The following is a 144179-nucleotide window of genomic DNA, read 5'->3' on the forward strand; positions in this document are numbered from 1 at the left end:
GCTTGGTAATATGCCCCACTATTCGTACATATGTGTTCTAAAATGCCACAATCTCAGAAAGAGCACCCATTAAATATACAAGTGATAGAATGGTGTGTCAAGCCAATGAATCATTATGCTCCCAAGGCGCTGATTTTATTTCAAAATATGCAGTGGGTGCATCCATGCGGAGAACTACCTCTAATGTGGCAGGGCCAGATTTTTTTCATAAATGCCCCCGTGTGCACTAAGCGCCCCTGTAGGCCAACAATTGCATAATAATGCCATTTGTACCATCAATATACTGTCTGTGACCCTTATATCACTAATTACCTACAGTATGTTAGGACCAACGTTTTGTCATGGTTTACGCCCTCCAATATGCCACAGTTGTCCTCGCTTATGCCAAGAATTAACTCCAATGTGCCAGTGCCAGTATTTTGCCATGGGGACCCCCTCTGCCAAGAATTCCCTCCAGTATAAACACACAGCACTGGTAGCATATTCCACTAATTTCAACCACCCAGTTACGGATAACACTTCTAGCAATAAATTGTCCTCCCCTCCCCTCAATGCAGCCCAAACTAAATGCAGAATTTCACTAAGTACTGCTAAATAAATTGCTTATTCAACAGATCACACTGAATTACCAGTCTTCATTTTTTTTAAATGTGTTTTACTGAAGTCCCCTGTCATGTGTTATACGTTAATGGAAAATAAACCTTCTGAAAGCAGCGCGATCCGGTTTTTCTGCCTTTATCCTCTGCCCACAACCCAGCACTTCAGAAAACCCTCGGAGCGGAAAAAATACAGAACAATATTTACAACAACATTTTTTTCCATGATGCACTCGAGCGCCGGCGGACTTCTGGCGAGAACTTTGAAAATGGATTCAAAACGCGAGCTTTATCCTCAAAACGAGCCTGTCAGTCTTATGACAATTTAATTATATTTTTTTTCATCTAGTCTTTCTTGACTCTGTTTAGGTAGCAATGTCTCGTCAATATCTCATTCAGGTGTGGCGGGGGGAAGGACTAACAACCCTGGGCTGGCAGCCAAGCTCGCCCGTGACTGACGCTCGCTTAACAGAGCAAAGATTTGCTCAGCGCCGAGCATGAACTTGCCTACAAGCGAACCAGTAGTGACAGCGCGGGCGCGTGCTTGAATTCTAACAATGCTCTTTGCAGCCTCTGCTCAGGCAGGTGGAACCGGCACTTAGGCGGAATGCTAAAGGCTTCAATCCTAACCCGCTTTCATAATTTGCCTGCCAAACAGGCCTGGAGAGTTTTCTCGACGCCAGCCCCTTCGGAGCATCCCAGCGCCAATCAGCCGACAATTGTAATCGCGGAGAAAAACTTACAAAGCGGGCAGGAGGAGCGCGTGTGTTTCTTTAAGAAGACGCTTTTGCAAAGTGAGGGCTCGGAATTGTTTTTGCATGCCACAGAAATGCAAATAACCGAGAGAAAAACAGAGTGGGCATGGAAGTTAATATCTGCCCTAAAACTGTCTATCATTGTGAGTGTTTATGAGGATCAGATTTCCATTAGAAGCAACCATTTGTAATTGCTTCCGCCAAAGAGTTGCAAATTCTGATGAAATAATTACAAAATGGATTCTAGCTGCTTGAAAAGACATACTAAAGAGGAGAAGCGAGTCAAGGCTAAAGGCTGTTGGTTTTTAAAACCTTACCCCATAGTCCCCAAAAATGTTAATGAGACACAGTAGATGAACTGTGATAGCTAAATGTACATAAAACAGTTTTCTGAGCAATCGTCAGAAGACGCCATTACCCCTTTGTCTACTTCCTCGCCCCCAGTCATTACTACAATGTGAAAGTAGCGCCTTTGTTTGGTGGAATAGGGGTGCATGTGGCTGTGATGATCATTAAATCAAGGATTTGTAAAGTGGGGCAAATCACCCGTGAGTGTCCCCAGGCACTGGATTTGCTGCTTGCTTCGAGGTGATCTGTTTATTTGAACACCCAGGTTTTGAGTCCTTTCCTGAAATGCTGGACGATGGGGTGGTCCTGAGATGCAGGGGGGAGGTCGTTCCACGCTATGGTTGCCAGGAGCGAGAAGGAGTGCCCTACGCTGGTGCTTCAGAAGGACCCGGGGGTGTTTGCGAGGAAGAGGAAGGCAAATCGTAGGTGTCTGGTTGGTTGGTGGAATGTCGATTATTTGGTGATGTAAGCTGGTCCTTCGTTGTGCATGGCCTTGTATGTGCGTGTCAACATCTTGAACTGTCATCTCTTCTGGATCGGGAACCAGTGCAACTTTTCTAGGTGGGGGGTGATGTGGGTTTGTCTGGTGAGGTCAAGGATAAGTCTGGCCCCTGTGTTTTGTATTGCCTGTAGTTTCTTCGGGAGACATATGGTGATTCCTACACAAAGTGCATTCCCAAAGTCCATCCTGCTGATGATGAGGACCTGTGGGACGGTCCTTCTGGTATTGCCTGGAGCCACCTAATTATCTTGCGGAGCATGCATATGGTGTGGAAGCAGGCGGAAGGACTGCGTTTACCTGTTTTTTCAGGAAAGCTTGCTGTCCAAGATGATGCAAGGTTGCAGACATGGTCTGTCGGTGCAGGGGAAGGGTCCAGTTCAGCAGGCCACCATGCTCCATTCCAAGGAGAGGAGTTGTTCCCAAAGATGAGTACTTTCATCTTTGTTGAGCTTGAGACAGTTGTCCTTCATTCAGTCCGCGATGTTCATCATACATCTGTGGAAGTTAGCTCTGGTGGCGGAGGGGTCTTCTGACTGCGGGATGATGAGCTGGGTGTCGTCCGTGTAAGAGCTGATGTTGAGTGGGTGTAATCCGACGGTGCTGGCCAGGGTGTCATGTATGTGTTGAAGAGGGTGGGGCTGAGGGACGATCCTTGGGGTATGCTTTAGATTACCTTCTTGGGTTCTGATGTGAACATTGGGAGACTGATTCTCTGGGGTCTACCGGTGGTGGAGTCTGTTGATCAAGGTGTGATGGGAGGCAGCATCAAATGTGTCTGACAGATCCAGGAAGATGAGGGTTGCCATTTCACCATGGTCCAGGATGGCCTTGATGTCATTGGTGTCTGTGATCAGGGCTGTGTCAGAGCTGTGGTTGGCTAGGAATCTGGATTGAGAGCGGCCCAGAAGGGTGTTCTATTCTAGGTATTCAGTGAGTTGCTGGTTGATTGCAGGAAGGATAAACATGGCTCTCGCTTCCACACTGTGCTGGATGTCAACTAGGATAGATTGTCAGCAGAAGGCTTCGAAGAGGCTCACACTGGAATTAAACAATGCATCAAATGAGGAGTGTGGCTTTGTATCATTCTCAAGACCAGCATTAAAGGTGTTTTTGGCCCTCTTTATGTGCTATTAAGGTGGGGGCATTACGAAGGGGTAAGGGTTGTGAACCCCAAACATAAGGGCAATTGCCACTTTTCAGAAAATTTGGAGGGCAAAATGGCAATGCCACTTTTCTCTTGTTTTTCTACAGCTTGCAAAAAGTGAATTCAGTGAGTGCTGTGGTCTGCAGCAGCGGGTGGATATGACTGTGCTGTGGCTACTGGCAGATAATGGAGCCAGTAGGCAAAACACAGTTAAGGACAATGAGAAGAGCACATTTTTCCTTTGTATCTCCTAAGTTTTACCTTCTAGCTGGATGAAAATATTTTTGTGAGAAAAATATGTCACAAGTTGTGATTTACCTGTGGCTTATTCCAGGGGGTTTCCTATAGAAGCACAGAAGATTTTTTCCTGGCCATTATTTCCTCAAAAGCCACTCACCTGCTTCACTTCTACTTCTGCTTCATGAGAATTTAGACACCTACATCTACAAGAATGGAGGGGTTTGATACCCAGGTAGGCATAAAGTTGTGTGCAAAGATTGTCTTCAGAGAATTTCCTACAATCTTTGAAGGTTGTTTTCTTGTGGCCACATAGATGGATTGGGTCAATAAGAGAGTGTATGCAAGTTCTGACCTGACAGATGAGCAGGTCATTCTGCAATGGCAAAACATTCACCTCCAGTCACAGATCTGGGTTTAATCCATCGTTATTTTGCTCCCCAAGCCACCCCATTTCAGATATGGCCATATGCAAATCAGTCTTGACCCTGTGCCTCATGGGAACAGTCCAGACCGAACTGCCAAGCCATGTCTTCCCTGGACCGGAATCAAGCATCCTAGGACCGGTTTCTTGCTATCAGCCGTCTTCAGCCAGAATAGCTTGACTCCAGTGGCGTAGTGAGCACGGGACCCACATCTGGGCATTCCCTTCCCACATAGGGTGAACAGCAAAGCACACAAGATGATGGACGGAATGTTGCACAATGGCAAAACTTTCACCCCCAGTCACAGATCTGGGTTTAATCCATCGTTATTTTGCTCACCAAGCCACCTCAGTTTAGACATGGCCATAGGCAAATCAGTCTTGATCCTGTGCCTCATGGGAACAGTCCAGACCGAACTGCCAAGCCATGTCTTCCCTGGACCAGAATCAAGCATCTTAGGACCGGTTTCTGGCTATCAGCCGCCTTCAGCCAGGATAGCTTGACTACAGTGGCGTAGTGAGCACGGGACCCACGTCTGGGCATACCCTTCCCACATAGGGTGAACAGTAAAACACACAAGATGATGGACAGAATGTTGCACAATGGCAAAACATGCCTTCATCTACAGTGAATTTTTATTTTCTGCCTAGAGGACTAGAAGGCAGAAAAAAGAAAGATGCATTTTGGTAAAATCATTCTCTATCATATAATCTCAGAGTCATCTTCTAGAGATGGTAAATATAAAGGTGCTATTCTAATTAATAGTAGAAGGCAACTAACTGTTAGATGGGGAAATTAAATTAATCTAAAGAGACCCATTTGACCTAGTAGTTATGGTCTTAGACTATCAGCTTGAAGAGAAAGGGTCAAGCGCCACTGTTCCACCTTGGCCATGTGTCTGTTTCAAGTTCTCATCTATCTTTGGGCTGCTTGAAAATTCATATAAATAAATTAAATTGAATAGAGGATTATCTCGACATTCTGATATCACTGAGTTCTACATGTGGGGATGACTGAATACCTAATTTATCTACAGTCAGCTGTATGTGTCTTAAATGAATGGCAATAGCAAAAATTAAAGGCATGTGTGTGCTGTGGCCATAGAAAGACTGGACCTGATGGTGAAACACCATTTCACCCACACAACACTGGTGAAATCTGTGTCCCCCTTCCTTAAGTTAGGCAGCAAAATTAGGGTTCACCCTATCACAACTTAAGATAAACCTGCTTCAGAATCAATTTTATCAGTTGAACCATTTTATTTGGTCGGATTTTACACATAACAAGTAGTAACCATATACATAGTAGAGTGTCCCTCAATATCTCACTTTGAAGCCAGTGGGTTTAAAAGTGTCCAACAGTTGAGGGAGCCATGTTGAATTTAACAAACAGAAATTACTAGCATATTAAACTAGAATGATCAAAAGTAGTTTCATCATAACCCCCCTCCCCACTGCCCACCCCTCCCGAACCCCTTAAAACATTACAAATGAAGAAGAAATGCAACAGAAAACAAAAATGTAAAAAGAAAAAAGTGGGTTCCTGGGGATCACCCGATTGACTTACTGGAATGGTGGATATTGGGGAGAAGGAGTGTAGGAGAGATGTAAGAAGTGGGGGTGACCCATTTCTAGCCTTACGAAGTTACAGTCCTTCTCAGAATTAAAAAAGGTGTAGTGCTCTTACAAGACCGGGACATGCAACCAATGGTAAACATTTGGAGAGATATGACACCAAGGGCCCCCATGTAAATTCTAAGTCTTTAGAATCGTTTTGAAAGATGTCTGCCATTTGTTCCATTGTTAGCGCTTGCCACAGTCGGGTATGCCATTGTGTTAACAAGGGCGCCTCTTTCTTCTTCCAAGCTGCAGCTAATGACAATTTAGCTGGCCCCAAACATAGCCAAATGATCGTCCCGTCACCTTTGGTTTGATGTTTCAGGAAAGAATCCCTCAAAACCAGCAATGCAAAACTCGAGGAGTCAGGAATTGGATACCCCGGGATGTTTTTTATTTGTGCCAGAATTTCAGACCAAACTGGTGAATTGTTGCACACTCCCATTATATCTGTATTAAGTAAGTTGCACCGCAGCCCACACCCTCTCCAGCAGAGGTTAGAAGAGTTGGGAAATATTTTTTCAATTGAGTGGGTTAGAGATGCCAATCATATTGTAGTTTATAGTGGGCCCTTTTGTGCCTATAGAGGGGGTGCATTTCGGGATATCTCTCCAAAGTTTCCTCCACTTTGCTTCAGGGATTTTCTTCCCTAGGATTAATTCCTAGAAAGTTATGTGTCGCTGTTGCAGGGTGAGAAGTGTATTGAGCAGTAACGAGGAGATGGTCCTTGTTTGACATGTCACCCCTGACAATGGGACAATGGTTCCCCTGTCTTTTTGCCTCTACCTCCTGAATTTTTGGCTGTGTGCTGGACTTCGTTTTTCTTGGTTTTAAGTCTCTAGGCACGTTACCACTCCCGACCAGTGCTAAAGTGCTCGTGCTTTATGTGTAAATTGTACTAACAATTTGTTACTCCATGATTGGCGCATTTAATTTATGTGTAAGTCCCCAGTGAAGTGACCAGTATGTGCCCATGCCTGTAAATTAGATGCTACCAGTGGGTCTGCAGCACTGATTGTGCCACCCAGTCAGTAGCCCCTTAAACCTGGCTCAGGCCTGCTATTGCAGAGCCTGTCTGTGCAGTTTTGCACTGCCATGTCGACCTGGAAAGTGCACCCTTTTGCCAGGCTCAAACCTACCCTTTTAATATAGGTACAGCACCCCTAAGCTGAGCTGGTTGCAGTGTATGTGAAGGAAAGGACATGTACTCGTGTGTTTACATGTCCTGATAGAGAAATACTGCCCATTTCGTTTTTTACTCTTGCAAGAACATCTCTCCCATAGGTTGTAATTGGAGCTGCCATGTAACATCTTACAAGTGTAACTTTCAATTGGATTGGGAAGAGATAGAGATTTGGAAGTTGGGCTCCCACACCTCACAATTTAAAAATACATATTTTAGTGAAGTTGCTTTTTGAATTGTGTGTTTGAAAAGGCCACTTTTAGAAAGCAGGCATTTAGGAGTAGTAAAGTTAGAATTCCTAACTTTACTACTCCTAAATGCCCTTTGTGAAAATAATAATTGATTTATTCAGTAAGCTCAAGCCCGCCTCCATTGGAGGCAGAGAGACCCGCGAACTGTGTGAGTATATATATATATATATACATATACATATGACCATTTGGCATTGGTGAGGCCTATTCTGACATAGCAATGGTTCAGTTAACATCATTTATGCTGCATATACGCTGACAATGATTTTGAACAATTAGAATAGGATGTCTATTCATTTTTTACTCTTGTGGAACTGCCTTGAAATTCAGCGAATGTTTAGTTTCTAACAGTCACTTTTAGCACTATCATCATTTGATCTTATATTTTTTACACGCACGTGGGTTGGCTACACAGACCATATTTCTGGCTATATAAGATAAGGGATTCACTGACCAATTGGATTCAACCTATTATACCACACACAAGTAATCCCACATCAGCGGGATTTCAGTCAGACACATTATATTCGGTGGAAACAAGCCTTCCGTAGATTTGCCAATATTATTAGGATTGATTTCTATGTATATGCATTTATGCTAGGATTAAGGATACAATAAGCGTAGTTTGCACATCAGCAAATTTTGTACATGATATGTTCAATTACTTATCCTTTTGCTCTTTGCACATGATTAATTTTTGCATAATAAACGTTCTATCAAATGCTTTTGGCTTTTGTAAACTATTTAGTCCCATAGCGGGGGATACAAAGCAAGTCCGTCAGGTCCGACTGCGGGGGCTACCTTATGACCGGCCATTGATTTAGGGACCAGACTGTAATGTATGCATTTATGCTGCTACTGTGAAAAATACAAGCACTCTTGGCACATGAGCAATTTTGCACTTGTTTTGCATGTTTGCACATTTTGTTTGCTTTTAACAAGTACGCTACACAATTTGTATTTTAATATATATAACTTATTATGGTTTTATCATTATTTATTTCCACGAACATCAATACAATGATCAGTAAATATCATATTGTACGATGGTCACTATGTGAATCCCAACTACACGCAAAGTCAAACCATGACCAGGATTTCTTTCATGTCTAGTATCATGCCTCCCACGTGGTTGAACTGTAATTAGCACTGTCACTTTAAATTCGGAGCTCACTACTATTGCATTGTCATGTGAACAAGGCTCGGCCGAGCCAAAACGTTATGGCAACGTACTAGGAATAAAAACTATTTGCACTACTATTTGGTCCGTGTCCGTTGTGCTGAAGGCAAAGGCGAGTAAACTGCTGTCTTGACACGGAAGCTACGACATATACATATATATCTACATATATATATATATATATATATATATATATATATATATATCTATATATATATATATATATATATATATATATATATAGATAGATATATATGTATTACCTACTGGCGACCGCCAGTAGGTAGTTATAGTTATGATTATTTTGTATAGGGATTTCTCAACATTCTATTGGGAATAACTTTGACGCCGGTTGAGGAATCTGCCTGAAATTTCCCTCAAATTTGCCCCACGGCACTCCGCTCCTTCCCTGATAGTTTGGGGGGATTCGTCAAGCGGGAGCCGAGATAAAAGGGGGTCCCAAAACGTGTTTTCCCCATGTTAATTTCCATAGGGCGGTTGAACTTTTAGCCCGAACGGCTGAATGGATTTCCACCAAACTTGGCAAAATTGTAGGGACTGGTAGCCCGATGTGCCTTTGCTATGTCTCAAGATATGTGCTCCAGTGGATTTTGAGTAATTTAGGTTAAAAAATATATATATCTATAAGCGCGCCCCGGTACGCGCACCGGGGCGCGTACCAGCGCGCTACGCGAGTTTGCGCGCGGAAAGCTGATTGGCTCTCGGGTGTCTGTCAACATTCCAAACAGTCCGGTAGGATCGAGACACAAGAGGTGGCAAAAACAAAGGGGGAAATGACCAAAAGGGGGCAGAGTAGACCCCCTGACCCCCTAGGTTTGATGTTTGTTTTTTCGATTTGCGCGGGGGGAGCGCCCGTTACGCGCACCGGGGAGCGTACTGGGGAGCGTACCATGGGGAAAAAAGAATGACAGAGTTTTTAAAAAATGTAGCCTTTTTTTTATAAATTGGAGGTAGTTCTAAAAAGAACTGTTTTTTTCTTCTTTTTGTTGTTTTATATTTTTTTTATTGTTTTTTTGAACATTTTGTACTTTTTTTGGCTTTTATGAACAATTTTATATTTTTTTTGTTATTTTTTTGGGAGAAACAAAAAACAGGGAATTGTAAACGGCTCAACTGGAGCCAAAAAAAATCAGGAAAGAATTACTGTTTTTTGGGGCAATTGTGGTTGTCACCAGCACGGTTGATGAGTTTTATGCTTTTCTCACCATAGGTAATTGTTTTACCACAAAATATACAACTGATTTTGTATTGTCCAAACTGGGGTTGTATGTTTGGGACCATCTCCCTTGTCTCTGGACCCGATGGAGTGGGTTGCTTACTTTTGGAGGTGCTGGGTGAAGATTGGGGAGGGTTTCTGGCCAGTTCTCTGACCTCTGCTGCAGCATAGTTGTTAGGGTGCCGGCGCTGCATGTGGCGAATCATTGCCAAAATAGTACTTTTTGTTAGGGTTCCCCCTTGAAAGTTCAGTGCAACAGATTAGGCGAGTAACCCTTGGCGCATTTACTTTTTTGAGGTCTTTTGGGAATGAAAAAAACTCCCAGATAATGTGCTGCTTTGGCCTATATGGGGTATTATCTTCTGGCAGGAACCTCCTCCTCTCCTCCTCCTCCTCCTATTCTTCATCTCCACCACTGTGGTGTTGTGGTGGTCCTCTTGGTGGTGGTGGTGGTGGCTGAGATGCTCCTGCTGCTGCTGCTACTGAAGCCATTTCTGAGTACAAACTAGTAATAGCTCTGGTAACAGGTCTTCCTCTCTCAAAGTACAAAGTGAGAATGAGAAAAAAGGTGGGGGCTTTCATCAGTAGGAAAAAAAACTGTCCTGAACCAATGAAAAGTGTTATTTTCAGGTCACATGACCAGAGCTTTCATCATTTGGAAACCAAAACTGTCCTGAACCAATAAAAAGTGTTATTTTTAGGTCACATGACCCGACGAGCTTACGCTACGCACCCCGGGGCGCGCCCAGGGGCGCATTGCGTAAGCGCGTCGTATGGTTACGTATCGCGATCGTATGCGCTTGAGTGTTTCCGGGTGCGCTTACGCCGTGCGTATCACGCGGACGCGGCTACGCGATACATCACGATGATGTTTTCGTTCGCGGCAAAAACGCTAACGGGACGCTCACCCGTACGTGCCCCTGGGCGCGCCGCAAGATTGCGCTTACCGGTGCGCTCACCGGGACGCGCACCGGGAGCTCTACAGGGCAAAAAAAAAAAAAACATGAACAATATACATAAAAAAAAAGTATTACATAAATATACAATATAGGATTCATTATAAAAAATATTACATTTCATAGCTATCGACTTTTGCTATTAAAAAACCTTTGAAATTCACTGAAAAAAAATAGGTTTGAGGCCCTATATATAGTTAGGAATTAGCATTAAAAAAACCATTGAAATTCACTAAAAAAAACATAGGTTTCACACCAGTTATAGTTAGGAATTAGCATTTAAAAAACCTATTAAATTCACTGAAAAAACCATAGGTTTCACACCAGTTATAGTTAGCTGGAAATTTTACTGACATAAAACCATTGAAATTCCCACGTTATAGTTTGTTGGACTCACTATTACTTGCGCACCTGCAATGCACTGCTGATGACGTCACATATTACATCACTCATGACATGGTCAGTAACATCACTCATGACATCACTGATGACACAATCCTTGTGACAGAGTGACAGACCTCCTTTCAGTGAAATGTAACCCTTGAAACACATATTCAAAAATAGAAACTAAAATGTTTTAAAAAATAGAGATACCCACACCAGTTACAACAACCAATTCAGTAATTCCACCATCTATATACACATCCACTCATTCACCAACAGTTCTATATAGTCACTCATACATATACTCACTCATCATATGTAGTGATACACCTATACATCCTGTTACACACTGACAGTCATCCAAAAGTTACTCACACACATACTCACACATGCAAATAAACTATTGAACATCCATGTATTTGCATATACAGCTATACACACACTACCACCTTACTTCTAAGGAAATGTACACATACTTACTCTCTTAAACAATCACTTATAGAAACACATACTTATTTAAACAGGAACTCTTACAATCTCTCACTCTCACATATACTCACTTATATACATCAATACTCACATATACTAGAATAAAACATATTTAGTTACTGATAAAGACACTAGTGAGACAGTCATTCACTCACTAACACACACATATACACAGTCATCCACCCTTACAATACAACACATATGCTGTCTTCAAAACACATACAAACAGTGAGTCAGTCATTAATGCATTTATGTGCTAAGTAATACCCCCACCAAACTATACAGATTGATACTAAAAAAACATCTAATAACCCATACACATACACATGTAGCTACTCACCAACCCAGGCAGCCACTTATACACAACGTGAAACACTGATGCATATATTTAAATATTTAAACATTACTCGCTAATATATGTATTCACTAAGATACACTTAATAAGCGAGTTAACCAATCAATTTTTAAAAACATCCATTTAGACACTTATTTAAAAATGTATTCTTCCATCGACCTTTACAAATACATATGTAAAACATATTTATTTTACTGAAAGACACACATTCACTGGATGGTGTCATCAGTGATGTCATGAGTGATGTCACTGACCATGTCATGAGTGATGTAATATGTGACGTCATCAGCAGTGCATTGCAGGCGCGCAAGTTATAGTGAGTCCAACTAACTATAACGTGGGAATTTCAATGGTTTTATGTCAGTAAAATTTCCTGATAGCTATAACTGGTGTGAAACCTATGGTTTTTTCAGTGAATTTAATTGGTTTTTTAAATGCTAATTCCTAACTATAACTGGTGTGAAACCTATGTTTTTTTCAGTGAATATATATATATATATATATATATAATTGTATATATATAATTGTGTATATATATATATATATATATATATATATATATATATATATATATATATATATATATATATATATATATATATATATATTGGTTCATTATTGCAGTAGTCAGATTTCACTGTTTTAACCAGCCATCTGAGACAGACACTTTTGCAATGAACACATAGTAATTATGGGGACGTAATGAAGATTGTGATGTTTATAAATTCATTACCTTTTTTTACACACTTAATGGTAGTCCATGCATTGGAGCAAGGCTTATCTTCCTTTTTATTTGTAATTTATACACTATATGCATGTTTCTATGTTATAGGTTCACACAGTGCATTTGTGCAGTTTTACAATGGTTTTACTAATACGAGACACAACGTAGTTATGTATCAACGAGACGTATCAATTTGTCCTCATTATCTGAATATACTGTACATCTGTATATATTGTGCATTGGTATATATTCACACTGTATATTTTAACCACAATTTTGTTCCAATGACGATCATCACAGGTATGAGTTATTGCAAAACTGATGACGGACTTGGCAATTGATCTATTGATACAAGATGTAATGTCTTCATTTTTTCCTCCTTCCCCCCTGTTCTAATTTTAACTATTCATATGGTGTTTCACGAGTATTTGTCATTAACTAATTAATTTTTTCAAGTTAATTCTGCTAAATGTTTTGTAATTAGAACCCTGTGTAGGCAGATGACGTGCTTTTAGCAATACTAGTGCACGTGACAACAGCAAGTCGTTCACTAGTAGTTTTTTACTCATATAGTATTTCTTCTGTGTTGATCCGTATGGTAGTTCCCTAGTCACATGATTATTTCGCCAATGTATTTAAACTTGACAACTGAGCGACGCTGTTATGTGAGCAAGGCCACCCTGCTGGCCGAAACGAGTCATTTGTTCGATTAATTTGCACTTTATGGATTAATAAAAGGTTACTGCAGCCGGCAGTGATTTGAATCTACTCAAGAGTCTGTTTCTCTGTTTGGTGGTTCTACGCACCTGAGTGGTAATTGGATATATATATATATATATATATCCATCTACAAAAGTGCCCTGATATGGAAAGACGATCACAAAGGGTTGACTCTGCAGCCATTTATTGAGGAAAACAGCATTTCAGTCCGGGGTGCAATCGAACAACCTTACGCGTTTCAGAGCGCACCTGGCTCCTTCGTCAGAGGAAAAGACGGCCGTTCTCCACATCTCATTTGCATCAGGTACGTAATCGCATGCAGCTTTTATGAATTCCCCAACCTGTGGGCGTTTCACCAATGTATTTAAACTTGACAACTGAGCGACGCTGTTATGTGAGCAAGGCCACCCTGCTGTCCGAAACGCATCATTTGTTCGATTAATTTGCACTTTAAGGATTCATAAAAGGTTTCTGCAGCCGGCAGTGATTTGAATCTACTCAAGAGTCTGCTTCTCTGTTTGGTGGTTCTACTCACCTGAGTGGTAATTGGATATATATATATATATATATATATATATATATATATATATATATATATATATATATATATATATATACATTCAGCGACAAAAAACAAGGGTTACAGGGACGTTATTGTTAGGCTTACATTTTACTCATACAAAAGCCATTGAAATGTAGCAGCTTAGTTATCAAAGATAATCACAACTTACACCCCCGCAATGCATAGCTTATGACCTCAAATATTATATCACTCATGACATGGTAGGTGATATCACTGCATGGTGTGCTTGGGGTGTAACTGCCGATTGGCTCTTCGAAGGGGCATGGTAGGACATAAAGTGGGTTTTCTACCTTGACAAAAGTGTGACTACAGGAGAGACCCACCCCTAGCAGACCATGCAGCAATTAGCGCAACTAAACTAGGTTGTTCCTAACTGAAAAATTCCATGAGTGAGAGGTAGCTCATCCCCATACACACATTCTTTCTCTTTTGGTACTCTGCACTGACTGCTTGCAGAATAGGGACTTATAGATATAGCCCGGATGAATGCCATAGGCATTAAAATGAAGATATAGAAAAGCAAATACTTTGAATGACCCCTCATATCCAACACTTATGACTAACTTACATAGTTCATTCTACATTTCAACTGACCCAAAGTATATGCTGCTTTTCCCCAGCTGCCTGCCTATAAAGGCTGAAAAACATGTAAGAGTGATGCCCAGTTGATAGTTATGTAGACGTTGGATAGAGCTACCCTTGGCTGTCTGGCTCAAGAGGCCATGCTAACTGAGGCCATCATCAACCACTCACATGAGTTTGAAATATGCATGGAAAAAGTTACAACTTTAACAGTGTGGTGCCAGAATATTGTGACCTAAATATTGTCTGATACAAATATTTTGTCCTAATATTTTCCAAAACATTGCATAATTGGAGATAATAATAGAATATCTATACCCAATGGAGAGATATTTTTGTTAAAGCAATGACAATTATGCCTGATAATAATTGTACTCTGTTTATATTATAACATACAACCAACTGCATACACTAAACACATTCTAAAACCATGATCTGATCAAATACCTTCAGCTATCACCCAATGTGCAACTGTCCTCTATAAGGGAAAGTGATAGAAAAGGCTTTTTGAATTTATGTAGCATCCTACATTTAAAATAATTATCTGTTTACTCACATCCAAATAGGAACCAGCCCGGGCAGGAGTACAGAATCTGCATTAAGCACAAAGGGAATGATAAAAAGATTACTTTGGATTTCAGTGGAGTAGCGTCACTCCTACTTGGGCCTCTTATGCTGCCTTTGATATAGTTTATCACCCCAATATGCTGTAAAGATTGTATAGGGATTCAATTCACTGTGCTTCTTTGGATTGGCTCTTTCGTGACTAACAGAATACTTTACCATCAAGCACCAGAGTTGCATCAAAGGATCCTTTATTTCTCCTTTCTCTTTTATGTACATCTCAGACCTCTGAAGGCCCGATCTTTCCATGAAACTAGATGCTACAACTATGGGGATGACATTCAAAGTATTCTAAAATTCAAAGGCCACCTGACTTAAGTTCTGTGCTGTTGGACAATGTCATACTGATGGTGTTCTCTTTTTGGGATAACTTGCACAGATTAATGGATGCTGAAGGTCAAGTACCTTTAGTGTTCCGTCACCTTTCGGCAGCCTTTAATGCAATTGAACATAACATTTTTACCAACAAACTTATAGACTGTGATATCAAGGGCACAGTGCTTGCGTGTTTGAAACACTTTTTGAGTACTAGTCAGCAAATGTTCATTTTTAGTAAACTAGATACTCTGGATATGACCTCTCCCATGGATCAATTCAATCATGTCTGCTTTTTAACACCTATTGGAGACACCCTGGTCAGTCTACTCCATCAGATGAAAGTCAAATGTTACCTATGTACTGATGATACCAGTTTATTTTTGGTCTTTCACAACTCATGCAATCTGTTTCCATCTCAATATCATTGCTATTGGACTATCTGTTGATGAATCATTGGTGGATGGCCAACAACTTTCTGAAACTTTATCCCAGCAAACAGGCATACCTTTAACTTTCCCTAAACTCCACATGAATGCCATGAACTGGCCAGTTGCTTTGGGTGCCCCTGACCCCTCATCTGCTTGTGCATGCAAACTTGGGATCTTGGAATCTGTACAGACTAAAATTTTGCTCTGTACTCTCATGTATAAAAAGTGAAAAAGGCTTGTTTTTGTTTCATTTAAAAATCCTACTAAAACTATTGCCTTATCTTGACCACCACCTGAGGACCTCTACATAGTCACTGAGTTGATCCAATCAAGAAAAGGCTATGAGAATGTCATATTTGTCGATGTTACCAAGAATCAGATCACTAGTCTTCAACTTATTTGCAATGCAGCTGCACATCTATTTCGTACACTCAAAAATTACATAGGATTCCTGTACATAAATGCATAACTAATAAAAGTACAGACTACTGTCCTAACTTGAAAATTCATGGTGAAGAAATTCAACTGGTACAAACCAACCAGACAACTACACTCACAGAATAAGTGTTTACTGAAAGCCCCAAGAATAAAAACTGGATGTTTTGTTGGTGAGTACTTTTCAGGAGTCACAGCTGCATTCGGAAACGCCATTACTTTTTAGTTACGCAGTCAAGCGCCTTTACTGACTTTTAGGAAATAATTGTCAACTTTTCTTCTTAATTTTTAATATTGACGATTTTTAAATCATTTTAGTTCTCTTTGATTTCCTTCACACAATCAGTCAGTTAATTCCAAGAAACTACAAATACATACTAACACCTACAGCTTATACCTTGGAACGTAGGACCAAGTTATTTAGAAGCTTCAGAGAATGCAGAATGCAGCCATTAGACAACTTCTTAAACTCATTGTCAAGTCATGAAATTCTCATATTTTTCAGTCACTATACTGGCTGTATGCGGCCTAATGCCTTGTGCTTTTGTCCGGCATAGGGTTCAACTCCCTTTAGCAAGATGTCTTCTCAGACTATGAATCCAGACAACTGTAATCTAAAGGCCTAAATAGCAGACCATTGACATATAAGCAAAGCTCTGGCAAGAGCATGACAAGCCTTCCAGAATCTACACTAAAGGACAATACATGATGTGCAGGTACCTGCAAGAGTGATCTATAATAAGTTTCACAGTGTTTTGAAACCTTGGAAGCTATATAGGAGTGCTGAATAGTCACCTTTTAACTATATGAATAAGTATTTATTGCGCATGCAAAGGAGGTGCAATGTTGCTTTCACTAATGGGCATTCAAATTGGAATTATAACTGTATGGATCACAAGAACCACTTTGGGCAAGCTTTCATCAGCAAAAACTATGGAAAATATACCATGTGTAACTAACGCAGAATTGCTAATGTGACAGACTCTTGGGCTACATGTATCAAAGTTGTAAATTGTGAATACCTAATTGCAAATTTCTGGGAATCGCAATTAGGTAATTGCAATTAAAAAATGTATGAAACTCAAAGAGTTTCAGATAGCGATTCCTAGGGGGTCGCAAATTGCTCTACCTCATTAATATGAGGTAGAGCATACTAATATATACTAATAATCCTTTAAAGGATTATTAGTATATAGACCACCTGGCCCACCTGGAACCTTTTTTGAAGACTTCGATTCGGTTTTGCTGAGACTGGCCCTGAAAGCAGAGCATTGTATAGTAGCCGGGGATTTCAACTTCCGTATGGATGATCCGTCGGACCCGGACACTATCAAACTATTGGAGGCTACGGCCCCTTTGGGCCTGATCCCCTACCTTCAGGGGCCAACGCACGACAAGGGACACACTCTCGACCAGGTCTTCTCGACATCTCCTCTCAAGGTGAAAGAGATTATCCCGGTGCTATGGTCAGACCATCGGCTAGCCAAATTCTCGATCAGAGGCACAGCTAAACCGTCTAATTCTGTGTCCCAGCAGCCGGGACGAGTCCCCAGGGCATACCATCGAGTGACCCCTGCGATGCTAGCCCAGGCCGCCCTGGATCATCCATGCCCCCTCTCAGGCGACCTGGAGAAGGACTTGGAGTCTTTGCAAGCATGGCTTTTAGATAGGCTAAACGATCTTGCCCCGGTGCTGGCCCCCCGCCTAACATCGAAACGGGTTTCGGCTCCCTGGTTCACTGCGGCACTGTCAGCTGCTCGGCAGCAGTGTAAGGCAGCCGAAAGAGCCTGGCGTTCACAATACGACTCTGTGGCTAGGCTGACCTATAAGATGGCGGTTAAGGCCTATCACCGGGACATTCGCCTTGGAAAAAAAGCCTACCTTGCAGGGAGGATAGAAGCCGCCTCCAACTCCTGTAAGGAGATTTTCACCATAGTGAGAGAATTTATGGCTCCGAGGTCCAATACATCTCAAGATATGCCCTCCAAATCCTGGGCTTCGGATCTTGCTAACTTTTTCACCAGCAAGATTAAACTTATCCAGGACTCCTTTCCACCGGTGGCGCCCGCGGGGCCGACCAATCCCGAGGATGACCTGCACCTTTCGGCCCCGCTAGGTCCGATGTTGGCCGTTTTTCCACCTATCTCAGCCCCTGCTTCCTTAGCGCTTATGGGCAATCTCAAATCTGGGTCGCCTTTGGACCCTTGCCCGGTCAAATTCTTGGCAAAAATGGCGGAAGTGATAAATCCGCTGGCGAATCCACTCTTGAATCTCTCGCTGAGCCAGGGAGTGGTTCCGCAGGCCTGGAAACAGGCAATGGTCATCCCTTTGCTGAAGAAGCCTGGTCTCGACCCTAAGGCTCCGGTCAGTTATAGGCCTATCTCTCTGTTGCCTGCTCTTACGAAAATTTTGGAGAAGCATGTACACACGGTGCTCTCCAATTTTCTGGAAACTCACGAGATTCTGCATGCCACCCAATCCGGCTTCCGCCCAAATCTCAGTACAGAGACCGCGCTCCTAGAGGTCTCAGAATCCATCAAAGGGGTTCTGGACACTTGGGGCAAAGCCATGCTGGTGATGTTGGATTTGTCGGCGACTTTCGACACCGTCCCCCATGACGGCCTTCTCGCAAGACTCTATGAGATTGGCCTACGGGGGACGGTGCTCACCTGGTTTTCATCCTTCCTAGCTGGCCGCCGGCAAACGGTCTGGGCCTCCCCAGATTCCGCCATGATGCCGCCTTTGGGAGTCGGGGTTCCACAGGGCTCCATACTGAGCCCGACCCTTTTTAACATCTTCATGACCCCTTTGGCGGCGCTGGCGGAGTCGTTCGGGGCCCAGATCGTATCCTACGCAGACGACACCCAGCTCCTCTTCTCTTGTAAGAGAGGAGGAAACTTTGATGGAGAGAGTATCCGGGATTGCCTTGGGGCTGTTTTTAAATGGTTCCAGCTGAACAGCCTCAAGTGCAATTCCGATAAGTCCGAGGTACTCTTCTTCGGGTATGCTACGGAGCCAGACTGGCAAGCTTGGTGGCCCATTAACATGTTCCCTCCGTCTTGCTCATCCCAAATTGCTAAGAACCTGGGGGTCAAGATGGACAAGGGTCTGACGTTAAGATCCCAGATCCTTGGTGTGACGGGCACATGCTTCGGCCTCCTGAAGATGCTGCGGAGGTTTCTACCTCTTCTGTCTGAGGAACATAGGAAGCTGACTGTGCAGGCTCTGATCGGCTCTAGGCTAGATTATTCCAACGCTCTCTACCTGGGCCTGCCAGAGTACCTGCTGCAGCGGCTCCAAGTTGTGCAGAACGCGGCCGCGAGGGCCATTTTTGTCCTTAACAGGCGAGCCAGTGCTGCTGGCTTGTTGCACGTTACACAAAGGGGGGTTGAACCCAAGCAGTCGCGGGGACCTGGGCGCTATATGGTATGTGTAGAGAGGGGGGGTCCCCGCAAGGGAAACGTGCTATGTACACCATACACGAAGAACAGAACTTATTTCTACTTTCTCAACTCTGTAGACAATAATCAAAATTAATGAGAAAGGTATTGTCTATTATTTTACAATACCCGGTATCACACATTTAACAGTATATTCTCAATATTTTTCAGAAGGCCCCAAAGTGGGGGAAGAGGAAGGGAGAGTGATAGGAGGGGGTGTGCTCAAAGCAGTGTAAAGTTAAAGAAAAATAAACATAATCAAAGTGAAAACAATCGTAAGCAATAATAACACATGAATCAGAGCAAATCTAATACAACAGCCTAATACTTAGGGCATCCAATATAGGAATGTTACACAAAAGACCTTCAACAGTCACACATGAACCATTAGGAGTGAGTAAAGGACAAGTGCCGGAGGTCCGCGTCAAAGAAAACGAGGCTTGTTGCAGACTTTACATTGGTTGCCCATCCGTAAACGGATTGTTTTCAAGGCATTAACTTTGGCCTACAAAGCTCTTCATGCGGTGGGAGCGAAGTACCTCCAAAGGAGACTTGCCTTTTACCATCCGGCTCGCTCTCTCAGGTCAGAATCTCTGTTCCTGGCGTCTGTGCCGCGTGTGAAGAGAGCCCGCATTGGAGGCTGCTCCTTCGGACTGCTGGCGCCACAGTTGTGGAACACCTTGCCGCTAACACTCCGGGGAGCCACCAGCCTACTTGCATTTAGGAAAGGCCTCAAAACCTGGCTGTTTACCCTTTAGGCTGTTCTGCTGTTCTCTCTGTTTTCTTTCTGCTTTTCACCTTGTTTTTTATTACTGTGTTGTGTTATTTTGCTGTAGGTCTCCTTATTTAAAGCGCCGGGACACTCTTTTTGAGTAGCCGTGCGCTATACAAAAACAAATATAACATAACATAACATAACATAACAGGTAGATCACAATTTGCGACCCCCTAGGAATCACAAAAAGCACAGGGATGGTGGCCTGCTGGGGTCAGCAGACCACCATGTCCGTGATCGCTTTTAAATAAAGCAATCTTTTTTTTGTTGTAAAGCAGTACATTTTCATTAAAGGAAAATTAGATGCTTTACAAAAAGAAAAATGAAAAGTTTTCCTTTCCTTTTTTTAAGAGCAGGCAGTGGTCCATGAGACCACTGCCTGCTCTTAAAAAATGTGTTTACAAGCATTCACAAAGGCAAATGGGTTACTACCTACTTGAAGTAGGTGGTAATATAACTGTTTTGCGATCGCATTCACAGTCACAAAACATTCATACATACCGTTAGGATTCGATATTTGGAAGGGACGCCTAAAACACGCCTCTTCCAAATATCTAATCACATACCCATTTTGCAATTTGCTAACCGGTTACCGAATCACAAATTAGGATTTGAAACACGGTAAGAGCATTTTTTGCTTTCGCAAACGGGCTAATTCTGAGAATCAGCCCGTTTGTAAATGCAAAAACTCTTGATAAATGTGGTCCTTTGTCCTTCTGCATCTATGTGAACATAACAGGGATCGTGCCGCAAAAAGCGATATTGTAAAATACTATTTTAGGGAATGGTCTATGCCATAGTTTCAAGCTGTCTAGTTGGAATTGGAGTGATGGTATGTTGCCTACTTTGTTGGTCATAAACTTTTATTTTCACTAAATGTAATGGAATTATCCCCTTTTAGCTGGACACGTACCACCATTGTTTTTTAGTCAGCAATGGAGCCAAGTAATAAAATGATAATAAAACATGCAACACCAGAAAGTTGTACAAGAAATAAATTAGTCCTCAAAATACAGCAACATGACAGAATCATAACAAAATATAACAGAACCCAACTGACCAGCAAAAGGCAATATAAAGCAACCAAATGTCCACACAATCGCAATAAAATACAATAATACTACACACCAAGACACCTCTACCACAGCAACTTTAACAGACCACAACATAACACAAAAAACACCAAACAAAAACATAGTCTACAACTCAACCTAGTTCTACTACTCAATACAAAAATAACATAAAAACCAAACAACAATCCAGAGCAGTACAACACCACAACAACAATGCAATTGCAATGCTAAAAAACAAAATGAGAACACAAAAAAGGACACAACGGAAAGACAAAATACATAACAAAGCAACACAAATAACATAAAATTACAACACCAAAACATCATATCATATCACATCATAACCATAACACTAGAGCATACAACAAAACAACACTACAACCTAACATATTAAAAAAACATAAGTATACAGTTGGGTTCCTGTGTTGTGTTGTTGTTTTGTATTGACGTATTGTTCTGTTGTTGTGGTCGTTATTATGTTGTACTGCTATTTTGCTGTTACATTAATGTGTTGGTGTGACGTTTTGTGCTTCTATTATCGTGATCTTATGTTAATGTAACGTGATATGCTATTTCGATGTTCTTGTACTTAATTGTAGTTTGTCTTCTTGCACACGCATAGCTGCTTTTGTTACAGAATGCTTTCTCACACACAAACATCATGATATACTGGTAAAGGTGTTTGCAAAAAACACTGCATTATTTGCCATCACACACACATATAAACAATGGTTTGTACTCTCTCCCTAGGTATCAATAGAATGACAGTGCACCAGCTAAAGATGTTTAGGAAAAGCCCCAAGAAAAGAAGTGTGGTGGCTGAGAGTTCATCTAGTACGCACCGAGAGAATGCTGTGCAATCTGTGGGTGATCATTGTAATAACATTCAGATTCATAGAGTACTCAATGAAAACTACATTGAGTGTGCACATAAGTATGCTTCTATCCTTATTCAAGAGTGGGGGTGGTCCAGCAGTTCAGGGTGGACTTTATCTTTTAGGTGGGCCAACAAGGATTTGAAAATCGTTAATCCCTGTAAGTAATGGCACAAAAAAAGCTAAAAAACCACAGGGAATGTAATACTGCCCGCAATAACAACCATCTCTTCCACCTTCACTACCTGGCACATCTCAACTGTTCCAAAGTCCACTACCTTCATAACTGATAATAAATACCAATACTGAAATACATGAATGAAGGAACTATTTGTTCAATAAATCCCTGATGTATTTAGATGGTACAATATTAGTCATATCATTGAGGCACTAAGAATGCAACTAATTCTGGGAAAACTGCATAGAGTGTAAACTATAAAAAGGACGACAGAGACAAGTCAACATTACACATTTCTTCAAACGCAATTCTTATTAATGGAAATAGTGAAGACTTGTTTAATAGGTGTCTTTAAACAGCTTCAAAAGGCTGCCCTGATCGTTACTGGGTTTAGCTAACATCATGTAGAAAGCACATATGTATGAGCACTATTTAATAACTTCAAAGAAAAGCAATAGACTACATAGAATAAATACAGAAAAATATATACTGTTAGCAGGCCACTGCATTGATTCTCCCGAGGCACACCACCCGCCCTCTTGGGGATTGCGATGCACGACATTTAGAAGTGCAGTGGGTGAATGTGACCGAAAGTCTTAAAGCGAGGCAAAGAGAGAGGAAAAATCCTAGAGAAAAAAAATCCTTTTATACTCGGGGAATGGGCAACAAGATGGTACCATCAACACAGACTACATTGCATGTCAACTATAGGTGAGATACATTGTAACTTTTTAATAAGAAATATGTGCAATTTTCGCTAAGATTTTGCGCATTGCATGAAATATGCTTGGGTTCATCCTCTGCGTGAAAAAAGTATGTGAGAAGTATCTTTGAGTACAAAAGTCACTTCATGCCCGCTCCCTTTGTGTCCCAGCCCAATCTCTGCTTTTCCATCAATCAATTCTATGTCTCTCCTTCTCCTTTGGCAGGGGCTGGAATAGCAGCAACAGAGGATAGATCAGATGCCACTAATCTAAGAGTGGTTGCCTGGACAACAATAGTTTTTTAAAGTGTAGGAGACACACAATAGAACAGACCGTGTGCCCAGTCAAAGACTTTTAAGAGAGTTTAATTTGTAAAAAAAAGAAGAAAAAAGGGATACTTTAGGGGTCTAAGACTTTTTCAGGAACCCACAGCTGGCTGTGCCAGATGCTCAGATTGTCAAATTCCAAGGCACCTTAGTTTTAATTTCACCTTGTGTCTCTTTCTTACACCACCCTATTTTTCATGTTTCTTTATACCACTCTTAAAGCTTCTTTTACTTTCCACTTTCTCCCTGTGGCAATGATATGCTGTTTTTCTCCTTTCTTATCTTTCTCCCTATTCTGCCTTTCTCTCTGTGAAAAATATGTTGTGGTCCTCAAGAAAGAGTGAGAGGACCCACTATCAACAATCTTCCCCTGCAGAAATTGTTATATTATATTATGTTAACATTATTTGCTATAGCGCACGACTCTCCAGGGGGCATCTCGGCGCAGTTGCGGATCCAAACAAGAAACACGTATCCGATGTTTCAGAATAAGTAGGTTTTTAGTAGTTTCCTAAATTTACTGTATTTGGGAGTGGATCACAGGATTAAGGGAAGTTTGTTCCAATACCATGGAGCAAGATAGGAGAAGGCATTTCCCCCAGTGCATGTTTGGCGGATGCAGGGGACACACAGTAAGGCTCTGAAGCTGGATCTAAGAGTGTGACTAGGGGCGTAAACTTTTATCATTTTTTTGGAGATTCTAGTAGCATGCACTTGTAGTTGCCACGATCTGATCTCTCATTGTTAATGCTTGATCCAGTTTTATCCCAAGATTCTGTACAGTTAGTTTGGGCATGGGGGTAGCACCCAATTGGTGGGGCCATCAGTCGTCCGACCAGAAGGAAGGGGCTTTTCCAAGCAGCATGATCTCCGTCTTTTCTGGGTTTAGCTGGAGACATTTCTCAGTCATTCATCTGGAGATTGCTAGCATCCCCGATGCGAATTGTTTTTTGCTATTATCAGGTCTTTGCCTAGAGTATACATCAGCTGGGTGTCATCAGCATATGATATTATCTCAAAGCCAAAGTGCTCTGCAATCTTCTCTAAAGAAGTACTGCTTTTGCAATAACCACTTTCAGTTCTTCCTGAATCCTGTTTTGCTTTCCTACTTCCTAAACTGCGAATATGCATTTTTTTCCCTTATATTTACAGTTGGAATGCAATGCACTAAGCTTGGCACACCAAGCCTTTTGAGCAGCCAGCTTCTTATAAGGGTATATTACAAGGAGGCGGTTTTGCGTCTCCAGGATGTGTAAGCAAGAAGAACCCTGGCACGCACTGCATGCTAAAGGCCAGTGTCTTTGTCTTCTCCGAGCTCTGTCTATTTCAGAGGCTAACATGCAGCAATTAGTCTAATTAATGTGAAACAATGAGCTGTGTTACCACTTATCAAATTGATTGTTCCCCTATCAAAACAAAACAGGCCGGCCTTTTGATGTAATTTCAAGAGATGATTTGAAATGTCATGTTGCTGCAAGCCAATTACCTTATGACTGGAGTCATGGTCAACAGAATACTTAATTAGCATCAGTTTGGGAAGGCTGCTTACTGCTAATATGCTAATTAACTGTCTTTTGTCATAAAACAAAAAGGCTGTGGAGAGTGTTGTGAAATAGGTCTTTTTTATTTACATTTCCCTGCGCTTATCAACTTGACGCATGGCGGTGCCGAATAATGGACTGTATTAATTCCACTGCTGCAAATTAAGGCTGGGCTCCAAGGTCGCCTGCAATGTGTCACTGTAATATATGGGCCTCCCTTCCATAGTCCTGGCAAATTCAATGGCACCTCTTTGCACTGCTTGCAGAAATGTATAGAAAAGAGGGACTATTCACACAACAGAAACCTGGAATCACACCCACATCCTGCAACAGACCAGAGAAGAGTTCACTATCCATTGACTCTTCTTTAAAATTCAGTTTAAAAAAGCATTTTCATTGCTGCTCAACCTAGGACTAGGGGTAACAGATCTATGCCTTTTCAGGGTATACACCAAAGATATAGTTAAATACAATATACAGATCTAACTAGGTACAGCTGACCCCTTTTGAATCTAAACCTTGCCTGCTACATTGTGGGGTTCCTCAAGGGTCTTCTCTGAGCCCCACATTGTTTATATATGTTTAATCTCTGGCAGGCATTGTTAAGGCCTGGGGGTTTGAGATCTTTACATACGCCGATGATACTCAGCTTATTATTTCCATTGCTGAAAGACATACGGAGATGCAAGCAGGCCCGGACTGGCCGGGCAATCCCACTGTGCGCCGCACGGGTGGGGGGCGGTTTTGGGCCCCTGGGGGCAGTTTTTGTTGCAGGGCCGTTTTTTGGAGCATAGCTGCAAAATCGGCCCTGTAACAAAATCGGGCGAAAACCGGCCCTGGCAAACAGCTCGGCAGTACCTTCCCCGCACCACCCCTCCCTTTGGGGGGGGGGGGGGGCAGGGGGGGAGGGCTGCCGAGCACTTTCCCAGGGCCGGTTTTAGTTCTCGGTCCGGCCCTGGATGCAAGGGAAGCAACATGGATATAGGCACATTGTCAGGATCTCATAGCTGACAAAATCAAAATCATGCTCTTGGGTGGGGCTTGCAGAGTTTAAAACAACTTCTGGCGTCCTTTGCTCTTAGGCCCCTCTCCTAGGCCAAAGAAGGTAGTCAGGAATTTGGGCCTTTTAATCAATGACTCTCTCAATGCAGAATCAGGTAAATGCTCTGTGCAGGAGTTATTTTGGACTCATACACATGCTGCACAGGCTGTTTCGGTGGATCCCAGTAGAGTGGCAGAAGAATGTTGTACAAGATTATGCCAATGCGCTGCATCTAGGAATGGCTGACCACTCTTCCAATCTATTCAACATGCGGTGGCAAGATTGATTTGTAATAGCACCAAGAAGAGTTCAACTACGGCCCACCTGAATTCTCTCCATTGGCTTCCTCTGTGCAAGACAAGAGAGCCACTTTCAAGCTGCTGTGCTACACACATAAAGCGCTCTATGACACCCGTCCGGCAATTTTGTGCAACTGAGTTGCATTTCACAAAGAAGAGCTTGCTCTCCACTCTTCTAAACAGTTTCTGGTATATAGCAGGATAATTAAGAAATCAAGATTGGGAGGCAGCTCTTTTAATTACTTTGGGGCCTCTCACTGGATCACATTGCCTCTTAATCTTTGCTTCTCCTCGGATCTGCTAACCTTTCAGAAGATGTTGAAGACCTAGCTGCTTTCACTTTAATGACCTTGCAGTGTATAGAGTTTGTGTAATTGAGGTCTAGCACCGGGATATCCCTCAGAGGATGAAGGAGAGCTTAATAAATACAATAACCAAATAAATGCATCCAAATGGAGCAAATTTGCAATCAGTGGTTATGTATGTATGTGGCGTTTACGAAATACAAACCTAACCAAAAGACAATGGAATAATGTACAGGGTCAAAGATAAGCATGATATCACTGGTAATGGGAGAGACATCTGGTTTTGGGACTCTAAATGCACTGTGATATAGTATTTTGAAAGAGGTGAGTCCTAAGCTGATTACTAAAATGGAGCAGGGTTGGGGTGGTCCACGTAGATAAGGGAATGATACACCCCAAGCCGAACAATTCTTATCATGAATACAAACAGTGTCTATCTTTCTAATGCAATCTACACTAACTGCCTTTCCAAACACCCCCATGAAGTAGGAGAACACAGCAGATAGTTTTACCAAACAGAAGTTTCAGAACAAGAATCAACGCTAGTGGGAGGAAAACAGCAAACTAAAATGAAAAACTGAAAGTGGATAAGAGCTGGTTTCAGAGAACAAGGAGTAGCAGTATGCCGCAATCTTCTTAACTCATAGGGGCATATTACCAACAAGTAGCAATATTTATCACTAAATAGGCTTAGCGACGTATTTTTATCGCTGTCTATCGCTGGATATTTTCGCGGAGAAACATGCTATTAGCAACGCTTTTCTCCATTGTGCTAAAATATCCAGCGATAGCGGAGAAATGCGAGAATATCGCTGAGTATACAGCGATATTCACACATTAGCGACGAAATGCTCTTAGCCATGTTATCCACCTCCCATTGGATAACATGGCTAAGAACAGGTCTGGGCAGGTGTTAGTATTTGGAGATATTCGTGCTTAGCGCAAATATTTCCAACGCTACGCCTGCCTTGCTAATAGGCGATAGAGACGTTATCGACTGCTTACAGTCGCTAACAGGTTGGGTACGCCCACTTTGCATGTCGTTAGCGATAAACATCGCTGACATGCAAAGCGGGCCCCAAACCACTCGCTATCGCCTAAAAGCTGTCGCTAAAATCTGTTAGCGACAGCTTGCTAATAGGGCGATAAAATTATCGCCGCTTAGCGGACGGAAACGGCCGCTAAATCGGCGATAATTGCCTATCGCCCCCTTGGTAATATGCCCCTTTTCCATCTGGTCACAGGGTGGGGTGTGGTTAACTATAATTCTAATCCCACCCTGCCCTAAAACAAAATGAGAATGGATGGGGAAATTGATCTTGACGGATGTTCATCCTTCTACAACCTAAGCTGAAAAGTGAAATGCCAGAGGCAAATTTCTACAGCCCACCAGAAAGAGGAGGAGACTGGGAAGCAACATCACCTGGCATCCGAGGCAGCACGGGGGCTGTATGTACATAAGCCCTACTTATGCTACCAAACAGCATCAGACACACACTCAGACATAATGTGCAGCTGCTTAAAGTGCCTGACTGCCTGTCTCAGAGTGAACAAATCAGGCACGAGTTACATCTACAATCGCTCCCTTTATTGTATGACAGCATACATTAAATAGAAGGGCCACGAAGTGAATGGGCGGGCCCCAATGCTCTCAAGTAGAACCGCTGTTGCTTATAACATACTTCACTGCAGAAGACAGTAAGGACATGGAGGATTAGGCCACATGCTGATCTTTCTTCTCTAATGGTGACCGCGATGGTTTATAGGATGCCATCTGCTCATCTTTAGTGACAACCTTAGTGTCCTCTTAAAGGCAAACTTTGTGAGTCAAATGTAATGACATTTATGACATATCGAGCAATGCTTAAGTGAGTGTTAATGCAATGTGCTGTTGCTTAAAAGCCAGAACTGCCTTAGGTATCACATATAACATAACTCCACCTGGCAACTCCACCTGCATGCCAATTTAACACGTTCACAACTAACTATTTTCTCTTTCAAAAATATCTCCTACCAATTTGCTGAATGACCAATACACCACCTCAGGCACATTCCAAATGGCCTCTACCTAGACTGCAATGCTCATGTATTAGATCTGGTCTTCGAAGGTTTCAACCTGGCCTAATGGATTCCCCTCCTCAACCTACTGACTACTTTCAGTTTCACTCAGCTCATCATGCCTTATAACCCATGCCAAGATGAAAATCCTTACATCAGGGTTCTCATAAGCATCTCCATCACCAATCTCATCTACAACCCAATGCAACATGTTTAGTGCCCTGACCATGTTGGATATTGATTTGATTTGCTAAACACCACACCACCCTGGTCAGCCGAACCATCAACAATGTTGACCATATCCTTTGAGCATCACCAAGCATATACTCCAAAGTAGCTTGTCATCCATGCAGTCACATCTGATGCCAAACATCAAGACCTGACTACATAACTTCAATCACACCCTTCAGCAGATGCCAAAGCTCCATTCAAACACTGCCCTGTGAAAGAAAAACTCTATGTAACATGGTATAGGAAGAAATTAGTCGACTGAAAATAGGCCATTAGATGTCAGGAGAAGAAATGGCTGTGAACAGAGGTGCAAGAAAGCCGTATTATACTGAATACACTACATACCACCACAGGCAGCTCATTACAGCGAAGGACATGTACAAAAAGGCCACTATCCATTAGCACTCAAACAAAAGTAGACTGTTTTTAAACACGATCAAGCATTATGTTCAAATGAATGCTCCTTTGAGAAATGCACAGTATATCGCATCCTCTTCCAAAAACTATGATTATTTTATCACCCATCTGTCACTTCCAGGGACGATCGGTAAGAAAACTGTCTCTAACCATCCCTTGGTAGGTGTCACTGATATCTCCCTTGGAACTAGCTAACTTTCTAAACCCCTTGCACTCCTCACCTGGATGGACCTCATATAAAGATTCGTGGGATCTTAGTTTATCTTGGTGCCCCTCATGCTGCTAATCATATTCGACTTCACAGATATTTTCCTTGTTAACTGTCAATCTCTGCATCTCTTTCTATTCCTTATTTTGTCAAACTCCATTTTCGCAACTAAGTAACTCTACACTTTCCATATCTCTTTGTGGTGGAATTTCACAAACATCTTAAAAACGAACTGAGCAACTCTCAGCATCTTTTATACTACTAATTTGTATGAACCTCACAAATAACTTTTTGGGAAATTCCTAACTCTCTGTGTTTCTCATTATCTTTATTAGACCTGACATTCTTGGCCTGGCTTCCCCTAACATTTTGCCTTCAGACCTCCTGTTTTTGCTAACTTAGCTTGTCCTGGCCTTAGGACTCTGTGCACTTTACCATTGCTAACTGATGCTAAGGTGCTTGTGCTCTTTCCCAAACAATTGTAACATTAGCTCACATACAATTTTCACATTTAATTTACTTATAAGACCCTGGTAAAGTTCATTACATGTGCCAAGGGGCTGTAAATTAAATGTTACTAGTGGGCCTGCAGCACTGATTGTGACACCAATTTAAGAAGCCATATAAGTATGTCTCAGGCATGCCACTGCAGAGCCTGTGTGTGGAGTTTACACTGCCATTTTGACCTGGAATAAAAACTTTTTGCCAGGCCCACACCTTCCTTTTTCATACATATAAGTCATTCCTAAGGTAGGCCCTAGATAGCATCCAGGGCAGGGTGCAGTGTAGTTAAAAAGTTGGATATGTCCTTTTTTAGGTCTCACATAGGCAGTGCATGCACTGCCTCTATGAGGCATCATGTAATTTGTATGTGTTGGCAAGCGGCCGAAAGTTTCTCTTGCCGCTTGCCATTTGGTGAATGTTGGCACAGCTACTGTTAGCTGGCTTTTTATTGGCTGTTGATGTCAAACTGACTTCCGTGTAGTCCGGAAGCAGCGGTCATTAACTATAGTTTTTGTCCCCCAGATTGCACTTTTTTCTTTTTGTCATGCATCTCTGCCTGACGTAAACATGGCAGGGGTGCTTGCGCAAGGCTGCGGCTGGAGCTGATGTGCGTGAGGGGCAGGCAGTGCATGATGCTGTGTGCATCGAACCACCACCCCTCCTTGCATGCCTCCCTCGGTCCCTCCTTCCACCCTCCCTTCCTCCATCCTTGAATAGTGAGCCTCATCGTTGCAATGCCGCAATTGCATGTAAAATGCTTGTTTATTACTATGCAGCCCGAGCGTGCTTCACAGAGTGTCAGGCACATACATTTTATGTAAAAAGGCGCTGTGCTTTGTTTCACAAGGGCACCTGTTTTCATGTTTATGGGCTCAAATGTTTTTTTTCTCTGGCTGCAGCCTCCAGTCCTTGCACCCTCAGCACCCACGCTGTTGTGCGTTATGCACGGGCACTGTGTTACTTGTTTTTGCACGGCGCTCTCTTTTATGGCTCAATCCTGCTCTCCCTTGGCTGCTTCCGGCAGCAACAACAGCAATGGCGTCTCCGTGTCCGGCTCCACCAGTGACGCCTTTCATGGAGCAAGCTTGGATTCTGCAATGCCAAATTGGGTGGTTAAGAACTCCTTTAGGGCATATAACGTTACTATGCACGGGCGCCACGCTCCATGTTTTAGCATGGCGTCCTCTTTTGTACTTAATTTTATTTTATGAACATGGCTCCATCCTGGTGTTGGCCTGCCGCTGCTCTCCCTTGGCCGCTGCCTACCCTGCCTGCCTGACATCCAGGAACACAAGCAGCGACAGCTCCACGTACGATGGTTCTGCCCACGGCACTCCAGCCTCCGTCTCCTAATCCTCCAGTAACGCCTTTGATGGTGCAAGCTTGGATTCTGCACTGACAAAATAGGGGAAGGCTAGTAGCATTCAGAGCATGCTTTATCCCACACGGCACAACACATTGATTTGCTTGTAAGTACCTTTATTTGTTTTTATTTTTATAAGAATGTGTTGGCATAACACTCACCCCCAAATGGTATGTGGTCCAACACAGTATATGACGTGTCTTTAAACATCAATCTGAAATGAATCCCACTTTCCTGGTTCTGGTTTGACGGTACAGCTGTGTGCAGGGCAAACTGTTTGTTAACACTTATTGAAAACACACGCGGATTGGGCTTTTGCCTCGCCATGACAGTCATTGTATGCAGAAAGCAATCCCTTTTCTGTTTTTTTCCATAGGGCATCAGACTTTTAAATGTCCGGAATTGAGTGAGTATTAAAAATGCACTTACCGGTTGCCACAGGCATGCATGCACGTCTAAATGGGCAACTTAGAAAAACACATTGGAAATAAGTGTAAGACCTCTTTGTGAAGATGGATGGTTGGATGCAGATAACCTAGCCTATTAGTTAGACAAACTGGCCTTTACAGTCGAGCAATGCAACTGTCTTGGGGAAAAAAGCTGTGTCTAATGTTTTAACATCACCAGTTTGCAGTGCTAGTAACAGAGATGAGCTTAAAATTATCCTACGCTGGTAACCGGTGCTTCTCTGGGTATTACGTTACAAAGAGGGGGGTTGAACCCATGCAGTCACGGGGACCTGGGCACTATGTGATACATATAAAAGGGGGGTCCCCGTAAGAAGGAAATGTGTATTGTGTGTTACATACACTGAAATTATTCAAAAATCAATAAAGCAAAAAAATTTTTGGGCAAATATCAGATTGGCATATATTATTTAATGACCAATACTTCGTGATTGTCAAGTGCAAATACAAAAATCATATAAATTGAAGGCCCCAAGGGGGGGAGGAAGGAAGGAAGGGGGGGTAGTGCTCAAGGAGGTGTAGAAGGGTAATGACACAGTATAAAGAGGTACCAATACGAATTGACAACGATAATCAAAAATAATCAAAATACAAAAAGTCCCAATTCAGGACGACAAACTATAGAACACATGTAAAAGTTACAATTCAACTGTCACATCTAATTATTAGAGCATTAAGGGGTGTGCCGGAAAGACAAAATGAAGAGAACAGTCAACGTTTCGACCCCTATCTATAGGCCAATTGGAGTCCTTTCACGGGGTCTTCATCAGGACGTCAAATAGGGGAAGGAAGGTGGGGCCATTCTGTGTAAAAGAATATATAAAGAAGTATTACAATTCATAGTGAGGATGAAGATCATCATCCTATCTACAAGTTAGACACAGATAATTTTAATTAAATCTGATTTACCATGGTTGGCGACCCAGAAGGGTTCAGTACATGAACAGAGGAACCACGCTTGACGTTGTGGTCAGTCTGATGGGGTGGACGACTAAACTAAAGAGGAGAACAGACATTCCGTAAGATTTAGAAAGAAAGTACTTATTGTATTCTGCAGTTAACTCCAAAGAGGATGACAACAGTTAAACTGAAAATACACCTTATCAACGGTCCTATAGTCCGATACACCTTGAAAATTAAAACACATATTCAGAAAGACGGGCTACATGGAGAATTTATGATTTAAAACAGTACCTATAGGTTGCTGTGATTAAGACCATCAGGTGGTGGTGAATGTAAAATCGGCTTCTATGCTTGATATACCTTAGTTAATCAAAAAGAATGGATAATAGTTACCAATTGCGTGGGTAAAATCAATAAAGGACCATTTGGTTGTAGTGGTAACAGGTAAGTATGTACTCACAATTTGAGGTGCGTAATTTCACCGTCTATAATGGGGCAGAGACTGTGCAAAGTGTGGTTCCAAATTGCCAATCACAACAGGATAAGGTGTTGTATATTCAACCTGGTGAACAAAGGATGTTTTAACAGCCAGGAGTGAAATTATGAATTGCAATCGATCTCAGTAGGAATCACAGTCTTACTTGCAAAGATACCGAATCTTCTATGCTCGAAAGCTCAGGGCGGCAGTTATGTGGATGCGGCGCCTGTCCGTAAAATCAGGAAGGCAGGGTGCAGCGTAGGCAACCTCGAGTCAGCCATCTCCAGTAACTCAATTATGAAGTCCGTGGGGACCTGAACCGGTGCAGTTCTTTACTGGGCCTTTAACTCATTAACTCTTTAACATTCGAGTCCCTTTTAGGTAAACTATCCTTATCTTTATTCTGCCGATTCCAAATTATAGCTGCCAACAATCTGTACCCGATTGGATGAAGCTTAGAGGCCCCTGGAAGTAACTCTTCCATGTTGTCCGCACGGAGCTTTCATTTAGCTCCGCCCCAAACTCCGCGGTGTACACACTGCGGTGTTCGCGCTCGGGACCCATGTCGGTGTCAGTTCTGGTGCCTTAATTTGTAAGTACTCTGCAAGTTTACTGGGCCTTTAACTCATTAACTCTTTAACATTCGAGTTCCTTTTAGGTAAACTATCCTTATCTTTCCGTAGATTTAAAACCTGACCGTTGAGACAAAACTGACTCGAGGTTGCCTACGCTGCACCCTGCCTTCCTGATTTTACGGACAGGCGCCGCATCCACATAACTGCCGCCCTGAGCTTTCGAGCATAGTAGATTCGGTATCTTTGCAAGTAAGACTGTGATTCCTACTGAGATCGATTGCAATTCATAATTTCACTCCTGGTTGTTAAAACATCCTTTGTTCACCAGGTTGAATATACAACACCTTATCCTGTTGTGATTGGCAATTTGGAACCACACTTTGCACAGTCTCTGCCCCATTATAGACGGTGAAATTACGCATCTCAAATTGTGAGTACATACTTACCTGTTACCACTACAACCAAATGGTCCTTTATTGATTTTACCCACGCAATTGGTAACTATTATCCATTCTTTTTGATTAACTAAGGTATATCAAGCATAGAAGCCGATTTTACATTCACCACCACCTGATGGTCTTAATCACAGCGACCTATAGGTACTGTTTTAAATCATAAATTCTCCATGTAGCCCGTCTTTCTGAATATGTGTTTTAATTTTCAAGGTGTATCGGACTATAGGACCGTTGATAAGGTGTATTTTCTGTTTAACTGTTGTCATCCTCTTTGGAGTTAACTGTAGAATACAATAAGTACTTTCTTTCTAAATCTTACGGAATGTCTGTTCTCCTCTTTAGTTTAGTCATCCACCCCATCAGACTGACCACGACGTCAAGCGTGGTTCCTCTGTTCATGTACTGAACCCTTCTGGGTCGCCAACCATGGTAAATCAGATTTAATTAAAATTATCTGTGTCTAACTTGTAGATAGGATGATGATCTTCATCCTCACTATGAATTGTAATACTTCTTTATATATTCTTTTACACAGAATGGCCCCACCTTCCTTCCCCTATTTGACGTCCTGATGAAGACCCCGTGAAAGGACTCCAATTGGCCTATAGATAGGGGTCGAAACGTTGACTGTTCTCTTCATTTTGTCTTTCCGGCACACCCCTTAATGCTCTAATAATTAGATGTGACCGTTGAATTGTAACTTTTACATGTGTTCTATAGTTTGTCGTCCTGAATTGGGACTTTTTGTATTTTGATTATTTTTGATTATCGTCGTCAATTTGTATTGGTACCTCTTTATACTGTGTCATTACCCTTCTACACCTCCTTGAGCACTACCCCCCCTTCCTTCCTTCCTCCCCCCCTTGGGGCCTTCAATTTATATGATTTTTGTATTTGCACTTGACAATCACGAAGTATTGGTCATTAAATAATATATGCCAATCTGATATTTGCCCAAACATTTTTTTGCTTTATTGATTTTTGAATAATTTCAGTGTATGTAACACACAATACACATTTCCTTCTTACGGGGACCCCCCTTTTATATGTATCTCTTTTGTATTACAGCAGGTTTTATCCTGGTTGTGTCAGATTTATTTTCTGGACACCTAAGCAAGGCTTGAGTTTACTTTTACAGGAAATGAACATATCTTCATTAGAACACTGTGATCTTGGACAACTTCATCAGTATCCCTTATGGGGGAGCGATAAGTCATAGAGTGTGTCTAGACTTAAAATCTAGGGGGCATATTATTAACCCTGGGCGAAGTACTACGCTACGCTCGCTGAGTTTGCGAAGTTTGCGCAACTTCGCACTACGGGAGCTGCACGTAGCACAGTGCGAACACGCGTAGTGCAGCGTAGCGTAGTGAGCGGTCATTTTTTGCTTGTTCGCGGTCCTGAACGTCATGTTCGTGACCGCGAGGAAGCAAAATGACATCCCGGCGAGATTCTCAACGCGGGGAGGTCAAGTTTCTCATTGTGAGTGGTTGCGCATGCTCGTGACCGCTCCCAATGAGAAACTACCAGTTCGCGTTGAGAAAGCTGCAGCTCGAGTAATAATCTACTCGAGCAGCAGAAAACTACAGCTCGCACTGTGCAAGATGCCGTTTTTAATGATTGCACAGTGCCGGATGCTTGTCCGCACTGTGCAATCATTGAAAACGCATCTTTCACAGTGCGAACATGCTACTACGCAGCTTGTGTAGTGCTACGTGAAGTTGGCGTAGTGCGAAGTGCACTTCGCGTAGCTTCGCGTAGCTTCGCGTAGCGCTACTTCGCGAACTATGCCCAGGGTTACATATTATCAAGAACAGGCGAAAAAATTATCGCCGCTTTATCGGCAGGAAACTCCTGCTAAAGCGGCGATAATGGGCTTGATAATATGCCCTTATGAATTCCCATAGCAGCCCAGGTTCTGGTGTTAACCTGGGCTGCTATGGGAATTCACAAGGGCATATTATCAAGCCCATTATCACCGCTTTATCAGCAGTTTCCTGCCGATAAAGCGGCAAGAATTTTATCGCCTATTCTTGATAATATGCCCCGAGCTGTGTGGTTGACTATGCAGCGGACATAGCTATTTCTGATCCTCCATGGCACAAATACATTTGTTTATTTATGTTTGTGAAATTATAGTAACCAATTTCTTTTTCACAATTATAGTTGAATGATGGCATATGCGTAACTTTTCGACAAAAGCTATAGGATGATTAAATAGCACAAACCATCCTACCGTTAGCCAGGATGATGCTTCAAAAATCTTGTAGTTTAAGATATGGTGTGAACTAGTGCTATGTTTAAGTGCAAAGTTAACAACTGGAATAAAACCACATTTAACAGCAAATAATTTGTCAAGCAATTTGTGATAAAGTCTGCATTAGAACATTAATTCCATATATAATTAGGTTGCTGTACGCCTATAGTTTTGTTTACTCCTTGAAAGCTGTTCTCTTCCTATGGGGAATCAGTGCCTCTCCTGCAGTGTGAAAAAAAGCACATTGTAATGAAGATATTTTTTGACTCACTCCCTAAATACTGCTAACTGGTTTGTGTTCATCATAAAGCAATAGAGATATCTCATGCTGAAGGAAGATTCAGGTTAGATTTCTGTGTTGCTTGTCTTACCCGCCCTACAGTATGTTTATGACACAGTCCCCAGTCATAAACGCCATGAGGCCGTTCCAATAAAAACAACATATTACCACTACAAACAACATACATCCACTCCACTAGAAACAAACAAATGCAAAAAACATTATTGTTTGAAATACCAATAGCTCTAACTTTCACAAATGCGAGACCTACTGCATTGCAAATGCTTGTTATTTTTTACCTGTTGAGCTGACCTGCTTCCCTCCTGCCTGGAGAGGCGGAACTAGACCTGCAAACCATCTTGAACCCAGGACCCCAGAGTGACTCAAATGGCTAGTCTTCTAGTCTTGTGATTTGAGCCTCAGGGACATAAAAGACTCCCCAATAGCTTTTGGAACCAAATTCAGTGAGTTGCTGACACCCATGTGGTGCCTGGACACCTGGTGTGGCTCATGGGCTCCTAAAAGAAAGCTTTTAGGCTCTTTAGGATTGCAAACGGGATCATTTGCACCGGAACAGTACAGGTCGCACCAAATGTCAGCATGAACTGCCACCAGCTCGTCTCTTTGTACAGCAAGCACCGATAGTTGAGGAGGACTATCAACATGAGGCTCCAGCCTACCCATCCGTGATGCCCAGTCTTCTCATCATTCTATGCCGATCACCGCCAGTGACGCTCTCCTTGCTCCCTGCGGCCCTCTCCAATGCAAACAGGACTCTTGCCATAATAGTTGAGGAGGTGAACCTTCAGTGGGACTAATCTGGGACTTTATCCCATCCATGCAAAATAAGTGGTTTTATTTATTTACTCATTTAATATTACTTAGCCCGTCACCTGTCGAATTCCACCACCCCAGCCCCACCACCCTTACCTGTGCGAGCCAATGAAATGCATAGTTGCAATAAAAGGAGGTGTCCAATTATACAGGACCGCAAATTAGCAAACCGCTTTGCAAATGTAAGCAAACGCCTGTTGATATACACTACACACAGAACACTGTGATATGGATGTTGAGTGAAAACTAAAAGTTCTAACACATAAATATGGCATGCACATGATGCACAACTTATCACAATCATCCAGCACAGACCAGCAGTATTTATTTGGTCATAAGTGTATTAATCATTAGCCAAAGACTGAAAACTTCCAGCAGAACATATTTATTTTATTTTTTAGTTTATAGTTTTTATAGAACACTTGTGAGCAGCAAATATTTACACAAATACTGTACGTATTATTAGTCGAATTGGCAAACGTGCACAGAAATGATTCAGCCATGCTCAGCAAGAATACCAGCAGCGGCCCCTCCATTAGGGCAGAGGAACATGCCCCCCCTGCCACCACCCGCAAATAAAACAATAATAAAACCGTCTGTAACCCGTTTTATTATTGTTTTATTTTAATCCCCCTCGGTACCTCCCAGGACTCTGACGAATCTTGGGTTCGGGTCCAGGGGGGTTGACACTGTGGTGGGAGCGTGCTAGTGAACTCCCTTGCCCCTTCACCGCACATGAGGTGTTTGGCCGGCCGTTTCAGGCCGGCCATCTCCAGCCCCAGCTGCTTGCCTGGGGCTGGCAAAAGCAGGCACAGGCTCCCAGTCTGCATGGGAGTGCAAAGTTGTAGCTCTCAGGCCAATCCTGATGCTGCGTTTACTTTTTTTTGCACGCGGAGATTCAGGGTAAAATAGGAGGATATAATTTCTATTGAGTGAAATGTTGGGGGAGTAGGGAGTCGTCAAGGTCATTGATGGCACGCGTGGATTAACAAGAGTCTCTTGCTGGTAACTGGTACTGCTGGTAACTGACACTGACTTGCCCATGAGGGAAACTTGAGGAACATAACAACATTGACTAGCATTTGCCAAAATTACTTTGTGAGATCTCATCGTGTGGCCAAATATGAAGGAGAGGTGGTGGCATTACGGCCAACTTTGGAACTAGTAAACCAGGTTCAAGTCTCTGCACAGGCTCAACATCCTGTGATTCTGAGCAAATCGCCCCCCAATTTTATTTTAAATTGATGGGACCTTGTGTAATATCACTGGTGTTCATGTTAAGAGCTCCAATACCTTCAGGTCAAGGTTGGGCTATACAACAACTGCAAAAATAAAAAGTGAAATAAAAATATGAGGGGATTCATAAAGACAATTAGTCAATGATTGGCTTATTTGGGTGATATCTGGATACATAATAGTAAAGCCTGCAATAAGATGGGTTACTTAAGGACACTGAGGCAGTCAATTTCTTATGAGGATACAAGAAACTAAGGTAACAATCGGTCTTAATGACTTCCCCAACAATTAAGGAACACTTGTTGCTGACAATATTATTATACTCATTGAAAATGACATGCTGATATTTAGGGATACATTTTGCTACCAATTGATCCCACGTCACCTGTGACATCTATAGCCAGTCATGACTCTTCAGCCAACAGATAGCATGCTCTCGAGATTATTGGACCTGTGTTCGAAACCTGTGGATTTTTGGCAAATGTATTTGGTAAATTGATATGTGGAATGAATGATTAGGGGGAACCCTTGCAGATCACTCAATGAGTTAGTCAGACTTACTCCTTTGCCACACTCACTCCTTGCAATTTGACTAGAACATTTAAGTTCATCAGCATGAGCAAATCTAATCTGCATATGGCTAATCTCTGTCTGGAGTAGTATAGTGGGCAAAGAAAACATGATCGACTGAAAGGAGGCAGAAGTAATTGTGAAACACAACAACCCCTGTTTTTGTTTTTCTAACAAACAGGTCTTCCTCTACCAGGTTTCTAAAGTAAACCAATAAAAAGGTAAGCCTCAGGTTGTTACGAGTAGGTGGTGGAGGCACAAGGCCAGTACTCAATTTGAGCCGGTGGGTTCTGGTGCTCGGCACAGGCACTTAATTGTCAACACCGGCAGTTATGACAGTCTGCCACATGGTAGCGCTGTCTGTCTAATTTACAGAATAGCAGAACAACAGTTATTTATTCATTAAATATTCATTAAAATGACTAATACCATGCTGCCCAAGCCCTTCTTATAGTTTTAGGAGCAAGAAATAGTCTGATTGTCATACTTGTAGAAGTGTGATGGTCAGTAGTGGTGTTGGTACTCTCATTGGCAGCGTCAGCGTGGGCAAGGGATGGTGCATACTGCAGTAGCCTCCTGACGAGGGCCCCGGCACTTATTTTTTTATGACTGAAGCACAGCACGCGGCACAGTTCTTGCACCCCCAGCCTGGACATCACACAACACTTTTGAGATTACAGGGGTGATCTCTCACATATAAACATGCACATCCTAGATTTCAGGCTTCATAAATCTAACCCTGTGTGTTTACTATGGATGTACACTTTGCTGAGCCTATGATTACACATGCCCACTCTGCAAACAAAGGTGAAGTGTAGAATCAACATTGGTGGCGTGACTGTGCACCATTTAATACACACAAAGGGCAGCTCATGGTAAGTGTATGCATTTCTGGCATCAGAAGGAAAGTCACGTGGGCCAGGTTATTTTTGCGATGGATATTAACAGTTCTGCATTTAAGACCTATTTATTGAATGCCAGTTTGTGGCATATATTTTCTATTTGACATATGTTTAGACAGGTGAATAAAACACTAGCCTTTCTCAGTTAAATATCTCTTGCCCTTTGCATTTAGCTCTTTTTTCCCTCAAACCCCGCATCTCAATCTATAAACGTAGCCTATTTGCAGAGATGTCTCCTCACTCCCGTTTCAGATGCAGTTTTCCAGCCCGGATTCTCATGTGAATTGCACTTCCTTCTCTTTCTCTTTTTGCATCAGTCACTTAAGGCCCGGATGGATTTGGCAGCCAGTCCCCTGCAGGAGCCCAAGGCTGCAAGTGCAAGAACCTCTAATGATAAAATGTTACTGCCTGAGCCAACAGAGACCCGCCGTGTGCTGCTCGCTATTTGCTGTAAAAATTCTTCTGCTGTTCAGGGGGAGCTCAGGCGAGCTTTTTTTTCCTTCGGGGATCTTCCTCTAACTTCTCCGACGTAAAACGATGGCCCTTCCAGATAATAGAAAACACAGCTCATTCTTTTAAGATGTAACAAGAAAAGAAATAAAATCTGCACCTGGCTCCAAACTGTGGAGGGTTTGGTGTCCAACAAGCCAATCTCTTGTGCATATCATTTATCCGAATTCCACCTGAATTTAAGTGAGGCATACATTTCTCTTGCACATATTAAATACATATAGAACATATTTTTTTAAGAAGCCGTCTTATAAAAATTACGTTGCACATACAACTCTCTGTGTAATTTAATTTACTGCACTAACAAACACTCAGTTTACGCAGCTTATGTGAATCGAAGTTTTTTAGTCCTCCTATCACCTCAGACTAATACGCCGTTGCCTTATTTTTAGTAGGCCTGTGCGGAACTCACGTAGTTACTAAAAACTTTGCAGGAATTTGCGGAATTCTGCGAACGGGCAGGAATAGACACATCAAGATGATCGCATTGCGATTTAGCGGCAGGAGGTAGTTCCATGCTCAACAAGCATTTGCAATGCAATAGGTCTCGCATTAGGAAAGTTTGAGCTATTGGCATTGTGAATGACTAATGTCTTATTCATGTGTTGGTTTTCAACATAGATACATTAATAGCATTGTCATTTACAATGCCAATAGCTTAAACTTTTGCAAATGTGACACCTATTGCATTTGTAATGCAATATGTGTTGAGAGTGAGTGAGTAAGTGTGTTTTTGTGTTTTGTTATGCTATGCTATGTTTTGTTGTGTTTTGCTATGCTATGCTATGTTTTGTTATGCCATGCTATATTTTGTTTTGTTATGCTATGCTATGTTTTGTTTTGTTATGCTATGCTATGTATTATGTTATGCTATGTTTTGTTTTGTTATGCTATGCTATGCTTTGTTATGCTATGCTATGCTATGTTTTGTTTTGTTATGCTATGTTTTGTTATGCTATGTTTTGTTGTGTTTTGTTATGATATGCCATGGCATGCTTTGTTTTGTTATGCTAGGTTTTGTTATGTTATGCTATGTTTTGTTGTGTTTTGTTATGCTATGCTATGTTTTGTTATGCTATGCTTTGTTTTGCTATGCTATGTTATGCTATGCTATGTTTATGTGTGCTATGTTTTGTTGTGCTATGCTACGATCTGTTTTGTGGCGATATGCTATGCTTTGTTATGCTATGTTTTGTTATGCTATGTTTTGTTGGGTTTTGGTACGATATGCCATGCTATGCTTTGTTTTGTTATGCTATGTTTTGTTGTGTTTTGTTATGCTATGCTATGTTTTGTTTTGTCATGCTGTGCTTTGATATGCTATGCTATGTTTTGTTTTGCTATTCTCTGTTTTGTTATGCTATGTTTCATTGTGTTTTGTTATGCTATGCTATGTTTTGTTATGCTAGGCTATGTTTTGTTGTGTTATGCTATGCTTTGTTTTATTTTGTTATGCTATGTTTTGTTATGCTATGCTTTGTTTTTTATGCTATGCTATGTTGTGCTTTGTTATGCTATGCTATGTTTTATGTTATGCTATGTTTTGTTTTGCTATGCTATGTTTTGTTATGCTATGTTTCGTTGTGTTTTGTTATGCTATGCTATGCTATGTTTTGTTATCCTATGCTATCTTTTGTTGTGTTATGCTATGCTTTGCTTTATTTTGTTATGCTATGCTATGTTTTGTTATGCTATGCTATGCTATGTTTTGTCATGTTTTGTTATGATATGCCATGCTATGCTTTGTTTTGTTATTCTAGGTTTGGTTTTGTTATGCTACGTTATGCTATGTTTTGCTATACTTTGTTTTGTTATGCTATGCTATGTTATGCTATGCTATGTAATGCTATGTTTTGTTATGTTATGTTTTGTTATGCTATGATATGTTTTCTTATGCTATGCTTTGTTTTTTTATGCTATGTTTTGCTATGCTCTGCTATTTTTTTGTGTTTTGTTATGCCTTGCTTTGTTTTGCTGTGCTATGTTATGCTATGCTATGTTTTGTTGTGTTTTGTTATGCTATGCTACGCTCTGTTTTGTTGCGATATGCTATGCTATGCTTTGTTATGCTATGCTATCTTTTGTTGTGTTATGCTATGCTTTGCTTTATTTTGTTATGCTATGCTATGATTTGTTATGCTATGATATATGCTATGTTTTGTCGTGTTTTGTTATGATATGCCATGCTATGCTTTGTTTTGTTATTCTAGGTTTTGTTTTGTTATGCTATGTTATGCTATGTTATGCTATGTTTTGCTATGCTTTGTTTTGTTATGCTATGCTATGTTATGTTATGCTATGCTATGTAATGCTATGTTTTGTTATGTTATGTTTTGTTATGCTATGCTATGTTTTGTTATGCTATGCTTTGTTTTGTTAGGCTATGTTTTGTTATGCTATGCTATGTTTTGTTGTGTTTTGTTATGCCTTGCTTTGTTTTGCTGTGCTATGTTATGCTATGCTATGTTTTGTTGTGCTATGTTTTGTTGTGTTTTGTTATGCTATGCTACGCTCTGTTTTGTTGCGATATGCTATGCTATGCTTTGTTATGCTATGCTATGTTTTGTTATGTTATGTGTTGTTGTGTTTTGTTATGATATGCAATGCTGTGCTTTGTTTTGTTATTCTATGCTATGTTTTCTTTTGTTATGCAATGTTTTTTTATTTTTTGTTATGCTATGCTATGTTTTGTTATGATATGCTTTGTTTTGCTATGCTATGCCATGTTTGGCTAGGCTATGTTATGCTATGCTATGTTTTGTTGTGCTATGTTTTGTTGTGTTTTTATGCTGTGTTCTGTTTTGTTGTGTTTTGCTATGTGAGGGGTTGTGGTTGTGTGTGGGAGTTGTGGGGTGTGGTTGTGTGTGGGGGTTGTATGGTGTGTGGTTGTGTGGTGTGTGTTTGTGTGTGTGGGGGGTTGTGTGTGTGGAGTTGTGTGTGTGTGGGGTTGTGTGTGTGTGTGGAGTGTTGTGTGTGGTTGTGGGTTTGGGTGTGTGTGTGGTTGTGTGTGTGTGTGTGGTTGTGTGTGTTTTTTTGTGTGTGTGTGGTTTTGTGTGGGGAGTTGTGTGTGTGGGGGTGTGAGGGGTTGTGTGTGTGTGGGGTTGTGTGTGTGGGGGGGTTGTGTGGGTGTGTGGGGTTGTGGTTGTGTGTGTGGGGAGTTGTGTGGTGTGGGGTTGTGTGTGTGGGGGGTTGTGGTTGTTTGTGTGGGGGTTATGTGGTGTGAGGTTGTGGTTGTGTGTGTGGGGGGGTTGTGTGTGGGGGGTTGTGGTGTTGTGTGTGAGGTTGTGGTGTGTGGGGTTGTGTGGTTGTGTGTGTGGGGTTGTGTGGTTGTGTGTGGGGGGTTGTGTGGTTGTGTGTGGGGGTTGTGTGTGTGGGGGGGCTGTGGGGTCCTGTGTGTGGGGTTGTGTGTGTGGGGTTGTGTGGTTGTGGGGATGTGTGTGTGTGTGGGGGGGTTGTTTGTGTGTGTGGGGTTGTGTGTGTGGGGGGTTGTGTGTGTGGGGGGGGTTGTAGAAGGGCTCACCATTTTAAATTGAACTAATAATAAATGCAGAGTACTATATATACATATTTCTAGGTGGAGGGGACATCAGGTCTGTTTTGACATAATTTTTCTAAATTACACTCAAGGCGAACACTTAAAAAGCAATATTTGTACTGTTGTATGAAGTACTGTTATTCTGTCTCTTTGTTGGATGTTGATCGTGTGATGTACTTATTAATACAATAAACAATGGATGCTGTGGTAGGAACAGCACTTAAACAACCACATGATCAGAATTTAAGACAATATTGGCCATGTTAGAGCCAGTCATATGTTCCCCCGTATACCCGCTGAAGCACGTCTTGGGAATACTTTTGTACTTTAAATAAAACAGTAGGTGTTATTTACAACAGTGCAGTGCTGCCTGAGTTAGGCTTAATGTGCACCAGTATGCGTAAAGTGGCAAGGGGCAAGACTGATATAAGGCAAGGTGAAGTGAAGGACATAGGGAACAAGCCCAAAGATGTACAGCATTGAAAAAAGTAATTCACAAAGCCAACAGGTTTCAAAAGAGCAAGACCTATTGGCTTTGCAAATGGTGTTTTTTTTAAGTTAAACATGCATACAATGCCAGTGCCATATTGACCAGGATCCCCCTCCATCCCCCTCCAGATCACCAGAAACTCTCAGGTGGTGTGGACTAATGTTACTACTCCGGCATTATAAGACTTATCAGGTGAGGAGTTTCAACACTTATTTACATTGAACCTCCCATCATAGTTTCCGCTAGTGTGCATGTTAGAAATCAAGAACTTCTCCTCAACCAACTCGTGGTTTAAATTGGGCATGATTGAGAGTCACCCCGTCATTTTGGTCACGAGGCTCGGCAATTTAACTCCCCCACACAAGACCTCCATAGCAGAGATAAGACTCCCTCCAGCAAGCTAGGGACTGGACTTGCTTGAATAGAAACTGAAACTGCACTTCCCTGCTCTCAAAGCAAAACAACAAAAAGAGGACTAACTATCTATCTTCACTATTTGGTGGCCATTTTAGATTGGTCTCTCTCCCTCTTGGGCGGCCATCTTGGACTAGTCATTCTCTCTATCCGACCATTCCCTAAGACCTGGCCTTGTTAGATAGCACACTTTACATAGCTTTGTATTTAAACCCTCATGTGACTAAGAGTCTACCTTATTGCAGTACTATACCTCTACTTGTATTTTGTACATTTTGTGTAACCTGCACAAACCTCACTCTTCTTACTAGTAATGTACAGATCGCTACCTCAATTATTTCTGGCTGCTCGCTAATGTCATTTCTGCTTCATGCAGCTTTTGGTTGCACCGGTACCTTGTATCAGTATATCATTCTTTGATTTGTTTATTGTACATTTTGTAAGCTGCACCTACTTCACTTTTATGCCTGGAATGCAACGACTGATACCTCACATATACCATCATGCAGCTTCTTGGTTGCACCGGTATCCTGTTCTCAGTACATCATTAGTACCATTCTTGTAGTTGTCTATTGTACATTTTTGTAAGCTGCACCTATCTCACTTTTATCCTGGAATATCTCACTCTTATCCTGGAATGCACCGATTGATACCTCATATATTTACGTATATTTTTGTACATTGTGTAAACTGTATCGTGTGCTACCTCATATTTTTTTTTTTTTTTTTTTATCCTGCCCTTATATACTATCAGTACTATACCTACACTTACACCTTGTACTTTGTAATTCACCCTATATACCGTATGCTACTATTGTGTATCAAGTGCACTTGCACCTATTGACACTATGGTTTTAGGGCATGTGAGTCCCCATCCGAAATGGCCAGCTGGACTAGGAGTCTGCAAGACTTGTAGGGCGCCAGGCCAGTAGATATTTGTTGGTGTTGGAAATCGCTTTGCATGTAGTATGTTCTCCGCACCCTGCCCTGAGCACCTCTACTGATAATCTTAAGATGTTGAGGCTGGTTTGCACACCTAGGCTTTGCTAGTCCCACACGGCACATTAGCTCTGATATCCTCACCTTAACGTCCGGACTATGTGCCCCCTTTATGCCCTTCTATTTCTCTTCTCCACCGCTTTCCCAGTAACACCTTCCTCTTATCCCCCCCACACTCCTTCGCCACTTTTCACCATCATGGCCACCCCCCGAGTTAAGGCTGGAACTAATTGCTACAAAATCATTTATCCTCCTAGCCTGTCTAAAGGCGCAACTAAACGATGGAAACATAACACTATTGAACGTTTCCCAGATTCCCTTTTTGTGGATCAATTTTACAATAGTCGTTTTGGGAGGCTAAAAAATGATTTCATTTTCTTCACTCATGACATCCCCTCCTGGTCCAACAGTTTTTACTATTCCCTCAACGTCACCTCCTCCTCCTCTATCCCCCATGGGAAAATACTAAAAATTTCCCCCTCTGCTTGCTTCAAAGGTAACCTCACTATCTCACTCTATAACAACGGTACTGTCCTGATCCAAGGCACAGACAACTGCCTCTCGCTCTTTGACTGCCTCTTCCCCTCCTTACTCCCCTCCTCTGCAACCGGATTCCCCCATCACTCTCCTTCCAGCTCCACCCATTACTCCCTTTCTCCTCCGCAGACCCCACCTCACTCCAATTGGCGGCTCCCTCGAGGAGCACAGGTCGGCCCCCTTCCCTCCCCCTCCCTTGTGACCTCCCCTCCTATTCCTCCCCCTCACAGTATATCCCTTCACACATCATTTCAACCTTACCACAAGCCAATACGCTCCTCGTCCCATCTGCACCATCCCGTTTCTCCAATCTCTTCTCCTCCCCCATCTTCCTTCCCATCACCCCCATTTTTAGCCCACCTCTCCTCCGTCCCTCTCCCCAAGTGTACTTTCCTTATGCTCCCCTCACCCCTTCCATCCCTCCCCCTTACCCCCTCCTCCCCTCGTTATTCACCCCGTCCTCTCCTCAATCCCACCGCATCTCTCTCCTCCCTCCTACTCCGCCAGGAATGCTGCACTACTCCCCTTCCCCGCCCGGTAACCCCCTCCACTTCCCTCCCTCGGGCCCAGCAGAACCACTTCCTCTCTTCAACTCCCCTTTCTCCCAACACCCCTCACTCTGCCTGATGCCCGTTCCCTCGCAGCCACCTCTCCTAGCTGACAGGTCCTCCACAACCACCTCACCTCTTTTCCTCCCAAACCTCCTACATTCTCATGACGCCACACAGGCCTCCCCTCTCATTCTACCCAACCGCCGAGTTCCGCACACCTCTCCCCCTAAATTTGTCCTTAATTCCTCTCCCTCTTGCAACACCAACATAGTCAACTCTCCCTTAACCTCCGTTTCACTAACTCCCGCTCTCACCCACCACCCTTCCCCACTTATGAACCCCACACCCAAAATTACCTCCTTTCCTGCCACCTCTCCCTGCCTGCCACCACCCACTCCACCCCCCCTTGTTTCAATAGAGCCACCCAACCTTCCCCAACCCAACCTTCCGTGCTCTGCCCCATTCTCACTGGAAAACACACTAGGCTCTCTTATCACCTCCATCTCCCAGCTTACAGCTGCCATTTCACTTTAATGCTCTAAGATTGTCACCCCTTCTTGCACCGCTACTCCTTCCCAACTTCCCACGAGATGCACCTCGCCCCCTCACCCCAGTACAGCCAAGCTTAACCTATCGTCGGGAAACTCTGTTAACTCACTCAAGCCCTTGAGCGCCACCCCTCCTCAACCGGCATACCCTAGCAACCCCACTATCTACGCCATTCCGATCATCACCTCTGTCAGAACAAAGCATCCACCTAAACCCCCCCGAGCACCCCCTCATAAGTACAATATCCCGATCACCCTTCAGAGCCCTAGTGCCCCCGTCACCAAAACAGTCTTGACAGAGCTGCGCTGCATGCTTCACAACTGCAGATCTGCAGTAAAATACAAACTTGAAATCTCCGATACCATCACCCTTCATAATATTGACATGCTCTTCCTCACAGAGACCTGGTTCAAAGATACATCTCACTCTATATTTGATCTCCTATTACCCACAGGCTACTCTTTACTTAGGAATGACAGAACTGACAATACGGGGGGAGGTGTTGCAGTCATCTTTAGAAACACCCTCCAACTCAAGGCCTCTCCTAACAGCTCCTCCAAAACCTTTGAATGCCTTTCTCTTGAGCTTCAATTGCAACACCGTTCACCTCCTGTGGTGGTAGGTCAAGGTGTTCCCCAAGGCTCGATACTTGCTCCCACACTGTTCAATCTCTATTTAGAACCACTGGGAAATCTCCTAAGTAAATCCGGGATTCACTATCATCTTAATGCTGACGACACTCAACTCTACCTCAAGATTGCCTCTACTCACGATCTTTCCATCCTAAGCTCCACTCTCGACTCCATTCAAAACTGGATGTCAACTCATCAACTGATTCTGAATCCCTCCAAAACTGAATTCCTCCTCTTCTCCTCCTCACTCTCTCCTCCCCCGGTTCAATCATGGATGGATCAGATGAATCTACTAAACAATAAACCCATCATTGTCGACAGCGCCAAATCCCTTGGTGTCATACTAGACAAAAAACTTAATCTAATTCCCCACATCAATTCCATTGCGAAATCAGCTCGATACCAACTGCGCCTTCTTTGGGGAATCCGTCGCTTCTTCGCGGAGCGGGACCTTATAACCCTGGTGCAAGCACTGGTCCTCTCCAGACTCGACTACTGCAATTCTCTTCTTACTGGCCTCCCCAAATCCCACTTGTCCCCACTTAAGTCTGTTTTCCACTCAGCAACTCGTTTCATTTATGGGGCCAAAAGAAGCGATCACATCACACCGATGTTATCTACCCTCCGCTGGCTTCCCTTTGAAGCTAGAGCTATCTACAAGACCGCTTGTATCACCCACAAAGCCCTGCACTCCTCTTCTCCTCTCTACCTGGCGAATAAACTGAAACTCTCTGGAGGTTCTAGACCTTCACGCAATGCGGAGAATCTACTGCTTGAACCTCCCACTTTCAAGAAGGAAAGAACGATGGCCCAATCCTTTTCAGGCAACGCAGTGAGAATCTGGAACTCATTCCCGCCTCAGCTCCGGACCACCGCCTCCTCCCAGGCCTTTAAAAGGGACCTCAAAGCTCTCCTCCTCCAGAGACACCTCCAAAAGTAACTCTCTTTTGTCTGAAGGAAGATCTCCCACTACTGATAATTTCTACTTCTCATGTCCATGGAAGTGCCTTCCCAGTGTGTTCTTGCGGTTAGAGTGTTTGCCTTTTATTGCAGTATTATCCATGTACTTGTGTTTGGTACCCTCTTGCAACTTGCACTCACCACTTTGCCCCTGTAACACACGGTTTGCTTCCTCTCACATGTTTTTTACCTTTGATACTTGCACAAGTGCCACTTTTGCCTACGTAATCGTTTGTTCTTGAGCTTGAGTGTGTAACATATATTGCAGTATTATACCACAAATTATACTCTAATTTCTCTTGTAGCCTGCACACTTGTCACTTTTTCCTCCTGTGCACTTTTTACTACCTCATGTATTTTTGGTACCTCATGTATTTTGTTTGCTCACAAGTGTCACAATTACCTTGTCTACCTCATGTATTTTTGGTTTCTCACAATTTTTACTACCTCATGTATCCTTGGTTGCTCACAATTATCACTTTACCGTATGTAACGTAACGTATGCCTCTGCAATCTGTTGCTCGTGTAATGTTCTCAGTTTGTATCTTTTCTGTTCCTATTGTGAAGCGCTCTGACACCTTCGGGTAAAGTCCGCGCTATATAAAATTGCATAAATAAAATAAAATAAATAAATAAAATATGATCGGTCCACAGGTCCAGTTGAACCATCCCTCTGGGATGCATCAGTGGTCTTGTGGAGGTACAGTTCTACCTTAGGAACCGAGTTTCTCCCAGGGGTGGGGAAAGATCTTTATTTGCTTTCTTGAATTCTAGTTGACTGCTGATGATCCTTATTCTCTTTAGTGTGTTTTCCAGTCATTGCGTGTTTGCTCAGACAAAGCTCTAAGGAATGCAGGCTTTCTTATGAAAAAGAGGAATTTTCTGGAGTAAAGCTATTCCCAATGTTAGTTGTAGAATCTAAGTTTAGATTTCAGGAAAGTTGGACCTGTGCCACAGAACATGCAAAGATCTGTAGGCTTTGAAGGAGGCTCCTCTTCTGATTGGACGCCATCGTAGGCCCTCCGGCACTGGGGTAATGTAGTCATTACTAATCAGGTTTATGACTTTTCTGGCAGCAGAATTTTAGATCTCCTATAACCTGCTGATTAGTTGTCAAGAGAATCCAATGTTAAGGCCATCAGAACAGTCATTATATGAAACTACTGAAGGCTGCATCTTCCAAGTAAAGGAAGATACACTATAAATAGTTCATTGTGTAGAAAGTGCATCAGATCACACTAGTCACCAGCACCTTTCTACTTTGAATGGGGAGATTAGGAATGAGGCTATTGAAGGAACACGTGTAAAATTAAATGAGTTTCGCACCTGGAAAGTATTATACAAATGTAAATGATAACAAAATGGCGATGTAAGAGGTTTATTTTCAAACCTTCGCATACGATTGTCAAATAGAGGTTATCAATGAAATAGGGATACTTAAGTGTAGAAGGCCTGAGAGTGACCTTTGGCTTTTAGTATACACTCAAACTTCAGGCAAGGTGTTGCAGTTTTGTAATGTCTATATATTATGCACGAAGGAGGCCTAGGTAAAATGGGGCAAGTGGGAACGAAATCATGATGGGGGTTCTACACCAAAAGAGAAAGCAACGCATATGTTAGTAGCAAAAGAAACTCCGAAACATTCTCAACAACAGGGACATGGCCTGGAGAGGTACCACATAGTGAGTGGGTGCGCGCAAAAGCTCAAAAGGAGGAGAATCGAAGTGCCAGTCTCTGTGTGGGAAAAGAGTGACACAGGGGAGGTAGATAATATGGGTGGCAGGTAGTGTGTGCATAGCTGGAGACCGCCGTCCGTGAGAATGATGGGCAGTGTATGGTCACATGGAGGGACGGGGGTGCAGCCCATAAACACTTCAATCTGCTTTTGGTGCGTTGTCAGGCACTGAGAGGGCGCCCACGGGAACGCGGGGTCTGCCTTGCCATGAGCATACGAATTGAGTGAATGTGGTATTTAAAGAGGTGCCGGACACTGAGTAGTGGCGCGTAGGTGGACACATAGAGAGAGTGGTCCAGAGAAGAGGCAGACACTGAGTGAGGAATGCGTCTGTTATGTGTTCTTGGGCACTCACTATGCACTGGTCTAGTGCAGTGGAACCAGGGGGAGAGGGAGGGCTAGAGATTTGCTAGGTCCTGAGCCTGGGCATCGGAGCAGGGGAAGGGGTCCATGAGAGGTGCAATGTGAGGCACTTTGTGTTCACATCGTCAACAGAAAGTTAGAGTAGAGTACATAGTGTGCATATGGGGGGAGGGGTGCTGCCCATCACCTGAACGAGGTGCCAGGCAGATGTGTGGAGACCTGGGACGGGTTCAGTTCTAAGCATGATTCAAAGTTATTACAAGCCGCCCGTCCAGGCTGTTTGCATTCTTGTGATAGCGCAGCAATTCGTGCCTGCCAAGACGCTCTCTTAGCAGCACAAATGCTTCCAGGGAGGGTGAGGGAGGAGGAGGGTGAGCCGGAGGAGGAATAGTGCACACCGGAGGAATAGTGCAACCAGAGGAATAGTGAGCACCGGAGTAATAGTGAACTGGAGGGAACGGCGCCGGAGGAGCAGGAGAGCGAGCCCAACAAGGTGGAGAGTGAGCCTGAGTAGAGCATGCCGGAGGAGGAGGAGAGCAAGCTGGAGGAGGAAAACGAGGAGGAGGAAAGTGAGCGGAAGGAGGAGGGCGATCCAGAGAAGGGGGAGGGGAAGGACGTGGCTTTTTACTCAGTAGCCGTCCTTTTTGGTATCTCTGGCTCACTACTCTTTTAGTCTTTTACTTGGTGTTATGTTATTATGCTGCAGTTTTCTTGTCTTTTCCAATAAAAGCGCCGGGACACTCTTTCTGAGTAGCCGTGCGCTATAAAAAATGATCCAATAACATAACATAACATAACATAACAAGGAGGAGGGCGAGCCGGAGAAGGAGGAGAGCGCCCCAGAGGAGGAGGAGGAGGTGGGCAAGCCAGAGGGGGAGAGTGAGTCGGCGATCTCTTGTGTTTCAGGCTGGTATCCCTTGGGAGCCAAGAGCCGAGTGCAGTTTCAATTAAACACTGGTGGCTTCTGTGGGAGGCAGCAGGAAACCTGAATATGCTATTTAAAGGTTAGCTGCTGAACTGATGGCTGTGCTGATGGCTGTGCTGACATAACAATGGTTTGTGGTGTCTGGGAGGACATGAAAGTATGGTGGGAAAGAGGCCGGCGAGGGGGCGAAACAAAGAGAGCAGGAGGTGCGGTAAGGTAGGGTGTAGCCTAGGAACATGAGCCGCGGGTGTAGGATGGACATTTTGAAAACAAAAACGCAGGCACCGTGCTGAAACATTGAGCGTGGCGCCCGGGGGCTGGGACGGGGATAACTGGATGCGAGCCTCGTGCGCCATTGTTAAATGTGTGCACTAGTGTTGTGAAAGTAAAAGGAGGTGTTGTGCTCAACCATTAAGTGCGGCGGTCGTAGGTGGGACTGGTATGACGGGTTGCGATGTGTGCTCCCGTGTTGTGAAAATAAATGCAGAAGCCTTGCTGAAACATTAAGCGCGGTGCTAGATGATGGGACGGCGATGAGGGGCTACGAGATCTGCGTTCTAGGACAGGAAAGTGATGCCTCCTTTAACAAAACAAGCGCAGCTGCGAAAGAGAAGTGGAAGAGGCGCACAGGGACAATCGTGGGTACATGGTAAGGAGAACAAGCTCTTGGCATTGCTGTGGCGGGAAAGCGCATTAATTTGAAGTCTGATGCGGGGGCGGGCGAGCGCATTGCTTTGAAGTCTGATGCCGAGGCCGATGGTGTTTGATGTGCACGCGCCTGAATCACATGAACTGTACGCGATCCGCAGCTAGGTAGACTTTTCGGACTGCTTACTATAATCTCGACAAACAAGCATTGCTAAAGCAATGCTGTAGTTCGAGACCTAAAAATCACTGTGAACTGCGCTACGAGGTGTGCCAAAGGGTGCAGCTTCTCAAGTTGATTACCTGCCGCTCACGAACACTTTTCAGGCAGGCGGCAGCTTTTTAACTGTGAGCACCCTGCTTTGGAGAAATCTCATCGCGTGGGGGCCCCCGCAGCAACCAAAAATCACTCTAGCGGACGCCAAATCTCGCTTGTGTTTGCCAACTTCACTGTTTTCGAACAGCGTGTGAGAAAATACTCCGCCACGCAGTGGTTTGCGGAATTTAGCCGGAACTCCACTTTACAAGAGTAATGATCAAAATTCTATTGGCAGAGAAAAATATATCACCCACCCCTAATTTTTAGAGCATTTTGGTGTTTTTTCAGATTTGGGGAGTTCTGTGCCCTACCTTCGTCTGAGTTGCGATTTGTTTCCTCAAAATGTTTTGCTTACGCTGGCATCCCAAGTATACTGAGAGAGAATTAGGTATAATCATTGAGCAACTACGATCTGCTGTCACATCTAAGATTTCTTCTTACTTGAACCCTTTGACTCTAGATCTAGCACATAGATTAGGAAATCCAGTCATTCTACATATTTTGGAGGTGTTAACTTAGGGGCCGATTAGGATTGCGGTGATTCCGCATCCTACGGGCCGGCGGAAGCCACCGCCGGCCCGAGGATGCGGAATCACCACTGCGGCCCTTCACAACACCCACCGCCAGATTAGGATGGACGGCAGATCCGTCCGCCGCTGATCCGCGGGCTGTTGGCCGCAATTTGGTGGCGGTGTCTGCAAGACACCGCTAGCCAAATTACAATATGTGTCAAAACATGCTTTTCCGGCGGCGGATTTACGGCCGTGGAAAAGCCCGTGGAAAATAGCTTCTGGGGGGCCCTTGCGGGCCCCCTGGGTGTCGGGGGGTAGGGGGTGCACATGGGGGGTACCTATGGTACCCTGCAGCATTTGCATGTACAAGGCAGCAGGCACCGCACAGTGCCTGCCGTTTTGTGCATGCAAATGAAATGTATGCATATTTAACCTTGCAGCGGGGTGCTGCTTCAAGCAGCACCCGCCGCAATGTTAAATATACAGGATGAGACCGCCAGGGTGGCGGTCACATCCTAATTTGCACGGAGGGACCGCCGCTGCCCCTGCGGACGGTCCCTCCACCTCAGGGTGGCAGACGGACGCAGGTCCGTCCGCCATCCTAATGAGGCCCTTGATCTAATTTCTGGATATCTCTCAGAATAATTACATCACTATCTTCAGGTACCCATAAATAATGAGTGAAAGCCCCACCTTAATTACCAGATGCATGATCTTTATTGATACTTTACCGACTCTTTTCAAGAAAAGTTGTATTCCGGGACACTTCAAGACCATGTTTTCATCCCCTGCTCGTATTATATTTTTCCCCATTCTCAAAAACTTAAGCGGTGTCCTAAAGGTAATTAGAAAAAATTTCGGCATATTACCAACAACTAGCGATAATTATCGCTATGTTGGCTTAGCGGCAATATTTTTATCGCCGTGCTACGGCGATTTTTATCGCTTAGGAACCTTGCTATTATCAAGGTTTATCTCCGAACGATAAAAATCGACCGAAATGCATGACTATCGCTGAAAAGTCAGCGATATTCATGCATTACCGAGCTAATGCTCTTAGCCATGTTATCCAACTACCATTGGATAACATGGCTAAGAACTGCTCAGGGGCAGGTGTTAGCTTTTGGAGATATTCACGCTTAGCGCGAATATCTCCAAAAGTTGGTAATAGGAGATAGCGATGTTAGCGACTGTTTCCAGTCGCTAACATCTTGGCACGCCCACTTTGCATGTCATTAGTGATAAATTTCACTGACATGCAAAGCGGGGCCCAAGATGGTCGCTATCTCCTACTAGCTGTCGCTAACTGGTGTTAGCGACAGCTAGGTAATAGGGAGATCATTTTATCTCCGCTTTCTTGGCTTTTAAAGCCAAAAAAGCAGAGATAAACCCCCTTGATAATATTCCCCATGGTTCTTTGGAAGGGGAGCTATTTTAACCGCACTGTAAAGAATGTGCATAGATACTTGACATTTTTTGTTTGGCTCCAGCATTCACAAGTCCTTTCCCCAATGGGTCTCTGTCCAACTTAAAGTCTCCATCAGCTGCAGCAATCATCATCCATTACCATAGTGCTATTTCTTTGTTCCTTGAGGTGGATTCCTATAGTCGCTGTTCCATTCTACTCAGGACCTTCCCTGTACCTTCTATTGTTTTTAAACCAATTATTTAACTGATAATATTTATAGTGTGAAATTTTGTTTTTATTGTCCTCTTCACTGTTTCCGAGATATAACATCCCATCTTGAATTATCTGTCCCCACATATTCATTCTGGCTATTTTTTAATGTCTTTGGAAGTTTATACCTTGCTTCCTTATCGTTCAACCCTGCCCACTCAGCCTTTGTGACCCAGCTTCCTGTTATCACTTACCATACCTGCTGTTCACTTCTCAAACACAAACATTTGGTGACAAATAGCATACTATGTCTTAGTGATCTGTGCTGTGGTGGATCACAATTAATTGCTTATAAAATTGATTTGGTGGCTTCAAACATCTGGTGTTTAAATATTCTTTGATGGTTTAATCAGTTTATTATTAGCCAGGATCAGTGCTTAATTTGTAAAAAAATTAAGTGCTGGGGCTCTTCCCGAAAGGCCACTGCAGCCAGCACCACACAATGCCCCTACCAGCACTGCCAATGACAGTAACAACATAACACTTAACCTTCGCACTCCTACAAGTTTGACGTTTCAGACTATTTCAGGCCACACAAAGCTATAATAATGGCTTGAGAGGCTGAATTTATTTTCAATGCCATTTGACTTAATAAATACAGTTGCTGTGCACATCTCAGACAGCTCTACCATGTGGTACACTGTCACTAGAGTCGGAGATTATGCTGACAATTAAGTGGTGAAGCCGAGCACCGGAAACCACCAGCTCAAATTAAGCACTTATTAGAAGTACAGAACACGTATCAGTGCGCACGTCAAATACTTCATCATATTGTCCTACAACTTAATGGTGCTGATTTTATTGAGTTTGAAAGGATGAGAAGCCGAGTTGGCTGTCTTCGAATTAGACCCTGGCCGACACGCAGAGTTCTCTGTTTCAGATGCGGTTAACCTCTGAGCTAACGGCCTTTAATTACCTATATGCCTAAATCGGAAGTGCCTGTGGAAGGAAAAATATAGGAGTGGTACAAAAGCAAACTGGACCAGCCTGGGTTAGGACGTGAGAGATGTGCCTCTGTTGGATGCATTAATGAAGGCAATATTTATTTTTGACTGTCTCTATAAAGGCGTACTTTGAACACGTGTGTATATGTGCTGCCACTGCTATGTTGGTTTATGTAGGCACGCACATGAGATAAACTTGGGTGTGTGTGTACGTGGCATACATAGCAGTGTGTGTTCACTTTTGCTGCATGTAGCTATTGCTCGGCGAAAGTGCGCGAGTGTGCAAAATATGCAGAAAAATGTGTGTATGCATGGGGTGAAAGATTTAGAATGTGGGTGTAGCTACGTGTCTGAGGCATTCCCATGTGCCTCTGTTTGCCAGCGTGTGCATGCCCTTATGAACAATGTTGAAATATTGGTCATGTCAGCGTGTGATCTAAGTATTATTGTGTTTGTGTGTGTTTGTGCACGCGTTTGTGCATGTGTGTGTTTGTCTGGAGGATTATGTATGTGTGTGCAGGGGTTTGAGCACATATTGGCTCCCACAGCCACAACACTCTTCACCAGGGACTTAGGAGAGGAACAACACTCTCTGCGGTGAGCCAGTGAGGTAATTATATTGACTTTGCACGTCATATGACATTCTGTCAGACGCGTAGTGCAGACCCGGCCCTGATGAATAAGTGCCGGTGCTATGCACCGGAAAGCACTGGCACAAATTAAGCACTGGCCAGGATTGGGGGATAAAACTGATTATCCTGATCTCTAGAAGAAGGTTCACTTGTATATTTAGTTCTCATCCACACATTTTGGTAGACTTTTCTAAAGCTATAAAACATGTTGGCATTTTCCATACTATGACCCCATCAGCTGTGTTTGTTACGAATGTATTCGTAATGAACATTTGTTCATTCTATTGCAGCCCTTGGTTTTGTTTGTTGGTACTGAAGATCGATCTGATTGTTTTTAAGTTTCCAAATGCCAGCTGTGAAGCCAGGACACAGAAGAGAACTGTCAGTATACACTGGTTGATGAAAAAATACAAACAACAATTAATATGCATTTAGAAGGCTACAGATGGTTTCCATCATTTTATAAAGGTGATTTACTAAAAGTATAACCACAAAAGGTATCCAGGAGTCAGTGTTTTGCTCGAGACTTACTACTATGTGACTTGAGCTGTGCAAGTTCAAGTGTAAACCGACATTCAGTATGCAACTAAGGGCAGGAAATATTCCCGTCAGTAGCCGCTCTGTACCACCATTTTTTCATCATTTGGGGACTCCATACCCTGGAGTTAGTACACAGAACCGGTCACACTGTGAGTGGTGGGAGGACCGTGTGAGTATGAAGACCGATGTGAGTGGTGTCTTAGGAATGATGTCGGCAAAGTTTACACTTGAGGGAAGCAGTGCAGTGAGGGATGAGTGAAAGCGAGTAAAATTAGGTGGACTCGAGTAGAAAAATAATTTATTGGTTTCTCTCGGACCCCTAAGACTAAAAAATATAAGTGCAAAAAGGTAGATTTAACAATATATCTACATGCAAGTGGTCAACATGTTTCTGCATTTATCAGGGGTGTTCCCTATGCATTCTTCAGGACCATGGTTACGCTACTGCTTGCTAACATAAGTGAGAAATAAAATTTAAAATGGAAAATTTTCACCTGAAAAGCAGGTGTAGAATCTCCGCCACAGTCTAAAAACAAGTCACATAGGGAAAGACGAAAAGAGAAAAACAACATGAAATTATGGAATGCACTAACAACATTATGCTATTCCTGTGCTCACGTATATGCAAATATGCGCGATCATAGTAACACTCACCCAATACTTGTGGGGAAGGCGCCTCACCTCACCTGGCAGGAGCTCAGGTAGAAAAGGAGCACTGCTCTGTTAGCAAAAGAACAATAACAGGGACATTCAACCGTGTAAGTAGGACTAAGCAAGAGAAAACTAGGTATGTAACAGTATATACGGTGTCAGACCGAGATAGCTACGAGTAACAGTAGGGGCCGTAGTAAGGTGTTCGATGCCCGTATTGTTGTTCGAAGAGGACTACCTTAGGCACTCACCTCTCCGTCAGTGTCTCCAAACGTCCCTCTGGGCTCTACTGGGGAGGCACCGAGCAAGGGAAATGGGCGGGTATATCTGTGGAGATTACTGCGTGAGTGTGATGCATGATGGGAGTTGTAGTTCCTCACTAGACGGTAAACAGTGGTTTTGTACTTTTTAGGAAGACTGTTATAGTGACATCCATGGAATGGGTTCATTGAGACCATCTTTGTCACTATTAAGTTTGTACACCCATTTTTGTTCAATTTTGAATAGAAATTTACCGACATCTGGACAGTGATCGGGTATTATCGGTTGTTCCAAAATCGTCCATTGAAATTCGCTCGGCCCATGTCCCTTCTCTAAAAAGTGTGCTGTTAAGCGAGTAGCTTGTTTTCGACAGCGGACTGTGCTTTTGTGTTCTCCAATTCTGATTTTTGTTTTGCGAGTTGTCATGCCGACGTACCTCTTTGAGCAAGGGCACGTGATCATGTAGATCGTGTTTTCGCTATTGCAGTTGGTGAACCTGCGCTGCTGCCAGGGGCGCGATGTTCCAATGTCAACACTGGTGGTTCTCGTGGTTTGAGGGCATGCTGTGCAGTTGCCACAGGGGTGATGTCCTTGCACCGGTGGCATATCCCATAATGTTCCGATTTGTCGGGGTGTTCTATTTTTCGGTCTGGTATGGACCAGATGGTCTCTTATGTTTGGTCCTCTCTTGAATGCAAAAAGGGGTGGTGGTAGAGTGTCTCCACTGGTGTTCAGAATGGACCAGTGTTTGGTAATGATCCTCCGAACTTCATTGGACCTTGTATGAAACGTGTTCACGAAAGTCATCCTCTGGGTCTTCTCTTTCTGAGTGGGAACCTCCAAAAGGGCCTCTCTGTTATTATTGGAGGCTCTTTTTTTGGACTGGCGGATAATCTTCGCCGGATATTTCTTCTCTCGCAAGAATGTGGAGAGTGTCCCAGAGTGTTTCTCGAATGATTCTTTAGTTGAGCAGTTCCGTTTCAATCTGAGAAATTGTCCAAACGGTAAATTTTCTCTTAAGGACCTCGGGTGGCAACTTTCAAAATTAAGCAGCGAATTGCGTGCCATCGGTTTCCTGTACAGTTCTGTATTGAGCCCTCCTTCTGCGACTACAATTAGGAGGTCAAGGAATGGCAATTCCCTCTTACTGCATTCTACAGTGAATTTCAGAAACTGATTACAGTTGTTTAACCAACCGTGAAATTCCTGAAGGCTGGTCTCAGTTCCTCTCCATATCACAAGGATATCGTCTATGTATCGCTTCCAAAGTCGGAGCGATACATAGTAAGGATTGTCTTGATGCAGGATTTTAGTTTGTTCTAAAGCATGGACGTACAGGTTCGCCAAGCTTGGCGCAAAAACACTGCCCATGCTGGTGCCAGACGTCTGGAGGTAGATGGTGTCCTCAAATTTGAATGAGTTTTCCTTCATTGCTAGTTCTGCCAACTCCATAATGAATGAGACCGGAGTAGTTGTTTGCAGGTCTCTTTGTTGAAGGATGTTGCCCACTACTTCCAAGGTTTCGGTTTGGGGGATAGATGTATATAGGGACTCTACATCAAAGGATACTAGTAGGTCCAGGCTGGGGTCAAATTCTATGGTTGGTAGGAGTCGAAGTACATCCTTTGTATCCTTCAGATAAGTTGGCATTTCTTTCACAATGGGATTAAGGAAGAAATCAACAAAGGTTGATAGAGGCTCCAGTATGGACCCAATTCCAGAAATGATGGGTCTACCCGGTGGTGGTCTTTGGGGTTTGTGCACCTTTGGCAGGCAATAAAAATAGGGGATTGTGGGATGAGAGGTGCACAGAAATTGTCCTTCTTGAGGGGTAATCCATCCTTGTGATGTGGCCTCCTCGACCAGGTGGTTGATTTTATTTTTCAAATAATAATTCCTTAATCCCATTGTGAAAGAAATGCCAACTTATCTGAAGGATACAAAGGATGTACTTCGACTCCTACCAACCATAGAATTTGACCCCAGCCTGGACCTACTAGTAGCCTTTGATGTAGAGTCCCTATATACATCTATCCCCCAAACCGAAACCTTGGAAGTAGTGGGCAACATCCTTCAACAAAGAGACCTGCAAACAACTACTCCGGTCTCATTCATTATGGAGTTGGCAGAACTAGCAATGAAGGAAAACTACTTCAAATTTGAGGACACCATCTACCTCCAGACGTCTGGCACCAGCATGGGCAGTGTTTTTGCGCCAAGCTTGGCGAACCTGTACGTCCATGCTTTAGAACAAACTAAAATCCTGCATCAAGACAATCCTTACTATGTATCGCTCCGACTTTGGAAGCGATACATAGACGATATCCTTGTGATATGGAGAGGAACTGAGACCAGCCTTCAGGAATTTCACGGTTGGTTAAACAACTGTAATCAGTTTCTGAAATTCACTGTAGAATGCAGTAAGAGGGAATTGCCATTCCTTGACCTCCTAATTGTAGTCGCAGAAGGAGGGCTCAATACAGAACTGTACAGGAAACCGATGGCACGCAATTCGCTGCTTAATTTTGAAAGTTGCCACCCGAGGTCCTTAAGAGAAAATTTACCGTTTGGACAATTTCTCAGATTGAAACGGAACTGCTCAACTAAAGAATCATTCGAGAAACACTCTGGGACACTCTCCACATTCTTGCGAGAGAAGAAATATCCGGCGAAGATTATCCGCCAGTCCAAAAAAAGAGCCTCCAATAATAACAGAGAGGCCCTTTTGGAGGTTCCCACTCAGAAAGAGAAGACCCAGAGGATGACTTTCGTGAACACGTTTCATACAAGGTCCAATGAAGTTCGGAGGATCATTACCAAACACTGGTCCATTCTGAACACCAGTGGAGACACTCTACCACCACCCCTTTTTGCATTCAAGAGAGGACCAAACATAAGAGACCATCTGGTCCATACCAGACCGAAAAATAGAACACCCCGACAAATCGGAACATTATGGGATATGCCACCGGTGCAAGGACATCACCCCTGTGGCAACTGCACAGCATGCCCTCAAACCACGAGAACCACCAGTGTTGACATTGGAACATCGCGCCCCTGGCAGCAGCGCAGGTTCACCAACTGCAATAGCGAAAACACGATCTACATGATCACGTGCCCTTGCTCAAAGAGGTACGTCGGCATGACAACTCGCAAAACAAAAATCAGAATTGGAGAACACAAAAGCACAGTCCGCTGTCGAAAACAAGCTACTCGCTTAACAGCACACTTTTTAGAGAAGGGACATGGGCCGAGCGAATTTCAATGGACGATTTTGGAACAACCGATAATACCCGATCACTGTCCAGATGTCGGTAAATTTCTATTCAAAATTGAACAAAAATGGGTGTACAAACTTAATAGTGACAAAGATGGTCTCAATGAACCCATTCCATGGATGTCACTATAACAGTCTTCCTAAAAAGTACAAAACCACTGTTTACCGTCTAGTGAGGAACTACAACTCCCATCATGCATCACACTCACGCAGTAATCTCCACAGATATACCCGCCCATTTCCCTTGCTCGGTGCCTCCCCAGTAGAGCCCAGAGGGACGTTTGGAGACACTGACGGAGAGGTGAGTGCCTAAGGTAGTCCTCTTCGAACAACAATACGGGCATCGAACACCTTACTACGGCCCCTACTGTTACTCGTAGCTATCTCGGTCTGACACCGTATATACTGTTACATACCTAGTTTTCTCTTGCTTAGTCCTACTTACACGGTTGAATGTCCCTGTTATTGTTCTTTTGCTAACAGAGCAGTGCTCCTTTTCTACCTGAGCTCCTGCCAGGTGAGGTGAGGCGCCTTCCCCACAAGTATTGGGTGAGTGTTACTATGATCGCGCATATTTGCATATACGTGAGCACAGGAATAGCATAATGTTGTTAGTGCATTCCATAATTTCATGTTGTTTTTCTCTTTTCGTCTTTCCCTATGTGACTTGTTTTTAGACTGTGGCGGAGATTCTACACCTGCTTTTCAGGTGAAAATTTTCCATTTTAAATTTTATTTCTCACTTATGTTAGCAAGCAGTAGCGTAACCATGGTCCTGAAGAATGCATAGGGAACACCCCTGATAAATGCAGAAACATGTTGACCACTTGCATGTAGATATATTGTTAAATCTACCTTTTTGCACTTATATTTTTTAGTCTTAGGGGTCCGAGAGAAACCAATAAATTATTTTTCTACTCGAGTCCACCTAATTTTACTCGCTTTCACTCATCCCTCACTGCACTGCTTCCCTCAAGTGTAAACTTTGCCGACATCATTCCTAAGACACCACTCACATCGGTCTTCATACTCACACGGTCCTCCCACCACTCACAGTGTGACCGGTTCTGTGTACTAACTCCAGGGTATGGAGTCCCCAAATGATGAAAAAATGGTGGTACAGAGCGGCTACTGATGGGAATATTTCCTGCCCTTAGTTGCATACTGAATGTCGGTTTACACTTGAACTTGCACAGCTCAAGTCACATAGTAGTAAGTCTCGAGCAAAACACTGACTCCTGGATACCTTTTGTGGTTATAGGTGTATGATTGGGGCATGTATCCAGTATAGAGTCGTAAAACAGCCCTCAGACCCTCCCCTAAGTAGTTTTGTTTCGTGATTTACTAAAAGTGCCTCTGGTTGTGAATTAAAAAAGAGGGGTCCAGCGTTGGTCCAGAAGGAGTAAATATATACTGGAGTTGCTGGACATTTGCATTCGATAAATGTATATAAACTTAATCTGCATTGAACTTCTTTACTGGGTTCTTATTTTGTAACTCTGCCACAGATCTGGCCTCCTGGTTCTATGCAAGGCGCCCTCGCACGAAAATGAACAGAAATACAGTGAAAGCAGCATCAGATATTCCCAGCCTAATGCCTTACCCTAGGAAAAGGCACCATGGTCGGACTGCTTTGCTTTCAAGTGTTGGAAATCTGTTCTGTAATTGCTTCAGATGGGCCTGAGACATGGCTCAATAGAAGGGTTACCGGTGCCCGCGAGCTAACTCTGTTGCAGAAGGTGTAGTAGCTGGTGAAGCCTGGTCTGCTAACACCTTCTGTGAAGGCTAAGACAGAATGTCACCTCCAGGTCACGGTTTAATTCCTTCCTGGGTTATTAGTGATTTGAAGTCATTACTGCCTCACGACTGTGTGGTGACCTCAGACACGGAGCTGCAGGTTTTGGTTCAGTAAACAGAGGACAGAAGCCCCATCAGAAAACAAAGCAATGCAGCGGGTTGGAACAGCCCTCCTTCCTGGCAGGCTGGTAGAAAAGCAGGAAGAAAAAAAAGAGGAACAAAAGCATCCTCAACCACAGCAGTGGATCTCAGTATCAGGATGGCGGCGGGGGGGCAGCTTGGATTTCTGTGTTGACTAAATAGAAAAAGTCTATGGGCCATATTTATTACCCGGTTTGCGCCACTCTTGCACCAGGCAATGTGGTGCCGGAGTGGCGCAAACCTTGAGTCAGGTTTTTGAAGCCATACAAAGCCACTTTGCATGGCTTTGAGTGGCTCCAAAATCACTGCTTGCGTTACTCTGTCCTAGGAAGGCGTACCCGGGGCATTGCATGGGTGTTCCCATGCAACTCCCATGTTTTTTTATGCATTCCCACATTTGCAAGACCTTTTAATCCTGTGAATGCACCAAAAAGATACGCCTCCCAGAAGAATTCCAAATTTCCAAACGCTTTTTTGTGCATTAGATGCTACTTGCCACTTTGCACGCATCAGCGGCTCAACCAGGCTGCGTCGTCACACCCGATTCAAGGTAATATGGCACTTTCCTCGCTCATGCTGGTAGGAAGATTTGTACTTTCTATACCCGGTTGTCACTGCCTTTAATGTTTGCTCGTATGTGGCTGTCACTGCCTTTAGCGCTTCTGGTTTGTTTCAATGCTGGGCCTGTGTTTTGCTGCGGCGCAGTATCTCTTCTTTTGGCCTTACTATTAGATTTTTGGCAGGTTTACTGATTGTGCTCCTGTGTAGGCCCTTCACGTTCTTCAAGGTCCTCTCAAAAGCTGGAGTTGGGCTTTGAATCCATATGAGCCAACTGTAGACCACTTCTTGTGGCACATATGATCTGTTGGCTGAACCGCGACAAACACTCAAGGAGAGCAGTCTCGTCTTGTTGCTGGGCATTTTTTTAACCAGACACACCGATCAGCTTATGTAATACCTGTACGGAGTCTGGCAAAGACCACCAGAGTCCTCATACGTATAAGCACAGGACACAACAGCTGTCATCATTGGCAAGGAAAGTGCAAAAAGGAGGGAATGTGTAAGGCAGTATCAAATGGACAAGGCGGGTAGGCAATTGTTTCCCAATGGATGTATGACGGTACAATGCGTGGTATTACCACGCGTACCATTACCACGCAGGTTTTACAACGCAAGTCGTTACAACAACTTGCGTTGGGGGGCGCTGGATAGTGGATTAGTTTAATTTACTATTCCTACTCCAGTCCCCATGGATAGTAGGGAAGGTTTTGGATAGTAAATTAAACTATTCCCTATCCTACAGTGCAAGTCGTTCTTACGACTTTCGTTGTAAAACCTGCGTGGTAACGGTACCGTGTTGTAAAAGTTCAGTTGTGAAGGATGTTCCCCTTCCCAACTGGCCTATTGGCAGATGCCAGTTTGATGGCAGTTTTTTTTTTATTTGGATTACCCAGCCGTACTTTCCTGGGCCAGCTCTTCTGTTAGACTCCTACAGCTTAATGGTGCGTGTGCAAAAACAGATGAAACATGAAGTAGGGGTGGGGGTTAGAGGTGAGCTACCATCTACATCACAGTTATGACTTGCATCAGTTGGACGATGGTGGGGCGGTCAGTAGTGGGGGATTTCCAAAGAGGGGGGTATCTGGGAGTTCTGCTAGGTAGGCTTTACCCTGTCTCCAACAGCAGGCAGCATGACTCTGACTGTCCGACAACTAGTGCATACTGTCAGTATAATATTCATATTGGACTCAAACAAGAGTTTCATCCATTTCCATTCAATGAAATTCAGCCTGCTTTTTTTATTGGAGGTGATGCTATCAGTGGCAGGACAACAGAAATAGGACCATCGACATGGGTGCTGGCGTCCCTTATCCGCCACTGAATGGAAAAAACACAACACAAAGCAAAAAAGTCTGAATTGACTTTATGTTTACACAATGCAGGAATAAAAAACAGAAAGAGTAAAACATATTTTTGGCAATACTGTAAAAAACATAGTCATTGTATATCTACCAAAAGTTAACCACTAATATTATGGTATACCTTGGTATTACCCTTACTGACAACATGGAGTGGGGCCCTCAGACAGCCAAAGCTAAACTTAGGCTGGTACAGACAATAGGAGGTGTTTTAAAATTGCACAGGGAATCCACCTTCAAACCAGTTGCCTCCATTTTGTAAATTTATAAAGCCCAAGCCCGGGGAGCCATCTTATACGGGGCAGAACTATGGGGACACTGTTCAATTGAATATATCCTCAAGGCAGAAAATTGCTTTTTGAGATCTTTGTTGTCTCTCCCAGTCAGTACTCCCCTTATCCCTCTAAGATTGGACCTAGGTATCAGACCCATAGATGAAGAAATTGGTCTTCGCCCTCTATTATATAGGCGTAGACTATGGGTAACCCCAGAACTGAGGTATTTTAGAGAGGAAGTTGAAGAATTCATGGGACTCCCTGGGTCAGACAAAATCCAATGGTCTGCATACATAAGAAATGAGAGCAAGAGGTTAGGCTACCCAGATTTTTGGAGCAATCCTGAAGTAGCTTGTATGAAGGTGTCCCGTGCAGACTTGGTGAAAGTCCATCGCATCCATCAGCTGGAGAATATTGTCACTAAGTCTGTGGAAAAAGGTAGGGCTAGGACCTTTCTCAAGATTTGCCCGGCGCTAACCGCCCTTGTACCATTCAAGTTTACCAAGCAATGAGGCAGGCGCCGGAGACCAGAAGGCAGGAAACAGAAGTTTATTCCGACGGAGCAGAACACATCAGATCAGACAACAAGGTATCGTCTCGAGGTGCTCTAACAGCCTCTCGGAGGCCTGGCCTCTTATACACTGGTTTATGGCATGTGACCTTTCTTTATTACAATCAGAACATTGACATAAAGGAAAAGACATCCCCGTAATCCTCGTGTCCATCCCACCCCCATGTATCCCCACAATAGAGGTCCTCAACCTGCTGATAAGAGGAGGGGGTCATCACGCAGCTGAGTGTTCCGTCGAGTCTTAGGATGTGTGCGCCTGATCAAATCACAGGGGGTGGGGAGGCCTGGATCAATAGAGGGTCCTTTGAAGGAGAGCGACCTCGTGCAATAAGGGGCAGAGAATGATATCTGCCGGCTTAGGCGATGGCCTCAGACCTGTGTGGACAGCTGGACACGGGGAAAGGGGTCATCAAAGGAGTGGTATTCATGCTGCGTGGACAATCGGGCTGAGGGAAGGTTTATCAACAGAGGGGCATTCATAGGAGGAGAGGAGGTGCTGGTCAGGTGCTGGTGTGACTCCCAAGGACGGGGTCATGCAGAAGGGTCACGCTTATGAGGGGGAGGGAGGGGGAGCCAGGGTGCGCGGAGGCTGCTTGCTGGGTCAGAGAGGCGTGCTGGTGATCGATCGTGGACAGGGAGACCATGATATCTAAAATGGCTGCCGTGCACGTAGTACATAGGTGACAAGCTGGCGCAGATGATGTTCAGATCGCAAACTAAAATTCCACAGTCCTCCCTTTTAACATGTCTCGCCAACTTGTCAGTTCGGATTTATCCCCATAAGGCCACGTATTTCTACTTCATAGAGGGGGCTCATGTGCTCATTTCGGAAGTCCAAAGTCTTTGGGCACATACAGTTAGAAACAAGGCCGCACAAAGGTGGCAGACATTGGATACCTAAGCAACACCCACATAATATCACAACAGGTATCAGCGCGAAGGAAAACAACCTCCAACCCCAATTCTTCAAAGTGTCCCAAAACCAGCTCCCAAGCGACCATCCTTCCTGTTCTTGGTGAACCTCTGAGGACAGTCTGTGGAGATGTTCAATGGCTTTGTAGACTGAAGGCGAGTTGTCTGGCACGTAGGTGCAGCAGCTGGATCCGATGATGCGGCATGCTCCTCCTCGGTCGGCTAGGACCACGTCTAGGACAAGACGATTTTGAAGGGTCACGAGGCGGACCGCCTGAAGCTCCGCAGTGTTGTTGGCGAGGATACCAGCCGTGATGTTGATCGTTGTTTCTACTGCCTGGGTCAGGTGTCGGATAGCACGACTGTTTGCCATTGGGCCCCACAGAGGAACGAGGCCCTTTGCTGCATCCAGGAACTGTGCTCCGGTGGAGTCGGCTTGTCCAAGGTCGTCTGCACGCCTCTGCCGGTGATGGTTGGCAGGGGCTACATATGTGGGTGGAAGAACGAAGGCAATGTAACAGATACCTTTCCAGCCTCTCGGGAGCCAGGTGTAAGCTTTGGTGCCACACACAAAGTACATGTTTGGAGAAGCAACAAAGGAGGGGGGGTCAACTGAGTCCAGTGTTCTGGTGATTCGGCAGGAACTGTGACCCACCAGCTGCGTTCCATGGCCTTCGAGACACACGAGACCTGTGACATTGATAACAGACAGGGCCACAGTTAGAGTGGCGGTAGTTTGTTTTTGCAGATGAGTGAAGGTGGTTCTGGCTGGATTGTGGAGCACCTGTACTTCGACTCGTTCTTTGGCTGGAATGTCTTTGAGGAAGGTGGCGCCTGCGAGCGCAGGACACAGGGCAGCAGGGGTCTTTCCGGTTTTGTTCAGCCAGAACCCAGAGTAGAAGTGTGACACTGTCCGGCTGGAGGTGGCGTTGTCCTTGTGGCTCTCTTGCATGAGGATCAACCAGGCGAGGCAAGAGCCGTGAACTGAAAAAGGAGAAGGGATGAAGGGGATGGAGTGTCCTGTGGCATGCGGGAGCAACCCGCAGATCCAGCAGTTCGTAGCATTTGCAGCAAGGTTGTGTTGGTGCAACAGTTGCACGAAGGAATTGTTCCAGAATTCCCTGCGCCTTTCTCGGAGCTGAGGCGACAGAGGGATTAGGTGATGCTCTTTCAGGGGTGTTGGCTGTGCAGTAGGTAGCAATGTCTCATGAGCCGGTGTGCTTTCCTCCAGAATCCAGAAGGAGGTCATGAGAAGGAGGCAGAAGAGGAAGACAATGAAGAGTGCGATTGTCTTTGATTTGTGCAAGTTGTCAGTTTTTGGATTTCTATACTGGGTATTTCCTGTTGCTTCCATCATCTTCTTATCTGACGCTTCCATCATCTTCTTATCTGGCGCTTCCATCACCTTCAAGGGGCTCGGTAGTGGGCAGGACCACAGACTTAGTTTAGCTTCTCTTCCGGTAACCCTTGATTGTGTTTAGGTCACCGTTCTGAGATTTAACTTAGTCCGTGGCCTACTTAGCCGAAACTCCCTCCTTTCGACGCAGGAAATACCCTTCTCTGGATGGCACAGTGGGATCAGAGAATTTTGCAAGTTCGAGTGCCTCAGTATCGGGATAACAGTCCAATATCGGTCGGTCTTTACTCAGGAGCTCTTCTTGGGCGCTGACGTTTTCTGTCGTGGCCAGGTTTGCAGAGACCTTCCGGCAATGATGCGCGTGCAGCCAGTGCTTCTTCCCCTCCACTCGGAGTGCTGTTCGGGTGGTGATCAGCACTTGCCAGGGGCCCGTCCACCGAGGTTCCAGACTCTTGGTTCGCTGGAAATTTCGTATCAATACGAAATCTCCCGGTTGGATGTCATGGCCTGGGCCCCTGGAAGCATCGGGGATGGCCTGCTGCACCTGTTGATGAATGACAGACAACGTTTTAGTTAACTTGCACAAATAATCAGATAGTAGGACGTCCGGGACGTCATGAATGGAGGTCGGTTTGGGAGCAGTCCAGAGGTTCATTGGTCGCCCAAATACGACCTCGTAGGGGGTCAAATGGTGCTTGGTGGGAGTGGAGCGCATCGATAACAATGCCAGTGGGAGGGCATCCGGCCAGTTAAGTCCAGTGGTGGCCACTATTTTTGCCAGTTTCAGCTTCAGTGTGGCATTATGGCGTTCCACTAGACCGGCGGATTGGGGGTGGAAGACCGCATGAAATCGTTGCTTCACCCCCAACCCCTTTAGGATTAATTGGATAACCTCAGCTATGAAGTGGGGGCCATTGTCGCTCCATAAAATTCGGCAAAGGCCATAGCGAGGGAAGAATTCCTTCAGTAGTACTTTGGCAGTAGTCATGGCTGTGTTGTCACGGGTTGGATAGGCTTCTACCCATTTGCTGAAGGCACACACGATGACTAGTACATACTTCAGGCTTTGGCATCTCTCTAGTTGGATGTAGTCCATCTGAAGGACCTCGAAGGGGTGATTGGGGGTCCCAAACCCTCCCCGGGGTACTACAGTTCCTTTCCCGGGGTTGTGTTGCAGACAGATAAGGCACTGCTGAACTAGGCGTCTGGCTGAGTCAGGGATTTTGTCGTTATGCCAGACTTTGGAAATGAGTTCGATCATGGGTGCAGATCCTATGTGTGCGGGGGAGTGAGCCATTGTCAGTATGGGAATCAGATATGAGTCGGGCAGCAACCATTTGCTGGCATCCTTCGTTCGCCAGCAGCCCTCCTCATCCTTCAAACCCACCCTTGTCCACTTAGTCAGCTCGTGAGGGGTGCTGGCCGACTGTATGTCTCTGATCATTACCCTTGTGTCACTCCATGTTTCTGCTTGTGACCTGGTCATGTACATGCGTGTCACCGTCCTATTCTCAGCTGTGGTTCGTGCAGTGATGTCGGCCAATGCATTCCCTTGTCCGACCAAGTCTGTCACCCTTTTGTGTGCCTGACATTTTATCACCGCTAATCGTTTGGGGAGGAGAACTGCTTCAATCAGAGCGGAGACTAGATCTCCGTGGAGGATCGGGGTGCCGTGGGACGTCAGGAATCCCCTCTCCCTCCACAGGAGCCCAAAATGGTGGACCACTCCGAAGGCATACTGGCTGTCCGTATATACGTTCGTGGTGGTCCCTGCGGCTATGATGCATGCTCGGGTGAGGGCTATCAGCTCTGCTGCCTGGGCAGATCGTTGTGTGATGCAGGCTGTCTCAACTACTGTTCGGGCTGTCGTTACTGCATAGGCAGCTGAAGTGGTGCCATCTGGGAGTTTGATGCATGAGCCGTCTACCCATAGTTCTCCATCGGGGTCAGGAAAAGCAGTGTCTCGGAGGTCAACCCTACTCCTAGTTTGTTCGTCCGTGAGGGTCACACAGTCGTGGATGGGAGGAATGTCGGGGTCATTTTCAGGCAGGGGTAACAATGTGGCAGGGTTCAAAGTCGTGCATCTCTTTAGTGTGATGTGGGGTGCAAGCAGAGTCAACTCATACCCTGTCAGTCGTGCGCTAGTCAGGTGTTGGGTCTTGGTCTGGTTCAAGAGGGTGTCGACTGCATGGGGTACTAGCACTGTGAGGGAGTTGGAAAGTACAATTCCCTCGCTCTGACGGATAGAGACAGCAGCGGCGGCTACTGCTCGAAGGCAGGCAGGCAAAGCTCTGGCTACAGGATCAAGAGTGGCGGAGAAGTAGGCACAAGGGCGCTGCTTAGGACCAATTGATTGAGTTAGGACAGACAATGCGCATCCCTCCCTTTCGTGGGTGAAGAGGGAGAAGGGTTTGGAGTAATCCGGGGTTCCTAGGACAGGCGCTGAGCAGAGTGCATCCCGTAATTCCTTAAAGGAGGCTTGACACTCAGCGGTCCAAGGAAGCGGGGAGGGGACATCTTTGGTCAGCAGAGCAAGTAATGGTTTCACAATGAGGCTGTAATTAGGCAACCACTGTCTGCAAAAAGAGGTTAGGCCAACCAAAGAGCGGACCTGCTTTTGTGTTTTTGGGATGGGGGTGTCTAGGATGGTTTGGATTCGGTCGGGTGTAAGTTTCCTCCCTTCTTTGGACAAAAGATGGCCTAGGTAAGTCACCTGCGGCTGACAGAACTGTAACTTCTTTTTGGAGACTTTATGGCCATTTTCTGCAAGAAAGTGTAGGAGTTGGACGGTGGCTGTCGTTGCAAGCGGGGTGGTGTCGGCTGCCAAAAGGATATCGTCAACATATTGGATCAACACCACTCCATCTGGTAGCTGGAAGGCATCTAGCTGCCTTTTGAGGGCCTGGCTGTAAATGCTGGGACTTTCAGTGTACCCCTGGGGAGCTCTACAAAATCGGTACGAGCGGGATTTTAAAGTGAAGCCGAAGAGATAACGGCTGTCTGGATGAATGGGGATAGAGAAAAACGCGTTCTTAAGGTCGATAACAGAGAAGGTGGTGGCAGTGGACGGGATGAGGGTCAGAATGGTGGTGATATCGGAGACTACAGGATATTGGGGTACAACCACTTTGTTAATCTCTCGCAAGTCGATGATGAAGCGGTACGCTTTCTCATCTCCTTCACCTTGCTTCTTAACAATAGGTAGGATTGGGCTGTTGCAGACGTTGCTAACCACCTCTTCAACCACTCCTGCATCTACCAGAGACTGAATGATCGCTACCAGTGCCTTCTCACCCTCTGGCGATATCCGATATTGCGGGAGTTTCGGGAGCATAGCGTCCTGTCGTACAGTTATGTGAATAGGATCAATCATCATTCGCCCCACATCAGAGTCATTTTTGGCCCACAGGTACGGAGGTAGGGTGTCAAGCAGGGACAGGTCAGCGTCAGTTATGGAGCACATGTGCCGTGGGGGACGGGATCTGGGCATGTCTGGGTTGTCGTACAGGATGACTCGTATTCCATCTGGGGAACACCTAATGGTAGCTCGAAAATGTTTCAGTAAGTCAATGCCCATAATGGCGTCAGGGGAGTTGGAGGAGAGTAGAAATGTCGCGTCAGTGGTGTTGTTTTCTAGGTCAAAGGTAATAGGTACGGACAGGGGGTTAGTGGAGGGCGTTCCATCGAAACCTATCGACGTTATGTGTGAGCCAGACAAGGGTGCCCTTGGAATCAGTCGTTTTGATAACACACTACGTGTCGCCCCAGTGTCTACCAAGAATGGAGACTCTGTACCCAGGACCTTAGCGGTGACATAAGGACCTTGCTGGTCAACACAGAGCTCGACTGGATCCCTCCCTTGCCCCTGGCAGTCCTATGCAAAGTCGGGGGCATTTTCACCTTCGGACAGCTGATATTGGTTCTGTCGGGGACGGTCAAATGCGTTCAGTCTCCCTGATCTGTCATTGCTGGTGTCGTTGGTGCTCCCTCGTCCTTGTACTCTATTTCTCGGACCACCTGCTACATCCCTGGAGTCTCTATTTCTATTCACTTCTAGCAAAACCGGACACTGGGATTTCCAAAGGCCGAACCCTTTGCAGAAGGCGCATTGGTCATTGCTAATGTCTCTACGTCCAGTGTGGGATGTTGGGGTGTGATCTTTAGGAGGTAGATCTCTGGGGGTGGTTGATTGGTAGTTCCCCCTTTGGTGTTCCCGTCCTACCGCTATACCCTGTATCTGGGCTATCATTACCCTTTCCTTTAAATCTTTCTTCTTTTTCTCGGACGCCCTATCATTCTCATTCTTTTGGTGCTCGTAATACTGAGCCATCTGAAGGATAGCTGCGGGTTTGGAGGCCCCCCAACTACTTTCACTCGTCTGCAGTTTTTGGGAGACTTCTTGTGTTAGTCCCTTTACATAATTTTGCACAAACAGGTGCTGTCCGGTTGCGGTGGTCATGTCTTGGCCACTGTAGTCGGAGAACACTGTCTCGAATCGGGAGAAGTATTCTGACACATCCTCCTGGGGTTTTTGTCGACAGGCCGTGACTATCGACCAGTCTACTTTTCTTTCCGGGACCAGTGTTTTTAACTTCTGGACTAGTTTGTCTGGGAGTTCCAATATGTCCTTCACTGGTTTACTCCCCGGCTCTCGCTGTCTATCTAGTTTACCGAGTTGGTCCCAGGTATGTCCAAACAGATCCGTGTGGTCAGCCTTCCGGATTTGCTTCCACACATCAGCTGGCAGACATAACCCAAAGAACAAGTCAATGTCCGCTAAAGTCATTATTGTCGAACCCAAGGCTGTGCCTAATTCGGTATAAAATGCCGTCGGGTTCTTTCTTAAATCGGGCAGGGTTTGTTTGAAGGTTAGGATATCCTGTCGGTCCCATGGTTGGTAAACCCAATTGTACACAACCCTCCCCTTTGCATTTTCATTATTAATATCATCGTTCGTTCCCTGGCCCCGTGGCGGGATCCAGTAAGGAGCCGCTTCTCTGATAGGCATCATAGTATTGGCTACTTCTGCCGAGGTTGTTTCAGGGACCGTAACCTTGGCTTCTGGTATCTGTTCCGCGAGGTGGCGGAAGACCTCAAGCATTTGCATGAAGAGTTCCGTCGCCTCACGTTCAGTCCCATCTCCAACATCAATCTTCCTATACAGTGTTGTTAGTTTAGCGGGTCCCTTACTCTGATACCTATCTTCATACGCGTTCAGGGTGTGGTAGCTGAATCGCAAGATGAAATGCCGTCTGTGGCTGTCGGCATGTGAATTATATATGCTCATTGTGTATTCTTCGCTCTCCCTTCGTTCTACCAATGTCTTTGCTATTTTGTCGATCCCATCCCGCTCATCTTTGCTTAACCTACTTAGCCTGGCTGATGATTGTTCGCTAGCCTCGGGGTCGTCTGACGAAGTTGTTAATGTGGCTGGTGCGGAGGCCGTGAGGGCCGGTGCACTAGCACTAGGGTCACTTTCACTCACACTCGGGGCTTGCAGGTTTCGTTGGCTGGGAGCATATGGAGGGGGCATGTAGATGATTGGGGGACCTAGCAGTAACTCATCGTTTGCCCGTTGTTTGGAGGGTAATTCAGGGTAGAGTGCAGAGGGGGTCCTAACAGGGCATTGGCCTGTTGACCCTGATTCTTGGTTTTGTGTAGCTTCTTTTCTTTCTTTTATTTCCTCTTCTAGTTGCTTTGCGGCTAGGTGGGCTGCCTTTCGTAATTCTTTCCCTATTTTGGCTTCTTCTCTTTTCTTTCGTTGTTCCGTTTCCTTGCGCCACATGCCGATACTGTCGAGCATGGTGGGCGTGGTCTTATTTTTCTGGAGCGCCATTTCTAATGTTCTTATTTTATTCTCATTAAAGGAACCTATCAGTGGCCACTGACTTTCAGGGTTCTTTTTCGTATATTTATGCCATAGCTTAGTGTAAGCTATAGCGACTAGTCCATACTTAGTGAACATGTCCTTATTAGGGGTGCCCTCCAGTGGAGCTGGATGGTTCATCTCTAATAAGCGGTCCGGGCTAAACAGGCTACCAACCAGTGGGGAGAAGATAGGCATGACGGATTACAACGGGGACAAAAGTCTGCACTACCTATCTTATCACGGCGGGCAAAGACTAGGCAGAATATTTCTATTCTCCGTTGTTTGCCGGCGGTGAATACCTCAAACGAACCAATACCGAATAATCGGTCAATCAAAACAATTCAGTGGGGAGAATAAGTGGGCACGAAAAGTTATCGTTACCTACTCTTTCTCTCCCTGCAAAGAGAGACCTTGTTCTTCCCTGTTTGCAGAAAAAGAATCTCCAGACAATAATCCACGAACGACAGTTCGGGAAACAGTGGGGGAGGAAGATAGGCACGACGGATTACAACGGGGACAAAAGTCTGCGTTACCTATCCTTCACTGTTTGCAAAGAGAGAGCCTGTTGTTTTCTCCGTTTGCAGACAGCGAATCTCCAGAGGTTTCAACAAAGCGTAATACTAGTATTATCCAAACAAAAACAATTTTCCTCAATTCGTCGTGTTTACACGACCTTACCCGGACCGCATGGACGGTTTCCTGTCCTCTGGATCCAGCGCCCGATCGTCCTCTCTCCTTCGTGATGTTCGTGGCACTCCTGATGGTTCCCAGTCAGGACCGTAGATCACTCGAGAGAGGTCTGTTCAGAACTAGTGAAGGTCGGATGATCGGCTGTCAGACGAGGGTCTATCAGACACGAGCTCTTCCCGATCGTTGCAGTCGTTCACTCTGTCATCGGGACCTCTCCCACTGGATCCACGTGTCGCTGATGGGCCCCACGCTTTGGGACGCCAATTGTGGAAAAAGGTAGGGCTAGGACCTTTCTCAAGATTTGCCCGGCGCTAACCGCCCTTGTACCATTCAAGTTTACCAAGCAATGAGGCAGGCGCCGGAGACCAGAAGGCAGGAAACAGAAGTTTATTCCGACGGAGCAGAACACATCAGATCAGACAACAAGGTATCGTCTCGAGGTGCTCTAACAGCCTCTCGGAGGCCTGGCCTCTTATACACTGGTTTATGGCATGTGACCTTTCTTTATTACAATCAGAACATTGACATAAAGGAAAAGACATCCCCGTAATCCTCGTGTCCATCCCACCCCCATGTATCCCCACAATAGAGGTCCTCAACCTGCTGATAAGAGGAGGGGGTCATCACGCAGCTGAGTGTTCCGTCGAGTCTTAGGATGTGTGCGCCTGATCAAATCACAGGGGGTGGGGAGGCCTGGATCAATAGAGGGTCCTTTGAAGGAGAGCGACCTCGTGCAATAAGGGGCAGAGAATGATATCTGCCGGCTTAGGCGATGGCCTCAGACCTGTGTGGACAGCTGGACACGGGGAAAGGGGTCATCAAAGGAGTGGTATTCATGCTGCGTGGACAATCGGGCTGAGGGAAGGTTTATCAACAGAGGGGCATTCATAGGAGGAGAGGAGGTGCTGGTCAGGCGCTGGTGTGACTCCCAAGGACGGGGTCATGCAGAAGGGTCACGCTTATGAGGGGGAGGGAGGGGGAGCCAGGGTGCGCGGAGGCTGCTTGCTGGGTCAGAGAGGCGTGCTGGTGATCGATCGTGGACAGGGAGACCATGATATCTAAAATGGCTGCCGTGCACGTAGTACATAGGTGACAAGCTGGCGCACATGATGTTCAGATCGCAAACTAAAATTCCACAAGTCTTTGCTGGGATCCCTAACTCTGGACTTTCTGAGTAATAAAGATGAGTACACACTTGAGCCATTTATGGATGAGATTGTTCCCAGTGAAGCCAGGAAACTCTATGTCCAATTTAGACATGGTACACTATCACTCAGGGTTTTCTTGCACAAATGGTCTCACAATGAATACCTAGAATGCCCAGCATGTGGTGCAAAGGAGGAATCTGTGCCCCATGTTTTTTTTTCTGCCCATCCTATAAGAACATTAGGCAGCGATGGCTCATCCAATTGTGCAGAAACTTGGGGCTCAAGCAATACCATCAGGCACTCAGGTTTTTAAAATGTGATACCTCCCGACCAGTTGTATTCTCTGTTTCTTGTTATTTACACGCCATGTGGCGGAGGCGCTGGTCATTCATTAACAACAATTCCAGCGGACAATGTTCTGCCTAACTTAGCCCCGCTGTGTGAAATCTGTGTCTTGCTTGCTCGCTATTTTTAACTTGTAAATATCTCTTTCATCTTTTTATCCTCTTTTATCTTTTTTAGCTTTTATGAAATGTAAATTGTGTACTTTTGTAACAAACGGAGATACACATAGCTGTAACGATGTTTTTATTTGACTGTATTTTGTATCTTTTAAGGTCTTTGACCGAAATAAAAATTATTTGAATGAATGAATGTTCTGGTAGACTTTAGCAATTCCTATGGCAAAAGAAGAATATGGAGGAGTGCGAAGAAAGAATGTTAGTGGGAAAGGAGAGGGCAGTAAAAAGATGGGTTAAAGAGGAGAGTGCAACAGCACAGGGAGAAAAGAGGTATGATAGAGGAGGTGGAAAATAAATGAAAAAGATGCTGCAAAATTGATGGACAGAAGGAGAGAGGAAAGGTGTAGAGAAAAGGGTCAATAGGTGATGGAGAATATGAAGTGGGGAAAGACAAAGTGAGTGGAGAGAGGGGCAGAATAGGAGTTTGGTAAAATGGAGAGAATGACAGTGACTGGTGGGCAGTGAAAGTAGAGAGGATGAGACAACAGAGGGAGAAAGAGAAGCAAATGGTGGAGAGGAAGGGGAAAGGTGTCAGAAGTCAGTTGGTTTTAAGAACAAGGTAAGGATAGACAGTGCCCCACATGCACTGCTCGGTTCCTTTGCAGGCCAGAAGTCTGGAAGCCTGATTTCGAGGTAGGTGATACTAAAGCATTTTCCAGGTTCTGAAGGAAGTGCTCAATCATCTGGTGGACTTTATTTGCCATAGGGAAAATATGGTAGACACCGCCAGTGGATTTTTTTCTGGCTTTAGTACTTCCTCTAGAAGTAGGTGGATTTTTCACCTAACTCCAGCTCAAGGTCTTCTCGCTTCCTGCTCCAGAGGCGAAAAAAAGGCCTTTGACTTTCTTGATTCACCGTAGCTGATGCAAGGCAAAATATGGGGCACAGCAAAATATAACACAAAGAGCTCCATCACAAATTCCCTGTTATCTTTGTGGTGAGTTACCAGGGCCCGAATTAACGATTCCAGCCACTATCACCACGTGCGTAAACTAAGATTACAAGTTAAAGTCCCTAGAATGGGGAACAACGAACCAGATCCAAAATTATAGGGTATTTTTGCACAGATACTTCCCAGTTACACAGAATTTAACACAGATACTTAGCGCATACGCCGAATAGATGGGGGGCAGAGGTAGTCAGGAAGTATGAGGTGGGTGACAGGGAAAGTGTCTTGTGCAAGGAGGCTTCGGGTTTTCTGGGCTGAGAACTTTCTGCTCTCCATGTGATGCCTGAGTTGGCAGGCAGGGGTGAGCCTCCGTCATGTAATCCCTGCCCCAGTTTTTCAAAATGTGGATCCACACCCAGTAAAAGTGGTCAGTTGTTTCTGGATGCTAAAATGTCAGGTCGGGAGCACTGGAACACTCAGAGTTGCGCTGAGCAGTACGCAACCTAGAAATACCCTCCCTGGCAACACGTAATGGAGGACTTGGTGTAGTATAGGACATGCAGGAGTTCAAAGGGTAGAGGGGATGGAGTGGGACTGAGAGAAGAAAGCATGGTTTGAGAAACTGTGATATTTTTCAAGATACCAAACAAAGAACTGAAATAAAATTGTCTCCTCAAAGGGAGCGAGATAGAGAAAAAATGAAATGAATAGTGGGGCAGCAAACAGACAGATATATAAGCAGACAAATTGATTAAAAATGAGATATAAACACAGAGAAAGGATTAGAAAAGGGCTGTTCCGGTTTGTGCGTATGTGTGTGTGTATGTGAGTGTGTGTGAGAGAGAGAGGGAGCAAAAGAGAAGACAATATATAGGAGTTGAAGTGAAAGGCTTTAGTTAGAGAGGTTCCATGCATGTTGTGGTAAATTCAGATAATTTCTCTTGTTGCTATACAAAAGCCATCACGCGCCACACTCTGCAAAACACCCAAGACATCATGTGCAGAGAGGTTTAGCCAGACAGCCAAAGGTAAGAACTGTGAAAGGCTTAGCTGTTCAAACCCACACATTCCTAACCATTGTCAGGAAGGTTAGGGACCACTTGAAGGTGGGCAAAGATCTCGGGAGACGTAAAAGTGAAGGCAGTATCAGCAATCTGGAAATGGGTAGGAGCTTCAGAGACATGAATGTGAGAAGTTTTAGTAATCTGAGGATGAGCAGTGGGCATTGGGACCACAGGTGAACAGGATCTTTACGGGGATCTATAAACCTGATTGAGTGGTTCAATTCCAGCCCCACACTCATGGGTCCTAAAGAGGAAGCTTTGGAGTCTGGCGGTGAAGAATTCACAGACAATTGAGTGTAAGAAGGAACCTTAGAGATCCGAGGGTGAGCATGACCATCTGGAGACCTACTGGTCATTGAGATTTGGGGAGCTTTTTTGCCTGAGAATATGCAGGTGAGCCAGGGATTTGAAGATATACATTAACTTAGGGACCTAAGAATGATCATCGGATGAAGTGACCAAGGCTGTGGAGATCTATAGAACTGATAATGACTGCCAGGAATCCTGTAGATGAACTAACAGTGGAATAATGGTGTTTTAATTTTTGATCAGGGTTAGGTCCCTCTGAGCTGCAACCACTAAATTTACCACAAACGTCTCTCAAAATTAGCTCCCTGACACTACCCAAGCAAAGTGTTCTGAAAGATTGTAATCCGTGAAGATAAACCACTATTTATTTGGGAATCCAAGCCTATTTTTGGCCCCAGCCCATCCCTTGTATAAGGTACCAAAAAAAATAGATACAGCTCTAAAATGCAATGTCACGCCAATTATAGCTCCTTTCTTCTCCTCCCAGATTTGTGAAGGCTCTCTCGCCATGATGGTGTAAAAATAAATGCTAGCACTACAATGCGAAGTGTCAATTTGGCATTTAAGTGAAAGACTGGTATTGAGGAGAGGTGAGTAGAGGAGTGGTTGCCCTAGATAGCGTTCTTGCCTGGGTTTATAAGGAAGATCATGGCTGGGGCATGGGCCAGCCCCCACACTTCTAATGTTACTGGGAGGTGCACTGCAGGTCAGAAAGGTTAAGATGGGGAAACCTTTTCCAAATCGAAACAAATGTCAAGTGTCCTTGTCCTGGTGCTGGAGCACAACAGAGAAGGTAGTGAGATAAACTAGAAGCCTGAAGGTTCCAGAATACAATAATCCACCCTGTCTATGGAAGTCATAAATGCCTGATATGCAGATAATAGTTGTGGTTCTAAGACACTTCTTACTTCTCACACACATTGACTTTGCATGTTTATCAAGGTTTCCAGCTCTGTTGTGGGTCAGAGTTTTCCTGTGCTGCCAGCCTGTGATGTTAGTTCCTTCAAAAGTGACACACGTGTTCTCAGTTGTCTCTGGTGGGGGCTGAGCTGTAGTCAATGGAGGAAAGTGGTATGGCCCGACCAATCTTGTAAATTGGTTACTCATGTGTTACACTATCCTTGCATAAGTACTCTAGGAGAGTAGCACATTCTAAAAACATATTTTATACTATTTCCTAACATAGCGTTGGTTAATTTATGGCATGTATATCACTAAGGGCCCCATGTATGACCATTTCATATTGTGTCTTGCAAAATGCGATGTTTAGTGACTCGCAATTGCTGAGTCGCAGAATGAAATCTACAACAGGTTCTTAGATACTGTTTGCGATTCTTGAATGGGTTGCCAGGAACCTGCCTCATTAATATTTATGCGGCAGGTTGCAATTTGTCACCCATTGGGAATGGCCTGCGTTCACAAGGATGGTGGCCTGCTGGGGTCAGCAGACCCTCATGTCTATGACTGCTTTTTAAATAAAGCTGTTTTTTAATACAGCCCATCTTTCCTTAAAAGAAAATGGGATACATTTTTAAAAGAAAAATGAAACTTTTCTATTTCATATTTAAGAGCAGGCAGTGGTCTGTGGGACCACTGCCTGCTCTTAAAAAGTGTTTTTGCTGCAAGTCACAAAGAGGAAGGGGTCCCCTGAGGACTCTTTTCCATGAGCAACTGGTTTACCACCTACTTAAAGTAGGTGGTAAACTGTGATTGTTTTGAGACCACATTCTGGTCGGAAAACAATCGTACATGCCCTTGCGATTCGCTATTAGGAAAGGACACCCTTAGCACGCCACTTCCTAACAGCGACTCGCATAACTTTCTTTTGCGAGTCGGTACAAGGTGACTGACTTGCAAAATAGGGTTGATACATGCTACAACCCGTTTTAGCGGTTGCAAATAGCCCAAATCTCCGTTTGCAACAGCTAAAAATGGTCTTCCATGTGACCCTAAAAGGGTAATTCTCTTATCTTCTACTTGCAAGAACCCATTCCTCAAACTGTCCCAAATAAGGCATTGGAATGGCACACATAAATGCACTGACCTCAAGGAAATGTCACACTCAAGTGATCTCTATACTTTTCAGCTATGCAGATCCATGATAAAGGAATAATAACACAGTTGAATGAAGAATAGGAAACCCGAGAACAGGTTTTCTGGATAATATTCTTTCACACTCATCCAAGACATGCTGAGATGGAAACAGTCACACATTGCCGTCAATTAATATTTCACCTTAGAGTCTCTGCCGAGCTGTCACTGCCAACAGCATCTGCCTAAGAAGTGGTACATATCAATACTTCAAATAAAAAAATGAGAAGGAACCATAGTGCTTATATAGAAAAATCTAAAAATGTCCCAGAAGACAGGATGTTATTAACAGAAGGTTTCTTCACCAAGGAAACATTCGCCGCCATAATACATATTGATCGGATGCCAAAAGATTTGCACCCGCATCATCATTTTGTACAAATTGGCAAATGAAAAAAATGACTAAATGCAAAAGAAGAAGCAAAAATGGCGTGCATTTGTCAAAAAAATTCCTGTAACATGGATTAAGCTGTAAGACTGTAAACCTTTCCAATTAAAGCAGCAGGATAAATTAAAGCAAGGTATGTAGCGCTCTCGAGCTCATCTCGTTTTTATTAATCCATCCATGGCCGGCTGAAGCACAGGCGGCACTGGTGCGACAATCTTTTTTGACACCCCCACCAATGACCTCCATCACTACAGATTACCTCACTACCACCCACCAACAGTGCCTCTCATCTCTCCGTAACCCCTCTCTCACATCCATTTCATTCGTTTATAGCGCTACTCAAACCAATGTTGGGCGTCAGAGCACTTTGTATTGCATACACAATATACAGACAGTGAATCATACATGTGAAAATCAGTCTATAGGAAATGTTACATAAGAGTGACAGTGAGAATTCTTAGGTATAGGAATTACATGTCATCCATACTAGTAGCAATATATCTTAAGAGTGTTTGGTCTGCAGAAACACAAACTCTGGATTTAACTGTACCAAAGTGGCTGGGGTTGGCTTTGGCTTTACTAATAGGAATATATTTCTACCTAAGCTAACCTTTTTTAGTGACATTAGGATAATGAAGAGTGGGGAAAAAAATAAAGTTCCAACTCTATTCCTTGCAGTTTGCATGCAGCTCTTAGATGGCAGTTCATGGGTCACTGAGGTGTATTAGGATTCTAGTTTATGAATTGCAAGTAACAAAAGGATGCCTGTGCCAAAATCAGTAACCTACTGATCCACCCACATAAAATACAGGTCTGTGATCTGCATTGTCAATGTTCTTTGCAGCGGGCAAATTAACCCTCTGCGCTACTTTAAGATGAATCAAAACCACCACTAGACAAAACTCAATCTCTCTCCAGGAGGAGCAATAATCACTAGAGTTATCTTGACATTTTTATTGTTGCCCAAAAACTGTAGAAACATCAGAAACACTGCAGTGGGTACTTTGAAACCCATAAGTTATTTTAAAAACAGCTTAAGTCAGCACCCCCAAGTCAGCACCACCTGCGGCTGCACGGGTCGCACTGCCCTAGAGCTGGCCCTGTATCCACCTCATTGGTAGTATTAACCCATTTTGTTTTTTTGATGCACACTGTATTCAGCTGCTTGTGTAGCATGAACTTTCAACATGTTCAAAGGAAAAACTGACTTATGGACTGCACCCCTTTAATTTAGACCGCAGGTAAAGCTCTTGCCCCAATGAGCTCAACTCATTTGCTATTATAATTTCAGCTTTGGGCAAACCCAACCCAAAGTAAAACCATGCCATGTTCTTTGTTTCATTTTGTGAGTACCATTGCAAACTTTCCTGAGAGTGTGTGCTAGCTTCAGAAAGTTTATTTTAGATGTTGCATGGAGTATATATGTTTTTTGGGACTCAGCACATATCCATCTCTACAAACCGACCTATTGTTATAGGTGGGGCCAAGTGATCAAAAATTTTAAAACTTTTCAGCTGGAAGCATTTAGAATATCTTTAATTTAGGTTTAAAATGAGACAGACCAATACCTATGCCACTTAAAGCCTTATCTAACAAGGTGTGGAGCACCAAACCCCAAGGGATGGAGGCTGGCTGCCTCTCTGTGGAGATTAGACGCGAGCCCCCCCTCAGGACTCCGCGGGAATCTGAAGGGACAGGGAGTGAGTCGTCCCAGCAGGCACACCGTTGAGATGTCAGTCATGCTCTGCGCCTCCACCACCTTTTACAGAGCTAAACATCTCTTCATGTCAGAACAAATTGGGCTATCCTCAAATCTTTTTTTTCTATTTTTTTCTGTTTCCAAGACTTCAAATCGTTGAGTGTGGAAAATGGGGCTGTAGGGAGGGAGCGGGGACAGACAGCTCAGTTCAGTTCATATGAAAGCACACTGACTGTGCTACAAGGCAGAACACTGATGCTGGCACTCCTGACAGGGCTATCAGGGAAGCGGGCGCGCGCGCGTCACTTTCACCTATAATGGATGGTATACCATTCCTTTCTTGTCTAGATACCCTGAACAGCCAACATTTGACACAACTGCTTCCAAGCAAGGTACACCATCTAACAAAAGTGCACATAATTAATGATGGTCATTTTCTTTTATTATGGTTTTTCTAATTTGTGCCTAGGAGTGAATTTTCAGACCTGGCATTACATTTCAGATGGGAGCTTGTAAGTTTTTCATACTACACCACCTACTTTCCTTGTTCTTTGTTTAACAGGGGATATAAAAGGCTTTGAATCCGTTTTTAATGCATTCTCCATTTTCTTCGTGTTTAGAGGAAGCATATTTCTAACACAAATGCCATTTCTTTAGATGACCTACAGCCTGATTCATGTAGCTGAATTGCGCCCGCAATCGCTGCGAAAACGCAAATGCGGGCGCAATTTCCGTATTCGGCATTCAACAACAAAATAGCGAATTCGCTAACACATATTAGCGAATTCGCTAATATAATCGCAGAATCCCTGCCGCTGAGCATTAGCGAATCGGTAATAGCGACACACCACGGAATCTGCGAAAATAATAGCGAATTCGCAATAGAAAATCGCAATCGGCATTCAAGAAAAATCGCAATTTGCGAAAAACCCAAAAATCGCTATTTGCACGGCGCAAAATAAGGACAACTCAAAGCAGGTGGTAACCATGAAAGGCATAGAAAAGAATTTTTAAAAAAACTGTTGTCCTATCACCAACAGGGCCAGGCCTGACCAATCACACATAAGGACATTCAGTAGCAGCATTAGGCTTACCACAATGCCTGGGATGTACATGGTGGTGAGGCGGCGAAGGCTACAGCGAGCAGCACGGAGGAGACGCATGAGGCAGGCAAGGATTTACCGGCTGCGGGTCACCTTGCTGGGCCAAACCAGAGAACAGATTTATGCTAAATACAGGCTGAATGGGGAAATGATCACCTGGCTGATACAAGAACTCGACCCCATCATGCAGCACCCAACAAGGCGAAACAATTCTGTGCCCACACATGTGCAGGTATTGAGTAGCCTGCACCTCCTGGCCACCGGAAGCTTCCAGGGGGTAGTAGCGGCCGCTGGGGGAATATCCCAGCCCACCATGTCACGCTGCCTCAACAGTTTTGTAGACGCCATGCTCACCCAGCTACACCGTCACATCAAATTCCCCGCCAGCCAACAGGAATTGGACATGACAAAGCTACAATTCTACAATGTAGCCCATTTTCCACATGTGCTCGGATGCATAGACTGTACCCACGTCGCCGTCTGCCCACCAGCTGGCATGGAGTATATGTTCCGCAACAGAAAGTGCTACCACTCCCTCAACATCCAGATGGTGTGCAATGCCAAGACATACATCACTGACATTGTCTCACGGTACCCAGGGAGTACCCATGACTCCTTCATCTTCCGGCACAGCGCACTCCACACACGGCTGGTCAGGGGAGAGTTTGGGGAAGGACACCTACTTGGTAAGTACACTTTGATTGAAATGTCACATTGCAAAGATGTAACAGCGCAGCACAGGCAATCACCATCTGCTCCTCCCATTCAGGTGACAGTGGCTACGCCCTCCGTGAATACCTCCTGACCCCATACCTCAACCCTGCTACACCCCAGCAACGGCGCTACAATATTGCTCACATACGGACAAGAAATTGCATAGAAAGGACATTTGGCCTGCTCAAGAGCAGGTTCCGCATACTGCACAAGACAGGTGGGGCCATGTATTACAGTCCTGCAAAGTGCTGCCGCATAGTGGCCGTCTGCGCAATACTACATAACATGGCAACCAAGCGCCGGATACCTGTTGACATCTCTGGCAGTGAATCTGAGGGGGACAACCAGCCACCTGCACATGCGCGCCATGCACAAGGGGAGACCCCAGCAGAAGGGCACAGACGTCGCAACCACATCACAGTGAACAGTTTCTAGTACAACCACTGCCATCACCCCACGAATCGACAATGCATGCAAAATGTAAAGAAGACACAACGCTAATGTGTGTAGGAAAAGAAATGTATTTGTTCACTTCACAAAAGTAAATGTAATGGTCCGTGCCAAAGGTCAAAATAAAAGTACCTGTTCACTTCACAAAAGTAAATGTAATAGTCCGTGCCAAAGGTCAAAATAAAAGTACCTGTTCACTTCACAAAAGTAAATGTAATAGTCCGTGCCAAAGGTCAAAATAAAAGTACCTGTTCACTTCACAAAAGTAAATGTAATAGTCCGTGCCAAAGGTCAAAATAAAAGTACCTGTTCACTTCACAAAAGTAAATGTAATAGTCCGTGCCAAAGGTCAAAATAAAAGTACCTGTTCACTTCACAAAAGTAAATGTAATGGTCCGTGCCAAATTAGTCCCACACACAGTATTTCGTCATACTGCTGTGCTTGCCAGGCTTCACCTCAGCCTGTGCCAGTGGTGATTCCAGTCCTCTAGGTGTGCCTAGAGCGTGCCCCTCCACAACGCCTCTGAGGGCCTTCCTCCTCCGGGGCGTCAGGCAATGGGGGGGTCCTGGTGCTGCGGGTGGGTAGTGGGGCCTGTGAGGCTGATTGCGAGCTCAGGCTGGACGCCCCCTCACTCGCATCATCACCCCCCACAACAGATGGAATGGGTGGAGGGTGAAGAGCCACGACAGCTGTGGTGAGGGTCTCCAGCACCCTCGACATGTCCACACTGCACTGTATGACAGTGTGCTGCTGTGTCAGACAGCGCCTCGCCAGTAGGGAAGTGGCATTTGCCGACACGTAGCTCGCCCTGCTGTAGGTGCCAAGCTGTGTCAGCAGTTGGCGGTGGTGCCGGCGTTGGCCACCGTACATTCGATTCATGGCGCGGGTGTTAGCCTCCACGGCTGCAGCAATGCGGGCCATTCCATTGCCCACCCCGGCCAGGTCGGCCCTCATTCCTTCAATCTGTGTAGCAACACATGCCACGTTGCGGCCAATGTTGCATAGTTGCAGGTGAATTGCCCCCTGCTGCCGTGCCTGGCGCTGGTGTATGTGCAGCATCCGTCGCTCGATGCTGAGCCGCGCCTGTCCTTCACCATTGGCCCGCCTGGTGGCAGCTGCGGATCGCTGGCGTGACCTGCCACGCCTGCCCTGCTGGCCGGATTGTGAGGCTGGGGGCTGACTGGACAGTGGCGCAGCCCCGGATGTTGAGGCGCCAGCTGATGGGGATGAGGCCACCGGTGTTGCAGGTGTGCTCGTCGCTGGGGGTGTGCCTGCTGGTGTGGCTGTGGCAGTCGATGCGGGGGCCACAGGAGTGACTGACCTGGCTTTAGCTCTGGGAGGAGCAGCGGTGGCAGGGAGCACAATGGGTGCTGCGATGGCAGCAGATGAGGGCGCTGCAGCAGTTGCAGGTGGGACGCTGCCGGTGAAAGTTGATGGTGGTACAGTTGCAGCGTTAGGGGCTGGTGCCTGGGTATGTGTTGGCTCCTCCAGGACGCTGTCGTCTATCACCAGCCTGTCACTGTCACTGGTATCTCCACCTGTGGGGGTAAGTGGAGGACCATTAGTTGTATGCATCTGGCAGACGTGCAGTTGCAACATGCATGCTGGGTGACATTCCCTGAATGGCAGTGGCTTTGTGTGCATTGGGACCTGACTACATCTCCCACAATGGCTGCATTGTGGTACTACTACATTGTGGTCAGACTACATCTCCCACAATGCTTCAGGACAATCCTTGATGTGCAACAATTACATGCCTATGGGACATTGGGGGGGCCTATTTGGTCATGGACATCCATAGGGGGCAGGGTCGCAGTCGCATGCCACTTACCTTGGGTGTCTTGTGTGGGGGCGGATGAGTCCAGTGCAGTGAAACCCACAACGGCCTCCATCTCGAGGGTGTTTTCCACCTGGTCCTCCAGGGGGGTGTTCGGTGGTACCATCGGACCTCCTCCGCCTGTGCCCGAGGACTCCCCGAGGCGCGCCGCCACCTTCTCCTTGGCACGGCCTCGGAGGTCGTACCACCTCTTCTTCAGTTCTTCAAGGGACCTGGCCGCCACTCCCACCGAGTTAACTGCAGAGGCTATCCCCTGCCAAATGCGCCTCTTCTCCATCTCCGGGACCCTCCTGGAATTTGCACCGAACAGTTGGTCGTGGTTAGCCACGACTCCCTCGATGAGGTGCTCCAGCTCCTGCTCGCTGAATTTCAGCTTTCGCTTCCTCCCAGCCGAGCTGCTGGTCCCTGGTGCAGCTTCCTCTGCCATGTTATGGGTTGTGGCTCAGTGGTGCACTCTACAAGCCAAGATGTGCAGCTGCTCTTCGATCTGCTCCCTGTCTCTCTGCCTCACTGTGGAGAATGGTGCTGGGAACCGGCAGCTTCCTGGTTGTGATGTCATCACTGGGCTCGAAATGCGACTTCCCGTTTTCCCGATCTCGCGAGTTTGCGATCTCGCAAATAGCGATATCGCTAATAGCGATATCGCTATTTGCGAGATCGCAGTCCAGCCGCGGGTAGGCCGAAATAGCGATTAATCTGCGATTAATCGCAATTTCGATCGGATCGCTATCGGATTTTGCGATCGCGTGCGAATCGCTTTTTTTTATCGCAATTCTTCATGAATTCGGATTTGCGATTTCTGAATAGCGACTCGCTATTTTTCGCTAATTCAGAATCGCAAATGCCGATTTTCATGAATATGGCGGCTAGACCACAAAATTATAGAATTTTATGTTTTAGGGACTGTGCCCCTGATCACTTACCTCTATAATGCTACTAAGACATTCCAGTGAGGTATGGAATTTTTTTAATGTAATAGGAAGTAACAGAAATCAAGTATTAGAATATCGGAGAAGAAGGACTACACCAACTATTGCTAGCCAACTGCCCTTCTATTGTGTTCAGTGCTTAATACCGGTGGTAGCGGGTGAGTCCCACCAGCACTTATTTTTGGTGACTAGTGCTTATTCTACTGGTCCCAGGATGCCTATTTCCGGTCCAAGGAGGACCTGGCCTGGCAGTTCGGACTGGACTGTTCCCATGGGGAACGGAATCAACTCTGATTTGCATATGGCTGGGTTTAAACTGGAATGGCACGGGGAGAAAAAAAATGATGGATTTAGGACCAATCTCTGTACTGGGAGGAATGTTTGACATTGATCAGCATTCTGTCCGTCAAATGTTCTTTTTGCATTTGTCACCCCGAGTTGGAAGTGTATGCCCAGACCTGAGTCCCGTGTATTCCATGCACTGGACTGAAGCTAGCCTGGCTGATGAGGGGTGCTGCCCCGAAACTGGTCCCAGGATGCTTGTTTCTGGTCCAGGGAGGACCTGGCCTGGCAGTTCGGGCTGGACTGTTCCCATGTGGAACAGGGTCAAAACTGATTTGCATATGGCTGGGTTTAACCTGGGATGGCATAGAGAGCAAAGAAACAATGGATTTAGGCCCAGATCTCTGTGCTGGGATGAATGGTTGATATTGATCAGCATTCTGTCCAGCCTGAGCTGCCAGGGTAGGTCGTCCCTGGACCGAAGCAAGCTTCCTGAGGCTCGTTTCAGGGTATCACCCTTCAACAGCCAAGCTAGCTTCAATCTGGTGGCATAGTGAACACAGCACCCAAGTCTGGGCATACCCTATCCCACTAAGAAAGTTAGCATTATCTTGGCCTAACCATTTGGTGCCTTTTCAGCCTGTTCCTGGGTCACATGACTAGGTGTAGTTTGCAGTTGGTCTTTATGTATTCCTCCTAGACAGCATCACATTAGAGGGTCTGGATGTTTGGAGAGTGGGCCACTCAGTTCAGTTCAGTAAATCTTTATTTCGACAGTAAAAAACCATCATAAAAGTACAATTTATACACTCAATGGATTTAAAAAAAAATCATTTAAAAATTCATTAAATTACATTACTGAACATTGTAACTTGTAAAAATGAAAGGACGGAACAAATAAATAATACATTTCATGTAGGGGGGTAATATTCCTGTACAAATGTTTGCTAGTCCCTCGTGTTCCTCAATCTTACTGCCACTTTTAAAAAACTAGTGATACAACATAGAGTGTGCTTGTCGCTAGCTTTCTGCAAAAAAAGTAATGCAGCTTTAGCCTGGCGGAATTTCTGTTTCCTAAGGATCTCAACCAAAAATCTACGCCTTGGATTCCGATAGAAAGCACATAAAAGTACAAAATGAAGGGTGTCCTGCGGAGACCTATTGTCGCAGCCGCAGGCACCCTTCTGCTCAATCGTTACAGTAAAACCTGAGGGATACGCTAAAATGTTAGGTAACAGATTGAGCCTAAAACGACATAATAAAAATCTATCATGTTGGTTGTACATCAGGAACAGATAGGCTTCCATACCCTCCCCATTGCTAACTCGGGAATGAGATGCAATCGATCCTTTCAACATATCAGCATCACGTCTAACAGTTTTAAATTTCTCTTTAAGCAGCATTTTGACACCTGCTTTACATCTAGTAGAGTTCGATACAGGGTCATTAAAGAGGGGGTGCTCATCTATACTTTCTAGAGTATTCTTAACATATTTAAGCCACGGGATTTTTAGTCCATTTTCTCTGTGCAAGCAGTCCAAAATGATCTCCCTAGTCAGTGCTGCCTCTGGGTTGGACCATATTCTTATCCATGCCATAATAGGCCTCATCTTGACATGGTCTGAGATGTATTGAATCCCTAGTTCCGTGTGCACTATTTCCGCAGGGATGGAGTGTGGGACTTTCAATACTCTGTGAAAAAATTTGTCTTCTGCTACTTGTAGTTTTTTAGGGTCCTTGAAACCCCACACTTCTGCTCCATATAGGGCTTTTGCTACACTAATTGAGGAATATAGGGACATAATTTGTTCAGGGCACCATCGTCCTAGCCTACTTGCAAAACTTAAAATTGCACCACTCGAGGAAGCTAGCTTTGTACAATGCTCAGTCACTAAAGGATTAAATTCAAGTTTACCATCCATCAAAAGGCCCAGATACGAAAAGGTGTCCACTGACTCCAACGTGTGTGTCCCTATTTTGTATACAAACTTTTTTGAGGGATTTTTCCCGGCTATCATGACGAATGATTTCTTCAGATTTACGCACAGATCTAGACTGCCCATAAACTGAACAAATCCGTCTACCAGTTTTTGTAAGCTCATTGGTGTCCGGGCGAGCAGGACCGCGTCGTCCGCGTACAGTAGTACAGGGATTTGGCGCGATCCTATTCTTGGACAATCTACAGCTAGGGCAGTTAGTGCACTTTCTAGGGCATTAATATAAAGTGAAAACAAAAAGGGGGCAAGAATACATCCTTGCCTTACCCCTTTTGTACATGGAAATTGTTCTGTACATCCCCCCTCCTGGTTGTAACGGACCGCGGCCGTCGTATTCCAATGTAACTCCTTTAAAATATTTATTAGCCCCACCTCAATGCCCATATTAAACATCATCCTCCACAATTTTGATCTATTTACATTGTCGAAGGCCGCTGCTAAATCCATAAAACCCATATAGATCGTACCATTGCTAGCTTTAGTATACTTAGCAGTTAACAGGTATAGGTTTAGGCACTGATCACTGGTCGACTTACCAGCTCTAAACCCGTACTGAACATCCACCAGGGTACGATGCTCTTCTGTCCAATCCATCAGCCGATTCAAAATTACGCGGCCGAGTATTTTAGCAGACACGTCAATTAGTGAAATCGGTCTGTAGCATTTTGGATCGTCCTTGCTCCCTTTTTTAAATATCGGGACGATCAATGCGGTGGACCAAGAGCGTGGAAGACCAGAACTAATAGCTGCATTTAGAACCCTTGTTAGAATCGGGGCCCAGAAATCTGTATTACTCCTATATAGATCTGGTGGAGTACCATCAGGCCCTGGTGCTTTATTTGGTCTCAGCCCATTAATTGCTGATACTATCTCTTCTAATAAAAGGTATGATTCAGAATTCCGGGTACCCTCCCAGGCCCCTTCGTTTGTTTCAGGATTGGGGTCACTATAGAGGCCCTTAAAATGAGCAACCCATTGTTCCGGGAGGATGTTTGTGCTTATCACCGGAGCAGTATGATCTGGAAAGCATGGTCTATTTACTATCCTCCAGAACTCAGTGAAATCCCTATTTTCACCTGCCTCTCGCAGATCTGCCCAAACTTCTGTTTGTAGGGTGATCTTTCTTGCTTTCACCTTCAATTTATAGGCTTGCCTACATTTGGCCACTTCAGCCTTGTCCCTCGGTTTAGTTTTTAGAGACAATTTAAGGTTCCTCAGTGCTTTTGAACAACTAGCATCAAACCATCTTGGTTGAACATTTCCTTTTCTTGACCCCCTAGTTTTCAATAGTTTGTCGGTCAGTTCTGTCAGGGTCTTGAATGCTGCCACTAAAGCCGGTCCTTCAACTTGGAGGTCCAGACACTCCTCAACTTGTTTACTACCCTTTTGGATTAAGGTCTTGTAAAATTCCTGGGGATTTATTTTTGCCCATCTGAGTCTTCTACCCTGATCTGATGGCTGCAGGCTAGTGTCCCCTCGGTTAGCTTTACCACCCCCAGTATTACATGATATTTCCATGGTTAGGGGGTTATGGTCACTAAAGGTGCTCCATTCCGTGCTCACCTTAGTGATCCTTGCTTTGGCGAAGGAAGATATCATAATGTAATCTATAATGGTGGAACAACCTCTCCCCTTAAATGTTGGGACGTACGCACCCTCCACCTCTTGGACAATCAGATCAATAGTATGAGCCAATAGGTGGGTTTCTGTTAGTGCAGTTAGTAATGAGCCCTCACTGTTATGCTCAAAGTGCGGACCATTTTTTAAAGGGCAGGAGTCCCATCCTGTGCCGGCAGGTGGCAAGGTTTGGCATAGGTGACAATTAAAGTCTCCCATTAGTATTACTATTGGTCCTCCCCCTTCTATCTTTTGTTCTGATTCTTGAATCAGTCTTTCGTCTATCTCCCGCAGGACAACATTCTCTCCTTCTGCAGGTCTTGAGTTATAGACGTTAAGCACAAATAACCTCAACCCTCTACCTTGGAACCTTACTGCCTGTAGTGTTTGTGACGTCCATGCTGGTGCTGACCATCTACCTTCTAAGGTTAGGCTGACATAGAGGGCTAGCCCCCCTTTTGCTCTTCCCATTCTGCTTTCCTTAGCTGGCACAAAAAAACCTTTGTAGCCTTCTATTTGATACTGTGAGGGATCAACTGCCCATGTCTCCTGCAGGGCTATTATATGGAACCCTTCTAATTGGTTCCGCCAATCTATGTTTTCAAATTTGCCTGCTATGCCCGCTATATTCCAGGACATGATGTTCAATTTTCCTCCCGAGCCCATCACTCTTTTCACATCCGGCTCGGTTAGCCTGGGGTTAGCCCTATTTATTTGCCCATCCCTGTCATTTCTCACCTTCCCAATGGGAGTATATTTTAATACTACATTTACTTGTTCACCCACAGGTACTTCCATCCCACCTTCAACAGTTTCCCCCCTCCGATCATTTCCCTCGCTTTGTACCCTCCCTTGTAGTCAGTCATTCTCATTCAGATATTGTAGGGGACTATATCTATTTAGCCACTGAGGGCCACCCTGATTTAATAGTGGTTGGGCATTTTTGTCCCTACGGGTTGCCCAGTGCTCCTCTATTGGTCTTCCCCTTCCCACCTGTCTAAATTGTGGCTGCTGTAAAACTGGTTTTCTGGGATAGAAGTACCATAGTGGCATTGTCCTTATTGTGCTGGTTTTGTTTCTATTGTAGTTATCTACAATGTACTCCACTAGTTTGGGGTTTCTGAAGTTTGCAATAATGCAATTACCTTCTATGTCTTTTCTTCTGGAGCCAACCCAGCTTGCCCTCCGTAAGTGTAAAATTTCTCCTGGTCCCCCCCCCTGTAATGGTCTATGTATGTTTAACCAGGTGGTAACTTTGCTTTTAAGTTCTATGTAAGTTTCCCTCTGCCCCTTTCTAAGTTCTGGTACCCCCGCGAAGATAACAACATAAGGGCTTGCTTCTGGTGGTAAATTTACACGGGGTAAGGGATCCTGTAATATATCACTCAACTCCCTATTCGGATGCGAGGTATATATTTGATTACCTGTGGGAGTTATATGTGGTTGCTTTTGTGTTATTGGTCCCTGGGCTGTATTCCCACCTACATTTTCATTTGCTTGTACCCTACCCTCCCCCATCTCTGTAGCTGTTCTAGGCTCTGCATGCACCTGCGCAGAAATGCTATGCTCATTGCTAACACAGTTGTTGGTTACTGGGGTTGGTACGGTTGTTACTGGCATCACTTTAGCAAGTATAGTATCGGTGGCCTTACCCTGTTTGTTGAGTTCACTGCTAATTTTGTCTAACTTGCTTACTAAAGGTTTAATTTGATTGGTTATGAATCCCTCCAGGTGTTTTTGCAAGTCTAGAATTACGGCATCAAGCCATGCTGGCGGGTTCGAAGGGAATCAGGGTTCTATTATCAGTTCTTCATCCTCCACCGATCTACACTCATTACCTCTATTACATCTTTTACTCTTGTTTGCTCGTGTACTCTTACTCCCACCTTTCCTTCCTCTCTTCCTGGAAGTTTCATTTCCCCCATTTCTTCGCTGATCATTTTTCTCTACTTCTAACTGAGCACAGGGTATCGTTTCAATTGACTTTTCTAGGTGACCAATGTCTGGGGTGTCACTAAGATTTAAATCTCCGATTTGAATAGGAGTCAAAGGCAAATTTATTAACGTAGTTGAGATACGCTTCTCTGTTCGTTCTATCTCCCCTGCTACTTTCCGTAACATTAAATCAAGGACAGTCGGGGTATTTTTATGTATCACAACATTGCTTATCTCAGGACCTCCCTGTTTTGTTGACAAAGGGGTTCTTGGATTGCCTTTGTTGGAGCGAGTTTTCGGTTTGGTGGCCATATCCGTCCCTCCCCTGTGGTTTGTGGTGTGTGTTTCTAAACAAGCCAAGACTGTAGGCCCCCAATCAAGGTCGCTTCACTACCAATACAAACAATACCTCAATCAGAATGTCTTTTCGTGCAACAAGTACTACAACAGTCTCAGGAAGCAAAACCAAGGGGGGTGGCCCGTCCCGTCCCTGGTCGTCCCCGGACGGCCACAGACGGCCCGCCCTCTGCCCGGGCTCCGCCCGGCGTCCCGCTCGACGTCCCGCGAGACGGGAGTGACGCAGGATTTATGCGCCTCCTGGCGCGGAAATGTGTGGCTGGGTGCCGCTAGGGCTGCTGGGGGCTGTAGTCCTCGTGCCCCTCCAACGCTCCGCTCGGCAGCCTGACTCTGCAGTTGTTGAAGGGAGTGAGGCGGCGGGAGGCGGACAGGCAGAGCCCCGGACGCTCTTCTCCCCCTGGGCAGCGGCGGGTGAGTTTGCACGGCAGAGCAGAGCAGGATTCCCCCACTTGACCGGAGTGACGCAGGATTTATGCGCCTCCTGGCGTGGAAATGTGTGGCTGGGTGCCGCTAGGGCTGCTGGGGGCTGTAGTCCTCGTGCCCCTCCAACGCTCCGCTCGGCAGCCTGACTCTGCAGTTGTTGAAGGGAGTGAGGCGGCGGGAGGTGGACAGGCAGAGCCCCGGACGCTCTTCTCCCCCTGGGCAGCGGCGGGTGAGTTTGCACGGCAGAGCAGAGCAGGATTCCCCCACTTGACCGGAGTGACGCAGGATTTATGCGCCTCCTGGTGCGGAAATGTGTGGCTGGGTGCCGCTAGGGCTGCTGGGGGCTGTAGTCCTCGTGCCCCTCCAACGCTCCGCTCGGCAGCCTGACTCTGCAGTTGTTGAAGGGAGTGAGGCGGCGGGAGGCGGACAGGCAGAGCCCCGGACGCTCTTCTCCCCCTGGGCAGCGGCTTGATGGGGAATATGGGGGAGTTGTCACCTACCACAGTTGCACTTCAAAAGCACTAGCCCAGCTCAAACACAACAAACTTCACACTAGCCTATTATGCCCCCAGACAGACTGGGACCAGGGCAGGATGCAGGAAATTCCAGACAGGGGATAATTTCAGACGCTTCTACTTCTTCAAAGTGGGGACCAGGTATATAAGGGGACCCTCAGACCCACTCTTCAGAATACTCCTGGACCTTTGGATACTCTGTAGAAGATACCCTTCTGTCCTGCTGTTTGAAGCCTGACCTGCTTGCTGAGAAGGAAGACTGGACCTGCTACCTTCATATTAGGCATGGGTGAATTTTGCGAATTCGCAATTCGCGAATTTTGCGAATTTGCGAATTCGCGATCCGCGAAATCCGCGAATTTGCGGATTCATGGATTTTGCGGATTTAGTGGGTAATGGCCGGGCGGGAAAACGGTGCACATCGCTAGTGTGAGGGGCAGGGCCAAACGGGCAAGGCTTATATGCGAGTTCACATGCCTCTTGTGTGCATAAAAGGACAGGCACGGATCAGAGAAGCTTGTGGTCACAGGAACTGCACAGGGATTGAGCTCGTGAAAGTCAATTATGCAAAGGCCTCCATCAAGCATCAAAGCTAATTTTCGACTATAGATATGGGGAGAGCGCACACCTACCCAGCCTCGACAAAACGCACATTTTTGGGGGTGCTGATTAACTTTGCCATCACACCAAAGAGCGCCGGGATCCCTCGAGTGACCTGTCCATCAAGTGGGTAAAGGGCGCGAAGACGGTGCACACACCACTAGTGTGTGTTAGGACGGGGCTTATATGCGAGTTCACATGCCTCTTGTGTGTATAAAAGGACAGGCACGGATCAGAGAAGCTCGTGGTCACAGGAACTGCACAGGGATTGAGCTCGTGAAAGTCAATTATGCAAAGGCCTCCATCAAGCATCAAAGCTAATTTTCGACGATAGATATGGGGAGAACGCACACCTATCCAGCCTCGACAAAACAGTAAACAGTCACACATCATCCTGCAACTATTTTAGGATGGCGCCGGCAAGCTGCCAGCGCCATCCTAAAATAGTTACTAAATTAGCTTCATCAGGGCACTAATAGATAAAATAAAGCAGGTGCCCTGGAGGCAAAAGTCTAGCTACGCCACTGGCTCCGGACTGCGGATCGCCTGAAAATATGACTTCCACCCCGCATTGGACAACCAGACAAGCGCAAGCGGCACTCTGTGCTCCTAGGTGCAATACTTACCATAAAGATTTGGAATTGCATATCAGTGTCTACTGATTCAATATTTGTTGTTTTGCTGTCATATAAATGATCACATTTTACTCTATTTATCTAATGGTGTGGGGTGTTTCTTGTGTTGTGTTTTCACTTTATTTCTGGGTTGTATAAAAATACTTTGCTCATTGCTTTTAGGTTAAGCCCGACTTTTTTTGTACAAAGCTACCAGAGGGTTAAGCACAGGTACATTTAGTGATTGAATGTGGTTCATCTTGAAAGGGATTGTAGCTGCTGCTTGAGAAGGGATCACCCTCCAAAGCAACAACCCAACAACCCAATTACTCACAGTACTCATTCTATTACAAATTAAGCACGGGGCTGTTAACTTTTGTGATGTGGGGCCTCACAGACTTGCTAGGGCCCCAGGGACCACCACCACCCTATGCCAATATCTGCTTTTGAAAATGGAGAGAGGGCCACATGGCTCCCTCTCCCGGGCCGTTCTTGGACCCGGGGATCGCCTCCTCCTCGGTGCAGGTCCCACTCTAACAAAGGTAGGGGCCTGCATGGCCCCCCTCCTGGAGCCAATAATTGCCCTGGGACCACCACCCCCCTGGGACCGCTACTGCTATTTTCCGGGGTGCCTACCCCGGGACACAGCTTTTTGCTGTGGTATGGCGGGAGCATTACCACTTCCCCCAAGTCACAGCAAACGCTCTACTTCTAGGAAGCGAGATCATTAAAAATCCTCTTGTTTGCTGGAAATGGAGCAGAATTGCTTGCACACACAAGGAGCTGCCATTCCGGCAACTCCCTGTGTGTGAAAGCAATGCCGGCTCCTGCAGGAGACGGGAAGCTGGCTGGGAACGTGAGGGCATTGAAGCTCTCCCTGTGATCCCCAACAGATGTGAGTGGGTGCCCTGGATGGGACCAGGGCACCCACAATGGAAAATTAGGCCTGCGGAAGTGGCTGCATGGCCCCCTCCCCCGTTGTAAAAATACCTGGCCCCGGGAGATGGGTCCCTGGGGCTGAAATGGGCCTGGGGAGGGGGGCCTTGTAGCACCCCTACCCTAATAAAAATTAATCATTTTAAAAACGTTGGCCTGGGGAAGCTGCTGGAGGCCCTGCCCCCTTTCTCACCCACTCTGCAAAGGGGCCTCCTCATGCACATCTTGTTTGGGGATGAATTCCCCTTGGCAGCTAAGGGTCCTGGGTCACCAACAATACCTCCTATTACTTCCAGTGGGATTGCTGAGAGGTTGTTGGAGGCCCGCTCCCTTTCACCACAACTCTGCAAGCATACCTCCTGGTGCACTGCTTGTTGGGGGATGAAGTCCCCTTGGCTCCTGAGGATCCTTGGGGTCCAACAACCCCTCCTGTTACCTTCAGTAAGTCCCATGCAGCGGGATTGCGGAGAAATCATCGGAGGCCTTAGTCCCTTTCTGCACCACTGTGCAAACACACCTTCTGGTGCATTACTGGTTGGAGGATGAAGTTACCATGGATGCTCAAGGTCCTTGGGGGTCAACAACCCCTTTTGTTACCTCCAGTATGTCCCGTACCATGGGGTTGCTGAGAGATCTTCGTAGGCCATGCCCCTTTCTCCACCGCTCTGCAAACCTGCCTCCCGGTGCACTACTGGTTGGAGGATTAAGTCTCCTTGGATGCTGAGGGCCACTGGTGGCCAAGGATCCCTCCTGTTACCTCCAGTAAGTCCCAGACGGCGGGGTTGGTGTGAGTTAAGCCGGACACCCAATCCATTTTCTCCACCACTCTGCAAATGAGACTGCTAGTTAAAAAAACATAGAAATTCACTTAAAAAACAAAGGATACAGGGATGTTTAGTTAGGAAATAGAATTTAAAAACTTTAGAAATTCACTTTAAACTGTATGGGTGAGTGATTGGCTATGTACGTGGTTTACAGAAGAGTGAGTGGGTATGTTAGAGGCTACATACATGAGTAAGTGAGTTTGTGAGTTTTTGTATCAGTGAGAAAGTGGGTGTGTCAGTGGCTGTAAATGATGAATGAGAGGGTGCATGAGTGGCTGAATGGGAGACGGAGGACATACATAAATGTCTGTATGGGTGAGTGACAGGGTATATAAGTGGCTGTGTGGGTGAATGAGTGTGTAAGTGGGTGGATGGATGAGTGAGTGGAAGTTTAAGTGGCTGTATGGGTTAGTGAATAGGTGTGTGAGTGGCTGTATGGGTGAGTGACTGTGAGAGAGGTTGGATGGGAGAATATATATTTGTCTGAGTGACAGTATAGGTGAGGGAGTACATGTGCTAGTATAAGTATGAGTAAGTGTGTGTGAGCAACTGCATGGGTGAGTGAGAGTCTGTGTGATTGACTTATAGGTGAGTGAGTAAGGTTGTGAGTAGTTGTATGGGTGATTGATTCAGTGTGAGAATGGCTGCATGGGTGTATGAATGGGTTCATAAGTGTTTGTATATCGGTATGACTTGATCTGTGAGTGTTTGTATTGGTCAGTGGCTGTATATATGCGTTAGTGGTTGCGTTAGTGGCTGTATGGGTGAGTTGATGTTGGCGTGGATCTTTGGACCAGTGAGCAGGTGGGTGACTGTATGGGTCAGCAAATGGGAATGTCAGAGGCTGTGTGGGAGTGGGTGTATGAGATGTTGTATGGGGGTGTAAGTGGGTGTGTGAATGGTTCTGTGGATGATGTCATTTGAGTTGTAAGTGGTGCCATCAGTGATGTCATTTCAGATGTCATCAGTGATGTCATGAGTAATTTCACTGACCATGTCTCGAGTGAGGTCCTAAGCAGTGCATTGTGAGGGCGTAAGTTACAGTTAGCTTAGCTAACTAAAACTGCTGAATTTCTCTGGTTTTGTATGAGTGAAATGTGAGCCTGTCTATAATGATCCTGTAACTTTTCATTTTTTAGTGAATTTTCAAGTATTTTAAAGATTCTATTTCCTAACTATAACAAGGTTTTTTAATTCAGTTTTCTACCTATAACATCCATGTAGCCATTGGTTTTGTCAGCGAATATCTGAGTTTTTTTTTTATTCCATTTCCTACATGTAACCTGTTGAGGTTTAATGTATGTGAAATCAACATCGTGCCTGAATTAATTCCCCCTTATGTAATTACCAGGGTCCAGACCTGAACCCTTAAAACGTTTACTTAAATCACAGGTCCAAAGCAACTCTTCCTGTGTTTTGGAAAAAATAATCTGCACCGTGTGTCAATAGTGAATTAAATCTTGCTACAAGTCCATCTATCCCCACTGTACGAACAGGGCCTTATGTGGTCTGGTACAGAGTACCTAAGACTACATAATTTGAAAGGAAGCATAGTAGAACATCACTGCAAGGATGCAATAAGTTTAGGGGGGTACAGTCAGGTACAGAGTATCTGCCCTTATTTAATTTGAAAGGAAGAGTACCTGCAGGTATCAGCATAGATGAAATATCGTTAATGGGAAAATGTCAGCCCTTGTAAGGAGCAAACAGTTAGCAAGGCTTGCCTCTTTCTTCTTCAGTGCTGTGCAACCTAAAATTAGTCACTGACTCAGAGAAATATCAGGTTAAATGAATTGACTTTATGCACTGCAGGTGCATAAAAACAATCCCTCTGTGCTGAGCCAGCTGAGCGAGTGGAGCCCGTCCTGATATGCCCCCAAGAACCATATCAGGATCAGCAGCTCTGGCAGGTTTCTTAGTGCATCATTCAACTCAATATATTTCCACGATAAGGCATGGTTTTTCAGACAGTGCAGCTTTGAAACAGCGAGCAGTCTTTATCTCTTTCAGTACTGAGCTGTACATTCTAAGAGTAATGCACTAATCCAGTAAAATATTGGTTTAAATGAATGTACTTTAGAAAGTGCAAGTGCATGAAAACAGGAGCCTGGCTCTATCCCTGATTGATTGATTGATTGCTTTGTAATTTATAAAGTGCAGCAATTACCCTAAGGCATCAAGGCGCTTGAGACAAGCCGTCCAAAAACAGGAAGGCACTGGAAAGGAAAGTCCAGGTAAATGCTAAACCGAGATAAGCCAGGTCTTATGATACTTTTGGTAAGGGAGCAGAAGGGCAATAGACCTAAGGGCAAGGGGTAGGGAGTTCCAAAGCTGGCCTGCTGCCACCGAGAATGCTCTGTCCCCCCACTTCCTCTTCTTGGTTCTTGGTACAACCAGCTGCATTTGGAGCAAAGAATGCAAGGGTCTGCTGGGGAAATGCCAATTGAACATTTCCTTTAACCCCTTCGATGCTCATGAGGCACGGTTGAGCGGAGCTCGTCATCAACAATGGGAAAGGATGGAAAGCAGCACAGGAGGGGAAAACCATCAGCAGCGATGGTGTTAACCTTGACGGGTAGGGAGCATGCAGTGATTTATGAACCATACAAAGTGATGTAAAAATAATGTGTTTTTCACTAGGGAGCCAGTGCAGGAATTCTAGTCCCTTCCTGGTGGATTGTTTCCTAGGACTGTCCCGAACGAATCTTGCCAGTGCTTTCTGCAGCACCTGGAGTTTAAACTGGATATATGATGTTACAACGCATACTATTACAACGCATACCGTTACAACGCATCTTTTACAACGCGAATACTGTTACAACGCATGTTTTTACAACGAGTACTATTACAACGCAAAATAGTACTTAATTAGCAAAAATACCATTACAACGCAACATATAACAACGTATACCATTACAACGCATATATATATATATATATTTTTTTAATTTGTAAAATAAAACCTGGCACGGGATGCAGGGAAAATAGGGGTTTTGGGTGGGTAAGTGTATTAAAAATCGGCAAGAAAAACTACCATATTGTTACGAATGCTTATTATTTATTTAATAAATTATTACTCGAGTATTAAATAACGCATATATATATATATATATATTTTTTCCTTTGTAAAATAAAACCTGGTACGGGATGCAGGGAAAATAGGGGTTTTGGGTGGGGAAGTGTATTAAAAATCGGCAAGAAAAACTACCATATTATTACGAATACTAATTAATTATTTAATAAATTAATACTCGAGTATTAAAATTAATACTCGAGTACTTACAATAATACTCCGAGTGGTAAAAATGATATTATTTTACGTAATTACATTTTTTTAAACTAAAACAAACGCAACTTTAGTAATATACACGATATGTAATTTTCCTGAAATTACAACCAGATATATTGGATTCATGGACGCCATTTTGAAAAAGTATTACAATACTTAGTCCTACTATTATTTCAATGAATAAATACCACAACACATTAGCCAAAATGGATGCCAAAACGGCTGACATAACGCTATATAAAGTACTTATAATTAATTTTTAAATTATACGTTTACACAGAAATAAATGTAAAATTAAAAACCAATTCTAACGCATATTTTTAAAAATAAGATTGAGTTACTGAAGCAAACTTATAAATAGTAGCCAGACACCATTTTGAAACTAGTTGATCCTCAACTACCCGAGAGAGCAGACGTGAAATCTGATCCTCTGACCTTTTCACCCTGTCATACCAGTTAGACTAACTGAGCTACTGAGTAAAACGATTTACAACGATTTACAAGTAAGTAACGTTTACCGAAAACGTTAACTAAATAAATAGTTTTTATTATAAATGAATATTTAAGAAAATATGAATAACTATCCTTATTATTTATATTTTAATTAGATGTAGCGAAAATATTACTGGGAATTAATAAACATAAACGAAAAAGAAATACATGTCATTAAAATACGAGCAATATATATTGTCACATAGAATTACATTAAATAAGTTGCAAAATGAAACGTCATCTTATTTAAATTCGAAAATAATAAATTAATATTTATTTATTATATTTCTCATAGAATTCAATTCAAAACCGCAGAAAACGAGAGACCTAAGAAATACCATTTTATTGAAAAAAACGAACCGTTTTTCAAAGTCAAAAGAAGGTACATCTTCATTATTCATTAAACAACTTTATCATGCTTTATTTGAAAAAGGTCGCATTACAAATAAATATTGCTATTTTTTTTGACAGAACTATTACTTCTAAATTACATTCCGGATCATAACTACCCCTAAAAAGTTTTTCGACATCCTTTTAAAAGGTAATAAAAATATTTTCGTGATAAACAAAATACAGCATTTTGATTCCAAAATAAATGCACTAGAAACGGAAAAAATGTATATTATTTTTTGTATGTTTCAGATAAAAAAAGCAAGTCTTGAAAAATAATTAGAAACAAACTCCAAACTGTGAACAAACGTATATCAAAAACATCATATTAAAAGGTAAATGCGAAATATTGTTTAAAAATATATATTATATATGTAAAATATGTTGAGTCTGTAACATTGAACCAAATTAAAAACATGAACATAGTGAAAAGATGTAATTTACTATTCTAACTCTGGGTAAGTGCTGCTGTACGGAAAGTACAGGATAATCCAGAGGTAGAAAATACTATACCAACTCCATGTAAGTGCAGCAGTAGGGAAAGTGCTGGATAATCCACAGGTGTAAATTACTATTCCTACTCTGAGTAAGTGCTGCAGTAGGGAAAGTGCAGGGTAAGTGCAAAAGTGTGCATTATTTGTAAGTTTTTTGATTTAAAAAACATTTAAACTTTAACGAAATAAAAAATCACTTTCTTCACAAGTTATAACTCACACATTTTTTACCATACATTTCTTTTTAAAGGACAGAACTCAGCAAGATCTTCAAAAAGATCTACTAAAACCAACAAGAACATCAGAAACACATCCCAGCAAAGAAAACATCCAATTCGAAAAGTAAGTGAAAATCAGTTTTCAAAATACACATATGAATAAAGCATGAACACAAATAAATGCAGGATAGTGTAAAGGTACTGATAACTATTCCAACTCCAGGTAAGTGCTGCAATACAGAAAGTGCAGGATGGTGTACAAGTGTAAATTACTATTCCAACTCCATGTAAGTGCATCAGTAGGGAAAATGCAGGATAATCTTGAAATGTAAATTAATATTCTAACTCCTTATAAGTGCAGCAGAATGAAAAGTGCTGGAAAATCCACAGGTGTAAATTATTACTATTCCAACTTCGTATAAGTGCTGCAGTAAGTAAAGTGCTGGATAATCCACAGGTGTAAATAACTATTTCTACTCTAGGTAAGTGCTGCAGAAGGGAAAGTGCAGGATAGTCTAAAGGTGTAAATTACTATTCCAACTCCAGTTAAGTGCTGCAGTACGGAAAGTGCTGGACAGCCAAGAAACATGTAAAATAATGTTCCAACTCCGGGTAAGTGCAGCAGTAGGGAAAGTGCAGGATAGTCTAATGGTGTAAATTACTATTCCAACTCCATGTAAGTGCAGCAGTAGGGAAAGTGCTGGATAATCCATACGTGTAAATTACTATTCTTACTCCAGATAAGTGCAGCAGTAGGGAAAGTGCAGGATAGTCTACAAGTGTAAATTACTATTCCAACTCCAGGTAAGTGCTGCAGTAGGGAAAGTGCAGGATAGTCTAAAGGTGTAAATTACTATTTCAACTCCATGTAAGTACAGCAGTAGGGAAAGTGCTGGATAATCCACAGGTTTAATGTACTATTCCGACTCTGGGTAAGTACTGTAGTAGAGAAAGTGCAGAGAAAGTGCAACATTATGCATTATTTCTATGTTTCTTGAATTAAAAAACATTTAAACTTTAACGAAGTAAAAAGTCACTTTCTTCACAAGTTATAAATCACACATTTTTTACCATACATTTGTTTTTAAAGGACACAACCCAACAAAATCTACAAAAACAAACCAGAAGATCAGAAACCCATTTCAGCAAAGAAAACATCCAATTCGCAAAGTAAGTCAAAATCAGTTTTCATTATACACATATGAATAAAGCATGAACACAAATAAATGCAGGATAGTGTAAAGGTACTGATAACTATTCCAACTCCAAGTAAGTGCTGCAATACAGAAAGTGCAGGATAGTCTAGAGGTGTAAGTTACTATTTCAACTCCATGTAAGTGCAGCAGTAGAGAAAGTGCTGGATAATCCACAGGTGTAAATTACTATTCCAACTCCTTATAAGTGCAGCAGTAGGGAAAGTGCTGGCAAATCTAGAGGTGTAAAGTATTACTATTCCAACTCCATGTAAGTGCAGCAGTAGGGAAAATGCTTGAAAATCTAGAGTTGTAAAGTATTATTATTCCAACTCCAGGTAAGTGGAACAGTAGGGAAAATGCAGGATAGTCAAGAAACATGTCAAATAATATTCCAACTCCAGGTAAGTGCTGCAGTAGGGAAAGTGCAGGATAGTGTACAGGTGTAAATTACTATTCCAACTCCTGATAAGTGCAGCAGTAGGGAAAGTGCAGGATAGTGTACAGGTGTAAATTACTATTCCAACTCCAGGTAAGTGCAGCAGAAGGGAAAGTGCTGGATAATCCACAGGTGTAAATAACTATTCCAACTCCAAGTAAGTGCTGCAATACAGAAAGTGCAGGATAGTCTACAAGTATAAATTACTATTCCAACTCCAGGTAAGTGCAACAGTAAGGAAAGTGCTGGATAGTCAAGAAACATGTAAAATAATATTCCAACTCCTGGTAAGTGCTGCAGTAGGGAAAGTACAGGATAGTCTAAAGGTGTAAATTACTATTTCAACTCCATGTAAGTACAGCAGTAGGGAAAGTGCTGGATAATCCACAGGTTTAATGTACTATTCCGACTCTGGGTAAGTACTGCAGTAGAGAAAGTGCAGAGAAAGTGCAAAATTATGCATTATTTCTATGTTTCTTGAATTAAAAAACTTTTAAACTTTAACGAAGTAAAAAGTCACTTTCTTCACAAGTTATAAGTCACACATTTTTACCATACATTTCTTTTTAAAGGACACAACCCAACAAGATCTTGTAAAAAATCTACAAAAACAAACCAGAAGATCAGAAACCCATTTCAGCAAAGAAAACATCCAATTCGCAAAGTAAGTCAAAACCAGTTTTCATTATACACATATGAATAAAGCATGAACACAAATAAATGCAGGATAGTGTAAAGGTACTGATAACTATTCCAACTCCAAGTAAGTGCTGCAATACAGAAAGTGCAGGATAGTCTAGAGGTGTAAATTACTATTTCAACTCCATGTAAGTGCAGCAGTAGAGAAAGTGCTGGATAATCCACAGGTGTAAATTACTATTCCAACTCCTGATAAGTGCAGCAGTAGGGAAAGTGCAGGATAGTCTACAGGTGTAAATTACTATTCCAACTCCAGGTAAGTGCAGCAGTAGGGATAGTGCTGGATAATCCACAGGTGTAAATTACTATTCCAACTCCAGATAAGTGCAGCAGTAGGGAAAGTGCAGGATAGTCTACAAGTGTAAATTACTATTCCAACTCCAGGTAAGTGCAACAGTAAGGAAAGTGCTGGATAGTCAAGAAACATATCAAATAATCTTCCAACTCTTGGTAAGTGCTGCAGTAGGGAAAGTACAGGATAGTGTAAAGGTTTAATTTACTATTCCTACTCTATGTAAGTGCAGCAGTAGGGAAAGTGCTGGATAATCCACAGGGGTAAATTACTATTCCAACTCCTTATAAGTGCAGCAGTAGGGAAAGTGCTGGCAAATCTAGAGATGTAAAGTATTACTATTCCAACTCCATATAAGTGCAGCAGTAGTGAAAGTGCTTGAAAATCTAGAGATGTAAAGTATTACTATTCCAACTCCAGGTAAGTGCAACAGTAAGGAAAGTGCTAGATACTCAAGAAACGTGTCAAATAATATTCCAACTCCTGATAAATGCTGCAGTAGGGAAAGTGCAGGATAGTCTAGAGGCTTAATTTACTATTCCAACTCCATGTAAGTGCAGCAGTGTGGAAAGTGTTGGATAATATAGAGTTATACAATAATAATAGTGATGCAATAGGAAAAGTACATACAAATCTAGAGGATAAATTTTTATATTCAAAAACTTAATATTTTTTATCTTTTTTTTCAGAAAATGTCTACACATCCAACAGCAAAATATATCTCTTCCAGGAAAGGGAACCAACTACTTAATCACGCAGGTTACATTTATTGTAAGGATAGGTTAAGTAATCCACGGATTCATTGGAGATGCGTGCAATACCATACAACTCGTTGCAGCGGCAGAGCGGTTACGGTCAATGATATTATTGTAAGAACAACCGACCATAACCACTCTGCCTCTGCAATGGAAGTTGATGTTAGAGAAACTGTTAATGAAATGAAAGCTATTGCAAGCACCTCCAATGAATCCACAGGATCGATTTTGAGACAGGTTGCACAACATGTCCCTACTCATGTTGCTAGTAATATTCCAAATATTCATAATTTGCGTAGAATTATACAACGTCAAAAGCAGGCAAGTAATACTGTAGTAAATACACCACATACCTTTTCTGATATCAATATTCCACACGAACTTACAATTTCTTTTGCTAATGAACCTTTTCTCCTGCATGATAACGAAAACCCTCTAAAGCGTATTTTAATTTTTAGTACTCCACGTAACATTGTAAAGCTTGAAAATAGTGAAATTTGGATGATGGATGGGACGTTTAAAAGCACGCCCCATCCATTCACCCAAATTTATACTATTCACGCAAAAATTAACAACAGTGTAATACCCCTAGTGTACAGTTTGCTGCCTGATAAGACTTCTGCAACTTACACAGAATTTTTAACTGGGATTAAATCCAAAACTACACAAAGCCCTAGGAAAATAATAATGGATTTCGAATTGAGCATGATCAATGTGATCACCAAAATGTACACGGATACCCAAATTCAAGGGTGTTTTTTCCACTTTTCCCAGGCATTCTGGCGTAAATTACAGAAAACACCCTTAGTTACAGAATACTCAACAGACAGCAAACTTCAAGTTGAATTAAAAAAATTAACAGCTCTTTGTTTTGTCCCTCCCGAAAGTGTAGACGAGTACTACACTGCCATTACAGAATCTGATTATTATTTAACAAACGAAGATAAATTGGCACCAATTCTAAATTATATGGAAGACACATGGATTGGACACCTAGGCAGATCGGGTCGTAGGAGGAAGCCACGTTTCCATGTGGAGTGGTGGAATTGTTATTCGAGTTGCCTACAGGGAGAGGCTAAAACAAATAATGCCATTGAGGGATGGCATAACTCCTTCAATCATTTAATTGGAAAACCCCACCCTAATTTCTATTCATTTCTTGAAACTTTGAAGAAGGAGCAAAGCTTTCAAGAAATGAGACTATCACAAACTCTCACAGGTAGTCTAAACTCACGGATTACTCAAAGAACAAAGGATATGTCAGAACGACTATTGGGACTTTTACAACAGTTTTCGTTGTGTGTGGCTCTAGATTACCTTGAGAATCTTGCTAACATCCGTTCTTTTTAAAGTATTCTTCACATTACTTTCCTGCTTTTAACCAAATTTACTCTCTTTCTAATTTAAATTGGCAATTAACATTTTTACTAAAAAAAAATTCTAAATTTGATGTTGGGTCACCTTTTTTCTAATTTAAGTAATTTTTTATCAGCTATTTTTTATTAAACCCCTTACATAAATCTAATATATTTTTATATATTTTTATTAAAACATTTTGATAAATTGCAAAATAAATATTTGCAACCCTACATTTTTGACATTTTTACTAATTATTTGGAAATTACTTTGCAAATGTAATAAATGCATTTTTATTAACTTTCAAAACTCTTCTTTCAAATCTACACCATTAATTTGTTGATAAAACTATGTATTTAAATAAAATATTGATATTTCCATGAAATTACAAATAAGTGCTAAATCTTATTTAATAATGTTCAGAAATTTTATTTAAAAAATCTTCTATAATGACACGAAAATACATCATACATAAATTAATCTCCTTTGTTTCCAACAAAAAACGATACACAATCTGGCCTTGTCGATATTAAAATCCAATCTAACCTGATTTTCTAAATCCAAGTATAGTAACTCCAACAAAAACCATATATATACACTTCACCTTATTTTTTTTATTAACCGTGAACATTAATTCTGCCTTTAAATATAATAAAGCAAATAAGAAATCAAATCGGAATAAATTGCTTTAAATTTAACAATTGAAAGATAAAGCAGAATTATAATCACATTTTTTTTTCAAAAGAAATGGCAAACAATATAACCAATCATAATATCACTTTTTCGCAAATCGATGATAAAATTTGAATGTCCAACCAAAACAATTTTTTGCGAAAAAAAACGAATAAAACATTTGAAATATCACTGTTTACATTCGTATAATTTACCAACCAACACAATTTTTTTCTAAAAAGGACGAATAAAACATTGGAAATATCACTGTTTACATTCGTAAAATGTTCCAACAAAGATAATTTTTTTCAAAAAAGCACGAATAAAACATTGGAAATATCACTGTTTACATTCGTATAATGTTTTATCAACAATTACATAAACTAAGTTTCTCTAACTCTATTTTTCAAAACTTTATTTTCACTCGAAAATGCATTTAAATACATTGCATACAAAATTATATTTTATGTTTATTAAATACAATATAAAACGCTTTTTCATCATTAAATAAAACAGATTATTACATTAATTTAATTACCGATCTTCCCCACGCCCTCCGACTCAACATAGGAATATTCTAAAAATACGAGTAGCGACATGTTGTTTTAATAACATTTTTTTCAATTCCAGCAACCTCTACTTAACTTATCCTTACAATAAATGATAATCTTTATTTGATTTACATTATTATTTAATATTTAAGTGGTTTCCTACCTGATCGTAGATCAGCGTCCTGCTGCTTCCTGCTGCTTCCTGCTCCGGTACTCCACAAAATGGGCGATGACGCACGCGTATACGTAACGACGTCAGAATATGCTGCAACAATAAACAAAGGACTACTGTACATTTATATTTAATCTTTTTTTTGCAATAAAGTGATTTATTTTATATTTTTACATATATATTAAAAATGTTCTAAAATATACATTAAATTTCAAAAAAACAGAAGTTTATTTCAATATATTTTTTGAAAAATATAATAAAATTTTTACTTACTAAATCACTGTTTGTTCGTTTTTATTTAATTAATGCATTCTATATTATCATTACTAAATTCATGTAAAAATGGTACTGTCTTTTCTTACCTGTTTTCTTCTTTCTTTTCCGATTTTCCCCGTTTCTTTCCTTACCTTTTCTTGCCTTTGATTCCGAACCGCTATACATATATCAAGGTATCATGAAAATAAATGAAGGACAAATGTATCCATTGAAAACAATGTTAAAACGTGGGAACCATAATAATATAGTTATTCACAAATATATTATTTTAAATACATTTCTAATTATAAACTTATTAAATATTAAACTTTTTCTTTTTTACCCAATATATTTTTTTATAAATTTAATCTGTAAACTTTTAAAATAAATATATTTATAAATATTAAAATTCTATAATACCAAAATAAATACTCAAATTAATTATACATGCAATAAATTTTTAAATTATACAAACAATATATTTATTCATTATTTTTTACATATTTAAATTACTTCTATAATACCCAAATTAATACTCAAATAAATTAATATTATTTACTTAATTAAATCTTTTATTTACTAATTTTTACATATTTTAATAAATACTATAATACCCAAATTGATACTCAAAATTAATATTAATTAAATTAAAATTATTAAATAATTTTTACATATTTTACTTAATTCTTTAAAACACAAATTAATATTATTTACTTAATTAAATCTTTTATTTACTAATTTTTACATATTTAAATAAATACTATTATACCAAAATTAATACTCAAAATTAATATTAATTAAATTAAAATTATTAAATAATTTTTACATATTTTAATTAATTCTTTAAAACACAAATTAATACTCACATGTATAATTAATACTAATATTTTATATTTCACATAATTCTATTTATACTCAATTAACATTTACTATATTAATTAGTAATAACAAAAATAATTATAAATACTCTAATGAATAATATTTTTTTAAATTAATACTACATAAAAACATTATTAAATATATTACTTACTATTAAAAAAATAATAATATTAAATTGAAATATATATTACTAAATGTCTTTATTATTATAAAAATTCTATAATATACATACAATAAATTTATTTATTATACATACAATATATTTATTAATTAATTTTTACATATTTAAATTAGTACTATAAAACCCAAATTAATACTCAAAGTGATAATTTATATTAACTTATTAAAATAAAACTCTTTTAAATAAAAACAATTCTTTTATTAACTTATTTTTACATATTTAAATTAATACTATAAAACCCAAAATAATACTCAAAATAATTATAAATAAAATAAAATTGTTAAACAATTTATACATATTTTAATTAATTCTTTAATACCCAAATTTATACTCACATAAATAAATAATTAATGATATTTTATACTATATTATTATTAAATATATTATTATAAATACAATTAAATAAATAAATTATTTTTACATCTTTATAAAATAATTTTTACATATTTAATTTTATTCTACAAAAAATTATAAATACTAAAATTAATTATTTTTAATTATAATTAATTATATTTAAAAAAATTAATACTACATAAAAACATAAAAAAATACAAACATATCATACAAAATGTGTTGTAAAAGTACCTGCGGTGTAACAGTACCTGCGTTGTAACAGTATGAGTTGTAAAAGTATGCGTTGTAAAAGTACCTGCGTTGTAAAAGATGCGTTGTAACAGTACTGCGTTGTAAAAAATGCGTTGTAACAGGTGTATACCGTTTAAACTGCATACTCTTATTGGCGACCAGGTATAATGCGTTGCAGTTGTCGAGTCTGGACATTACCAAGGCGAGTACTGCCTGTATCCAGTCGTTGGATAAGAGGGAAGATTTTGTTTTACATCCTTATGAGCCAGGAGAATGTTGAGGTGGTGCAGTTCATTTGGATATTACAACTGAGTTCAATATCCATCAGAACTCCAAGGTTCTTAGCCTTCTTGCTCGGGGCAGGACAGCATCCTAAGGATTGAGGCCAGCAGTTACTGTTTCACTTAGATGACCCTGATCCAATATCCGAACATCACTTAGCCCCACAGCTGATCCAAATATGGCCCCAGCTTTTCCGTTTTGTTTTAGGAAAAGGAACCTTGAAATATATTGTACATGAGTGATGTGGAAGTAGATTGTACTCGTATGTGAACACAAGTGTTTATGTCTTTAGCTACAGAAAACTTTAGTGTAAGTAAGTAAATAAATAAATACATAGACACACACACACACACACATAAATTAATAAATAAATACATACATACATACACACACACACAAATAAATAATCTTCCAAGTGCCCTAGATTGTATTTTACACTGCTTATACTTGAGCTGCAGCACCCTGAAAAACCACCTTCAAAACATAGCTCAATGTCATTTGATATTATTTTAAAAGAACAATTAAAATGCTGGAGAAACATATTTGGCTGAATTGTTTTTAAATGGGAATTTCTCCAATAAGCTTCAACAGTGAAACATGTAACTACACTGTTTCTGAGAACTTTACCATTCCATTAGGGGAGTCTGGGCAGTAAAGAATATGAGATTATTCTTGTCTGGAAAGAGCCTTTCTTTGTGAGCACCTGTGCTGAATTTGTACAGGTAGTTGCGGGTGCTGGCCACTAATCCCTTTAGGGGAACAAGACTTTTTTTCCCATCAACATTTGACCTTAAACAATAGGGAGAAAGACAAAAAAAAGAGAAAGAAGGAAGAAGAAAAATATGAAAACAGTCATAAAGGGTGAAAAACACTGGTTAAAATCAGGCGCAGTCGGTACAGTCAAGAGCGGTGGGGCGGGGTGGGGCAGTCAACAGATTACGGAATTGTGAAAATAAATAAATAAATAAACCCACTTACCTTGTGCTTACCGCATCGCCGAGTCAGGAATGAGGCAAGTTCTAGGTGAGCAGTTTTCTTTTTTTCAATTTTCTTTTCCCTATTCTGTTGTCTGTTGACTCCCCCCCCCCCGGCCCACAACCCCACCGCTCTTATCTGCAGCAGCCGCACCTGATTTAACTAACCTACAAGAATGATGTAAAGAGGCAGGATGCATAGGATGGAGGAAGAAAGAGGCGTGAGGTGGAATCAAGACTAGACACCCTTGGTATTCAGCCACCTCAGCATTCAGCAGCAAATGCAGGCTGCTAAGAAAAAACTTTGTTCAATTTAGCTTAATGATTTACATATTAGGCACTTGTAAGCATTGATCAACAGAACGGCATTTACAAGCTATTCTGAGCCAGAGGTCTGTAAAGACTACATGGTTGGCATTGTCATTTTTTCTTAAGGACAAGCAGGAGTAGAATCTTCAAGCGCCAATCTATTCTCATATATTTAATGGAGATTATCACAAAAGAGCCTAGGTTCGGTATCGCATCTATACGTATTTAGAAGTATTTAAATAACATAAATCTCACTGGGGTACAAGACAGCGTGCAACAAAAAAGCGCCAACCGAGGGATATGATAGAGGAATGTGACAGATAATTACAGCCTAATTACGAGTCTGGCAGTCCGAGGTCTGCCAGACAGGGGGCTTCTGTGGCGGTCCAGCCACCGCTGCACGGGTGCTCCGACCGCCCAATTACAAGTAGTGCAGTTGGAACCAGGAAACCACTGTCCCTGGTGATGGCGTTGTAGTCTTGAGGCACCAATAGGATTGGCGCCAAGCATATTAGGAGTTTACTCTCCGCCACGGTTTTCATGGTGGTTCCTCCTCCATGAAAACCATGGTGTAGAGGAAATAAAGTGGGCCCTACAGTGCCCCTTGTTGCCTCAAGGCCATGGGGTGCATGGAGGGGGGCACAACATGCACCCACTCTGTCTGCATGCACCCCAGTTCCTGGGCAGTATGGACTTTACAGTCCATGCCATGCAGGAAGTTTTTTGGGCGTTCCCATTGCGGTACCCATTTTCAGACGCACCAACGTGGGAACGCCAAAGAAAGCCAGCCAGACATGAGAAACACTCTTTATTTAGCGGGCGGCCCAACCACAGGTTTGGCGGTCCGAGAGCGGGCCGCCGGCATGGTGGTCTGCTCCCGCATCAGCAAACTATTAATCAGGCCCTTGGTGAGAAGACTGATTTCTTTACGATGAGGTGTAGGGTTCTGTGAATGGATATGTACAGTTTCATTCTGAATTACAAGAGGGTAGAAGCAGTCCTGGGTGCATGGATGAAAAAAGGGTTCGTCCTCTTCCTTTTCAACATTGCTTTGTCTCCAATTTGTTGATATCTTAGTTTCTTGCTAGGCAATGACCTCCTAAAAAAGCTAGGGGGCAGATTTACAAGCCCCTTGCGCCACTTTTGCATCATTTTTAACATGGGAAGAATGACTCAAAAGTGGCGCAAGGGGCTTGTAAATCTGCCCCTAGGTACTTAAATAAGATGGGGGAAAACATTTCATACACATAACATTCTATTATGCTGTCCCTGTGGTCGCCAGGTCCTCATTTTAATTTGTCAATCTCATTAACACAGAAAATGTAATGTCAACACAAAAGCAGTTCTAGTATAAGGACATCATCTGTAACATCTAGTTAAATCCTTCAACAAGTGAATGAATATATTTCTTAGGCAGAGGTGGCACGCTTATGAAGTGAGTTCAAGCAACCACCCACGGTCCCATTAGGTAGCACCAAATTCCAAAAAGACCGTCAAATAATATTTTTCTAGGTGGATTGGGAGCGCTCCAACTACAAATTGCTATTTCTCCTAGAGCACCGTATGTCCTTGCATTAATGCTGGTCTAAATTATTGACACACTCCTAGGTATATTAAATATATTGCAATATTAAAACCTGGGACCAATGACTGAGTGAACAAAGTAGCAGTCAACGGAGCATTGCTTTTACTTTAACAACGAGTTAGCAAACAGCACTAAGAAAGGAAAAAAACAAAGAAAATATACAAATGTATTCATGCATTGTGCCAGAGAAAATGTAAAACGAGACGAATGTCAAATCAATTATTAAATAGAAACAGAAAGAATTGGGCATCCATTCGCTTGTGAGCATTCATCACAGAGCATGATCATTATGCATTCTACAGAAGGAAATAGATTTAATTTGAGTACAAGCACCTAAACACAAGTTGACACTTGGAAAATCAGAAAATAACACAGGAAAGCATTCCCCCACCCATGAGTGCACAAGGTAAAAATGATCTGCAGATTATCAAAATCAACACTGCAATCACAATGCTCTGACGAAACTGGGATTTTTTAACACTAGTGACCAGAAACTAAGAAGTATAGATACATGCTATATAAAACCACATAACAAATAAATATGAAAAGAGGAGAATAAAGCAGATCACAATAACAGAGAAAATGGGAACACAAAAGGCATGTCGTCCATAATTTCATGCAGAGGTGACTGACAAAGTAAAATATTTTGAATTCTAGCGCCATGCAAATTTGTTTTTACGCATGCATAGTTGAGTGAATTCGGGGAATTTCGTACTTTAGGGCTCATTAGGATCGCGGACGGACTTGAGTCCGTCCGCGGCCCCAGAGTAGGAGGGAACGTCCGCATGGGCTGCGGCGTTCCCTCCGTGCACATTAGGATGTGACCGCCAGGTTACAGCTTTTCCGCCGCGGTTGTAAGTCAACCGCGGCTGAAAAGCGGCGGACTGCAACCAGGACCCTCCAGCCATCCAAATGTGGCGGCGGGTCTTTGGTGGGTCCGCAGAGGATTTTCCGCATCCTCCGGGCCGGCGGTAGCTTCCGCCGGACCGAGGATGCGGAAAATCCTCCATCATAATCAGCCCCTAAGTGTTGAAGTTTGATGTTACCAGAAATTGCCTGAGGTTGATAAGTTAAAAATGCATCCAATGCTGGTCTTTTGTATTTCTCAATATTTTCCAAATAGAGCTTTTTACACATAAAAAAAGAAATCATCCAATGACAGAACCTGAATCTCCGTTTAACTGGAATGGGAATCAGCCTGCAGGGATTTCCATCTCTGCTGCCCCCTCCTTCTGTGCTCCCCGATTTTGAAAGTGCCAGGGTATTCTTCCAAGATCAGAGAAAATAGGTGATATGGCTTTACAGCTTTCCCTGTGCTTCTCCTGTGGCCCTAACACTCCAGGCACACAGTGAAATTTGCATGGCCGATCCCTCACCATACTGTGATACTCCAAGTCCATCTGGAAATTTCTAGAAGTTATGCCACTATTGCATGTTGTGTAATTTCAAGTAAGAAATGAAAACCCCATCGTGCGATAACTGAAATAATGTGTTTTCTGCGCGAGGTGTTTTTTTTTAGCATGAAATGCCTGGTGGGCATTTCGTGGAATTTGGGGTATTTTTCTGACGTTTTGTATATTTACACAAAATGAAATTATGCAAATTTTACACAACTGTAGGCTAAAGTTGGTAAGCGATGGTTGCTGCTGGCCCTGAGTGACAGCGGAAAAGTTACCACTGCAATAGTGAACACATTTCATGCTTTTTATTTTTCAAAATTCTACACAGTATTGCAAAGATTTATGTTTTGGAAATTCTCACATCCTTAAGGAGCAGGCTTTGAATCTCGCAAAAGTGAAGTTCAAACATTTCATATATTTGTAAACAAATCGTGTTCCATTGCATAGAATCATTATTTCCATTTAATTTACATTCTTGCTAATTATACACATCATGAAAGAAAATGACACATTTAGATGTATCAGTTCATTAGTAGCTCACAGATGCTTACACAAACAGGAAGACTGAGTATATTTTTGTCCTGCTCACAGTTACTTCAGTTACAAAGTTTATTTCTTGAAAAGCATCTTGCTAGACCTGAGCAAGAGGTAATTAGAAATAACATTACCTCTCGATACTGTCACATCCCTTTCTATTCAATGCTGGTTCCACCAGAGGCGCAGCCATTCTTTCTTTAAAAACCACAATTTCCGGAATTCCTGGCTAAAACCAGTGGCGGCTTGCACAGGTAAGAGTGGTGTGGCGGCTGGCACAGATAAGAGTGGTGGGCGGGGGAAGTCGAGAGATGACTGGATAGGTAAAACTAAATTAAATAAAACGACTTACTTTGCGCTCGCCACATCACCAAGTCGGCGATGCAACGAGCACCAGGTAAGTGTTGTTTTCTTTAAAATGTTACCTATTCTGATGACTTAACTCCCCCTGCCCTGCCCCTGCCCTACTGCCCCACCGCTCTTACCTGTGCCAGCCACCACTGGCTAAGATAAAGCTGATTTTGTCATATTGCTCTCACTTAGATTCACCTTTGAACTCCCAATAATTACAGCATCGAGACATTCTTCTATCTGCCTCACTCTGGAGAAAGCTGTTATATTTCATGGTAATAAACTTAGGAGCAGACTTACTACCAAAGTTGCTGTGTCTCATTTTATGAGAGTGAGAGAGTAGGACAGCGCCTTATCTGTTAAGACATGGCACTGTCTTGCTCTCTCCCTATGGCTGATGCACAATGAGGCTGACTAGTGACACAGATACCCGTACAATGCTGCATGACTGGCTCAGGTTTGTAGTGGAAGGGTACTTTTGCAATACAAAATACCATGCCAAGACAAACTTTAATACTTTTACCACTTTAGAAGCTGTTCATTGCAGCGCACATGTAAAGTTCGAAGCGTTTAGAACAATAAAAATAATTCTCTTTTAATTTCTACCTCTAAGAGGCGTTATGTTTTGGTGCAAAATCCTGTCTCCTATTGTTAGTCAAAAGTGTTTTTTTTCTTAAAAAAACAATGGATGGTTGCAGGAGAATGCCCACAGACCACTTTTGGATACACAATAATGCAAGAGAGAAGACGTGGCCTTATGGCTAGAGCGGTCGACCTCGAAGCTGGGGAACCGGGTTTGAATCTCCACAGGAACCCTCAACATCTTGTGATTCTGGGCAAATCACTTAATCTCCCCATGCCAAACAAAAAATGAATGTAACCATGGTGCTCATGTAATGTGCTCTGATACCTTCGGGTCAAGTTCGCTCTTTATACAACTTTAACAACAACACAAAAAGCAGCCCAATGCTCTGCTATGTGTCACTTTTAGGCAACTTTCCGGTTTTGCACTGGAAAGTAAATTCTAAATAAACGTTTGGAACCAATTTGAGCCACTTTTGTGATGCAAACTTGGCAAAAAATGTTAGTAACTTTGCCCCCACTGTTTCCATGTTTCCATATGGTTTGTTCTAGAGGTTCTTTACTTCACTTTTGAAGCTCCATTGTGTCTGCTTTGTACGCAACTTGACCATACTGGCACATATAAGTCATGGAGAGCCGATGCTGAGCCTGCATTCAATGCCCCTGTTTGGTGCATGCTTCCAAGAGCGCTCCTCAGATTGAGAACCTGGAGGATTAGGCATTTGTTGGACATGGCCTTATCTGCAGGATCATCCCCAAACTTTTTGCCTTCACACTCCTGTTTTCTGAGCCTGTATTTTTTGGCTTTTAGGACTCTGCACACTTTATTAGTGCAAACCAGCGGGGGCAGCTCCTTGACTAGGCAGGAGGAGTGTCATCCCACTACTTTCTCACAGTGTGAGAAGCAGAAACATACAGTGGTAAAACTGCTATTTAATGTTTCTGCTTCTAGCACTGCGAAAAAGCAGAAGGGTTTGGTTGCAGGCAGGTGGGCGGGGTTGCTCTAAGAGCAGAGCTGGGCAGAGGAGGAGTGGTGTGCTTAATTCAGACACTCTGTTCATCACCACCCCCTTTTCTGAATCGTTTTTGGCCACTATAGGTGCGGCAGGGTATACTCAGACATGAGTCCCTTTCTCACTGCACCATCAGGATTCAAGCAAGCCGGGCCGAAGACGGCTGAAATGCCAGAAACCGGTCCCCGGTAGCTTGTCTCCTTTCTGGTGAAGAATTGGCTTGGTAGTTTAGTCTGCCCTGTTCCCATGATGCACTGGGCCAGGGACAGACTGATTTGCATATAGCCAGGTTCTGAGCTGGGATGGTGCAGTGAGATAAATAACGGTGATGGATCAAGCCCTGATCTTTGGACTGGGTAAGAGTGGTCTGCTTAATTCAGACACTCTGTTCATCACCACCCCCTTTTCTGAATCACTCCTGAGTGAGCATAACTGTTTAGGTCGGCCCTCAGGCCACCCAAACCAGTCATGCACACTCTGCCCTTTCTCCATGCAGGTTGCAATGCAGCCTACATGGAGAAAATTGCCTCCCCATAGGCGCCTGGCTGGGCGGCATCCCCACCAATCACAACGTTGCCATTGCAATGTTGTGATTGGCTTAGGGAAGGTGAGGGAGGCTACCTGCCTCCTCTCTTCCCGGAGGCAGGAGAGGAGAGCAGGAGCTGGAGCTGTAAAGAAAACACGGGACCCGGCCGGCGGACAGGTACACTTAAAAAAATGTGTACATTTACACCCACCCCTCTCCCTGCACGATCCCTTGGCCCCCCACCCGCGATTAAAGCTAGCCGTGACTGCTAACCAGTACCAAAGTGCTTGTTCTGTTTCCCTAAAACAGGTTGAAATTGACTTACACCCAATTAGCACATTTAATTTACTTGAAAGTCCCTAGCAAAGTGGTACTACATGCACCCGGGGCCTGCAAATTAAATGCTACAAGAGGGCCTGCAGCACTATTTGTGCCCCAATTTAAGTAGTCTTTTATAACATGTCTCAGGCTTGCCAATGCAGCCTGCACATGCAGTTTTAAATTTCCATTTTGACCTCGCAGGTAAGCCTCTTGCCAAGCCTAAATCTACCTCCTTAATATATATGAGTCATCAATAGGGTAGGCCCTCCACAGGCCACAGGGCAGGATGCAGTGTATTTAAAAAGTTGGACATGCACTTTTAAGTTTACTTGTCCTGGTAATGAAAAACTCCTAAATTTATTTTTCACTACTGTAAGGCCAACCACGCCCATAGGATAACATTAGGTTAACTTATTACATTTGCTTAGTGATCATTTTCAATTGGGAGCAGATAGGATTGCCAAGTGTGGTGTCTATTGAATTGTAAAGGAACACCCTCTTTAATAGTAAAGTCAGATTTGAAGTCAAAATACTGAATGTGCCACTTTTATAAAGTTTGCATTTTCTTGTCCTAACCATTTGGTGCTTGAAGTCTGTATCCTGGGTCACATCACTAGGTGTGGCTGGCAGTAGGTCTTTGTGTATTGCTCCCAGATAGTAAAGGGTTTAGTTGGAAGCAGGATGCGACATCTCTGACTTGATGAGGCCGAGGAGCTACAAGGGCTCCGCCTGAGCACTCTCACAAAGGGTTTGACAGTAGTCTTTGGTGACCACAGACAAGCTGGGGCCAGGGCAGGAAGACAGGAAATTCCAGACACCTCTGAAGAAGCTTCTCCTACTTCAAAACTGGCACTAGTTATAAATATTGGAACCTCAGACTCATCTGTTCACTACACCTCTGGATCCGTGGAAGACTCAGAAGGACTGCTGTGCTGCTCTGTCAGAAGGACTGCTACTCTAATGCCCTGCTGTCCTGCTGGCTAAGTGATGGACTGGTCCTACATCTTGAACGCAAGACCAACAGAGTGAGTCCAATGGCCAGTTTGCTGGCCTTCTGATCAGAATCCTCAGGAACAGAACAGGCTCTAACCACCCAGTACCTGGTCTCAGTCTGCTGTGAGTCTTGTCCAAAAGTGGTTCCACCCCAGTACTGGACCCTTGGAAGAGGACCTGGTGGTTCTCTGCCAGCCCAGCTGTTGTCCTGTGGGCATATTGATGCAGCATGACACATCTACCTGCAACTCTGCTTCAGAACCGCCACTGTAAGATGCATCCCTCATGTAGGATTATGCATCGCAGCCCACTGTCTACTCGGAACCGCATCTGCATGATGCATCGTCTATGCATCCTTGATGCAGGCCTTCGTATTACAAGCCCTCGTCAAAGGCATCCTTGACAATAACACAAGACTCGCCTCCTTTGGAAATGCCAGTGCACAACACATCTTTGATGCAGGAGCTTGTATCTCAGGTCCTAGGAACTGCCGCTGCATGACGCATCCTTGACACAGGATCTCACAACACCCACAACCAATATCTAAAGTACCCTTGTTCAGCAGGCCTAACCTGCTCCCTGTATCTGGGCCACACTTCATTGTGGTCGGCCAGAACTTGAGACTTTGTCCCAGTCCGGCATGATCTGATAACCATAGCTGGTGCTTTGTGCTTATAGGCCCTATTTTTACTTAAAACCTTTACAATTGCATATCTTCTGTTCTACTGATTGGACTTTTGATCCTTTTAACCTCTAAAAATGTAATAAATTTTTCTAAATTGGTGTAAGTTTTTTCATTTGTGGTGTTTTCACTATATTACTGTTTAAAAACTGCATGAATTATTTACATATTGCCTCTAAATTAAGCCTAACTTCTTTGTGTCCAGCTACCAGAGGGTTCATTTGGGGGTTGCTTGTGTTTCACCCTGACAGAGATTGTGGCTGCTGCTTGAGTAGGGTCCACCCCTCTCAACCAGTAATCCAATTTCCAACAGCATGGCTGAACGAGGTATTTTTTAAAAAGAAGTATAATATTGTGGTGAGCACAATCTTTTAAAGCAGTATGCGAATTTCAAGTGGCCTCGCAGAAACCAGGATGGGAGAACTGAGACACTTAAGTGCTCACAAATGCACTGCAATTTAAAGACTTTTTCCCGTAAAACTTCCTCTGGGCAGCTGTCTTATCACGCGAAAAAAACTGCAGGTGGTAATAGATAAACCTTCTTCCTCTTTTTTTCTGGCTCAGTCAAAATGCACTAGATTAAAGCTGGATGAGGATGAGTAAGATATGGAACGGAAACCTCATAAGTGCAAACCTTTGCAAGGAGCAATGCATTTCAGAGGCAGAGTTGAGTTTCCTTTGCCAGAGTTTGAAGTAGACCCATATGACTTCTTTGGATCCTAGAGACATTTTTCAATAGAATGGAAAGACATTAGGAAATCTGGTTCTCAAAGGCTCCTCGGTCATGGCTATCACTTGGAAGGCTGTGGTCAAGAATTCGCACACTATGCCAAAGTTTAATCTTTACATAACTGTATGTCATCCTCCTTGTTCACTGAAAATTGCTTGCCCTCAGACCATGTGACAAGAAGGTGAAAGGGCACTTAAAATAGATTATGCTACCTCAAATTGTTCTTCACATACTACCATGTATACCACATATGCTATGCTTTTCTAAACAATTTTCAGATACTTTTTGAAGGGGTGCAGACAGGAGGGGATTGTATGTGTCTCATAGGCAGAATGGAATCCATGGTTCATGTCCGGATAGATATGAATTTAGTTAAATTCAATGTAGCAGCCACCACATCTGCTGCCCTCATATGTGGCCATCTATATCTTTGGATGATGAAACTGTTTCTTGGGTCTGTATTGTCATTTCTAGGGCTAAAATGTTTTTTTCCCCAGTTAAATGAGCTACTGAAATAGAAGAAAATGTGTATTCAGCCACACAGAAACCAACCATCCATTGCTAAGTCTTTTCTAGGGTCACAGACCCTACAGACCAGACAGACTCATCAGCCACAGAGTTTGTCAGATGGCCCCTTTGTGTATGGGCCTGTGGTCAGTGTGCTGAGTTCAATGACAAATCCTGACTCAATCCATCTGCCATGACCATTCAGGCCCAAACAGCATGACTATGCAAGAAAGGCCTTGAATCAATTAGAGGGGAAATTACTTCAGTTTTCCAGTGTATGGAAAACCAGTCACGCCGATCAGTGGGCTTTTCTGATTGTTTCAACAGAATACCAGCCAGAGTTTCACACTTTCCTACATTTACCATGGTTTTATGAAACTCCCCGTCTAGCTCAAAGATGGAAGAAAGAGTTCCTCCTGACTAGCAGGTCTGCTGAAGAAAAGTGTGGTCTCCTGGGTTATTCCTCAGGAAAGAGGGCTTGGAGATTACTCCATTCTCTTTTCGATCCAAAAGAGGTGAGGTGAATAAGGGCCCTGAAGCAAGCACATTTAGCCCATTCAATAGAATTGTGAGTTAAAAGGATGTTAAACTCAATTTCAGTGGTTTACATAATATGACCTGAGAAAGTGGTAGCAGATTTGTTGAGTCAGATGCTTCTGTCATCCCTTTATCACCAACTACATCCAAACTGCTTTCAAATCCTGACCTCCCGCTTGAGTCATCCTTGGTTAGATCTATTTGCACTGAAGGAAAATGTCTAATTTCCCCAATTCTGTACCAGATTCCATTGTTTCAGAAAAGTGGCCGGAAGATGTATTGCTCTTCAATTCATCTCCAGATCATCTATTTGCTTTCCCTCCCTTTCCTCTCGTCATTAGGGTGCTCTCGAAGATTCAGCGGGAGAAAGCCCAACTAATTCTAACACCACTGTTCTGACCCTGCTGGCCTTGGTCTCTCCTTTTGGAAATAACCAATGAGCCCTCAGTTTCATCTTCCAGGATTCCCATCAGTCCTCATTTTTGCCTTCTAGGATTCCCATTAACTCTTCTGTCATCGTGATCCAACACCTTCAACAGATGGCTTGGGGGTTGAGTCGTAGGCCTTTAGACAATGGGATGATCTAAATAGGTAGCTTCCTGTATTCAGCCTAGTTGAAAAGCATCAACTAGAGAATTTAATGCCCAGCATTTGAAACATTTCTTTCACTAATGCCTATCTCGATGGATACGGGCTGCTACTTGCATCCCATTCTTTGGCACAAGATTTTCATAGGGATGGGTCCCCTAAGGATGTCATACTGGCAACTCTCAATTTTCAGTAAGCTACCTTTAAGGTCTTTAGGGACACAGGGCTTTCTTTAGCATCTGTGGAACCTTGAGCTAGTAGACTCCTGAGGAGCTATTAGCTATTGACACTGTTAAGAATTTTCATCCTAAAATGTGTTCAATGGATTCTTTCAAGATGTTTGTACTCCTGAGGAAAAGGAATTGGACTTGTACCTTGATCTTTGGTGATGTGCAGAAATGAAAAAAAGCTGTCTACTGCCAAAATTACAAGTATGTATGAGCTCCTATTTCAGGTGCCTATATAGATTTAGGTCAAGAAATCTCTTCAGGTATCCTTATTAGATCTACCATAGAGACTACAATTATTATTTTTTTTGGGGGGGGGGGGCAAAAGACATTTAATTTATAGGAATTTCTGGGCACTTAGGCTTTTACTAATATTTTCTCAAGCATTGTCATCTAAAAGTGTTATGTAACTAGCCTAGTAGTTTTTAGGACAAAGTGTTTCTGTTTGCTCCTAGAGTTTGTAACTTCATGGATAAATATTTTCTTATTCAGCAGAAAAATTGATGTGGAGATGTGATATTCTTGTCTGATGTCAGCAATCTAAAATAAGTGTAGTACATCCTCAAATAGTAAGGATTGGGATGAGAAAGATGAGACCTATAGGTAATGATTAGATTACTTACCGGTAATCTTCATTACACTCCAGCCAAGGCTTCCTCCTCAGAGTCCAACTTCCCACCTCTTTCAACCTCAACCCCTCATTGAAGCAATTTGATATAAAAAAAAAGTTGGGTCTTAATACTGGCTTTATGGGGATTTATGGAAAGGAGAGGTGGATTTATGCAAAAGTGATATAACAGAAACAACTATGGGTATTATAGGTATTGTGTTTTTAAAGATGGAATGGGATGTGAGGAAGCACCCTCTATAGTAAAGACTGTGAAGATGAAGACTTGCACTGAGTGCAATGAAGACTGCAGGTAATTAATGTAAACTTTTTGTAAATGGTAACATTTTTCAAACATTTGGAGAGTGAGGAGCAATGAGCAACAGCTGCCTGAAGCTCGATGTGGAGAAAACAGAAGTCCTCATCCTCGGCTCCACCCCCTCCGCATGGGACAACACCCGGTGGCTTTCTGCCTTCGGAAACCCACCCAACCAAACAGACCATGCACGCAACCTCTGCATCATACTCGACTTTTCACTCACCATGAATCACCAGATCAACGCCGTATCCTCTGCATGTTTCAACATCCTCCGCATACTTCGCAAGACGTTTAAGTGTAATCCCAGACTCCAGGAAAACTGTCACCCACATACTCATCACCAGCAGACTGTACTACGGCAATGCCCTCTATGCCGGAATCAACAAAAAACTCCTCCACCAACTCCAGACCATCAAGAACGCCACAGCCATACTCATCCTTAACATCCAAGACACAACCACATCATCCAATACCTCGGCAACCTCCACTGGCTCCACGTCGAAAGAAGAATAACCTTCAAACTGCTTACACACTCCTACAAAGCCCTCTGCAACACCAGACCCCAATACCTCAACAAACGAATCTCCTTCCACACCCCAAAGAGAAACCTCCGCTCAGCCAAACTCGCCCACCGTCCCTTATTTCTACAGGTCCAGAGCAGGTGGAAGATCCTTCTCCTACCTCACAGCCAAGACCTGCATAGAACTCCCACTTCACCCTAGACGAAGCCCAACACTGCACCAATTCAGAAAGGTTCTCAAGACCAGGCTGTTCAAATGACCCCAATGGAGCTCCCTGCCCTCAGCACCATGAGACCCTCCCAGGTGAGTAGTACCCTTTACAAACCCTTATTGATTGATTGAGGAGAAAATTTCACTGGGGCTTGTGGAACATAATTTTCCATAAATACATCAGATCCTTGTCCACATATCAAGGAATAGTCAAAAAACAGATTCATTCCTCTGTACAGTAAAATGCTAGATAGCTAAAGGATACCTCACTTTCATCTGTATATGGGATGTCTTCAGCATAACTAGAACATATTGTTCTGACATGTCTGATAGACATAAGAACCCTTTAAAGTTGCCTCATTGCTCACCCATGAATCACGGCATGGCTAACTTTAGCAACTGTGATGCACCAGGATATTGACATTCTGGTCAAATGTAGCACAAAAAAGCAGAACAAGGACATGTCTACCATTCTCCTAAAAACAATTCACTTCCACCATTCCTATGGAAGGGGGTTAGGCCACTCTGATGAAAATACAAAAAACATAGTGTAAATAAGGTCATACATCAACACAATTTCAGAGTAAACATTAAATTAAACTATCCACCAACTAAATCATGCATATCACATCTATGCAACTCACAGCTAAGTGACCGAAATGCACACATACAGCAAGGGCCACAGACTTAAATCCAAAATGGACTCCAATGACCAGAGGCCCATTCAGCCACCAGTACTGAGTCAAGGCCAGAGACCCAGCCCTTCACTGGATGGGCTCAAGAAGCTGAAAGAAGAATGGGTTCTCTGCAGAAGCTAAAACATGGCTCATCAAAGGCTTCCTGGTATAAGTAAAGACCAAGGTCACATGCCCAACCCAGACATGAGACCATACTCAAAGCCCAAACAGAGAAAAATGGAAGGGGCTCTCAGCAAGCTTGTAAGTCTAGTGTTGACTCTCTGGTCCAAAGGAGAGGAGAGACCCCAGCTTCGGGAGGGGACAGCACAGAAGGTGGTGAGGGTGTGTGGAGGAGACCAGGTATTTTCTTTTTTATATTCCAAACACTGAGGAGAGGCCATGTTATGTATGGCGCCCCCTTTATTCTTCTGCCTTAAGTAACAGTTGAAAGGGGCAGGTGATTATGGGAGTCTTAAATAATATACATTTATAGATGGGTAAATAGTGAACAATAGCGATATTTTCCACCTTGTAGTTCTGAGGGACAACCTAGACATCCAAGCATCATTCTCATTATCTATTTGATGCCACTCGAACCCCTTGGTGAAAAACATGTTTGTTATTTACTGTTACCTGTTAATAATTCTATATGTACTCTAGCGTGAACAACTGAATTCTAAAACCAGCAATTCACTGCTATGATGTAGCAACAGTAGGTCACAGAGCTTGCTGCCCACTGTTGTTACGTCTTAAAGGAATTTCAGGCTGCTCTGGCTGAGTTCTCTGAGAGACTGCTGGATCCGTGGTGGAGAGTGTTGTGTTGCTTCTTGGTGCAGGTAAGAAACAATTCCGACAATCAGGGCCTTTTCCAGGTTAAGTTTAATGCAAAGAAGCGACCTGGCATCCGATCACCTCGACAGCGCAGAACAACTGCCGACTATCGAGTGTCGTACGCCGGACATTCTAGCAAAGAATAAAGAACTTAAACAGAGCGTGCACTGGATCTTTACACAGGTAAGATTCCAACATAACGCATCCTCCTTCTTAGAGAACAAAATATAACAAAACATAAATTTTGAAAAACATAGTAGAATTAAAGAACAGAATCCATCCTTCTTCTTAGAGAAAACAAAACTAAAAAGTAACATAATCTTTAAGATACATTGGAGGTTTACAAACCCTAGCAGGGAGCACAGCTTTTTAGGGGCGGAGAGGGAAGGGAAGGTGCAGAGAGTCTTGGGGCTGGGTGGAAGGAGGCCAAGCATTTCTTTTACATTTGGGACAGTGATCGGAGGCCATAGCATAGCATGTAGGGCTTCCCATCACTCCTCTGCCCCAGGGTATGAATTGAAAGCAGCGCAGATTATTATGGTGGCCATACATAACATAAAATGATAGAAGATAAGAAGGTCAATAGCGGGGACATTTTGATTTTTCACCATGGGGCTCTGAGAAACATTATAGTCCACCCGAGTTTCACTTTCATTTTCTATTTGATGTCACTCAGAACCCCTCAGTGAAAAACATCCTCGTTGACATATGCCAACCATCGAAATTTGAACATTTCATTTGCATTTTTGGTTATGAACAGCTATTGTTTCCTCTTAACACTGGTATATATTATGTGCCAATTACAGCTGTTTATTTCATTACTGTGTTTAAATAGAGCACTAAATTGTATTGTTAATTAGAAAACTGTGTGTCTATGGAGCCTTACACGCCTTACATTAGTAAATGTCCCTTCACTTTTATAGGTGGTTATTGCTAATGAACATTCTCAGGGGAGGCAGGCAAGCATATCTTCTTTGAAATGCACACAATATTAAGAAAACCACAGCTGTGAGGTATACTTCTTTGTCTCTTAATTCCCTGAACTGCAGTAACACTCCCTGCACCCCATATTATCCTGTAAGGCCAGTGGCATTGACAGGGTGTAATGGCAGCCAGAGACATACAGCCTCCCCGCATCAGACTCGCACTGGAATAATGCACTGTGGTTGAAAACATGCCATATTCACAGGCAAACGCTGAGAATTGTGGTCATTTAACACACCCCATAAATGTAGTCTCAATAACAGGTATTGATCTCTGTGTTCCTGGAAGACTGGCTCTGGGGCTCGGCAATGAGGAAACATGCTTTCACTGAACATAAATACCAGGGCCATGCCACTGCAGCCCAGACTGGATCTAATTGCTGAATTTGTCTATGTTATTAATGCGGCCGGGTCTATCAGTAGCCAGGATCACATCTGTAAGTGAATAGCCAGCTCAGTACTTGTGCTCCTGGGAGCCCACATTCATTCCAAAAATTCAATTTGGTTTGGCATTTTGCCATTTGTTTAGAAGCAGGCTTATAACTTAACTTGTTCCTTTGCCCTTCTCTCGAGCTCATCCCAGGCATAAAAAGGCAAAGGATGTTTTTTTTAGACTATTTAACAAAGCTAGAACATGTAAAGCTTTGAAATATTGTACAATTTTGAACCATATTCAAATAAAGTGCTTCCTGATGAATATGACACTGACATTTATCTATGGATATATGTCTTTCATCACTTAAAAGTACAAATAGATATCTATATCTATGTCACAGTTGTGAAAATAAATGTGGCCCAATGACACGTGTTATTTAGAGCTGCTACACTGAACACACATTCTCACATCTATTATTATAGAGCAAACAAAGTTCAGTTCTAGTTTATTACCACAGCACTGCACAATTAACATTGGAAAAACGCGTTTTACTGCCTCACCCTCTGTATGTAACAATTACTTCAAACAGGGAATACGCTCTTCTAATAGTCATAGGTCTCTTCAGTGTGATTTTACCGTACATCACAAATGTAACAATTTGTGTCCTGCTTTTGATTAAATACCATTTGTGAAAACAACTTCACTTGAAAAAATACCATTGCAAAAACCATATATGAAGATGAGCAATGTATAATGTGCTATTAATTACCATAGTAGAGGGAGGGCAGGAGCATCTGGTGAGTCTAGGCCCCTCCTCCCACTCAACAATGTTAGTGAACAACATTTTACACTTAACACACCTTAATATATATGTGTTTTACACAGTGACAGCCACACTGTGCAGTTAATGTTGATCCACAGTTTCCAATGAAAAAGCATTTTGATTTCCCTTTACCATTGGCCTCCGCTAATGGATCTACACCAAATTTTTGGAGTAGTCAACCAACGTCCAGATTCATCAAGCTTAATTGCGCTTGCAAAGGGCCAGATTCAGAGAATCTGGCCCTTTGCGAGCGCAATTTTTGCATTTGGGATTCATCATCCCAAATGCAAAAATCGGTAATAGCGAATTCGCTAATTTGTGAGGAATTACATTTAAGGAATCTCTATTTGAGATTCCTTAAATGCAATTCATTATCCATTTTTAAATTGCGAAATCGCAATTTCGGGCCGCTATTTACCGCGAGGTCAAACCTCGTTGTAAATAGCGAAAACTTAGAAAAATGCTTTTAAAAGCATTTTTCTAAGTTGCACACACACATGTCCTTTGGACATGTGTGTGCGCAACACCAATGTAGATTACCTTTCAGGGGTGCTACAGGGTGTTCTTTGGACACCCCTAAGCACCCTTGAAATCACATCCTTATTTGCGATTGTAAATGTAAATGTACATGTATTTATATAGCGCAAATCACCAACCCTGTATCTAAGCGCTTGCTTAGGGAACCCGTCCTGGAATTCCCCTGTGAGATAACCCCAGCAGGGTATCCACAAGGAGAAAGCCAGGCATCCCACCGCAAGGGGCTGTTGTGGAGATTAAGCAAGCTATTGCCCAGAGTCGCACAGTGTGAACCCGTGAATCGAGTAGGCACCAGAGTGAGAATTGTCGAGTCCGTGGACATTTTGGACTCAAGATCCCGCCGAGCCGGGAATTGAACCCTGGTCCCGGGCTGACCTCTGCTTTCAGGTCTGCCTCCTCTAACCCGTGAGCCACACTTCTCACTTAGGCCCATAGGAATGAATGGGGAGTTATTCCTTATTTGCGATTAGCAATTTGCTAATCGCAAATAAGGAATGTGCAGGAATCGCAATTTATTTTGCGATTCCCACATGAATCCCGTTTTGCGAGTCTGTAATAGAGATTCCTTATGAATCGCTATTACAGACTCGCAAAACGGGTCTTTGATGAATCTGGCAGCAAGTTCTTTCATGCAAAACTTCACGCAGTGCACAGGGAATAAAGTTAAAAGGGAGATCAAAAAGTTGTGATTTCCCATTTCAGCTCTCATAGGAAAGTGTACTTACTTACACCTACAGCCAAAGTCTCATAACAGATTTACACCAACATCGGAATAAATGTAACAATGAAATGGTGTGAATGCATTCAGTAGTTTTTGAGATTTTATAATTAAAAAAAAGTGATGGGTGTGCTCCAAAGGGTTAACATTTTTGCATATCTTCTCAGGTGAAAAGTAATTTGTTTATTTGCTTATAGCTTTGGCACTGTTTGACAAATGTGCATGAAGCTTGGCAGACATATGGTATTTTCAAATTCCATCAGGGCACAGTTAAAAAGGGGGAACAAGTGTTTGTTTGTTAATATATTTGTTACTGTGATACATCTGATCACAATTTGGTGGAAGGTTTAGTTTTCTATGTGTATGTCAACTTTTGTACAAATCCATTGAGGGAAAAGGGTAGTTAAAGGAGTGGATTAATAAAAATGTCATTTTCTTACAACTTGGTGCAGTGTGATGAATTTGCATCAATGTTGCACACAGTTAGCAAGTTTCACCCAGTACAGGTATTTCAGTTTTTGTGAAGATCCAGTGGGACGAAAACGTTGAAAGATGGCCCAAAATATTTTTTGATGAAGCTGCACATTTGGTAGAAACATAACCTTCTCCTGGTTTAAGTTTGTGAGATTCATGAAGTGGGTCACAGTTAAAAAGGGGGATACAAGAGTTCCTTTGCTAATAACATTGGCACTGTCTGACAAATCTTTACAACAGTGGCGGCTCCTCAAGGGAGTGCTGCGAGATGGCGGGGCTGGGTGGGGGAGGGCCAGTGTGGGGGGTAGTAAACTCCGGAATTGAGCCGAACAGAGTTGAGTAAAGAAATAAAGAAATAAAACGAATTACAATGCGCTCCGCATCGCCGATTTGGCGTTGCAGCACGCACAATGTCTTTCGTTTTGTTTATTTATTACTTTACTCAACTTTGTTCGGCCCAATTCCGGAGTTTACTACCCCACCCTGCCCCTCCCCCGCACCACTGACCCACACCACTCTCTCGAGGAGCCGCCACTGCTGTACAAGCTTCAGCAGAAGGATTTGCTAGATATAGTGTGCAGCACACAATGTACACCATAACTCACGCCCCGCCATGCTCAGTACACTCCTTAACTGATGTATGTAAAAAAAAGGCTACCTAGAAAGAACAACATTTGGTGGGACATGAGTTACATGGTTTGCATTGTTCATTGCATACCACAACTGGCATAAATCCAGGGCTTTTTCTTTATGCTGACCTTTAACTATGTTTGATTCACTAAATAAAAAATATACTACTATACTAATCAAACCACATTCACACATTTATGACTACAGTGAAAAGGTCAAATTGCATTTTTTACTACAGTAAGTGAACTTGACATTGGAAAAACACTGTTTACTGTCTCATAGATTGAATATTACAATTACATATCACATGGAGAAAATATTCCTAATGGTCATAAGTGATTTTACCTTATTAAACAATGTTAACCCCTTGCATTACTGTTTTGGTTAGATATGTGATAAACTTGAAAAAATACCATGGCATAAATCATACATATAGATGCACAGAGTTTAATATGCAATTACGTGCCATTGTTGAGGGAGGGGAGAAGCATTGTGGCCGATTAGAGGCTTTGCCTCTTGTGAGTCACAGCCCTTAACATCAGCAAGGCATACGCCACCGATATGCGGTGACATGGCTGTATGAATGATGCAATAAACAATGGTGGGGATTAACACTGATAAGTCGAAAGGAGATATTTATGTCTACATGTTTATTTTTTCTAGCTGAAGGTAATTATAGGAAAGTTATTTCTCCGCATGTTTATACACATTCAGAGCTACAGCAGTTGTTAAAATGATCTATATTTTCAGTAAGTGAAGTAGTCCGGCAGCCCTGTTGATCTCTGCTGATGAAGAACAAGTAAAACACACAAGGGAAATAAACATTGAGTATGTCTTTTTTGGAAAGGCCTATTTTAAATATTAAACCCAAAGACAGCATCAATTATTTGTAAAAGAAAAACGAAAGACACAGATACAGTGTAGTAGGTGGCATTGCCATTGGCACCTGCAGAAGTTTTTTTCACAAAAGCCCCTATATTTTAGCACCTCTGCTCCCTCTCAGGTGCTTAAAATCAAGATTTTTAGTCAATGCGCACCAAAGAGCTTCTTTTTGATTTGGAAGTGAGTGGTCTGTCTTAAAAATGATACTGCAATGTAAATAACTTCGCTTTCAGGAAGGGCAAATGAACTGGGAAACTGCAGTCTTGCAAAGTGTTAAAAATACTTCAAAAACAAATACTCGCATAAAACATTGCACAGCCTTCCAATAGCGACATAAGTTGCCCTATATTATAGACCTTAAGCATGCTAATTATTGTACACTCTACAAATGCCTGTTTTCACTTGTACAAACAGTGAGCTTAGAGTCAGGTTTCAGGACACGCCTGTGTGGTTCGTCGTCCCACCCCTTCTGCCTCCCCATCCGAGATGTGACAGCTTTCCAGCTATTGTTTAACTCTGGCATGGAGCCCTTCATTTCAAGAAATGTTGCAGGTAACCTCTTTTATAGTGAGCCATGAGATTTCCGATGTAGGAAAGGAGAATTACCATTTCTGGTGGGGTTTTTGTCATGCAGTAGCCGACAATGACATTAATATTAGAACATTGGAATTTTGGGAGCTCCATTGAAAACAATGGAGTGCTCTGGGCTTATAATGGCTGGTATAAACCTGGAGCTCCAACATTCCAATGTTTCTTTGTTCACAGCTCTGGCTGTGAACAAAGGCTTCAGGGAGCCTGAGGGGATTCCAATCCCCTCACGCTCCCAAAAGGCTTTGTTTTTTTTGTTAGAACATTCTGTCCTCTAGTGACAGAATGTTCTAATGGCCTTATAGCCCTTCGTAGATGGGCTATACCACTATTAAAGTCCCTCTCCCTTCTTAAAGGCCCTCGCCTTCGGCTCGGGGCCTTTAACGCTGGAGAGGGCCTTTAATAGCCGGTATAGCCCTCTACGGCGGGCTATAAGGCTATAATAGAGGAAGTCTATGTAAAAGTGTTGTGGATGAATTGTAATGATGATCACAAGTAGCCAGGAGGTATATCCATGTAAGAGGTTTATTGATGATTTGTTACATGTTCCATAAAAATCTTAGTGGGTCAAATGGAAGGTCCCACCAGGAGCTGCATGGTTGCTGCTCATCCCGCTCTCTTCAACTGTCATTCTCCACACACAACCAGGCACACTCACATTCTACTCTCTCTGTCATCAAGCATTCCAACATTCCACGCAGACATCACATTCATTGTGGCTCAGCAGCTAAGAAGGAGATGAATCAAGGCACAAAAAAAAGCACATATATTTTTGTAATGCGTTAGTGAAAAGGAATGTTACATAACTTCGTGGGGGGCTCACTGTGAAACACACAGGATAGCTGGAGTTGTCACTTTCAAAGAGGTGGGCAGGTGTGTGACAGTGGTGGACGCAGGGAAGGGTGTGATGCAGCATAGTGAGGGGTGTGAGACTGAGGTGAGGCAAGATATGGCAAATGCAGTATTGAAAAGTCACCCACAACGATCTTCAGTCTCATGACACAGACTTAGCAGCGGCCACCATAAACGAAGGGTGGTGGGGCTGTGGGTGGTGTGGGGGAGGGAATCGGGTGTTGGGGGAAATATAATTCAAAATAAAATAAAACGTACCTTTTGGCGCCGGTCACTCCAGCGTCGCATCTCATTGAGCTACCTCTTCACTTCCTGCCTGCTGGTCCCAGCAGCCCCTGGAGCAGAATCCCTGTCCAATCCCCACACTGATTGGACTGAGCAGGCAGGAAAGATGCCCTGCTCAGACCAGGGAGTCTGTGGGGTTTCTCCAGCCTGGCTTCTCAATGCAGCTGGGCTGGAGAAAACCTAAGTGCGCATTTGTGTTTTGGTCAGCCTGAGACGGCCAGCCAAAACACATATGCGCACTTAGGGAGTGAAGTGCACATAGCATTCCTCCTCCCCCTTCCCATGCCTCGGACCCGCCCCTCACAACACCGCCTGCTAAGAGCCGGCAAATGTAAATTAAAATGATGCAAGAACATTGTTTTAATTTGCATTTGCTGGCTCTGAGCTAGGCGGTGAGGGGACGCTCCTCGGCCATTGGAGAGGAGCAGCGACTGCACAGAATAAACTGTGGCTTGTAGCACTACCTTTAAGATTTGGAATTCCCACCAGTAGTACATCTCTAGGTCTAGGAGAGATAGGATCAGGGCCTGAACTACTATGTGCAAAGGTGGCTTCATATGGCACAATGTTCTCAACAAAAGCACTAGCTGACACCAAATTAAACAAACATAGGGGCATATTATCAAGAATGGCGTTAAAATTATCGCTGCGTTAGTGACAGGAAACTGCTGCTAAAGAAAGGTAGGCTTAGAATCTGTCCAGAACCCTGCATCCACTCCAGTCTGGTCTCTTGGTATATTGTTTAGGAATTGTGAGAAACTCTTCCTGCAAAGTAATTTTCATTTTTTAGAACATTAGGTTTTGACTTCTGCTAACAGTTTTATAGAAACATGTAGGAAGTTAGACCAAATAATATTTGATTTTTGAGCAAAGGAAAAGCAATGCTTCACTCATCTTGAACTTGACAATATCCTAACACATGACAACTACTTTGCTTAACAACACAGGAAATGACAATAGGGGTGTTTGGACCAAATATCAACTTTAAAATATCCAAAAACATAAATATCGAAATAAAATATTGTGATAGAAAATATCATGGTATAGATATTGTTGTCCAAGTTAACGTTTGTTTGGTAAATAATATCATTTTAAAGAATATATTTGTTTTGTAATAATGTTTTCAGTAATATAGGGCCCAACATCGTAGGTTTCAGTCTGACCGCTGTATTAAGATGACTGCAGTCAGACTAAAACCTGCAGGTGGATTCTGATGTGCTTCTGATGGGCTCAAAAAGTGTATTTGGTGGCCCCTGGTGGGGTCCTCATCCCCCTGGCCCTCCACTATGGGGCAGGAGGGCATCTATGGTGCCTGTCACACGGTTCAAGGATGTTTGATGGCAATGACAGCTTGTGCTGCAGGCCTTTTCCACCCGCTGCACAAGCAACCATTGGGGAATGGATGTTGATGACCGCCCACAGAGGTGTCACATCTAAAGCCGGCAGTTGGAACCATTGACCTATGGTCGGTCGGTTCTAGACTGCAACGGTGTTGTGTCCGTCGGACATCGCAATTAGGCCCATCGTTGTTAAAAATATAGTTTTTTAAACTATTTTAATGTGCTTAAGTTAATATATTAATTTATATGTTCAAATTATTGTTATAAATACTAATGATTTTATAAAACATAGTTTTGCAATTTTAAGTGATTTAGGGCCAGATGTATCAAGATACACTTTTGCGATTCTCAAATAGCGATTTTTAAGGAATCGCTATTTGAGAATTGCAAAATGGTATGTATGTAGAAATTCGCTATTTTTTAGCGATTTCTTAAAATTCCTTAATTGCAACTAGCAAATTGCTAATCGCAATTAAGGAATAATTTCCCATGCATTTCTATGGGCCAGGAGGCCCATAGGAATGAATGTGAAATTATTCTCAATTTACGATTCGCAATTTGCGAATCGCAAATTGAGAATAATTTCAAGGGTGCAAGGGTGTCCAAAGGACACCCTGTTGCACCCCTGAAATAAGCATGGGTGCACATGTGGTGCACAGGCACTTTGAAAAATGCAAAAAAGGGCATTTTTAAAGAAATTCGCAAATCACCACCAACTTGAAGTTGGTGGTAATTTGCGATTCCTTAGGGACAATAAGCAATTTTTTGGGGGGATCATACATTGCATTTAAGGAATCGCAAATTTTGCGATTCCTTAAATGCAATCGCAAAATAAGGAATCGCAAATTCGCGATTCATTATTTTGCACTGCAATTTGCTACATACATACCATTTTGCTCAAATGAGTTCGCAAACGCCGAAAGTCTGCGAATTTCGGTGTTTGCGAACCCATTTGAGCTTCATACATCTGGCCCACAGTATTACTTTTTAAATGATATTAGTAAATTATAGTGTAGCGGGTGGTTGGGCTTGTAGGGGGCTAGGGTGGGATGAGATTTAAATTAGAATTTTTTTATTTAATGTTGATTTGTTTTTATTGCTAAATCATGGTTTTGTTCATCATTAATTATGTAATGTTTTAAGCGTTATATAATATTTAAATTTTAATTTATCTTTTATTATTAGTAAAAGGGAGTTATATTTTAGTAGAGGATTATTGGGTTTGTAGGAGTATAGGATGGAAAGTTAATTAACTTATAAATAATACAAATGACTTAATTAGGTTTCAAATGTTTATTAACTAAGTGATTATTAATAATGTAAACAGTTTAATACTAATGTATTTAATTCATAATATAGTTGCAGTTTGCTGTGTTTGTTCAGGGATAGGGTGTGAATTTGAATAAAATTAAATATATTTTAATTTAATGCTAATTGTTTTAAAATTAAATATTATTTGAATAATTACGTAAACTACCTAATTTATAAATTATTGTGTAATTGATGCACTATTTTATTTCTTTTATTATGTATCTTAGCTTATATATGTTTATTGCAGATGTATTTTTCAATGCAGTGTTATTTCTTTTAGATGAGTATGATGAGGAAAAATAAATATAAAATATGTCTTATATTAATTGATACTTATATATAATTTATTAATGGTAATTTGCAATTGTTTAAGAATATTTTTTATATTTATAATCTTTTGATTTTTCATTTAATGGTATTAGTGAAATTTTGTTTGTGCAATAATATTTGTTACAACTTTAATAGAATACAAACAATATGACACGTAACATCTTCAAAGAGACAAAGGTAAAATCTGTTTTCTTATGACTCATTTCTATCTCAATAATTTAATGATTCCAGGACTGTGTAATCAACTCTAGATACCTAATAACTGAACTTATAAACCATGAAAGACTAAGGTAGAGTGAAAATGTGATATCAGCACACCTTGCCAGTGCTTGTCCACACCAATTAGGAATAAAACATCAGAAGAGATTTTATTGACTGTCTTGTACTTTCCAATAGAATAATCACCTTCCGCGCACAAGCACCTTCACCAGGTCTAAAGATAAATTAAAAAAAAACAAGTACAGTGTTTTAGAAGTGCAGTGTATTCACCTAAATTATGGGACCTACTAACAGGGCATAATTAAACATTAACAAAAGAACTTCAGCTATTTCTCAAATCCCATCATTACAGCCTTGAAAAAGCCCTAGGCTTTGAAGCTATTTAGGAGTGAAACACACGTTGGCTGTATCAAGACTAAAAGTACATATTTGTCTGATCTGGGAACTTGATAATGAATGGAAGTGTACGACAAAACACTGATATAATTAAAATATACCAAGGACTCGCTTAAAAGTGTTATCTTGGACAACTGCACATAGTAGTGGAATGTATTTTCTTTACATTACATTTGTTTTATATATCAGAATATTTAACTTTTCTACTTTAAAATTTATACATTTTAGAAAAGCAATATTTTTGAATGTTTTTGGACAATATTACTGTCAATTATATTTTTTTCGATATTTTTTTCATTTCCAGTAGAAGTATAGGAACCACAACATTGTGTCATTGAACCGCCAATAGGTGTAACTTTTATATATTGGGTATGCATGTGTGATGCCAATGTGAAATCTAATGGCTTTGCCAATCCCTATTTGCATATTGGGAAAATGAGTGGAGACAAAACCATCAGAAGAATTAATGTTACAGAAAAAGTATTGGTTTATTTTTTCTAGCATACATTTTTTGATGCGTTTGTTGATCTTTAGAACTGCCGTTTTTTTTATAATACAGTGTATAGTTACCATTTAGACAACTAAACAAAAATATATAATTGCACATATTCATGCAATCGTCGAGACATAGCATACCCACCTATTAACTACAGGCACTGTAGGACTACTAGGATCTTTTTGAACATAAAATATAATTGCTGCCACTTTGAAAACCAATATGTGGGTAAAACATCAACTCCTGATACCCACATGTGGAGGAAAAGAGAAAAATAACAGTCAATGAAGAGGAGATGAGTTATTGTAGATTTGAAAATTCTTAGCAACACTACTGTGTGAGCAATGGAGCCACATTTAAAGCCAACTCTGTGGCTTTTGTTAACAAGGTATCATCTCCGGAAACATACTGCCTGACTATTTAATATTTGCCAATGCTGAAAGGACTTTCTAGACTATCCTTGTTTCCTTCCCATTCAAATGAAAGGCTCGCCTGAACGACTCAAGAGACCAGAATGGAAAGTGGATTTACTCTAGAAAAATCTGAGACAGGATTTACATCCCTCACCACAACCATCCTTTAATGTTGACCAACAGTTTACTCTACAGTTCTGACACTGTTTTAGACATTTCAAATCATCGATCATATTTGAAGTCTAAGAAAAAAGCCAAAAGATCGATCAACTAAAATCGTTATAATCCTAATATGGATTTCTTGAATATCTTAGACACTACTGTTTGAGAAGTTTATCTCTGTGCATACTGTGTCTACAAAGTGTACTGTGTATTGGGAAATAGTTTACAAGATCATTGTACTGAGAGACATATAGAGAATGTTGTTAATGGTGTGATATTTTTCAGTCGCCACCTCCCCATATGTTAAAAAAACTATAGCTTCGAGGTTTTACAGAGAAGACTGACATAATAGGATTTATTTGGGGAAATGCATAGTAAGCACAAGCTGAGTTGCTGAATTGGGTACTTGTCTTAGTTCAGTCAAGTAACTTTATTCAGTTTAAATAAACCATAAAAGTAAGACATTTGTACACAATATATACAAATATTTAATGTCAAGTTAATACAATAAAATGTTATTTGACTTAAATAAATCACAATTTTTCATAAAATTATTAGAATACAGAACTCTAAAATTCTACAGATATAAATGGGAGACGTCAGTTTTGTTTACGATTCATATCGATTCCTTATTATGAAAGCATTCCTGATAAAATGTATGACTACAGTGCAAATTGCTTCATTCGATAAGGATAATAAAAGATTAAAACCCTCCTGGTAGTTACAAGAACGAGCTTTTTTAAAAAAAGGAATAAGAAACCGGGCCCTTGGCTCCCTATAAAGTGCACAGAATAGAATAAGGTGCAAGGTGCTTTGTTTTGTTGAATTGTCGCACGGACAAGGAGAGAGGTTATTGCACCAACCGGCCTGTTTGGGGAAGGCCAATAAAAAGTGTAAAGTGCAGAGCCGAAATCTAGTCAAGAAAAATCTAAAATGTGTGTGAGTGGTAAAAGACAGGTAAAATTGGGGATGCAAAAAGCGCTGGTTAATGTATGATTGCAGCCCAACTATCCTCCTGGGTTTATCATGCTCATTGCGAAATGCATTTTTAATGGTTTGTTTTGTGTTTGAGTCTATGCTGTCCGAGTTGTCATAATAATGCCCAAGGCCTATTTCTTTGAACTTTCCCTTTACATAACTGAGCCATGGAATGGCCTCGGCATTGTCCAACATCATGCATTCCCTGACAATCTCTTTTGTTAGCGGTAAGTCTTCTGACAGCCAAACGTTTGCCCAGAGGATTAATGGGGCAATATTAATCCGATCTGCAACAAAATCAACCCCTAGCTCAGTATGACAAAATACTGAAAGGGCACTTTGGGGAATCATCAGTAGTCTCTTTAGGAACTTATTCTCTAATATCTGGATTTTTGTGTTTTGATAGTACCCCCATACTCCCGCCCCATAAGTGGCAATAGACACACATTTTGATCTATATAAAGTTATGAGTTCCACTACCGGCTTATGGCCCAATTTACTCGCAAAGCGGAAGAGACCCTCCACTGCACGGCTAGTGTTCTGGACCCTGGATGTGATAAGCTGTTCCCAATTCAATTTCTCATTAAAAGCATTCTCCAAATAGTTGAAATTTTAAACCTTGTCAATTTTCCTGTCATTTACCATAAACTTTCTTGATTTGGTCTGACTAGGACCACAGACCATAATATGAGATTTATTGAAATTTACCTTTAGATCCAAGGCTGACATAAATTTATTAAAAACATTCAATGACTTCTATAGGCTGTTAGCGGTTAAGGCCATGAAAACCATGTCATCCGCATATGACAACAACCGAATTACTTTCCCTCCTATTCTTGGCAGATCTAACTCCTCGTTTTTCAGGGCAGATTCAAGGTCGTTAGTGTACAAGAGGAAGAGGAAGGGGGCCAATATACACCCCTGACGTACTCCCTCCGTAGAGATAATGGGCCCTGTTCTTTCACCCCCTAGACCATATCATATAGACACTGTGGTGGATGCATGCAGCCTACGTAATAAAGTGACCAGGTGTTCCTCAAAACCCATGACCCCCATCATGTCCCAATGTTTACCTCTATTGGCCGTATCAAAGGCACTGGACAAGTCCATGAAGGCAAGGTGTAGCGACCCCTTCCTTGCCTTCATGTACTTGCCCATGATCAGTGCTAGATTTAGGGACTGTTTATTTGTCCCCAGGCCTCTTCGGAAGCCATATTGGGTTTGGGATATCATACCTTCGGAATCTGCCCACGTCTCAAGACGCGCTATGATCACCCTCCCTAACACCTTGACTGTGGCATCAATTAAAGAAATGGGGCTATAACAAGAAGGATCTTCCTTCTTTCCCTTTTTATACACAGGGACCTCTATGGCCTCTTTCCATGATACTGGGATTGGACCAGTTTTTACAGCTCTAAAGACATTTGTCAAGAGGGGTGTCCAAAGTTGATGGTTACTCTTAAATAAATCGAGGGGCCCCCCATCCGGGCCAGGGGCTTTTAAAGGTATACCTTTATTGAGAGCCTCCTCCACCTCGCTCATAAGAAGCGAGGAGCTCAGAAGTTCAGCAGATAATATATCAAGTGGGACCTCCTGACTTATTTCCAAGTTAGTAATGCCATGCAGATTAAATATTTTTGCATAATGGGATTCCCAAATATCGTCTGGTATTAAAGTGTCCATGTTTCTTGAGTCCTCGGAGAACAAGGGCCGATTTACTATCTCCCAGAAGCTTTTAGAGTCCCTTAGCGCACCTGCTCTCTCTAGGTCCTCCCAAGCCCTTTTTATAAATCATGTTTCCTCTGTGTAACTATAAGCTTATAGGACTGCCTTGAATTCCTAATAAGAGCTTGATCTCGTGGGCTGGTATGTAGAACCTTCTTTAGGTACTTCTGGGCCCTTGTACACTTGGCATCAAACCATTTGAAGCCTTTTGGTTCCCTTGATGACAACAAGCTAGTCAAGTTATTTGCTACATCTCTACAAATTTCCTGGAATCAGTGCACAACCGTTTCGGGGGGGGAGGGGAATCATGATCTAGGCATTCCAAGATCTTGTGTAAATTGTCCTTAACCTTTTTCTCCTCAGATTTAATGGAATTTGTCTTACTCCATTTTATTCTCACCCCTTGATTTGATCTATAGTGAAGGGTGCGACCATCACCCTCCTTTTCTTGAGCAACTACATATAATGAGGCAGTCAGCGGATTGTGGTTGCTAGCGTTATTTGGCACCACCTCAACCATCAACCAAGGAGGCCGAGTTTTTAGATATTAACATAAAATCAATAAAGCTTCCCTTTCCTCTACCCATATAGGTGGGAAAGGGAGTTTTGGAATTGATAACCAGGGTATCCATAAAACACAAATCATTTGTAACGATAATATCATTTAAAGCCTCTCCCTGTGGTGTATGTAAAAATGGGTTAAGGGTTGACCATCAGTATCTGTTAGCCTGCATACTTTTTCTGCACTGTGCCTGCAAAACTATAGCTTCGAGGATTTATTTGGGGAAATGCATAGTAAGCACAAGATGAGTTGCTGAATTGGGTACTTGTCTTAGTTGAGTAGTTTAAAAGTGAACATAGTACATGACAAATGCAGAACAGGTCTAAAACCACATGCATATTCTGTGTTGCTGCATCAATGTATTACATTAGCAAACTAGATTGCCTTGGTACTTTTTCTCTGTAGTCAGTGCCTATCTATAAAAATTGTGTAACATCCAAAAAGAAAATAGAAAGGGGATTTCTCAGAAATGGTAAATACTATGACAACAAAACGAAACCACCAACAACAAAAATGTATATATCAAAGATAAAAATAAAATATCAAGTTAATAACATTAACTAAATATACAATTTGGTAAGCATCATGACACATGATCAGCAATAGTAGAGTATTGGCTTTGTACTATATGTTCCTTTCCAATCATCTGACATCCTTCTCTCTTTTGTGTTAGTGAATTTAAATATCCACTGGAAAGTATTCGTAAGAAATTCGATTATTGGTTGAAAGGGGTGGAAGCACCACTCAGGCAACAACCACAGTTCTTGTCAGGGGGAACCACAAGAAGTCAGGCAATAATCTGTGAATTACCCTGCAGGGTTCAACAGTATTCATATCATTTTCAGACCACAGATTGTTAACCAAAGCACCATCTCACTAAATATATGTAGAAGAAGCTGTATGAAATGATGGTAAGTGTTGCACCAGTGTACCAATTCCAATAGAAAGAACGAGAGGGTGGGTGCCCAACTTGTATAGAACATTGTGTCTATGAACTCTCTAAATTGTTGCCATGTATAGGAGAAGATTACAGGAAAGGCTCCCACCACAAATTTGGAAATAATATTCCATCCTTAATTACCAATTGGCACAGAAGCAAGTGACATCTGCCTTCCAGTGTTATCCATTACTCACTATAATGATTTTCCCCCTTGAAACTTCCTTCAATGCATCATTAACACCCCAGGAGGAAGAAGAAGCTAGCAGCATAAGAAAGGCTTGTTTTAAAGGGCACTATCAAATACCCATAAAATAACAAAGCAAACACATATTTCAACCACATGCCCTGATATGAAGGAGCCACTGAAAACAACAATACAAAGGATACAGGAGAAAAGAGGCACCACAGTGTTCATGTGTAATTTCATCAATTGTCACAGAGCCAAATAGGGTGACCAGCTATTGGCTGCCAAATGTTTCAAGAAACTTCCTGTCTGTAGTATACTTAACTTGGCAAAAACATCAGAGAGTTAGGCCATAGCCCAACTCCAAGAGCATACACACCATATCCAATGCTATTCATACCAATCATCCTAGGATAGGTGCTGACCAATATCCTTGAACTATTTTGAAGTATAGGTCAGCAAAACCTCTGGGTGCAGAAGTACCTTCACAATTCTACCACCTGCAACCCTGATTGCAAATTAAAAAAATCATATCTCTGATCCACTTATCAAATTTCTATGAGTGTTGTGGCTGTTTGCTAGTTACATTTTTCTCAATTTTTCTAAATCAGTTTGTGAGTCTTAGTGTGTTCTTGCTTCAAAGTTGGCATTGGTAGAACTTAACACACACTGCATTAAGGATTGCCTGCTGATTGTGCCTCAACTGTCAAGGGATGAGCAGAGATTATGGCCTAACCAGATTTTATTAAGAAAATAGGGGCTACCCCCTACCAAATTAATAATCCAAATTCGGACAACCTTCCAAATTAAAACATAAAAGGTTAAAACATAACAAAACATACAAAACAGACTACAACATGGCAACCAATGTATAACTCAAAAGAAAACGGTTGCAATCATGCAGCACAAAAACATGATTGCAAAAAATAACCCCAACATATCACCACCACAACAAA

The sequence above is a fragment of the Lissotriton vulgaris genome, chromosome 6 (genome assembly GCF_964263255.1).
Source record: "Lissotriton vulgaris chromosome 6, aLisVul1.2, whole genome shotgun sequence".
Lineage (NCBI taxonomy): Eukaryota > Metazoa > Chordata > Amphibia > Caudata > Salamandridae > Lissotriton > Lissotriton vulgaris.